Below are 144,179 nucleotides of genomic sequence, written 5' to 3' on the forward strand. Positions count from 1 at the left end.
CTTTAGAAATCTGTAGAAATCAGATGCACACTGGATAAATCTACCTTCACTTCTGGAATTGACTTTGAACCTTATCTGGTGATGAGATATACCATTTGAAATGGTTTTATCACAATTTGTTCTCCCCATGATCCTGGACTGATTAGAAATTACATTTTGTGTAAGAAGGAACAGCAGGTGCTGGTTTAAACCAAAGATGGGAACAAAAAGCTGGAGTAACTCAGCGGGACAGGCAGCATCTCCGGAGAGAAGGAATGGGTGACGTCTCAGGTCGAGACCCTTCTTCAGACATCTTTCCTTTTATACTTTGTCTTTCCAGTCCCTTTTTATTTTTTATCAGAATCACGAACAATGGTGATCCCACCACCATTATGTCAGTCACCAACTGACTGCTCTTCTTGAGTTTATTGAATCCAATGTGCTCCAGTTTCATGAAGATGGCTGTGAAGCAGAGAAGTAACAACACAACCCTCTCTCAGGATTCAAGAAACCTGCACCCTTCTCATCTTCTCAATTAATACATAAGTAAGTTTCCTGGGTTTGCATCACCATCAACTACCAGCACTACATTGGTTCATCTGAAGCAACTGCAGAATTCCTTTTGGCAGTGGTAGTTAATAACATTTTTTATAAGTGTAAAGCAACAATCAATCATTGTTGACAAAATAGTTCACTAATATATTCAGAATTAAGTCATCACCTATATCAATTATGCACAATGGTCTTTCATTGTATTTAATTATAGTTTGTCAGTTTGCGTTGTCAGAATATCATTGATGTACTGATCAGGTTTGGTTCAATGTTCTTTATCATAGAATCAAAAGGATGATGAATGGTAGGATATATTGTGAACAGATAGTCATCTTTTCATTTTATGAAAGATTTAAGCAGATTAAGGAAGGTCTTCTTTGGCTTTTCGGGTTACAATGTGGTTCTTTTGCACCATTGCTGGCTTTTTGCTTTTTAATGATGCGGTTGCTATATGATCAGATTCATCTGAATGCTCAGAATTTAGAAGACAATAATTATGCTGCCTGCTATTGTTGGACCAAATTGTACTGAAACCCTGATTGTTAAAGGAATATGGACCTTTGCATCCAGATGTTAATGACACTCCTTGTGGCCCAATAGTTCTTTTTCTACCTCTGCTGCACAGATATCCTGGAATGTTGGGGTGCCATAAACCATGTGCCAAGGGTATCACTTGCTCTCAAGCAACCATAATCTGACACTTCAAACACTGCAAAGGCAGAAGTGAATGGATGGGTATTAGGGAACGAGGGTATGACAACTAGTTTGATAGTGATGATAAGACAGCAGCTGAACATTAATGGAGTCAAAAAGGCTTCTGACATTCTGTGATGTCCTGAAAACCTAATGCATATAATCTGATATTCTCTGGACATGAGCTAGGTTGAGTTGCTGCAAATAATGGAGCTCTTTCATTCTTTCAGTCTGGGAATCAAGAACCAGTTTTGCTAGATTCATGCATTCACTGCAGCCTGGGAGATGAAGGTGATATGCCCTTCAGAGTCGGGAAAGAGCCTATGGCATAAACCTTAAAAGTGTTGGTAACATGGGCGACTGCTGACAAACCACTTCTCCTAGTCTAGCAGCAACATATACTAACTCGAGGCATTTCTCCTTAGCAAAACAAACTGTGGATCTGATAGGGTGGACAAAGACTACCATCTCCACCTGCTAATTGAACACAGCTTGTGGTTGTGTTTTTTGCCTGTAATTTGTTATTCGAAAAAAGACCAAAGGTAACTTTGTAAAGCTATGAACATTTAATCAGCTTATGTAAATGGAAAATAATGAACACAAATCATCAAATTTTTTATCCCTTTCAATTCAACGTCTGGTCATGTCAGCCATTTTGTGAAGCTATTATATTCCTTGGCTTTGTCCTGTGATTAAATATTTTAGCCATCCATCCTAATAATATATAAAATTCTAACATGCATCTTATTAATATTTATAGTGGGTGTGTTTGCTGGGTATGTCAGTTTCAGAGTTAAGGCATTGTCAACATATTACTTGAGGGAATTAGGCAGGGCCAGTTTTACCAATCCCCTTTGAGAAGGGGAGTGGATATTGTTGGAGATATAAATCAGGGAGGGACCAATTCATTGGACCTACTATTCTGTTTGGGCAGCAGTATGAACATTGAATTCTCCAATTTAAGTAGATTCCTTCCCCTCTCCTTTTCTGGTGCCCTCCCCTCACTCTTTCTAATGACCCCACCTGCTCCCCCACCCCATTGCGCACTCATTTTCATACTATCCCACCCCTCCCGCCTATTCAATATCCTGGATCTCAACCATGTGTCTGCACAAAATCCTGCGGCACAAAGAGTCTTGTTATTGATTGTGGAATCCAGAGCACAACTAGTCAGGCAGCTGCAACAACTGATCCCCATAAAAAAGGAAGACCTCAAAGCAGTGAAGCGGCCTATGCATTTGATCTATTACTATTGTGTCTGTTATTTGTATGGGTCAATATGTTACACATGGACGTCTTGTTGTTGGACAAAGTACAATCTGCGTGCCACATGCACATAGGTATCAAATCTGTACTATGACTTTTACACGTGAATGAAATGATGCAGCAAAATCTAGAATTTTGCAACTGTACACACCAGCCATTAAAGGCTACACAATAAAGATTCCTCGTATTGTGCATTATTGCAAGATACATTCATTGGTCATAGAAACATAGAAAAATAGGTGCAGGAGTAGGTCATCTGGCCCTTTCAACCAGCCATGGCATTCAATATGATCAAGGTTGATCATCCAAAATCAGTACCCCGTTCCGGCTTTTTCCCCACATCCCTTGATTCCCTTAGCCCCTAAGAGCTAAATCAATACCCTGTCAATACCCTACCCCCAATACCATGTGCTCTCATTTTGCATACTAATCTCTTGCATGGGACCTTGTCAAAGGTTTTTTGAAAGTCCAGATACACCACATCCACTGGCTCTCCCTTATCCATTCTACTTGTTACATCCTCAAAAAATTCCAAAAGATTAGTTAAGCATCATTTCCCCTTCATAAATCCATGCTGACTTTGACTGATCCTGTCACTGCTTTCCAAATGCGCTGCTATAACATCTTTAATAATCGACTCCAGCATCTTCCCCACTACCGATGCAAGGCTAACTGGTCCCTAATTCCCCATTTTCTCTCTCCCTCCTTTCTTAAAAAGTGGAGTTACATTGGTTACCCACCAGTCCACAGGAACTGATCCGGAGTCGAGAGAACATTGGAAAATTATCACCAATGCATGCACGATTTCTAGGGCCACCTCCTTGAGTACTCTGGGATGCAGTCCATCAGGCCCTGGGGATTTATCTGCCTTTAGTCCCAACAGTTTATCTAACACTATTTTCTGACTAATGTGGATTCCCTTCAGTTTCTCCCTTCCCCTAGATCCTCGGTCCCCCAGTATTTCCGGGAGATTGTGTCTTCCTTAGTGAAGACAGAACCAAAGTACTCGTTTAACTGTTCTGCCATTTCCTTGTTTCCATTATAAATTCATCTGTCTGACTAAGGGAACCTACATTTGTCTTCATTAACCTTTTCCTCTTGACATACCTATAGAAACTTTTAGTCAGTTTTTATATTTCCCACAAACTTTCTTTTATACTCTTTTCCCCCCTCTTAATCAACCGCTTTGTCCTCTTTTGAGTTATAAATTTCTCCCAGTCCTCTGGTTTGCTTCTTCTTCTGGCCAATTTATATGCCCCTTCCTTGGCTTTAACTCTATCCTTGACTTCCCTTGTCAGCCACGGTTGAGCCGCCTTCCCCAGTTATATATTTTTCACCAGACAGGGATGAACAATTTCTGGAGTTCATCCATGCGGTCTTTATATCTTTACCATTGCATCTCCACTATCAACCCTTTAAGTATAATTTGCCAGTCCATCCTAGCCAATTGCCATCATACCTTCAAAGTCTCCTTTATTCAAGTTCAGGACCCTAGACTCTGAATTAACCATGTCACTCTCCGTCCTAATGCAATATTCCACCATATTATGGTCACTGTTGCACAAGGGGCCTTGCACAACAAGATCGCTAACTAATCCTTCCTCATTACACAATACCCAATCTAGGATAGCATGCCCTCTAGTCGGTTCCTCTACATATTGGTTTAAAAACCCATCCTGTATACATTCCAGGAAATCCTCCTCCTCGGGTACAAATTATCATGACTTTTAAAGTTAATGTTGAAGATATTGAGGAGTTGTGGTAATAATAAAAGAAAGAGGAACCATACAAGATACAATTCCACCTCAAGTAATGAGTCGGAACCAGGAATAAACACCCAAATAGCCAAACTGGTCTCTGCCAGTCCTGCACCCTCCAGTCTCCCAGGGTGAATCCCAGCAGGAGAATCATTAAAGTCTTCCTCCAATTTTGCTCAGTTCTCTTCTGGCAGACCAAGGATTACAAAGTTCTGGAGCATACAACAGACCGTAATGGCGGGAATTATTTGGGCACCCCATTTGGCCCATCCAGATCATGGAGAAGGTCTGTGCTTATAACTGTGCTTATCTGGACATTTGGGCTATGATGACACAAGCAATAACAAGATTCTTTGTGCCTCAGGATTTTGTGCAAGCACATGGCTGAGGTCTAGGATATTGAATAGGCGGCAGAGGAGTGGGAGAAATAGGTAGCACAGTCAACACTCTTATAGGTGTTAATAATATCATGCCAGAACTAGCTCTTGTTTCCAAGGAAAAAACATGAATTTGGTCATTAGACCATAAGACAGACGAGCAGAATTAGACCATTTGGCCCATTGAGCCTGCTCCACCATTTGATCATGGCTGATCTTTTCTTCCCTCTCAACCTTTTTTCTCCTGCCTTCTCTCCGTAGACTTTGATGCACTTACTAATTAAGAACCTGTCAAATATCTGCTTTTAATCATAATCATAATCATACTTTATTAGCCAAGTATGTTTTGCAATATATTTGCCATACTGTCATACCAATAAAAAGCAACAAAACACACAAAATATATTTCAATCAATTGATCCATATCCCTCCATTTCCTGTACATGCATGTGCCTATCTAAAACCCTATTTAAAGTCACTATCGTATCTGTCACCATCATCCATGGCAGCATGTTCCGGGCACCATCTTCTGCATAAAAAACTGCCACGTACTTCTCCTTTAAACTTTGTGCCTCTCACCTTAAAGCTTTCCCTTTGACATTTCCACCCTGGAAAAATGGGTCTGACTGACTACTCTACCTACAGCATGCCTCTCATTATTTGAATATACTTTGATCAGGTTACTCCTCAACCTCCGGCTTTCAAGAGAAAAACAATCCCAAATGTATCTAATCTGTCCTTGTAGCTAATGCCCCCTAATCCAGGTAGCATTCTGGGTAACCTCTTCTGTACATAAAACTCATTTGGTACATCATTGTTTTTTTAGGTGAGGAGATCTGCAGTTCTTACATGGTCTGACCCATGTAGGAGTCCCAGACCTTTCACAAACTCTGGATACATCCGGTGCAACTAATCAGAACCACCTGGAATGGCAGCGCAATTGTCTGCAGTCGAGAAGCAGTAGGAGCCTTCTGCATTAACTGTGGAAACCTTGTGGAATCAGATCAAACACAAGAAAGGAAAACTCTGGCCGATCACTGCCTACCACCTCCCTTGCCACATTTTTGCATGTTGAACACCACTTGGATGAAGCATTGAGAATCGAAAGGGGATAGAATCTACAACTGATGGGGGATTTTTGTCTCCATCTCCAAGGGTGGCTCACAGCAACACTGCTGACTCAGGCGGCCAAGGCCTGAAGAACATAGTTACCAAACTGCGTTTGCAGTAAGAGATGAGAAAACCAAATCGAGTCTCATCCTTACAGGTAGGTAGTTGCAAACACATGATGCAAGTCATTGTGAAAATGTAGTCCCATCCTCACACTGAGGACACCCTCCATTTTGTGCAGGAAGGAACTGCAGATGCTGGTTTAAACCGAATAGTTTGAACCACACAAGATATAATTCCACCTCAAATTATGGAGGAACCAGGGATAAACACTCAAATAGCTATACTGGTTACCTATTAATTGGGTCGGAAGCACAACATATCAACAGCTCCAAAATTGTTTGCATGTGGCACTAAAGGCCAAAAACAACAGCAGAATTGTATTGTACTAGAATCTAACTGTCCCCTGGCATATCCTTCACTTGACCTTTACCATTTTCTTCATTACAATTTTTCAGAAATTCTCATGTTCTGTATCTCCCCGATTCAATGTTTTACACTACTCTCATTCATCTCTTCTACTTACATTCAGACAGATTTTGGGCAATTAACAAATCTTAATCACCTTTTCTCAACTGGCAACACTGCCCTTGTGGTTATTGTTTCTCTTAGTCTCCACCCGATCACAAATATCCCCTTGGTTCACTGCACCCCCCCGTCTTCTCCTTAACTAAATACATATCTTTGTTTGAACTTTACCTAGTTCAGTAGAAAGGTTAATGAAAATAAAACATTAACTCTGTTTTGCTCTCCATATGTTTCAAACTATAACGTAACTAGATTAGAGAAATGTAGAAAAGCCACTTTAATTATTGGCATTCGTGGCAGACATTTACTTTAACAGCTTTTAAAATGATATATACTCATCCTACCTTCCATGTATGAAAATAATTAAATTGACTATTAAAAAATCAAACAAGAATCTTGAATCCATTAGTTGACAGTATCAACATAGATGCATGAGAATTTCAGCTGTAGAATCACCAATCAGCAAGTTCATGAGCAAATATGAAAGCACTTGCTGTCCATTGTATTTGATGAGCCTGATCAGTCAGAATTTCAAAATTATGCCAGATGTAACCCATCAAGCATATAAATAAAAGCAAGATGTCATGAATGTAACTTGAGCATAGCTATTAATTTAAATTTTCTTTATGTTATTTTAAAGTGCGGACCACATTGCAGCTCATTTACAGGCATTGTCTATTCCAACGTGCAGATGTTGGTTATCTGTTAAACGCAGGAAATAAAACCACTCCATTTTCTTTGAAGTAGGAAAAATACTATTTGAGCAGGCTTACCACATAAAGAATGAGGCACAATAAAAGCAGCCTGCGTGCAATGTGTGCATCCAAATACATGCAACCCTGAAAGTGAGACAAAGTAATGCGATGCCCTAGTGAATACTACTTGAGGTCAGATTGTCCTTTTGTGTTTGTTTAATTAACACTGCAGATAGACTATTTTAATTATTTAAGCCTGTTGAATCCAAGAGAATCGCAAGATAATATCAATACACAAAATAAACTAGAAAATGTTTATCAAGTTACTGTTCCAATAATGAAGCTTTTGAATTGCCTTGATGGTCAGATGTATAGGACCGCTGAAACATAAGGGATTTGCGACTGCCATTAGGATAATAGGCATTCACTCGTCAATAGGCTTTCTATGGCCACACACCTGTGTATTTTCAGGTAACGCAGATGGCCAAATTCGCATAAGGGATGTGTATAATTATATGAATGGAACTAACAGTATCCACCAAGATGCAGCACAGAACGCCACAGGAGATCCTTTTTCCCTGTGGTTATCAAACTAAACAACTCCCCCTTCTGTCATGGGGTAAACTGACTCCCCTTCCCCCTTCTCCCCCTCCCCCCACCCCCTCCCCTCCCTCCCCAATCTCTGTACATCCCTAATCCTGAACTTTCCACGTCACTTTAATTTCATGTTTCATGTATCTTGTTGTGTTTTATGACTGTTGACAGACCAATTTCCCTCCTGGGATAAATAAAGTTCTATCGTGTCGTATGTAAATTGACAATCCGGATATCAAACCACTTAACAGACCTCTCATAAACTAAGGGTATAGTTCCAATCTCTCAACCCACTTCATTGTGGCCATTTTTATTTGCATAAGGTTTCTCTGTAGCTGGAACACTCCAACACTCTAACACGATACACTGCACTCTGCTTATTTTTCTCTTTGCATTATCTGTTATACTTGTGTATGGCTTAATTGTACTCATGAATGGTGTGATTTGACTAGATGGCACGTAAACAAAGTTTTCCACTGAATCTCAATCCACACAACAATAAACCAATACCACACCATATCATACCATAGTTTATGCTGTATTTGCTTGAATCTAGGTGTTGTGAATGTGGGAATATGTATCTCCCATATGTCAAAAGTCTCACTTAACTCCCTTATACCTGACTGCAGGATAAAAGGAGACATATGAAGCTTAATGATCAACATTTTTGGGTAGGGGAATACAGTCTTTGTGGAGAATGTCCTGCTTTGTGATCATAGCTGTGAGTGCAGCAATCAACAGATTTTAGCTACCTTTTTATGATACAGAGATGACATGAATTAAAGTTAAGCTAACATAAATGCTCTCCAAAGATTCTTAAAGCTATGGCCTCTTCTTGAGATCAACTTTCCTCTGGCTTCTTTCCTTCTAACTCTGTGTTCCTCTCTGATAGGCCATGTTCATTCCTCCAGTCATGTTCAATTCTTTGACAAAGCCCAACCAGGCCATTCTTATAGACAATAGACAATAGGTGCAGGAGTAGGCCATTCAGCCCTTCGAGCCAGCACTGCCATTCAATGCGATCTTGTCTCGTAGCAATTTCTTTCAGCACAAACATTTCAGCACAGAAAAAAACACTTCTGCACCAGCCAGATATCTCTCTGTAAAATATTCAAAGTGTAGCCAAGAACAATAAAACTTCACAGATGTATAAAATTGAACCCTACCAAAAAAAAATCTGGTAACTAAACTGTGAGTAGATAACCCTTTTAAAGAGCTGGGGTTGGGTCCTTTTCTTTACTGTCCTGTTCAAGTGTATGTTGTTTGAACATAGAAACAGAACAGCACAGGAACAGCCCCATTGGCCCACAATGTCAGTACGGATCATGATGTCGTTAAACTGATCTCATCTGCCTGTACATGATTCAAATCCCTCTATTCCCTGCACTTCCATGTGCCTATCCAAAAGTCTCTTAAACGCCACTATTGTATCTGCCTCTACCACCACCCCGGCAGTGCGTTCCTGCCCCCTATTACTCTTTATAACAAACTTGTCCCACACATCTCCATTAAACTTCCCCCTCACCTTATAGCTATGCCCTCTAGTGTTTCCACCCTGTGAAAAATACATTCTGGCTGTCTACCCTATCTATGCCACCCACTATTTTTTATACTTCTATCAATCTCTGACATTCCAGAGAAAACAACGAGCATCCAACCTCTCCCTGATGATACCCTCTGATCATATCAGCATTCTGATAAACCTCCTCTGCACCCTCCCCTAAGCCTCCACATCATTCCTGCAATGATGCGATTGGAAGTGTATACAATACTCCACATGTGGCCGAACCAAAGTCCAATAGAGCTGCATCATGACTTCCTGATTCAATGCCCCTATCAAAGAAGGCAAGCGTGCCATATGCTTTTCTTAACACCACATCTACTTGCGCTGCCACCTTCTATGAACAAATTCCAAGATCCCTCTGCACATCAATGCTGTTAAGGGTCTTACCATTAACTGTCTACTATCCCCTTACATTCAACCTCCCAAAGTGCATCACCTCACGCTCGGTCAGGTTAAACTCCACCTGTCATTTATTCGCACATTTCTGCAGCTGATCTATATCCCGCTGTATCCTCTGATATTGTTCCTCGCTGTCTGCAATTCTGCCAATTTTGGTGTCATCAGCAAAATCTACACACCAACCAACCCATATACATTTACATTGAGGTCATTTAACATAGGGGATTGATTGTAATTTTGAATTCAGAATGTCAGCACTGGTAACAGATCAGCACTTCCTGTCCCAAACAAGACTTTATCTTGCACCACACATTGGAAACTTTTATTCTTTATCTGTACATTGTGGACGACTTAATTGTAATCATGTAGTCTTTCCACTGACTGTTCAGCACACAATGAAAAAGCTTTTCACTGCATCTCAGGACATGTGGCAATAAACTAAACTAACTAACTAAACATCCTCACATTGAACATCGTCTCCTTTAACGCTGTTCACTTCCTCCAACAAAACCATTTACATGAGAACTTGTATCTGATGCGTTGTGACCTCTGTGGAACTCTGTTTCAGTTTGACTCGGGTCCCTCACTTCTTTCTGATACATTGACGTCTATCAATGTGACATACTTCTTCTTCTTGTGTTTCAGGCAACAGAAGTTATGAAGCTGCTTCTGCTTCCGCTGTCTCTGTTTGTTGTCGTTCGCCTGACTGAGGTCAGTTGACAGGGCTCACCACGGGGAGGTCGACAACATGAGCCCCATGTGACATACTGTATGAATGTGATGACCTCTACACTGCAGAGACCAAATGGACACTGGGTGAAAACTTTAATATTCTGCCTCTCATCCATTCTGACCTCTCCGTTCTTGTCGTCCTACACTGTTCTGATAAAACTCAATACAAACCTGATCCCTTCAGAAGCTCAACCCACGCTCAATCTCAACATTGCTTGCCGAACAAGGTTTTGCCAAAATTTCCTTCATCAGACTGAAATTTCAGGGTACATCTTTATTCTCTGGTGTTGATCTGGTTCTTAGAGGAGCAATAGAAACATAGAAAGTAGGTGCAGGAATAGGTCATCCGGCCCTTCGAGCCAGCACCGCCATTCAACATGATCATGGCTGATCATCCAAAATCAATACCCCGTTCCGGCTTTCCCCCACATCCCTTGATTCCCTTAGCCCTAAGAGCTAAATCTAACTCTCTCTTGCAAACATCTAGTGAATTGGTCTCCACTGCCTTCTGTGGCAGAGAATTCCACAGATTCACAACCCTCTGAGTGAAAAGGTTTTTCCTCATCTCAGCCCTAAATGGTTTACCCCTTATTTTTAAACTGTGACCCCTGGTTCTGGATACGCCCAACATCTTTCCTGCATTTTCCCTGTCCAATCCTCCAAGAATTTTATATGATTCTATAAGATCCCCTCTCAACCTTCTAAATTCCAGCGAATACAAGCCCAGTCGTCCCATTCTTTCATCATATGTCAATCCCGACATCCCAGGAATTAACTTGGTGAACCTACGCTGTACTCCCTCAATAACAATAATGTCCTTTCTCAAATTTGGAGAGCAAAATTGCACACAATACTCCAGGTGTGGTCTCACCAGGGCCCTGTAAAACTGCAGTAGGACCTCCTTGCTCCTAATCGCAAATCCTCTCGCAATGAAGGCCAACAGGCCATTAGCTTTCTTCACTGCCTGCTGTACCTGCCTGCTTACTTTCAGTGACTGATGTACAAGCACAACCAGGTCTCATTGCACCTCCCCTTTTCCTAATCTGACACCATTCAGATAATAATCTGCCTTCCTGTTCTTGCCACCAAAGTGGATAACCTCACATATATCCACATTATACAGCATCTGTCATGCTTCTGCCTACTTACCCAACCTATCCAAATCACCCTGCAGCCTCACAGCATCCTCCTCGAAGCCCACACTGCCACACAGCTTTTTGTCATCCGCAAACTTAGAGATGTTACATTTAATTCCCTTGTCTAAATTGTTAATAACACTCCAAAGACGTACAGGTATGTAGGTTAATTGGCTGGGTAAATGTAAAAATTGTCCCTAGTGGGTGTAGGATACGGGGATCCTGGGCGGCACGGACTTGGAGGGCCGAAAAGGCCTGTTTCCGGCTGTATATATATGATGATGATATGATGATGATGATATATATTGTAAACAACTGGGGTCCCAGCACCGAGCCTTGCGACACCCCATTAGTCACTGCCTGCCATTCTGAAAAGGAACCGTTAATTACTACTCTTTGCTTCCTGTCTGCCAACCAGTTCTCTATCCATGTCAATATTTTACTCCCAATACCATGTGCTCTAATTTTGCACACTAATCTCTTATGTGGGACCTTGTCAAAGGCACCACATCCACTGGATCTCCCTTATCCATTCTACTTGTTACATCCTCAAAAAATTCCAAAAGATTCCCCTTCATAAATCCATGCTGACTTTGACCGATTCCGTCACTGCTTTCCAAATGCGCTGCTATAACATCTTTAATTATCGACTCCAGCATCTTCCCCACTACCAGTGTATGGCTAACTGTTCTAGAATTCCCCGTTTTCTCCCTCCCTCCTTTCTTAAATAGTGGAGTTACATTGGCTACCCTCCAGTCCACAGGAACTGATCCAGAGTCGAGAGAACATTGGAAATTGATCACCAATGCCTGCACGATTTCTTTATTTTCTTTAGCAGGGCTCGGCAATTTGCTTCTATACATTATACATCAATGCCATTGGCTTCTAACAGCGAGTCAGTGGCAAGGCTTGCAAATAAGGCCTGCAAGTTAAAAAAAATCTCTTAAGCTTCACAGTTCAGATTTTCAACTGTTCTACACTCACTTCCATCCTTGTATCATGGTTCTGGTAAAACTGATTCTGCAAATAGCATCTTGTGCATTATGTCTGTCACTTTTGTGTAGTCTTTCAACTGTAATGACTACCAGCCTAGCTGAACTCTCCTTAATGATCATCAATTAGAAAATAAGTGCAAAGAACAATGAATTTCTTACATTTCTCAAATGAATCAATGAAAATGAAAACAGATGATTTTTCATAAGATGTTTTTTGGTAACTTCAGCAGTTTCGGTGACATTTAGCCGTACCCTTTATAGATGTGTTAAACCACAGCAAATGACTTACTTTTCATCTTGCTGATTCCGCACCTATTGTGTAGGTGTTATAGAACGGATGTACACTCTTTTGCAAAATTCACTGTTTTTTTAAAGGGTGAAGTCATACAAAGTTTTAATCTAAGTCTATTGTCAAATTCCCCATCATCAACATTCTGAGTCACTAATTAGCCAGAATAGATTGTTTTGTGCTTTAAAAACACTAATTGAGGCCTTACAATGGTACACAGCAAACAGGTACTTCATGTGTTTGATATTTATTTATGGGACTTAAACGTTATTGGAAAGGCCATTATTTATTGCCCATTTCTAATTGTCCTCTGCACCAAGAGCTGAGCCACCTTTTTGAACCTACACAGCCAGTGTGGTGAAGGTATTTCCACAGTATTAACGGGGATGGAGTTATGGAATTTTGATGGCGTTTCGCAATGGTTGGTGCTTTGTCCATTACTGTGCATTATATACATCAACAATTTGGCTGACAATGTGGGTGGTATAGTTGACAGTGTGGAAGGTTGTCTGTTTATTGCAGGATTTAGGTCAGTTAGGAAGGTGGGCCAATGAATTGTAAATGAAATTTAACTCTGACAATTATGAGGTGTTGCACTGTGGTATGTTAAACCAGGGCAGGACTTACACACTAAATGGTAGAGCCCAGGAGAATGAGAAGGGTATTGAGTACAAAAGTTGGCAAATCATGACGCAATTGTACAAGTCATTGGTGGGACCACGCTTGGAGTACTGTGTGCAGTTCTGGTCACCCCCGCCACAGGAAGGATGTCATTAAGTTGGAAAGGGTGCAGAAGAACCAAGATGTTACCTAGACTTGCAGGCTTGAGTTATAGGGAGAGGTTGGGTAGGCTGGGACATTTTTCTTTGGAGCATAGGTAAGTCAGGGGCATTCTTACTGAGGTGTACAAGATCACGAGGGTCTTTTGCCCAGGATGGAGGACTCTAAAATTAAAGGGTGTAGGCTTAAGAGGAGATGGGAGAGATTTAAGATACGCTGCACAGCAGTCCTGTACTACTATCTACTTGATTGGTGACCATCGGACTCTCCTTGATTGGACTTTGCTGGCTTTACCTTGCACGAAACATTATTCCCTTATCATGTATCTATACACTGTAAATGGCTCGATTGTGATCGTGTTTTGTCTTTCTGCTAACTGGTTAGCATGTGACAAATGCTTTTCACTGTACCTCGGTACATGTGACAATAAACTAAACTGAACTGGGCAACACTTTCACTCAGAGATCAGTCCATATCTGGAACGAACTGTCACATGAAGCTGTAGAAGCAGATGATTCAATTATGACTTTTAAAAGACATTTGGTTAGATCTGGATGAGAAGGCTTTAGAGGGCCCTGGGCAAAGTGCAGGAAAGTGACACTTGGCAGAAGGGCCTGTTTCCATACTATATTGCACAATGACTCTACAATAAAGTCTTGGACATGATAAAGGTTTTGGCTTAGAATATCCTTGGTAAAACTACTGCTTGCAATCCTATTACCTTTAATGGGTCCCTTGATGAGCATTTTCTCAAGGAAGTCAGCTCCCATCTAATTAATAAGGCCCATACCATTGTTTGTGAACCCCTGAAAAATGCTTTGACAGCCAGTAACGTAAACACCCCAGCCTTTCTGAGATAGGTAAGCATTTATTATCTTATTGAACTTTAATATACCAATGTATAAATATTATAAATATACTTTTAAAAAGTACTAGACCAAGTGGACCCGTTGGGCCCAAACCTCTCCTGCATTGGTGTAGCACTCTCTCCTCCCCCACTCCCCCCTCCCCTCTTTCCCCACTCCTCCCTCCCCTCTTCCCCCCTCCCTCCCCCTCCTCTCCCCCTCCCCCTCCCCCTCCCCTCCCTCCTCCCCTCCCCCTCCCCTCCCCCCCCCCATTTCATCCCCCTCAACCCCCCTTATCCTCCCTCCTCCCCCCTCCCTCCCTAGGAGATAGATTTAAACTTTAAAATGTGAATAACTTTTAAAATATAACACTGATTTCAATGAAACTTCTTCCATTAGCACCAAAGGGACGATGATGAGTAAGGTGGGCCTAAAATTGTCACGCTATCATGTACCGTTTTGGCTGTAGTTCAGGAACAAACAAACAAACAAATGAGAGTTTTAGTATATAGATGGACCATTTAACATACTTGCTTAATACTTAATCAATTACTTAAATACTTAATTACAATCAATACTTGCTGTCTTTTGATAGAAATTCTAGATCACTGCATTTGTGAGATGCTCCTGATGAAGCCTGGCTGAGCTAATGCAGTGCATCTTGCCGATGGGACAGAGTGCAGCTATGGTACCAGTTGTGGAGGGCAGGAAGGTTTATCGTGGTGGGCTTGGCGTCAGTCGAATACATTTCTTTCTCATGGTTGGCACTGGACTTCTTGATTTTGTTGGATCGGCACATGCATACAAATAGAGAGGATTCTACCCTATTCCTGACTTTTCCTTGTGGTGGAGAAAGTTTGGGTAATTGGGGCATGAGTCTCACAATAGAATACTTGGCTTGAACTGGTGTTCACCACCACAACATTTATGTGACTGGGTGAATTAATTTGCTGGCAATTAATGATCCTAGGATGTTTATAATGGTACATGAGGTCAACTAAATCAAGCTGAACAAGAGGGAGATGGGGAGAGAGTACTCAGACTATTCTCTCTTGCTGTTGGCATGCATCATCTGTGTGTGAAGTTGACAACAACAAGGCACAATCACATTCGCACCTCAATCCTTCTAATGGAAGATCAATGATGATGCAGCTGAAGACATTTGAAGTGAAGAAACTACCCCCAAGAACTCCTTCACTGATGCCCTGGAATGACATTATTTATCTTCACCAGCCACATTCAAGCCGTCTTTCTTTGTGTGACACATGACTAATCACTGTTCATGTTCCTTCTGACTTTAATTTCACCAGGGCTCCTTGATGCCACAATGTGCCAGATGATGGGAGGGGCAGTTAATCTCAACTCATTTGTCTATGCTGGGGACAAAGCTGATTGAAGTCTGGAGCTGGATGGTGCCAGCGAAAAGTACATTGAACCATCAGCGAGCAGATCATGAGTTTAGTTTAGCCTATTGTCATTAGCGAGTAAACCCTGTTAAAGTAAGCACCGTGGCTGGCCCATCCATCCATTTTCCTGATTATTGAAAGTAGACAATGGGGCTGAATTGCATCTGTCCTGTTTTATGGACAAGTTGCTCCTGAAAAACAAAGGTCTACATCCTCCTGTATGTGCCAGTATTTTTGCTCTGGCTAGGGATTCAGCTGGTTCTGGATGCACTACAGCTGGGATGATATAACTGTAATTGTATAACTGAGATACACAACTCTATTTTTCTCTAAATCTGTCTAGCCTAAATAAAACCTACGGAGATTCAAAGATTGGGAATGAAACTTAAAGAATGGCAACCCAGAGAAGTTTGACAAAATTATGAGATGACAGTAACAGTTCAAATTTTTACTAAACCAGTGAAGAAAAAGACAAAACACATCAACACTTAATACTATCCACCAATATTTCATTGCCATGACTCATTGTTATATCCCACTCGGAATAAATTGAAAACCACATTGTGTAAGTATTGTACTTTGTCCTTATCTTTTGTGGCTTTCCCTCGAGATTGAGGATGACTTGCTTCCTCTAATTCTGTGGGTTCTAAGATGGCCAATGTGGAACGAGAGTCAGAGACTCTCTCGGATGCCAGCTCTTGGACAAAACTCGTCTACGCTGTTCAAAATGTTCTATCTAAGCTAGTCCCAGTTGCTTGTGTTTGGCCCATATCCCTTGAAACCTTTCCTATCAGGAATTACAGCAGGATCTTGATCAAAATGTATCTGTCAAAACGTATTTTAAATGTTGTTATTGTACCTGCCTCAACTACTTCCTCTGGCAACTTGTCCCATATACCCACCACCCCGTGTGAAAAAGCTGTCCCTCAGGTTCCTATTAAATCTTGCCCCTCTCACCTTTAACTCGTGCTCTGCAGTTCTTGATTTCACTACTCTGGGGAAAAGACTGTGTATTCATCCTATCTATTCCCCTCATCATTTTATATACCTCTATATGATCACTCCTCAGCTTTCTGCGCTCCCAGGCTGCCCAACCTCCCCCTACAGTTTAGGTCGTGTCCTGGCAACATCCTTGTAAAATTTCTCTGCACTCTTTCCTGCTTAATGGCATCTTTCCTGTAACAGGGTGACCAAAACTGAACACAATACTCCAAGTGCGGCTTCATCAATATTTTGTACAACCGTAACATAACGTTCCAATTTGTATACTCATTTCCTTGACTGTGAAGAACTATGTACTTGTACGCCTAGGTCATTCTACACATTTCCCAGAATCCTGCCATTCATTGTGAACATGATGACTTTGTTTCACTTCCCAAAATGCAACACTTCAGTTATCTGCATTAAACTCCATTTGCCATTCCTTGGCCCACTTGCCCAGCTGATCAAGATCCTGCTGTAATTCCTGACAACCTTCTTTACTGTCCATGAAACCACAGGGTATTCCTGCACTATCTTCTTCCTTTCCTTTTGGCCACCCATCTCCTCTCTGCCTACTCCTTAAGCGCGACCACTTCACTATAACTGTTATTAATGAAGCCCTCAATGTTGCTAACAATCAAGGTCATTCAGCTGCAGCTCCATTTCCCTCACACAGTCAGTCAGTAGCTGTAGCTGGATGCACATCCCACAGGTGTAGTCCTTAGGAACACTTGAAGTTACCCTGACTTCCCACATCCTGCCGGGGAGCATACAAATGCTCCAACTGCCATCCCTACTGCACTAAGTACAAAGCAGGGTTACAAAAAAAGACCCAACCTCATCTTGCCATTCCCTCTGCTCAGCCTCCTCTTGAGTCAGTTTCAGCACTTCCCATCAATTACAACCCTTAACTAGTGCGCATACACTAATAGTTTGAAATACATCGCAGATCTTGCTTGTTTCAGTGAGCTGTTTCTTTGGATATTTCAAGTCTGTTTTCCTATCTCTTAATTGGTCTTCTAGACCCACATGTGTTAAAGACCATTCTCTGTTAGCACATTCCTGATAGATTTAATGTACTTGCTCTGGGTTCCAACACAGGAGCACAGTAAATTGGTGCCCTGGATTTCATATCCTGCATGTTTTACATTTAATATTCTCAGCGGTTGCCATTATTTTTGATGTAACCCACCATCAGGCTTTGCTTCTTGATCTTTCACTGTTTGGAAAGAGAGCTAATGCATGTATGTATTTGCTTTAACAATCCTTTGTAGCATAAATATGAAAATACAAAGCCATATCAGGAACACCTTGAACACAGGCCGTATTATACCCAAATCATTTTATTCCTGGTTCCTTAAAGCACCCTCTTATTGTCTCCATTTCTTTAATGTGTCAAACAGTGTCATAGTTTTCCTTTCTAATGTGTGGTCGGATATCCTCCTGACAAACGTTTCGGACAAACTTAAATAGTTGGATTCTGAAGAAGAAATATGACACAATAGGAGTGTACATAGGAATTAAATTTAGAAAGATCAAGCAAGATGTTTCGAAACACATCCATCATCCACTCAATATTTTTCTGCTTTCCTGCCTTAATATGTTTCACAGTAAACAATTTTTTCCCATTTCCTCCTTTGTAAAAATGTTCAGAAAACCAAAGACAAACTAGATATGCCTGAAATACAGAAAATCCAAATGCTGTACATCTGCTGGTTTATTTTCTAGTTGCTCTGTTAGCTAAGAAATGTCAAAAACCTGATGCTCTAGTCGTAAATAGAAATGGTAAGTTTATATACGCTGAGGACAAATCCATTTTTTTCCAGCTGTAATATTTACATTCTTCAATGTCAGTCCCAGAGCATCGAGTCCAAGACAGTCTCTTCCTACATTTTCTTCACTCTATTTCTCTTCCCACTAATGCTGTCTGACCTGATGAACGTTTCCAACATGTTATGTCTTTACTTTATATTGGTGGTGGGGTGTTAAGATAGGGAAAGAATTACAGCCACTTCTCATTTTACACGGGTGTAATATTCTTGAAAAGTAGCACGTAAATCAAAATATCATTTTTACCATAAGATTGTACGTAAACGGTACAGGTTAGGGGAAAAGTCATATAACTGTCTACATCTTCCAATAAATAATTCATTTATGACTGACATTGTTCTATTATCTTACTCATTAACAAAGACAAAAACAGTTAAAGAAAAAACAGTAAAGACATCTTAAATAAACATTGTTTATTTTAAATCATTTTTGAATGTAAATACTAACATTTAAATTGTCGAATGGCAACTTCTACCTACACAAGATGGCATGGAAGGGTTCAAGAGGGATGCTACTGGGAGTGGGGTCCTCCACATCAGCTGATGATACGCAGACAGGGGCAGAGACGAGGGTATGGATGACGCAGCGGTCGGCTGAGGTCTGGAGATAACAGAGGTTAATGGCTGAGATTCGTTGTTGCCAGATGCCAGGGCGGCACGATGGCACGGCAGTAGCGTTGCTGCCTTACAGCACCAGGGACCCTGGTATGATCCTGATTACGGGTGCTGTCTGAACGGAGTTTGTACGTTCTCCCCGTGACCGCATGGGCTTTCCCTGGGTGCTATGGTTTCCTCCCACATTCCAAAGACGTACAGGTTTGTAGGTTAATTGGCTTTGGTAAAAATTGTAAATTGTTCCTAGTGTATAGGATAGTGCTAGTATATGGAGTTCACTGGTCGGCAAGGACTCGGTGGGCCGAAGGGCCTAGTTCCGTGCTTTATCTCTAAATTACACTAAACTAAACTAAGATGTCAGATTAATTCACAATATTTTCAAGAAATATGCTAACAATGTTTTTTGGGTGGCTTTTATTTTATTTTCTTGCCATCGTTGTGATACTGTACTGTGCATTGCCAGGCATCACACACTTCACTACACTGCCAGATATCAATTGAAACACGTTAATTCTAAAATACAAGCGTAATTTATGTTTTGGTATTAAATAAACAAGCACGTTTTTCCAAAACAGCCACAAAAAATGCAAGGTGGCTGTTTGTAGATCTCAAAAGAACAATCCTGCTATTCTGGATAATTTGACACTTAACGTTTTGCCAGGTTCTTAGATTAAATCACCAGGCTTAATGCAGTGAACTGTTCAATTTAAAAATGCCAGTGAATTCCTAAATTTTGTTCTATTGTTAATTTAGCAGAACACTCATTTACCCACAGAGCAATCGAAACAAAGAAAATCCTTTGATTTTCTCTGGGTTAGCACTTGGTTCACTTTGGCACTTTAGTTAGTGTAAAGACACAATGTAACAACCATATTCCGATGTGCTAAACCACAATAAAGGATGGTAGGTACATTATCTTCTGTGGTGTGATTTTATGAACCAAGCCAACTACAGTATTTTGCAAAAGTCTGGATCATCCTCGATATGGCCTGAACACGGCTCAATCGTATAGCCACCACCCTCTGTGTGAAAAGGTTGTCCCCCAGGTTCCTATTAAAACTTTCCTCTCTCACCTTAAACCTATGCCCCCTGATTCTTGATTCCCCTGCATTGGGTAAAAGACTACATTTACTCTTATGTATTTCCTTCATGAACTTATACACCTCTATGATCATCCCTCAGCCTCCTGAGCTTCAAGGAATAAAGACCAGGCCTGCCCAACCTCTCCCTATAGCTCAGGCCCTCAAGTCCTGGCAACATTGTAGCGACCATAGAGAATGGTCCAGGTCGTCGAACCCTCGGATTGGCCAGCGAGGTCACGTGTGAACGCGACCATGGGGATTGGTCCAGGGAGCGACATCGCTGATTGGCCAGCGTGGTCATGTGCGCTTTTGGCGCCCGAAATGTGCAGTTCGGCGAAGTCTTCGAAGAAGACAGTAAGTTTTTGATGGTTGTCCTGTACCTTGTTGTTTAACTCTGTATTCGAATATTGCGGCTGCAATAAACTTCTTCTACAACCAACAAGTTTTCGGACTCGCCATATTGGTGACCCCGACGTGATCTGGACGATCACCGACTATGCAGGAACAAGACGTCTCGTTGTTGATGGCCGCGCCGGGCACACCGGAGTTAAGCGCGGCAAGCGTTCACCTTCCGTTGTTTTGGACGCACGCACCGCAATCTTGGTTTATCCACACCGAAGCTCAATTTCATATAAAGAAGATATCGGACGACTCCACGATGTATTACTACCTCGTCAGCGCTCTATCGTCGGAGATGACCACGCGCGTGATGCGGTTCATCGTTAATCCACCTGCGGAAAGCAAGTACGAGGCCATGAAGAAAGTGTTACTGTGAACCTTCGGGTTTAATAAGCATGATGGTGCTGCAAGACTTCTGCACCTACCGGATCTTGGAGACCGACGGCCTTCCGTTCTCATGTCCGAAATGATGATGCTAGCCGGTGAGCATACGGATTGCCCTATGTTCGAACAGGCATTCCAAGAGAAGCTTCCTGAGGATGTCCGACTGCTGCTCACGGATTGTTCTTTTAAGGACCCCGAAGCATATGCAGCGAAAGCGGACGCGCTCATAGCGGCTAAAAACAAGGCAAGCGGTTCGATCAACAAGGTCTCGACATCAGTGACCACGCCACAGCGACATCAAGATGGCGCCGCGTCTCCCGCCAATTCTCCGAAAGCCCGCCAAAAAGATCCGCACAAGCGCGGCTGGTGCTATTATCACCTACGATGGGGTAGCGAATCCCGCAACTGCCGCTCGCCTTGTACCTTCGCGGGAAATGCCTCGGCCGATCGTACATAGGGGCAGTTACGATTGGCCAGAACCGACGCCTCTATGTCCATGATCGATTCACGGACACAGAATTTTTGGTGGACACGGGAGCCATCGTCAGTATAGTGCCGCCGACCGACCTCAAAACCAGATCGGGTAAGACAGGTCCCACCCTCATCGCGGTTAATGGCAGCCCCATTCGCACTTTCGGTATACGGAAGATGTCCCTTGTGTTAGGCCTCCGCACGTACGAATGGCCATTCATCATAGCCGACGTCAGACAAGCGATCCTGGGCGCAGATTTTCTCTGGGCTTTTTCACTGGTCCCTGATGTCCGCGGTAACGACCTCCGACCCTCCGCCGGAGATGAGCACGTCGCTCCGACAATCGCCTCCCCGCCCAGCCCTACTGTCCAGGCCGTCGTCGCGGCCCCTGACTCGTATGCTGAGATCCTGGCGGAGTTTCCAGAGCTGCTCATTCAACGTTTTGACACGTCTTCGGCCAAGCACGGCGTGGTCCATCACATCCGCACCGAAGGCCCTCCCGTTTTCGCTCGGGCCAGGAGACTACCGCCAGACAAACTGGTGGTGGCACGGGCGGAGTTCAGGAAGATGGAGGAAATGGGAATTGTCCGTCAGTCTGACAGCCCGTGGGCCTCGCCGTTACATATGGTCTCCAAGGCATCTGGGGGGTGGAGACCATGTGGCGATTATCGGCGTCTCAATGCTGTCACCACGGCTGATCGCTACCCCATACCGCACCTACAGGACTTTTCGTCTGGGCTGGAAGGAGCGGTGGTGTTCTCCAAAATCGATTTGGTGCGAGGATACCACCAGATTCCGGTGCGACCGGAGGACATACAGAAAACTGCAACGATTACTCCGTTCGGGTTGTTTGAATGGTTGCGTATGCCTTTCGGTTTAAAGAACGCGGCACAGGCTTTCCAACGACTGATGGACCGCGTGGGCCGGGGTTTACCCTTTTTGTTTATTTATTTAGACGACATCCTGGTCGCCAGCCCCTCAGTGCAGGAACACCAGGCCCACTTGCGGACCGTGTTCCAGCGGCTCCAAGACCACGGGCTCATTATCCAACCCTCCAAGTGTCAATTCGGCCTCCCTGCTCTTGATTTTCTAGGGCACAGAATTACCCCTGCCGGCGCCTCCCCTTTGCCCGAGAAGGTGGAGGCTATCTGGGCATTTCCCAGGCCCACCACAGTAAAAGGGCTACAGGAGTTCGTAGGCATGGTTAATTTCTACCATCGGTTCGTTCCGGCAGCTGCGCGAGTCATGCGCCCGCTTTTCCAATGCCTTGCAGGAAAACCGGTAGAGTTGATATGGTCCCCGGCCGCAGAGTCGGCTTTTACAGCAGCTAAGGCAGCCTTGGCAGACACCACCATGTTGGTCCACCCGAGCCCCTCCGCCCCCACGGCCCTGACTGTTGACGCCTCTGACGTGGTGGTGGGCGGGGTTCTGGAGCAGCAGGTCGGTGGCCGTTGGCAGCCTTTGGCGTTTTTCAGCCGGCAACTAAATTCGGCTGAGCTGAAGTACAGCGCATTTGACCGAGAGCTTCTGGCTCTCTATTTAGCTGTTCGTCATTTCAGGTACTTCCTTGAGGGCCGCCCATTTGTGGCCTTTACGGACCACAAACCATTAACATTTGCTTTTTAAAAATTGTCTGACCCATGGTCGGCCCGCCAGCAGCGGCACCTGACTGCTATCTCCGAATTCACCACCGATGTCCGTCATGTCGCGGGTAAGCTTAATGCCGTTGCTGACGCCCTGTCTAGACCTGCTTTTCCCCCTATTTCGGCGGTGGACTGCGAAGTGGATCCCCAGGAGCTTGCGGAGGCACAGCTTCTAGCGGATACCGCTTCGGCATACCAGTCCACCACTTCGGGATTGAAGTTGGCCCAGGTAGCTTGTGGGTCGGAAGGCACAAAAGTCTGGTGCGATGTTTCTCTTCCCCGTCCCAGGCCGGTAGTACCGCCCTCCCTTCAGCGCCGGGTTTTCGATGCCATTCATGGGCTGGCGCACCCGTCCATCCGCTCCACCTCTGCTTTGGTAGCAGCTCGGTTTGTCTGGCATGGCGTATGGAAACAGGTAGCGGGTTGGGCGCGTTCCTGCGTTCCCTGTCAGACCGCTAAAGTCCAGCGCCATGTCCAGCCCCCCGTACAGGATTTCGAGGTCCCAGCAGTTCGTTTTTTCCACATCCACGTGGATTTGGTCGGGCCTTTGCCTTCCTCCCGGGGCTACACCCACCTCCTCACGGTGGTGGATCGGTTCACCCGGTGGCCAGAGCCTTTCCCATTGTCTGATATTTCATCAGCGTCTTGTGCTAGGACTTTGGCCCTTCATTGGGTAGCTCGTTTTGGGGTCCCGGCAGTTATTACCACTGACAGAGGGCCACAGTTCACTTCGTCCCTTTGGGCCGCGCTCGCAGAACTGTACGGTTCCAAGTTACAACCCACTACTGCATATCACCCCCAGGCAAATGGACTCGTAGAAAGGTTCCACCGTCAACTTAAGGCGTCCCTCAGTGCAAGGCTTGAAGGCCCGGACTGGGTAGACCAGCTCCCTTGGGTTCTTTTGGGCATCCGGACTGCTCCTAAGCTAGATCTCGGTGCGTCGTCCGCGGAGCTAGTATATGGCTCGACACTTCGAGTACCCGGAGATTTGTTTCCGGACCCTTCAGACCAGCTGCCTACAGTCCCATCAGTGTTAGCATCTCTCCGGGAACGGGTGGGCTCCCTGGCTCCAGTTCCGACTTCACGTCATGGTTGTCCCATGGTACATGAACCGCCTTCCCTGAAGGACTGTGAGTTTGTTTTTCTGCGAAAAGATTCCCATCGCGCCCCGTTGCAGAGGGTCTATCAAGGGCCGTTCCGGGTTTTGCGTAAGGGAACGGCTACCTTCACCTTAGACATGTGCGGCAAGAGTGAGCTCGTCTCGGTGTCCCGGCTCAAACCTGCACATTTGGATCCGGATCAACCAGTCCTGGTCGGTCAAACCCCTAGGAGAGGCCGACCTCCGTTCGTTCCGCTCAGTCCAGGACCCCCCGTTCCGACAGTTCCTCCAGGACCCCCCATTCCGGCAGTTCCTCCAGGACCTCCCGTTCCGGCAGTTCCGCCAAGTCCGGAACCCCCGGCTCCTGTGGTTCAGGCTGTCCCTCTCCGTACTCATTATGGTCGCGAAATCCGGCTCCCTGCTAGGTTCCGCACCTCGGGTTCTGGGGGGGGTCATGTAGCGACCATAGAGAATGGTCCAGGTCGTCGAACCCTCGGATTGGCCAGCGAGGTCACGTGTGAACGCGACCATGGGGATTGGTCCAGGGAGCGACATCGCTGATTGGCCAGCGTGGTCATGTGCGCTTTTGGCGCCCGAAATGTGCAGTTCGGCGAAGTCTTCGAAGAAGACAGTAAGTTTTTGATGGTTGTCCTGTACCTTGTTGTTTAACTCTGTATTCGAATATTGCGGCTGCAATAAACTTCTTCTACAACCAACAAGTTTTCGGACTCGCCATAACATCCTCGTAAATCCTTTCCACTCTTTCCAGCTTAACAACATCCTTCCTATGGCAGGGTGACTAAAACTGAACACAATTCTCCAAATCTGGCCTCACCAACATCTTATGCAACTGCAACATAACATCTAAACCTCTTTATTCAATACCCTGACTGATGAAGTCCAATGTACAGTACAAAAAGACTTCTTGACCATCCCATCTACCTGTGATAGCACTTAAGAATTGTGTAACTGCACTCCTAGATTCCTCTGCTCTATAGCACTCACTGGGGCCCTGCCATACACTGTGAAGATCTTGCCCTAGATTGACTTCCCAAAATGGAATTACTTGCACTTATTAGCATTAAACTCCATAAACCATTCCCCAGGCCTCTTGCTCAACTAATCAAGATCCTGCTATAATGAATGTAGTTGTTGGTTTGCTTCTATCCTTTTCCCTGCCAGAATCCCTCTGTCCTCTTCCAATGAAGAAAGATTGAAGAAACATCCACGTCTGAATCTAAAAAAATGAATGGCAACAAGGTGTGCAACTGCAAGTTTGGACATAACTCTGGGAGGTGCCGTCAGCGACGGTCAGTCTGTCTTTTTGTCTTTTTTGTTATTTTTAGTGTGTTTTAAAAGGTTTGTGTAAATGTTCTCTGGTTTGTTTTATGTGGAGGGTGGGGGAGGGGGTCGTGGAAACTTTTTTCAATCTCTCACCTTGCCGGAGATGCAATTGTTTTCCAGATCGTATCTCCGGTCGTTCTGCGGCCTAACATCATGGAACTGGCGGCCTTACTCGAGACTGACTTTGAACCCCACCACAGGGCCGTGGACTTACCATCGGAGCCTGCGGTCCCTTCCGTGAGATCGATGCTCCAACTGTGGCCTGCGGATTTCAACATCGAGGAGCTCACAGTCTTGGGTAGAGACCGATGTCGGGAAGCTCCAAAGTCGCAGGTTTGACCAGCCCTGACCCAGGGTCCGATCGCCGGCACGGGTGCTGAGATCCTCCCGATGAAGGAGCTTGATCGCCTCGATGCAGAGGGCACAACTGCCGACTAAGGGAGCGAAGATCGTCCTGTCAACTGAAGGCTCGAGGCCCCCGACCATGGGAGAACAAAGAAGGAAAGAGGTTGAACTTTTATTTTGCCTTTCATCACAGTGAGGAATGTGGAGGAATCTCTGTGGTGGATGTTTATGTTAAAGTGTACTTTGTGTGTTTTGTTGCGTTTTATTGGTATGACTGTATGGCAAATCAAATACCTCGTATGTTGCTCTTTCACTCTGCCGTGTGGGGTGTGGGTGATCTCCCGCTGAAACTGGGACATAAGCAGACCCGGGCTGAGAGTGGGGCTGTCTGCAACCCAGGGGAGCTGGGGGGAGGGGGGGGGGGAGGGAGGGGGGTGCTGGGGGAGAGGGAGGGGGGGAGAGAGGGATGGGGAGGGAAGGGGACAGGGGAGGGAGAGGTGAGGGGTGATGGGGGGTGAGAAGAGGAGGTGGAAGGGTGGGGGGAGGGGGAGGGGGGAGAGGGTGAGGGGTGGGGGGAGGGAGGGGGGAGAGGAGAGGGGAGTGGGGTGTGGGGGGAGAGGAGAGGGGAGGGGGAGTGGGGGGGAGAGGGAAGGGGGTGTGGGGGGGGGGAAGAGGGGAGGGGGGAGTGGGAAGATGGGAAGAGGGGAGGGAGGAGTGGGAAGATGGGAAGAGGGGAGGGAGGAGTGGGGGAGCAGAGGGTGATGCACCATTGCAGGAGAGGTTTGGGCCCAACGGGTCCACTTGGTCTAGTCAACAACTAAAGTCTTTAGTTAGAGATACAGCGTGGAAACAAGCCCTTCAACCTACCGAGTCTGTACTGACCAGCACTCACCCTGTACACTAGTTCGGACCCACACACTAGGGTTTTAACCAAAGCCAATTAACCTACAAACCAGTACTTTTTTGGAGTGTGGGAAGAAACCGGAGCACCCGGAGAAAATCCTCGTCACACGGAGAATGCACAAACTCCATACAAACAGCACCCGTAGTCAGGAACTAACTCGGGTCTCTGGCGCTGTAAGGCAGCAACTCTATCACTGCACCACTGTGCTGTCCACACCCTGTCCACACTCTGTCCTAAAGCAAGATCACCAGATAGGAATCAGGAGTCAATCTTCTCTTCCCACATCAGGTGCACATGCTTCCTCAGCTGAGATCAGCTCAAGCAACGTAACCAGGGATTGAATTTGACATCTGTGTGAGCCATAGTATGCGTGATTGTTTAGGCACAATCAGCCACACTCTGTGGATGGTGGCTTTGCACCATTGACTCCTCAGCCGTTTATACATCATATATCTCAGAGCGTTGATCAGATTTTATGCTCAATAATCACTATTCTTCATATGGGTACCTTGAGGGCATCTGTGCCCACCTTCTGATGTGAAGTATGATATACTCAGCTGGTTCTAATGGGCAGATCAAATCGTTTGCTTGACACCAGATTCCGAGACCATACAGTCGATTCTGAGCTCTTTTCTAGCAAGTGACTACTGAATGTTCAAGGGGATAGTCCAAGGAAATTGTTAAAACCTTTCTGAGAAAGTGTCGCACCCACTCGACTCTTGACTGCTCAAAGTGGAGGAGTATTCAGGATGGTACTGAGAACCTGGAGCTCATTCCTCGGAAGCCCAGGGAAGCCCACCATCAGGTTCAGAGGGAGTATGCCAAACTATTCACCTACCCATCCCATTGGCGACATCTGCAGCAGGGTCTTCAGATACCACTTTGGCCTCACCAGCCCCTTCAACACCCTCAGAATTCGCAATCCCAAGAGTCTGCCCTTGTGGAGGAGAGGATAGGTCTAGGTCCAGAAGGCAGTTTTGGAAGAACAAACATCATGTAGTTTGGGAAATTACTTCAATAGGAGGATGAATGCCCTCTCAAGCATAAAATAGATATATTTCAACACTGTCTCCAGATAATAACTCCCATTATTTTGATGCCTGATCAACCACCACAGATGTGTGGTGTCTGATCCCATCTTGAAACTGATCTCCATGGTTTGCATAATCCATTTGGGACCCACCAGTAAAGTGGTGTTTCCCATTGGGAACCACCTCTCCAAGAGCTCCTGCTATGCTGAGATCCCAAGTTTCTCTTGCAATTCTGGAAACTACGCAGTTGTTGTAATTGTACCAAAAGTCTGAACACATCTTGTATAAGGTACTCTTTTTAAAAACAATCGCTCCTCTGTGAACCCCCTCAAGAAACGGGACTGGGTCCCCTGTAGCACCATTATAGTGTGAATGTTCTCTCATGACACATTTCCACTCCAACCATAACGTTGACATTTTAAATAAATTAAAAGTTCACCTGAATGCAACACTGTTGGAAGAAATGCAAGTAGGTGTATAATATTTTGAATTAGAAGATTATTTTCGAACCAGTTTTACTTTCCAATCCTACACAAAAGACTAAAAATAGTAATGTATAAATGGTGATAACAGAGGATGTTCCATGTGGTGATGTCTGTAATTTCCGTTGGTTGGTAAGTTTGAGGCAGACTCTGCTCTCAGCAGCGACAAAATAGAAGAATATAAACCCACGCAGGCACATTATATTAAATAATATATCTGTTCATTGCACAAGCTGTTCAAATTAGGTGCCAAATTCAATGATTTATGTGGCTGATAAAAGTCTGAGAGTGCAAGATATTGGTCATCCAGACCCTTTTCCTCAGGATTATCGTTTATAACGAGAAACCACTCTGATCAATGTCTCATGGAATTAGAAAGTAGAACAAAACATTGTAGAAATATTCAAAAGGTCAAACAGCATCTGCGGGGAGAGAAACAAAGTTAATGTTTCAGGTCAATGATCTTGATTAGGCTAAGGATTTTCCTAGACCAGAGGATGGGGAAATTAATTTTTTTAGATTTAGATTTTTTAGATTTAGAGATACAGAGTGGAAACAGGCCCTACGGCCCACCGAGTCGGCGCCGCCCAGCGATCCCCGCACACTAACACTATCCTACACACACTAGGGACAATTTTTACATTTACCCTGTCAATTAACCTACATACCTGTACGTCTTTGGAGTGTGGGAGGAAACCGAAGATCTCGGAGAAAACCCACGCAGGTCACGGGGAGAACGTACAAACTCTGTACAGACGGCGCCCGTGGTCAGGATCGAACCTGAGTCTCCGGCGCTGCATTGCCTGTAAGGCAGCAACTCTATCGCTGCGCCACTGTGCTGCCTGGCCATTTATTTAACTGAGGAACTTGGGGAGATTAATGAGAAAGAAGCCATTTCCCTTCGCAGCAGTCAAAATCCAATGCTCATTGATTTACTATCATAGGGAGAAAGAATGGGATACAAAGGGAAGACAATGGGATACAATTTCACGCAATCAGACAACTACAGGTGGTTGGATCTCACTGCTTGAATAGGAAATAGAGGAAGAGAAAAGAGATGAAGTTGCAAAACAAAAGGTTGCGAGGGGGAACAGGAGCAATGAAGGTAAACAGGGTACATTGCTGAACAGAGGCGAATGAAAATCAAAATGAGGACGACAGCTAAACTCCAAAGGCATTTTGAAGAGAAATGGTGATGAATCAAACAATTAAAACATTGAAAGTTGAGATTTGGAGAATCCATGGTTGTTTATTGTAAGGGACCTCTATTTTAGCCATTGTTGATCACAAGGCACACCCTTTTGAGTGCCTCCAAAAGTACATCCAGAAGTGTCTGCAAACTGCAGCTTGATGATTGATGCTGGGTGCGCTTGGCTCTGGACTGGAGGTGACCAGGCTGAAAGGTTTCCCATTAGCTTTATGATTTACTTCCACTCCAGCAGGAAGCTTGTTGGAAATGAGAAGCAGCATTGCAGTGATCGAGAGTGAGGAAAGTGTTGGGGATATTGTCACAGGCTTGCTTGTACTAAGATTGGCCACATAGTGTACCCACTGATTAGGATCATGGCTGTCTATAAAGACATTGATTGGAATAATCCTGATGAAAGCACAGCCATCGTGGCCTCATATTATTAGAATATAAAATAGTACAGCACAGGAGCAGGCGGGTCTGAAGGAGGATCCCGACCCATATTATTTCCGTCAGATGTTGCCTGACCCACTGAGTTCCTCCAGCACTTGTGTTTTGCACAGGACCAGGCCTTTCAGCACACGGTGTCTGAGCTGTGCGTGATGCTAATGTAACTAATCCCATCTGCCTGCACACGGTCCATCTCTCTCTATTCCCTGTCCAAGTGCCGTCTAAATGTAACTATCCATATATGAAGGGTCTGATGGGTCTTGACCCGAAAGGTCATCCATTCCTTCTCTCCAGGGATGCTATCCCGCTGAGTTACTCCAGCATTTTGTGTCTATTATCCACATTTGTTTCTACCACATTACCTAGCAACACACTCTACTCTCTGTACAAAGTAAACTTGACTCGCACAGCTCGTTTAAACTTTCCCTCTCACCTTAAAACAATGCCCATTAGTATTTGGCAAATCCATCCTAGTCTATCAACCCTGTCTATGCCTCTCAATGTTATATATTTCTGCCAGGTCTCCACTCAACCTCCAAAGCATCAAACAAACAATGCAAGTTTGGCCAACCTGTATAGCTAATACAGCTGACAGAGCATATGGAGCAGTACAGCACAAAAGCAGGCCCTTTGGCCTGCAATGTCTATGCCAAACATGATGCCAAGACCACCTCTTACCTGCCTGTACATAATCCATATATCTCCCATGCCTGCTTATATACATGCTCTTTAAAAGTTTCTTAAATGCCATATCTGTCATTAACTGTCATATCTGCCTCCACCACAACCCCTGGCTCTGCGTAACCCTCGTGTAAAAAAGATTTTTAAAATTTTGCCCCACTCACTTTAAAGCTATAGCCTCTAGTATTTGATATTTCCATCGTAGGAAATAGCTTCTGACTGTCTAGCCTTTTCAGGCAACATCGTGGTAAACCTCTTCTGCATCCTTTCCAACAGCGAGTCCAAGGAGCGATGTTGATGACCGACACACATGGTCACCACACACCCAGAGATCCCAATGGAGCTCTGATTGTCAGAGCTGGCTCCTACTGTCATTTGATAGACAAAGGAACAATGTTGGTTATTCTCCTGTCTTCCGCAATCTCACCTGATACAAATATCTGTCAAGGCCCCAGCAATCTCCTTCCTTGCCTCCCTCCCTCAGTACCCTGTGAGTTTCCACCATGCCCTGCAGACTTATCCACCTTAATGTTTTTCAAGAGACCTTTGATTCATGTTTCCCATAATTCTGTATGTTAAGAACATAATTTTGTATGTCAAGAACAACTTCAAATGCTGAAATTTTTTCCATATAATGTCACAGAAATGTATTTTAATTTCATACAACATCAATTATCACAGGGGATTGGAACAATGTAAACAACTGTTGAGGTCCAACACAGAGTTATAAACAAAAGGACACAAAGTGCTGGAGTGACTCAATGGGTCAAGCAGATTCTCTGGAGAAGATGGAAAGCTGACATTTTGGGTCAGGACCCTTCTACAGACCATGAAATCTGAAGAAGGATTCCGACCCAACATGTTCTCAACATCTGATTTCCCCCTATGTTCTCCAGAGATGCTGCTTGACCCGCTGAGTTACTCCAGCACTTTGGGTCCTTTTGTGTAAACCAGCATCTGCAGTTCCTTGTTTCTACAGACATAAATAGTTGCTAACTACTTTCAAACTAATTTGAGTAAAAACCCTGCATCATATTACTTTATATTTTAAATGTTCAGCATTTGAAGTTGTTGGTTTTATTTAAAATGGGTGAAATTGTTCTTTTGTGACCTTCAAAGCTTCACTCACTTAATGCAATCAATTTTCAAGGGGTTTCACTAACATGAGTTTATTAACAGTAGAGGGAGCCTGTTTCTAGACTGATAATGCTTTGTGGTTATAGGCCTCCCTCTGCTGGTTTATGTATGTTTCAACCAGTACTGGAAGTTGTAGTGATCAATGTCATTATATATTCCATTCATTTCTAAATATTCTACACTGAGTCCATGCCGACCAGCAATCACCCTGCACTCTAGCACTATCCTACATACTGGGGACAATTTTATAATTTACGGAAGCCAATTAATCTACAAACCTGTGCATCTTTGGAATGTGGGAGGATATCGGGGCAAACCCACGCCGTCAGGGAGAGCATACAAATTCCATACAGACAGCACTCCGTAATTTCACCCTTATTGTTGACAGCTGTTTGCTAACAACCTGGTAAAATCATGTAGCAGACATCACTAGTCTGTACAAAGTGTCGCCATGTTTTGGTGCCGACAAAGTTACAAAAGTTCACCAAACAGTCCTATCTACTGCCTGTCACCGCAGCTCCAGGCATGCCACCAGGGGAAACATCCTCACTCTGTATCCTCACTTAGATCCCAGTTCCCCACTGAAGCTTTCAATGAGACCACCTGTCATTGTTCAAAACACCATTGCATGGGGGTCTAATTAGTCTAATGTTCACTTAAATGACAATCCATCATGCCGGGAATTCATCCAGGGGCTTTTTGCTCCACTGAATCCACAGCAAGAATATTTTTCCTTTAATAATGAAACAATAAATGTGAAGCATTCCAGGTGCAGTCACCTTCGTGTTGTAGCTGTACCAAAATGTTCTTATTCTTGCAGTTCAACTCTGTGGTAAAGCCAACACTCCATATATTTTCTAACACTCTAGTTGAGTTACAGGAAGTAGCATGCTCTGTTCTTCCCGATTTAATTTATGAACATGGTTTCCACATCAGAGCAAGATGCTTTGGTCAGACCTCTTCTCCTGCTAGCTACCCTCTGAGATTGGTATGGTGCCTCAGAAACTGATGGACCGAGCACAGATAGTCATAGAGTCATAGAGCGTGGAAACAGGCCCTTCGCCCAACTTGCCCACGTCAACCAACATGCCCCATCTGCACTAGTCCTACCTGCCAGTGCTTGGCCCATAACCCTTTAAACCCGTCTTATCCATGTACCTGCCCCGATGTCTCTTAAATGTTAGTCCCTGCCTCAATTATCTCCTCCGGCAGCTTGTTCCATACACCCACCACCATTTGTGTAAAAAAGTTACCCCTAAGGTTCCTATTAAATCTTTCCCCCCTCACTTTAAACTAATGTCCTTTGTTTTTTCGATTCCCTTACTCTGTGCATTTACCCAATCTATTGCTCTCATGATTTTGTACACCTCTATAAGATCACCCCTCATTCTCCTGCACTCCAAAGAATAAACTCCTTGCCTGCTCAACCTCTCCCTATAGCTCGCGCCCTTGAGTCCTGGCTACATCCTCGTACAGATGAAGGCGAAGCATGACTAATTGCTGGAAACTGATATGTTTTGTTCAGTCGTATACCAGCTGTACACTCTGGGTATGGAATCCCCTCTGGATGAATTACATTTTGGAGTTTACAAATGGCATTGAGAACATGATATGCATCCAGTCAATGATACTTTACACCTTCAGGAACTCCATGGGGAAAAGCCCCATCCTTGCTCTGCCTGCTGCTCTCTTGCAAGTGAGAAGGGAGTAAATTCTGCTGTCTTGGAGCAGAGCCTAGTTTAGGCGTCCCTGACCCAACCGCGCAAAATGTTGTAGATATTCTTGCTCCAACGCGGAAAGAGCAGGATGCATAAAGACTAATGACCAGTCTGATTTTAATGGCCTTTGGCAAAGAGGCTCTAACTCACTCCACCGCTGTAGTTTATGGCTGCAGCACATACTGTCTACTCAATCCTCATGATCTGTTCAACTGCTACATGCAGAGCTGCAAGGTTAGCTCCACACCCCTAAATGTTTTTCAATAGTTTTTAGCGGGACCAAAAGTGTCATGTACTGTCCGGAACAATAACACCAACAGAGTAAGTAATTTAATAGTAATTTACTAACTACCTTCAAACATGGTACATCAACCCAACTTACATAAAATGGCTGCAGCCTTTCAAACTGTTTCCCACCAAGACTCTATCCCCTACTCCCAATTCCTCCGTCTATGCGGCATCTGCGCCCAAGATGAGGTGTTCCATACCAGGACATACGAGATGTCCCCATTCTTTAGGGAATGGGGGTTCCCCTCTCCCATCATAGATGAGGTCCTCACTCGTGTTTCCTCGGTACCCCGCAGGAGACTTGTCAAAGAGAGGCAAAATGCAAATTGGAGGAATAGCATCTCATATTTTGCTTCGGTAGCTAACAACCCAGTGGTACGAAATTGATTTCTCCAACTTCCAGTATTCCCGGCATTCCCTCTCTCTCCATCCCTCCCCCACCCAAGTCGCACCAGCTTCTTGTTTTCACCTGACAAACAGCTAACAATGGCCTGTTTCCTTTATCATCGTTACTTTTTTGCATATCATTCATTCATTGTTCTATATCTTTGTCTATATCTCTCGTTTCCCTTTCCGTGACTTTCAGTGTGAAGAAGGGTCTCGACCCGAAACGTCTCCCATTCCTTCTCTTCAGAGATCCTGCCTGTCCTGCTGAGTTACTCCAGCTTTTTGTGTCTATCTTCAACATAAGAACAACCCTGTAGCCAGAGGTGATTCAAACTAAAATGTTAGCATCTCTCAGAAAATGAGTGGCAGAGCGGTCGAATTGCTGCCTTACAGCGATGGAGACCCGGGTTCGATCCTGACCACAGGTGCTGTCTGTACGGAATTTGTACATTCTCTTTGTGACCGCGTGGATTTTCTCCGGGTGCTTTGGTTTCCTACCACATTCCAAAGACGTGCAAGTTTGTAGGTTAATTGGCTTCTGTAAACTGTCCCTAGTGTGTAGGATAGTTCTGTACAGGTGATCATTGGTCAGCACGGACTTGATGGGCCAAATGCCCACAGTGTTTCTATGCTGTATCTCTCAAGTAAACTAAAGCCTATATATCACAAAACTGAGGAGGTATTTCTTAAAAAGGAAAGTATTCTACAATTCTTAACTGTGTTATAAATGAATAAGAATGAATATTTTGTTTCCCAACACCATAATGAACCCTCTTCCCAATCACAGAATTCTCTTCATGATTACAAAGCAAGAAAATAACATCAATGAGATTAACAAATGGACAAACAATGCTCGCTTGTTAAGAAAACTGTTCAATCAAAATTTATTGGAACCCACTGATTTTTTTTGTTAATCTTCTATAATCGCACCATCTTACCTAATACATAGGAACACAGTAAAACATTTTACATTTTGTTGTTTTGTAACAAAATAATAGGCTAATTAACATTATTTGTTCTTTTGAAGTTAACCATCCCCTTCAAACAAGCATCAAGTCAATATTCAAACAAGTAATGTAAAACAATAAATGCTTTATTATTGACTGTAACAGACCAATCCATTTCCCCCAGTAACATCCTTAGATGCCCTGTTTTTCAGAATATATAAAGTGCATTATGAAGAAACAAACATACTTCACTTCAGTAATAAGAACCCATTTTAAATAGAAAATAATTGCAGCACTCTACAGAAAAAGCAAATTTGAGAATAAATGCACTGTAACTAATACAACTGCTTCATATTTTAACTTTATATTACAAAGTTTATTTGCAAGCTGTAGCATCTGGCAAAATGCTAACTAGAAAAATCTATTGTAATCACCACACAATCCATTTGCCGCTTGGATTAACGCTTAGCAAACTAAGTAATTATTTAAAACGTAGAATAGCATGGATAAATCAAAATAGATGTTTCCCACTGATGTTTCCGAGGTCAACAGCAGCATACCAGATAATATAGTGATGTACATCTAAAAATCATCTTTAAATGCCAGGCATCAGTGAAACAATGAAAAACAAAGTCTCAGAATAGAAACCCCTGCTTTGCTGCAGTTGAGATGCGTGATAGCAAATACATGCGAAGGAAACCTGATATAGTGCCATCTACTGATGGTTAAAAGCAAAGACAAAAGTGCTGGAGGAACTCAGCAGATCAGGTAGCATCTGTAGAGGGAAATAGACAAACAACATTTCAAGTCGGGACTTTCTTCAGGCAGAAGGACCCCAATCCGACATGTAATCTGTTCATTCCCCTCCACAAATGCTACCTAACACCACTGGGTTTCAACAGCAAGATTTTTTGCTTAAGATTCCAACATCTGCAGTCTTGCCTGGTGGTTAAGAACTGTGTGCCAAACAACACTTATACATCACATTTCCTCACGTTTGTATGTTATTAACACCTCTGATAGCAACAACCTGGCACTGAATAGCAACCTGACTCAACTTGAAAATCACTTTTGTTGGCTGGCTTAAAAGATGTGTTCAACTTCTTTTTCACTGAAACAGAATGATAATCCCTCAGTTTCAATTTTATCAGTTTATATTTTCTTCCTATTCCTCTCGAAGCATTTTTAAACTAGGCGCTCGATTGGGTTGATGATAAAGAAATATGGATTTTCTTTAAAAATCTGTACACTTGTAGACAACTGTGGAGAAACACTGTACTGATAGGCAGTTAGCCAAAACAAAACTGCTACATCTTTGCTATCAGCTTCTGTGATTAATTCTGGCAGATTAATGATTTTGTGCACTGTACTGCAAAGATTTTTTTGATCAGCACTGTGATAGGACATAATGCTAACCTCTTCATCACAATTGGATAACTATTTAAGAAATAAATAGCAAGTTAAATTTGTCATCTATACCTACATACTGTAAATGCTGCTAATATGTACTGTCAGACAGCAAAATACGCTGTGCACGTAAGCAATGCTTTTAGTACTTGCAATGATGACAAATTACAAATGTATCCATTTCACTTGTAAGAAATTCCATTGAAAGATTTCATACAACATAGAAATGTAATGAAACAACTCAGCAGGGCTGAGACTGATGTTAATTATTACCTCAAGCCCACTGTATTTGGCAACAATCCAACAGTTTGGAGAAAAAGGAATACAACTTCATCATCCATTGTACACACTAAGCACAAGATGTAATGAAACCTGTGCTTTGAATTCTGCTTAGAAGAAAAATCTCTAATCCAGGTGACTGATCTGATTTAGTAACATAAACACCACAGTCTGACTTGATCTTAGTGCATTTTAGCCTTTCAGAAAATAAGCTTTTTTTTAAACATTCATTTTTAGTGACAATAGTTGAAAATCAACTATGTATTAAATATTGTTATGGGATTTTATTTTTAGCCATAAACTGAATGTTAATTTGAGATCTTGTTTAGAGTGGGGGTAATAGGGAAGTGATTGGCTTCTCCATGGTTCACTCATTACACAACAGTCACATATTGAGACATTTTGTAGTAATATCGATATTCAAGGATATGCTCTTAAATCTTTGGTTCTTCCATTAATAACATTAGTTGATACGCTAAACCGAATAATCTGTATTGTAGTTTTGAAACATTAAACTTACTACAGTACATACTGATTAATGAGTAGTTTTCATGCTCCCTGCATAAATTATGCATCTGAATGAACAACATGATGAAAATGCTGTAAACACCCAGAAACTCAGACAGCAAAGGACAATCAGAGACATGGTGAGCTCTCCAATCTAATGAATTTTCATTAGAATGGCAAAGAGTTAAAAATAACTTAAGAATTAAAGACCGAAGCAGGAGAAAGGATAACTATGGAGATTCAAAAAACTACATATACTGGAATCATGAGCAAAAAAAAAGTGCTGGAGGAACTCAGCAGATCAAGCAGCATCTTTGGAGCGAAAGGACAGACGATGTTTCAGATTTCAGACATCAGTCTGAAGGAGGATTCTGACCTGAAATGCCACCTATCCATTCCTCCACAGATGCTGCCTGGCCCGCTGAGTTCCTCCAGCAATTTGCTTTTTGTGAAAGGATAAATAAGATGGTTGATGATTGTGTAGTATGTCAGAAAGATGAGAGGACTAAACTTTTTCAAGTTCTGATGAAAAGTCATTGATCTTTATATTTGCATTCTTGGCTGTTCCTGGTAGACCGGAATAATTCCAGTATTTTCTGTGTTTTTGCCACAGTTCACACTATTTTGAAGATATGCTAAAGTATCTTTTCATACAGAGAAATTTTTAAACTCAGGGTTACTTATAAATTAAACTTCTTGGCATCTTTGTAAAGTTAACTTCATCAGTGTTATTAAGACAAAGCTTTTAACTTCTTTGGTCAATGAAGATCTCACATTTTCATAACGTAAAGAATAAACCATTAGTGACATTTTGTGTGTTTCTGGGGAAATAAATGTTACTTAAAATGACATTTCTTTAAATGGCAGATACATTTTTTAACCATATTTATTCAAATAGAATATTTGAAGTTAATCTATTTAACAAAATTCAAAAAGTAATGGATTAAATTAATTTTTCTATGCAAAGACACAGCAGTAAAGCGCTAATAATTGAGACTGCTACCAATTAGTTATAACGTACAGATATTTCTTTTACATTCAAAGAAATTATTCTGTAAATACCTAAAATATAATCTAAACTGAACTGTTTTGGACATAACATGCAAACTATGAATTCAAAATCAATACAACAGAATATCTGCACCATTTAATGGAAATACATTCCAGAAATCGGCCAGACATATACCATGTTACATTTTCTCCCAAATTATGCCACGGTTAGAACCTTTACCCATATAAAGCACTATTGAAAAGCAAAGTATGGCCAAAATACAATAAGCTGTAGTTTATGGTAAGCCACGATCTTCAAGCATTCCTTCAAAGATCAGATTACTTTGGGCATACATGATAATACCAAGAGTTTGAAGTATAGTCACAAGAAAATGTAGTGGTATTTTTATGCTCAACTTTCCTTCTGAACTGTGACCTAATTTCTACCCAGCATATAGCCCCACCTCTCCTGTCAAAAGCCGATTACATTCCCAACTGGGGTCTGTCTCAGAATATCCTAGATTTCTGCTAAGATTAGGTGCAAAGCGGCACTCTGGATCTCCATACCACCTTACAGATAAGTTTTTCTAAGGGAGATAACATAACAATTTAAGTATGATTATGCAGTTTGTTCAAAAGTTATTAAGCTTATGGGTACAGTGGTTGAATATTTTCAGTTGAATTACAGTGTATTTGTGGAATTCTCTGCCACAGAGGGCAGTGGAGGCCAAATCACTGGATGGCTTTAAGAGAGAGTTAGTTAGAGCTCTAGGGGCTAGTGGAAACAATGGATACGGGGAGAAGGCAGGCACGGGTTATTGATTGTGGACGATCAGCCATGATCACAATGAATGGCGGTGCTGGCTCGAAGGGCCGAATGGCCTCCTCCTGCACCTATTTTCTATGTTTCTATGTATATCAAAAACATGATTTTTCTGGTAAAACTCATGCTAACTTTAAGTACTGTCTTGAAAAAATTCTTGAAATTAACTTGATTGAGCAATTTCAAAATAAAATTCAATTGTTAGTGACTTGAGCTACACCCAATAAATTTAGTGATTATCCGCATTCCCTTAAAATGCAGTCACTGTTGTTTTTACCATGCTAAATGCCTTATACATAATTAAATGATGTAATATATATTATATATAAATAATATATATAAATATGTGTATTCCACCAGATCATAATTATGTGTTATTTTCACCACAATAACTTCAAGATAAATTAAAGTGTCTATTTTTGAAAGGAAATATACTTTACATAAGCAAAAACATGATTGCTGTTTTAGTTGACTGAACAAAGCTGATTAATGGAATCATTCAAAAGTTTTCAAAATACTACTATTAACCCCCCTCTCTTGTGCCTGTCTCTCGCAGAAATAAAGAGTTTGTGGCATGAATAAATAAATGTATGAAGTTACTTTATGATCAAGGATTTATGAAAGATAGAAGCAAAACACGAAGTGCTGGTGTAACTCAGCAGGTCAGGCTGCATCTGTGAATGGAATGGAAAAGCGATGCTTTGGGTTGGAATCTTTCTTCAGACTGATTGCAGTGGGGGGGGGGGGGGGAGAGAAAGCAAGAAAAGAGGTGGGGGCAGGACAAAGCCTGGCAAGTGATAGGTGGATACAGATGAGGGCGGTTTGATTGGCAGACAGCTGGAGTAAGTGATAAAGACATGGGATGAAAAGGAGACAGAAGCACGTCAGATAAGGAGAAGAGGAATTAAATGTAAAGCCCGAGAGAGGGATACAGGATCACAGGAAAGAGGTGGTGGGGCGGGGAATATTACTTAAAATTGGAGAGAGTTCAATGTTCATACTGTTGGGTTGTAAGCTACATAAGCAGAAAAAAAGGTTTCTGTTTCTCCAGTTTTCCTGTAGCCTCACAGGCAATGGAGGTGGCCCAGGACAGAAAGATCGATATGGGAAGAAGGGAAGTTACAATGGTTAGCAACCAGGAGATGCAGCAGGCTTTGGTGGACTGAGTGCAAGTGTTCAGTGAAACGGTTGCCTAGTCTATGCAAAAGACGCCACATACGGAGCACCGAATGCAGTAGATGAGGTTTGAAGAGGTACATTTGAAACTGTGTCTCACCTGGAAAGGCTGCCGGCTGTCCCTGGATGTGGGTGAGGGAGGAGTTATTGGGACAGGTGTTACATCCTCTGCGGTTACACTGGGTTTGGTTTGGGAGGAATGAGTGAACCAAAAAATTGCTGAAGGATTGGTCTCTGAGAAAAGTGACGCTGTCTTCCATTTTGCATGTGGCCTCACTTTGGCGATGGATGTGATCGAGGATAGAAAGGTTGGTGTGGGAATGAGAAGGGGAGCTAAAATTGTTAGCAACCTGGAGATCCAGTTAGGTTTGGCAGACTGAGCGCAAATGTTCAGCGAAATGGGCATTTCGTCTATGCTTAGATAGCTTACAACCCAATGGTATGAACATTGAATTCTCCAAGCTATACACCCTTTAACCCCTCTCTCTTTATTGCATCCACCCTATCCATTTCACCCATTATTTCTTCTGCCCCTTCCACCTCCGTGACTCCTTTGTCACTGGGTTGGTGCAAACATTACAGTAAATGTTGATAAAAATCTATGTAAAATGATGATGCTTGCAAACTTAGAACAGAATTGCAGTTAAATTTTGAAAGATAGTCAATGTGGTGAAAATTTTCTCCCTGAAATTTCAGCCACAGAATGAAATTGCTTATAGCATCAAATTTAAATCAAGAAATTCAAACTTTTTCAAAAAATGGGAAACAGTACAGAAATTTGCTATCGACAGGAGAAGAAACAAGAATGAATGTGACTTTATATTAAAAAAACATGATTTTCTTGAAGACATGATCATCTTAAATGATTGTCTACCCTGCAATCAGTCACAACCCATGGTACATGGGTTGAATTGAAAAGATTAGCTCACAAAGTGATGATAATGGCCATTCTGTCAACTTTGAACTGAAATTTCAATTTCATGCATGCCTGATTTTTTTCTCTTTAATGGGCAATTTTAACTCTGAATAAAAATCCTTTAAATTCTTTAGCCCTTTAAGTTAGCCTGAGACACATCTTATTATCAAATATGTTTCAACCAGTTTTCCATAATTTATTACCACATTCACATTTTTTAAATTTATCGTTCAAACTAGGGAACAGTAGGCTCTTCGTCTGCTAAGCTCGTATGTTCTCTTTAAGAATTCAAATTCTACACTCGAAAAAAATAAATCTTCTGTATTTAATGTCTTCAACTTAGTACATCATTGACTTTGCCTATATTTATACTAATCCAAATCAAAAGATGCACCAGATTTAAATCTCTGCACACTATAGAGAGTCAGAGAGTCATAGAGTAATACAGTGTGGAAACAGGCTCTTCGGCCCAATTTGCCCACACCGGTCAACATGTCCCAGCTACACTAGTCCCACCTGCCTGCTTTTGGTCCATATCCCTCCAAACATGTCCTATCCATGTACCTGTCTAATTGTTTCTTAAACGTTGGTATAGTTCCAGCCTCAACCACCTCCTCTGGAAGCTTGTTCCACACACCCACCACCCTTTGTGTGAAACAGTTACCCCTCAGATTCCTATTAAATCTTTTCCCCTTCTCCTTTAACCCATGTCCTCTGGTCCTCGATTTCCCTACTCTGGGCAAGAGATTCTGTGCATCTACCCGATTTATTCCTCTCATAACTATATGGGGGTATATATATAAAATGGGATATGATAACTATATGAGGGGCCACAGGACATCTCAGGGTTTTTAATTTGCTCTAAAGTATTACAATTATAAATTCCCTGCTTGATATATTAAAGTCTACATGGTGAATAATCTACATATGGAACAAAAGCAGTAGTTTGAAAAAAATACCACCACTGTCCTTTGTGGGAATTTTCTCTCCTTGTGAACAAAACCTATAAACTAGTACTATCAATATGCTTTATGGTACTGGGTTTTTTTCTGCAAAGGAAATATCCATATGCAAAAAGGATGCTTTAGAATTCCATGACCTGAAAAGTCATTTATTCAGACAGTATAACGATCTGTAATTTTAATACATTTTCATGTGTTTTCAATGTACAAAAACCTATTATTACGATAGATGATATAAGCAACTTAAATTCAAAGTTCTTGAAATACTAGAAAATTATTTTGAAGTACAGCAGTATATTCTGTAAATTCATTTTTTTGGCAGAGGTCAGTTGGTGTAAGGTATGCTGTAAATCTAAAATTAATTTTGATTTCTAACTCTTAAAAGCCATCTGGGGTACAAAGCTGGTGGTTTAACCTATTTGGCCATTTACTCAGTTACTTTGTTAATGGCCATAATATCACAGACTTGGGGGGACTGTCAAGTGTCAACCATACACAAAAATATTCACAAATCCCAATCTACCATGAATTCATAGAAAGCAAGTGGGCTCTTAGTGGAACATTCATTCTGTCTAAATCTCCAGCAGAACATATTGCTTATGGACAACATCTCTGCACAATATAATTAGCTTTTAATGGCCAAAAACACATTAAGAAATGGCAAATGAACTTCAAGACCTTTTTTCTGCATCTGCAAGCTACTTTTTTTTCATAAACATTGTGCAAAAAAACTTTACTTAATGTTGACCAACAAAAAAGCTAGTCATTCACAAGACTGCAGAACTTGGAATCAAGTTTAAAATTCAGTTCACAACTTAAAAAGCACCGACTGAATGTTTTAGGGTTGAGGCAGTGATTCCAGGAACACTTTAAACCTCATTGGATCAAACTCTGGAAAAGCAGGAGTCAGTCACAAAAATAAAATGTAAAACACAGATAAATTGTTGACCATCATTGAAAATACAAAATTAAAAAAACCACACAACTGTTATTTCTTCTTAGCTCAGCCACTGAACCATGTTACCAGCTTGTAAATGTAGGAATAAGGCAAGTGATAAGCTTGCGGGTTCTTTGTGAAGAAAACTGACATCAAATGCTATACAGTGTCTAAGGAGAAGTAAACGATTGTCGCTATTGCTCTCACAATCATTCTTGTCTGAATGTACAGGATATTTGTTGCAGTCAATCTGTGGGCTTGCCAGAACCACATCATTAATGCTTCTCAGGATTTCACTTCCTCACAGTCATGGTCAGTAGAGAGTTCTATGTCAGAAAGTCCAACTTCAACAGCCAGAATCAGTGAGGTGTCCGAATCACTACTCACAATTGGTCCTTCATCATCTTCAGGGAAGAGAAAATAAACAAAAAGTGTGCGTTTAATCAACATCTTATGTAATAAAATTAAACAGAAGCTTTAAGTTACAAATTACTACATTTTTCATCTGAATTATTTGGAATCTTCATTTATGCTTTAATTTGAAATAACATTTTATCTTTCCAGTCTTGAATAAAAGTATAATTGAAAAGTCTTTACTAATTAAACCAATTGATAATTTTTGCAGAGTTGAGATCATCAATTGAATTAAAGTGCCAAGAATCCAATTAACCAAATAATTTCTCCACTATGAATCATTTCTCACCCTAGGTCAGTGAAGAGACATGCCCTAACTATATTCCATTAATATATAGTCTCACACACACCTTCTTGACCAAAAAAGTGTTAGATATGGTGAGCAACGTGAAATAGCAATTACAAAATTCTCATTCAAAAGTTGGCCCCAGCATTCCTAGGAATCAAATTAATAAACCGTAACTCCTATAAGGAAATAAAAATCCATTCAAGAGATAAAAGTTACATGGTGTACATGATAATACCAAATAAGATCGCAAACTACCAAGTCAAAGTTGTAAAGCTAGTGGAGCTGCTACCTCACAGCTCCAGCAGCTGCGTCCGATCCTGACATCTAGTGCTGTCTACCTCATTAACAATCAGTACGGGAGCACCTCAAGGCTGCGTGCTCAGCCCCCTGCTCTACTCACTCTATACTCATGACTGTGTAGCCGGACACAGTGCAAACTCCATCTTCAAGTTCGCTGAAGACACCACCGTTGTTGGACAAATTACAGATGGTGATGAGTCACAGAGTATAGAAGTGAGATTGAACGATTGGCCAAATGGTGTCAGCACAACAACCTGGCTCTCAATATCAGCAAAACCAATGAACTGATTGTGGACTTTGGAATTGGTTGTGGACTTTGGAAGAGAAAGGATGAGGACCCACAATCCTGTTTATATCAACAGGACAATGGCAGAGAGAGTCAAAATCCTCAAATTCCTGGGCGTGCATATTTCCTAGACACAGCACACTGATGCAATTATAAATAAAGCACATCAACGCCTCTACTTCTTGAGAAGATTCGGTATGTCAAAGAGGATTCTCTTGAACTTCTACAGGTGTACAGTAGCGAGCATATTGACTGGTTGCATCACGGCCTGGTTCGGCAACTTGAACGTTCAGGAGCAGAAAAGACTGCAAAATGTTGTGAACACTGCCCAGTCCATCACCGGCTCTAACCTCCCCTCTGTGGAGCTTTCACATTGCCTCTGCGACTGTTTGGGTTTCTCCACAATATTCCTGTTCGCAACCACACCCCAAAGGCAAGTAGGTTGAAGAGGTAAATTACCCTGTGCATACATGAGTGATATAATCTGTGGGGGGTTGAGGGAAAGGTGGGGAGAATAAAATTAGATTAGCATTGGATAACAGTGTTGGTGTTTTATGGTTGATATGGACCCAGTGTGTGAAAGGGTCCATTTCCATTCTTAACACTCAATGAATAATCTCAATTACAGAATGAGTTGGTTTCATCTGCAAAATAGTATGGACAAATGAAGGATTTGTATGATAATAGGATGTCCCTCATATAGGCATGTGGCAAACCAAGGCACTGGAAAGATACCACCAATCTCATTTCTGCAAAATCCTTCAAATTCACTGGAAGAAGAAATGAATCAACTTCAATATTTTTTTTCCCATCTAACTTCCCAAGCAATGAGGTCCTACACTGTTCACATGCCCAACACCAGACACCGAAACAAATAAAACAAAATGCTCTAATCCCGGTCTTTGTCGAGGATAGCAAACAGACAGAGGGAAAGATTCCATTGCAATCTCCCCAATGCTACATGGGAATCCTCAGGCACTGAGAAGCAGGAGATAAAGTATCCCATATTTTTCAAGAGAGAGTTAGATTTAACTCTTGGGGCTAAAGGAATCAAGGGATATTGGGAAAAACCAGGAAGGGGGTACTGATTTTAGATGATCAGCCATGATCATATTGAATGGCGGTGCTAGCTCGAAGGGCTGAATGGCCTACTCCTGCACCTACTTTTCTATGTTTCTTCATTCATTGTCCGTGAAGATATTGAGACCTCCTACAACCTTAAATACAACCAGATATATGATTTGCCTATCGAGGTCAGTGTCAGTGTCATAGGATCACCTCAAACTACTGTTGCTGATCTCAGCCAGATCTCAGACTTACTCTTTTTTTGCTGCAGTAGGAAGGTCACTCACATTCCAAACTCAAAGTGACTTCAACTCCTTTTTCTTTGGCTTACAGCAACAGGCAGAGGGATTTCTCTGCATTGCAGACATCCGCAAAGTACACACATTCAGAGACTGTGCTCATATTCTTGTAGGGATCATGCTACCAACTTTTGGATTTCAGCATTATAGTCTCTCGTCCCCACAGAAAATAGTCCAATCTGGTCTCCCTGATCCGTAGCACAAACTCTCCTACACACCCACATTCATTCAGTAGCAAGCATTAATTTGATGGGCTGAATGTTCTTTTATGTTAAAAAGAAAATTGGAAACATTTAACAACTAAATGGTTAATGATCATAAAAACTTAGACTAGAGGCACGAGCATTTATTTTGCCTATAAAACATCACATGATTATCACTTCAGGGTAAATTGCACAAGCTCTCATTGTTTCCATCATTCTTTGAAATTTGGCTACAATTAACTACAAAGATCCACTTTCAATACTACTTTGCAAAAAAAGACTCAAACATTCAAAAAAGACTCAAACATTCACAGTATTTTATAAAAAGATAATTGTAATCTTCAGGCATTATAGTTTCGGCATCAGGGACTGAATTGCAGCTTCCTTCTTGTAGCTTTCAAATAGTAGTGACATCAAGGTGAGGAGAAATACATTTTGCCCCAGAAATATACCATGGAACAACTGCATTCATAATTGACATACCTCTGTAGAAACAATGACTGCCTCCAGTTGGGATATACTCACAATTTGTAAATCGTATGTTGCACAACACATTTAGACTTTTGCTGATACATAATATTAGCATGTAACCCAAGTATTGTCCCCACTCCTTATAGTGACTGTGTTGGCATTAATGTGAAGTAGTGGTTATAACCAGTGGTCGTAACTCTATAATGGTTGGCAGCACGTCATTTGATACACATTATGTCTTGATTGAATGTCATGGCAAAGAAATCCAGGCATCATTCTAGTAATCCATCTCTGCACTCTTTCCAAAGCCTCCACCTCCTTCCTGCAATGGGTTGACCAAAATTGTACTCAATACTCCAAATGTGGCCTAATCAAAGTTCTATAAAGCTACTTCATGACTTCCCGGGTCTTACGCTCAATGCCCTAACCAATGAAGGCAAGCATCCCATATGCCTTCTTTACCACTATCTTATTGTCCTGCCACTTTCAGAGAGTTATGGAGTTGGACTGTAAGATCCCTCTGCAGATCAATGTACAGTGTTTGTATGATCTCCCTGCGACCGTGTGGGTTTTCTCCGGGTGCTCCAGTTTTCTCCCACATTCCAAAAATGTGTAGGTTTGTAGGTTAATTGGATTTGGTAAAAATTGTAAATTGTCCTTAGTCTGTAAATTATCCCCACTATGTAGGATAGAACTAGTGTATGGAGATCACTGGTCAGTGTGGACTCAGTGGGCCGAAGGGCCTGTTTCTACACTGTATTTCTAAAACTAAAACTAATTTGACCTCCCAAAGTGCAACCTCTCACCATTTGCTCGATATTTTCAGCATTTTGCATGTTTCAGATTTCCAGCATCTCTAGTATTTCATTTTTCTGAGTACAAACTTTCTGTGTACAAACTTATGTACAAAATATTCCTATACCAAATACAGAAACAGTCAGAAAAACATGGGTATGAAGGAGAATTTAGGTGAAGGTTTTCTTTTTAAAAAGGAGGGAGGTACTGAGATTTAAGAAGAGATTTCCAGGGTTAAAGGCACGGATCACCAGTTGATGACAAGAAGGCTCCAGGGCTGGCAGGGCAGCCAAGAAAAAACATGCAAGGAATGTAAATACAAGAATGCAAACTAAAAAAGATCAAAGTACTGTTGGAATAGAAACGACCAGATACATCCTTTCATCTTCAACTGGTGGATTGTCTTGGCAATGCTCATGCTAAAAGTCATAGGATATCTGGCTTTGAAAATATGATTAATTCTATGTAGAAATAAGGAACTGCAGATGTTGGTTTGCCAAGGAAAGACAAAATGCTGGAGTAACTCAGAGGGGTCAGGCAGCATCCCTGAAGATCATGGATAGGTGACCTTTCGGGTCAGAGCCTTTCTTCAGACTGATTGCAGTGGTGGGAGGAACGAAAGGAAGAAGAGTGGAGGAGTAGGATCAAGCACGGCAGGTTGTAGGTGAACACAGGTGAGGGGGATTGATAGGCAGATGCTGTCTGACCCAATGAGTTACTCCAGCATTTTGTGTCTCTCATTAATTCTATGTAGTTTGCAATACATATATCCAAGACTACTGATTTTATAGCGATTAATAATTCAAATTAAATATTTAAATACTATGAAGTTGTAAGTGATACTTTTACGTAAATCTCAAAGTCAACAGGGAGTTGTACTCTCACTTGTACTCTCTCACACAATCCCTTCCTGGCCAAGGTGATTTTGAAAACTGGAGAAATCTGACGTGCAACAAATATGTTGTTAGTGTCACTGATTAAATTATGAAAGTAGTACGTGAAATACAATTCTGAACATATGATAACTCCTGGGAATTGCCTGCGCACACTCTGTTTGTTTGCAATGAGTCCCCAAATATGGAGAACCAATTCACTGTGAGAATTATGAAGTACCAAAGGTGGAGAACATAAAACTGTTTGGGATATTTATACTTTCAGTTCAGTGCATGTACATTTGAAGTTGGAGAGGGAAGTGTTAGTTCACAGAGTTCAAGGCCAAATTAAACTTTCGAAAATAAATTCACATTATTGCAAAAGGTTTAAATGTAAATGTAAATGTAAAAAAACCTTTATTGTCACTACACAAAGTACAGCGAAATTAAAGCAGTCCAGATGATGCAATCACACACAGCAGACAGTACAAAGGATAAACCTTTATCCATAACAAGCTAAACCTAATCTACTGAATTAAACAAACTGACCTCTAATACAATATAGACAAAACAATTACAATACGGTCAAGGCAGTGTACAGTGCAATCAAATCAGCAAGTTATTGCACAGCAATGAGAGCTAACATATTGCCGTTTAAAAAAATAAAAAATAATAATGTAATTAAATATAAGGTGCGGTCGGGTGTTACATGTAATAAGTTTAGCAAATGTTAAGCAATATAAGTGCAGTAGGATGCAAACATGTATTAAATTGAGGCTTATGTTTTCTGACAAGTAACTGACAGTGTTCCGATCAGTTCCGTTCCTTCCATTCAGTTTATGTGAGTGTCTGGCAGTGTTCAGCTCACGAATGACGCTGGGGTAGAAGCTGTTCTTGAGTCTATTAGTCCGTGATGTAATGGACCTGAACCATCTACCAGAGGGCAGCAGTTGGAGCAGCTGATGACCAGGGTGGGAAGGATCCCTCAGGATGTTGGCTGCTCTGCTGAGGGAGCGGACGGAGTAAAGTTCCTCTAGAGAGGGCAGTGGGCAACCAATGATTTTCTTTGCAGAGTTGATGACCCTCTGAAGGGCTTTCTTGTCTGCCTCTGAGCTGCTGGTGTACCACATAGAAATACAGTACGTCAGCACACTCTCGATGGTGCAACGGTAGAAAGTCACTAGCAGCTGCTCTTGCAGGTTGTTCTTCCTGAGGATCCTCAGAAAGTAGAGCCGCTGCTGTGACTTTTTGACTGGTGCTATGGTGTTTATGGTCCAGGAGAGATCCTCAGCAATATGCGTGCCCAGGAACTTGAAGGCAGGGACCCTTTCCACACAAACTCCGCTGATATGCAGTGGTGTGTAGCCCGTATTGTGTCTTCGGAAGTCTATTATGAGTTATTTTGTCTTGGAAGGATTCAGAGCCAGATTGTTTTCCGCACACCATCCTATCAGTTTTTGGACTTCATCTCTGTAGGCTGTCTCATCATCTCCTGAGACGAGTCTAACCACAGTCGTGTCATCCGCAAACTTGATGATGGTGTTGGATGAGTGGGGGTGCAGTCATGGGTGTAGAGGGCGTAGAGAAGGGGGCTCAACACGCATCCTTGTGGGCAGCCGGTGCTGATTGTGAGAGTGGAGGATGTGTGAGGGCCTAATCTGACCATCTGGGGCCGATTGGTCAGGAAATCCTTAATCCAGTTACAGATAGATTGGGAGAGTCCTAAATCAGTTAGTTTAGAAACCAGTTTGTCCGTGAAGACCGTGTTAAATGCTGAACTATAATCTATGAAGAGCATCCTCACGTAACTGCCCTGCCGCTCAAGATGGGTCAGTGCGGTGTGTAGGGCAGTAGTAATGGCGTCCTCTGTAGACCTGTTTGATCTGTAAGCGAATTGGTGTGGGTCGATAGTGGCTGAGAGGCTGGCTTTGATGTGCTGCTGGACGAGCTTCTCAAAGCACTTCATAATGACCGGGATTAGTGCAACAGGACGGTAGTCGTTGAGATCACGGATGACTGGTTTCTTTGGCAGTGGGATTATTGTTGCGGATTTCAGGCAGGATGGGATGATGGCTTTGGACAGGGACAGGTTGAAGATCTTCGTGAAGACGACTGAGAGCTGGTCTGCACATTCTTTCAACACCCTTCCCGTCACTCCATCCGGGCCTGCAGCCTTCCTTGTGTTGACAGCCCTGAGTACGCGCCTCACCTCATGCTCCTGTACTGTGAGCGTGTGGCTGTTGAAGGCAGGTGTAGATGGTGTAACTAATTTTGCCGCTCTCACCTCAAAACGGGCAAAGAAGCCATTAAGTTCCTCTGCCAACGACGCGTTTGTATCAGCGATCTTGTAGTTGCTGGTTTTGTAATTTGTGAGGTGCTGGATTCCCTGCCAAAGTCGTTGTGGGTCCTTGTGGATGAAGTGGTCCTCAATCTCCTTTTTGTGATTTTCTTTTGCTCTTTTCTAGGAGTACATTTTGTCACAAGAACTGAATTTGCACATCTTGGCTTCCGACCTTCGGGTCACCGCCTCCTCCTCCTACCCCAGAGTCGCCGACATACGCCACCTTGGAAGTGACAGCAGGTGAGAGGGGAAGCAGCCCCAAGATGGGCACACTGAAACACAAACTGCGGGATTAACTCAACTGACTGAATCAGTCTAAGGAAGGGTCCGATGTCACCAATCCGTGTTCTTCAGGGATCCTGACCTGCTGAATTACTTCAGCACTTTGTGTCCATTCGGCGGGTGAAGAAGGGTTCGTTGGTTCACCGGTAGTGGTTTCGGAACCGGGGCTCTAAACAGGCGGGGAGACAGTACGAGCCGAGGGAAGATTGAGAGCATAGTTAATTCTTTCACGACGGAGGGACACGACCAGAAAGAGCACTTGCTGCTCACAACGCCATCTGTAGCCACTCAGGGAATTTCAACTAAGTTCTCGTGGTTACGTCTGGATTATAGGAGTGGGTGGACAATTAGTTGCTGAAAAATCATTGTTCATCCTGTATAGTCAAAGATCTTCTGGATACAAACCATTGTCCTTGTTCCCCTCCCACCCATATCACTAAAGCTATGCTTACTGTCATCATCCCTTTTGCTGAAGCAATTCATCAACCATTCTTAACCCTCTTTTCCCCATTCCTTTCTACATTGTTAGTACATTTGCAGATGACACCAACATTGGTGGAAAAGTGGACAGCGAGGATGAATATCTAGTTCACAGCAGGATCTAGATCAGGTGGGAAGGTAGGCCAAGGAATAGCAAATGAAATTTATCTCTGAAAAGTGTAAGGTGTTGCACTTTAGTATGTCAAATCAGGGCAGGAATGACAGAAAATGGCAGAGCCCTGGAGAACAGAGAAATCTAGAAGTACAGGTGCATGGTTCCCTGAATGTGGTGAGTCAGGTGGACAAGGTGGTATTTGGCACACTTGCCTTAATTGGGAAGGATATTGTTCAAAACTTGGCATATTATGATGCAGCTGTACAAGTCGTGGTGAGACTACATTTGTTATGTAGATCTGGTCGCCCAGCAATGGAAACAAAGTCATTAAGTTGGGAAGAGTGCAGAGAAGATTCACCTGGACAGAACTTGGCCTTGCAGAACTATTTTTTAGGAAGAAGTTAGATAGGCTTTGGAGCGTAGGATATTGAGGGGTGACTTTATTGAGGTAAACAAGATCACAAGGAGCATGAATGATATGAACACTCACTATCTTTTTTTTCAGGGTAGAGGATTCTAAAATTAGGCCTAAAGTGAGAGGGGGGTGTTTTAAACGGAACCTCATGGGCAATGTTTTCACTCAGAGGGTAGTCCGTATCTCGAATGAGCTGCCAGAGGAAGTTAGAGAACCAGATACAATTACAACTTTAAAAATACATTTGGACAGATATATGGATCAAAAGAGTTTAGAGAGCTATGAGGCAAAGGCAGGTAACTGTGATTAGCCCAGTATGCCAAGGTGGGCGGCAGGGCTTGTTTTCACGCTGGTTTGACTATGACTCACATTCTCTTTGTACAACCACATGGAGAGAGTAACTTGTTTAGAAATCCTAAAATTTCCAACTTTTGTAACATTTGATATTAAATTGTGAGAAGACCATAATTTCAGCCTTTATAAGGTTGACTTTATACTCAGTTTCCCTGAAGTCTCTGAAATTTTCTGGGATAACAATTTGACAAGGCAGTGTAATAATTTAATATTATTTTCATTCAGTGTTACAATCTAAATCTTTATTTTCGAATGGCTCAGCATATCCCATAGTGCATATATTCCATAATCTTAAAAGAAATACCACTTGACCACAGAATGTAATTAAGTCTGAAGTTACACTGGCTTCATGATTATGAGCAGTAATTCTAACGCATTCCAAGGGTTTGTATAGTTATATTTACCTTTTCTTGTAATTACTCTAATACATTCAAGCTCTCTTGAAACAGCAAGGTAAGAAGCACAAATGTCAAAATAAGAACATCTGAAGTAAGTTGTATTGGACAGAAGCTACCAGTGGATATTAATGAAGCCAGATGTACATTTCCAAGTTTATATTTCATTTGTCATATTGTTAATGCTGTTTTTGGTCTGTGTATGACAGAATCTACCATCAAAGAATACTTCAAAGGAACGAGCATTCGAACTTCTGCACCTAAATTAGAGCCGAGACCCATGAGATTTGTAAAAATTACGAGTATCTTTGTTAAATAAAGCAATTTACAGATGATCTTCCAAACCAGCTGTGCATTACTGCAATCTGAACTCATGACACAGACCTACGGAGGTTAAGTAAACATATCAACTTTGGTTATTGTTTTGGGCTTGTCACAGGACTGTTGTTTCACTTCTCTTGCTTCCCCTCTCCCTCTCCTCCACCTCCTCTCCACTTCTCCACCTCAAGGGTGCCTTGGAGGAATTTAGGGGACTCAGTCATATACATGAGGAAATCAGGTGGGCTAAAAGGGGGTCGGAGATAACACTGGCAGAATAAATTAAGGAGAATCCAAAGAGATTTAACATACATTTAAGGAAAGAGGGTAGAGAAATAGGCCCCCTCAGATGGTCATCTCTGTACAAGAGATGGGCCACAGGAGATGGGCAAGGTCATGAATGATTATTTCTCCTTTGTTAATAAAACCAAAAGAACTTGGGACAGTTAAGGGAGATTTCTTGAATCCAGTCTATATTATGGTTGTCCTCAGGGGTATGGTAGATAAATCTCCTGGGCTTGATTAGATATACCAGGGGATGCTACGGGAAGCTAGAGAAGAACTTGCGGGAGCCCTGGTTATCATATGAATCATTGTTAGACACAGGTGAGGTACTGGATGACTAGAAGGTGGCAAATATTGTGCCTCTATTTAACAGGGGTTGCAAGGAAAAGCATGGGAATTATAGACCAGTGAGTCTAACATCTGTGGTACTCAACTTGTTGGAGAGATTTCTGAGGGGTAAGATATATATGTATTTTGTTAGTCAGGGGCTGATTAGGGACAGTCAGCATGGCTTTGTATGTGGGAGATCTTAGAATTTAGGGAGAATTTGATTGTTTCTTTTATGAGTTTTGATTGATTTTTTAAATATGTTTGAATTGTCGACGAGTTGCCGCTAACTTTAATAAATGTGCTCCCCCGCCCCGAGGACCGGCGCCCGTCCCGGCATGCCCCACGCCTGATTTCCTCCCGTGGTGCAGCGCGGCGGCAGAGGGTCCAACAAGATGTCCGTCGCGACCGTTCGCCGCCGAGCTGCAGGAGAGGCTGTGGGTCCACGGATCGTCAGTTGGGGAGGCTTGCCGGGCCCGCAGGATCGTCAGTTGGGGGAGGCTTGCCGGGCCCGCAGGATCGTCAGTTGGGGAGGGTTGCCGGGTTCGCAGGGGCGCCCGCATGAGGGATTTGGACCCAACTGGTCCACACCCATCTAGTTGAGTATAAAAGTTGCGACGTTATGTTACAGTTGTACAAGATGTTGGCGAGACCACATTTGCGGTAGTGTGTTCAGTTTTGGTCACCCTGCCATAGGAAGGATGTAATTAAGCCGGAAAGAGTGCAGAGAAGATTTACGAGGATGTTGCCAGATGAGAGGCTGAGCTATAAGGAAAGGTTAGGCAGACTAGGACTTTATTCCTTGAAGCACAGGAGGCTGTGGGGTAATCTTATAGAAGTATATAAAATTCATGAGAAGAATTGATAGAGTGAATGCATAGAATCTTTTACCCAGGGTAGGAGAATCAAAAACCAGAGGATGTAGGTTTAAGGTGAGGGGGGCAAGATCTAGTACAAACCTGAGGAACAACTTTTCCACCCAGAGGGAACAAGTCGCCAGATGAGGTAATTGAGGCAAGTACTATAACAACATTTAAAAGACACTTACATAGTTGGGCTGAAGGGCTTGTTTCTGTGCTGCAAGCCTCTATGACTGCTCTTTCTTGATTTAACCTACTAGTTATTTTACATTTGAATTCAATAGTAAATACTTTCCAGCGAAGCTTTTAATTGTTAGAAAATCCAAAGTATTAATTTATGATGACTTTCAATAGAAAAAGGTACATAGCCTTTGCCAAAGGAGTGTTCCTCCATAACAGGTTATCATCACATAAAGGTTAGTTATTTCCAAGGCTGAAAGTTTCTAACCTTGCCAGTGGCATCAGGAAAGCACGCAAACATCAGCAGGAAAGAAAATAATCAAAACATCTGATACCAAGTTATTGATTAGAACTGATAGAAAATCACTGAATGGTACAGATGTTTACAATCCTACTTTTTTCATTCTTTCTCTCATATTCAGCCCCATAATAAAAACAATTTAAAATAAAAGCTATATTAAAAACCCTTTCTTTTTAAAAGATCATTATCTGATCAAATGTATAACCTTGAACAACCATTCAAGATCAGAAGCTAGCAAGGACCACAATCCCAAGAGCATATCTCAAGTGTCTTCCTGGAACTACCTGAGACACTCCAATTTCCCAGTTCAGGATGAGAGCAAAGGGCTATACCTGCACTACTTTCACCTAGCTTGGGATTTGTTACGTTGAAGCTATCTCCAGACCAAATACACAGTGCATAGTGAAATGGATAGCCGACCAACCGAGGGTTCACTCATTAAACTGTTCACAAAATAGACCAGTCGATGGATGATTGCTCATTTGTTAATGTGCTGAATGATGCACACTAAGCTTTTGGGATGTTCCATACCTTGCGTCATTGAATGCAAGTCTGCTGGCAATCTGCCCAGTGCTCAGTGACATGATTTGTTTTTGAAAGCATCCTGCCCTGGAGGTATTGTGGGGAACCAAGTTACTGGCTCTCCTTTTGGATGGCTAGACTGTCTCATCCCTCTGCCCAGCTACTTACTTAATGTTCCATGATAATTAGTGTTAAGAAGGGTAGGACCTGAGGAAGTGCATGGTTGCGTAGAGGTGGTATGAGTTAGGTACTGCAAAATCTCTTTTAGCATACTTGCTTCGGTCAGTGCATTGCAGCCAGATGCTAAGAATGCTCCCAATGGGTCCTTGTGCTCTTATGCAGCTTAGCCCGATGTTCTCCTGCTATCTGGTGGGTCAGTCCTATCTCCAGCTAGCCTTTAATATCAAGTCCCACAGTTGTGCTTTGAAAAGGATGGGTCCCTTGGAATTACTCCACACTGGACAAATTCTAATCAACTTCCTTTAAGTGAAAGCTGCCTTTAATTATTGTAAATGATCTACAAGGACGGCGAGATGAATGATGGCCACACTTATTTCATACACAAATCAGTTTAATAATGCCCAAAGAAAATAATTTAACATGAACCCAGGATGCAAACAGCTAATCTCAGTAATTGTAAGCACAACGCTAGTATAAAGATCTATGTTGAACTTAAGACCACAAGGCACATGAGCATAATTAGGCCATTCAGCCCATTGACTACTCCACCATTCCATTATGACCGATCTATTTTTCCCTCCCAACCCCATTCTCCTGCATCCTCCCCGTAACCTTGACACCCTTACTAATCAAGAATCTATTCATCTCCATTTTAAAAATACCCATTAACTTGGCCTCCGCAGCTATCTGTGGCAATGAATTCCAAATTCACCACCCTCTGGCTAAATAAATTCTTCCTCATCTTGTTGGATCATTAATACCAATACCATTCAGGGAAGGAAATCTGCTTTCCTTATCCACTCTGACCAGACCCACCAATGAGTTTTAACTGCCTCATCATTTAATAGCAATTAGTGCTGTGCAATTAACACTGGTGTTGCCAATGACATTCATATATGCTATTTTCTATGTTTCATGCACCAGGACTTTCACATCTCTCTCTGTATCAGCATTCGGCAGTCATCTAAATTATAGGAAGCAAAAATATATTTTAACATCATTATATTTTTTCTTCATTTATGGAGGTAAAAATCACCAAGTAGTGCTTTCCTATTTACAAGTAAAACGGCAACTTACTGTTGCTAGCAGTACCATTAAACTCATCAACTTGCTGAAGAGCTTCATTGTCTTGAATTGTCTGTGAAAGTCCAACATTTCGCGCAGGAGGTTCAAAGCCAACCGAACTCTCATTCATTGTCACGTCACTTGCGCCTGTAATTTGATTAGTCGGTGGACCTCCTATGGATCCTTCAAAATCAGTTGTTACATCGTCTGCACAATCTGCATTTGGCTGTAAAAAGGACACAAGTTACAAACCAAGCAATGGGTTTTTTCATTACCTGATACATGAAAATAAAAAGTTATGCATGTAACTTACTGCGATTTCACATAATAATTTTCATATTTCAACTGAAGTTAGAATGGCCTGAAGCTAAAGATATAAAAGAAATCATAGGTTCGATAAATATAAAGCAAAGCAGGTTAAAATCATCTGTCAATTGCTGTCGTGAACATTCTCAATAGTTGAGCATTCACAGCTCTGTGATAGAAACATTCAAAAGATTTATAACCATTTAAATAAACAAATTCAATTAATCCTAAATGGTTAACCTTTAGATCCAAAATCCCCAACAATCCCTCCTATCCCTTCAGTCAAGTTCTTTTAAAAATGTAGTATATGCTTCAATGAAGTTACCTCTTATGCTTCTATCTTCAAGCCAATAAAGTCATAATTTCTCAGTCTACCTCGGACAATTTTCCTTAGTGTAGAAATTTGCCCAATGAACCTTTCATGCATTTTCTTTAAGTCAAGTGTGTAAAGGTTTTTTGGTAATTGAGAGAGATATTGCAAGGAAATAGGCCCAGCATCAATCATCAAACCCATTTTTACACTAATCCTACATTAATTTTATTTTATTTTCCTTAAATTCCCATCAAATGTGCTTCTTATTCCTCCCCCTCCCAACCACCCCAAATTCTGCACACATGTTATTAGATGTAATTGACAGGAGCCAATTCACCAACGGAAAGAAACCCAAGTGGTCACAGGGAGAAAGTGCAAGCTCCACACAGACAGCCACAGAGGTTTGAACCCAAGCCACTGGAACTGTGAGACAGAGGCTTCACTAGCTGCCCCACTGTGCCGCCCATATCTTTTCCTATTTCCCTTATGTACAGCATGATTAGCTTTGATGATCTATGTGGAGAAGATCCCTGTTCTGAATACCAATGTGTCCCATTCTTTCACCATTTAAGAATGTTCTGCCTTTTTAGTTTTCCTATTAAACTTTAAACCATTGATCATTCGCACCACAGAACGCTCATACTCAATTCTTCTTCTCAAATCTCACCATCTCCCTCTTCCCATGATCTATTCTGTTTTACAATTTGCAGATGGCGTAAATATACATGTTTTACTTTTCCATCACCTTATTCTACTGTATTGCCTCTACAAAACATCAAGAACTCTCACTGATCAGATAGTGGCTATTGATAATGAAATGGCAAGGGTGAATTGAAATGGCACGTCACTCGATCTAGGACTTTCAGCCACAACTGGCACTCTGGATATTGAGGATTGTGAAGTTGCAAAATCTGTACCAGGTGATAATCTACCAGGAATCAGGTGCAGCTACTCAGAGGGCAAGGTGGCACTAATTCTGTTCCATAACAGTAGGATGCCAGCTTTGAAGGGGCTGGTTTAAGATGAAGACTGATAATGCACGCACAATGTGTTGCTCAAGACACAAGCTATCGTCCTAGAAATCTCCTGTCATGAGGAAGTCCAGTTAGTGGTTAGAGAATTCTAAGATTTAGACCACAGAAATACGAAGAACAGAAATATTTCCAAGTTAGGATGGTGAACGAATTGGAAAGGAAGCTACCTTTTTGACAGTCCATATGATGTAGGGAGTGGGATTGGGAGATGCTGTTGAAGAAGCAGTTACGTACTTACTAAAGAGCATTTTATACATGGGACAAATTGCAACCACAATGAGGAATGGTGGCCTGGATTAGTGTATGAATGATAATCAGATAGAGGGCATTTGTTCTGAATGGAGTTGAGCTACTTTAGTGTTGTTAAGAGTTGTACCAAATTTGTGACAAATATTGCATTCATGACTTGCATATTGTCAAAGTGGAAAGGACAGCACAGTTAGTAAGTGAGCTGCATATGCAGAATACCTACCCTCAACCATGGTGCTGTAGAACCAGTAATTAGATGACTGGTCCTATTAAGTTTCTGGTCATAGGTGACATCCAAAATCCTAATAGATGAGCATGTGATAATTAATATCATTGAATATCAGGTGCAGATCATTAAAGTAACTCTATTTGGAGATGGTAATTACCAAGCACTTGAGTGTTGAGAATTTTATTTGTTAATTAACAGACCAAGTCTCAGCGCTACATTGCCACATACTGCTTTGTCATACAAAATATTACAAACAAAACTGAATGCTGTGCAATCATCAAAAACATCCCCACATCGCAGGTAAAATCAATGATGTACAAATTAAATATGGAAGGGAATAGGATATTGCCGGAATATCCTGGTCTGAAATTGCAGGCCTTCAGAAACAACAACCATTTTTTTTGCAAAATATGACAAAAGCAATGAGATATTTTGCTGATTCTCAGCAACTTCAATTTTACTAGGTCGTCTTGACGAAACATTCTTTTAAATCGTATCCTGACATCCACTCTCAACTCTGCTCTGGAATGCAACTTTTATCCATATTTGACCCAACACTGAATGTCTGAAATAATCCACACTATCAAGCTCTAAATTTACTACTAGTTCAGAAGGTGAATGTCCCATATCTGAAAAAAATACATTTGTTAAACATAGTTTTTGCATTCTAAGGTTATGCACTGAACTTCTCTTTAGGATTTAGCAATCTATAATTTATGCAAATTTCTGCTCAAAATACTCCCAAAATATGAAGTTATTGCTTGTCTTGTAATATATAAAATCGTAAAGCCACAAAGCTGAATGTCTTTTGGGCTCCACCTCATTTGGGCTTCTGGAAATAATCACATGCACTTACAGACTAATTCAAACTATTTACTTTGCTTACAGAAGAAATATTTTGGAATATTCCAGCATGGTTGGCTTCAACACCTAAATTGTTAAACTTTCAAATACATTCCATTCAATAATTCAGTCCGAATTCTAATATTTGGTCAAAGAGGAGAATTTTAGCTTGTGTAATAATTGGATTTCAATCAACACACAGAACTAAAGAAAATAAAGACAATAATTGAAAAGTTCTTGCATAGTTCAACATACTAAATGGTGCAAAACTAGCTAAAATCATAACAACAAATTGCCAGGTCAATAATCTGAGATTACAATATTACAAGCATAATCATCTATTATATAATCCAAAAAATCTTCAACTCACTTTCTATCTTAAACAATTGATTGATTGAGAGATACAGTATTGAAACAGATCCTATGGCCCACCGAGGCCATGTCTGTCATGTCACACTACTATGTTACCCTACCTTTGTATCAACTCCTGACACACCTGGGGCAATTTATAGAGGCCAATTAACCTATAAACCTGCACATCATTCCTCCCATATGTGGGAGGAAACCAGAGCACTCAGAGGAAACCCACGTTTTCACAGGGAAAACATGCAACTCCATACAGACAGCCCCCGAAATCATGATTGAATACACGTGTCTGGCGCTGTGAGGCATGGCATGAAATTTACTAGGTTGACATAAAAACCTGAATAGTTAAAGCTTTACAAATCAGCATTTTGGTTAACTTTGAGCACAACATTTCTCACAAACATCATGCTCCTCGAATGTTAGATGGATCTCAGTGCATGCAATGAACCCTACAGATGGCAAAAAATGGGAAATTAATTACTGAATCTTACAAAACAGTGTAATTAGTGCCATGATCTTTTCCTCCAGCTTTGAAAAAAATCATAATTTCAAGTATAAATCCAAATCATATTCAGTTATTATGGACTGTGCACGATTTCAGCCACCACATTCCAAATTGTAATAATTTTCTATATCTAAAAACATTCTTGTTTCACATTTTTTGCCAATTATTTTTACATCTGAGTTCTCTGTTATTAGCCTTTCCGCCAGTGGAAACAAATGTTCCTTATCTACTCTATTGAATCCTTTCTTCATTAATATTGAATCGTCCCTTAACCTTCGACACAAAAGAGAACCACAGCTTCTTTAGTCTGAACACATTATCGATGCTCCCCGGCCATGGCATCATTTATTGTTGGTTCAGATTTATTGTTGAGATTTGGAAAAAAATTCCAGGTTAACTCTTAAGGGCAATATTCACCAATGCTACATTGTGAATGGTGCCATCTTTTTGACCCTCTCCAAAGCAAGATTGATCTTATTGAAGGTGGGACTCAATACTTCAAGTAGAAACAAATAGTAATTTACTATGGTTTATCAGCTTCCTTGCTTTTCACTCTACATCTTCACTTATAAATCTAAGGATCCATATTACTTTTGAACAAGTTGCAGATTAAACACCTTCATTTGTTGGAATTTTTAGATTGATTTCAACTCAATAATTCACTGAATGATTTGTATGTTCCAAGTCTCCTTGCTTCTGGATCCATTAAGAAAACTATATGGCTTTGTTCCTGTTGGCTCACTTCATTTTTTCTATCTAAAAACACTACTTTATATTTCTATGTATTAACATTCAACTACCCTATCTCATTTTATCAACTTGCATAAGTATCAAGACAATGATTAAGTAACAATTTGGGTAAAATCAACAAGAATATAAAAGAGAAAGAGAGCAAGAAATTACTTTGTGCATGAACTTATACTAAATGATTGCAAGGGCATGAAGGAGCAAAGGATTACATAGCATAATAGTTTACAGAATCTTCTGATTTGAGGTTAAATGCATCCAAAACATTTGTTAAACATTAAGTCAAATTTTGCAAATCAATCTCAAATTGATACCTCAATAATGGCCCTTTTTCAATCAACCATTTCTTGCATTCAAGGACAAATCTACCATTGACAGGACCAGACACTATATGTTTAGTTTAGTTTTGTTTTGAATAGAGATGCAGCACGGAAACAGGCCCATTGAGTCCACGCCGACCAGCAATCCCCACACATTAACACTATTCTACACACACTGGGGACAATTGCTTTTACAATTTTACCAAGTCAATTAACCAATAGACTTGTACGTCTTTGGAGTATGGGAGGAAACCAGAGCTCCCGGGGAAAACCCACGCAGGTCATGGGGAGAAGGTGCAAACTCCGTACAGACAAGCACCCATAGTCAGGATTGAACCCGGGTCTCTGGTGCTGTAAGGTAGCAACTCCACCACTGCTCACCGTGCCATGGAAAATATGTTACATTGTATTGTCAGAGGTGAGAATCTGGGGCAGGGATTACAGAGTCTCAGAATCCTAGCTGAGAGATTTAACTACAAGATGGCTTAAATGAAGGCATCATTGCTCTACCCGATTCAAGAACCTCGGGTACAGGCCAGGGACGGGTAATACCTGCTCCTGCAGTTGAGACCATGTCAATAACAAACTCCACACACAGCATAATTTCACAACAGTGACATCATTCACTAGTTTCACAGCATATATAATACAGTATGTGATCAAAGTCATATCCAAGTAAAATTATAAAATGTTAAATTTAACAATACTATAAATTAATGCACAAAGCATTCCTAACAAGCATTCCAATCAAAATGGACAAATAAAGAAAATTGTTTTAATCAAGGAGGCATGATTGCAGCATTGTTAAGATTGGTTGCTAAATGTTCAAAAACATTTGGCATTTATAAAAGAGGCAAAAAGAATGTGCATTAATCGAGATAAAAATACAAGGTTGAGATAATGACATTAGTAAGCACTACTGCACTGCTTGTGAACATATAAAATTAGAAGTAGGAATAGGCCATTTGGTCCCTCAACTCCCCTATTCCATTCAATAAAATAATGGCTGATCTGATTGGACTCCCACCTCAACATATTCTTTCAACTTTTTAACTCTCTTATTAAGATCCTGTCAACCTCTTCCTTAAAAATATTTCAAGGTTCTGCTTGATACTGCCCCCTTTGAAAAGCACCAAAATCCCATGAGAAACATAGAAAATAGGTGCAGGAGTGTGCCATTTGCCCCTTCGAGCCAGCCATTCAATTATGATCATGGCTGATCATCCAAAATCAGTACTCCATTCCTGCTTTTTCCCCCCATATCCCTTGATTACATTAGCCCTTAGTTTGACATTCTTCCACAAGATGAAATATTCTCTCTCTCCACCCTACCAAGACCCACAGGATCTTATGTACCTCAATCATCCCTCTCTAATTCGTCTGGATTCCACTGGACACATGCCTTGGCAGTTTAGCCTATCCCTATAAGAAAAATTGCACATTCCAGGTATTAGTCTAGTAAACTGAACTGCTTCCAATGCATTTACATTCCTCCTTAAATAAGAAAGGCAATACTATATACAATTCTCCAGATACTCTCTGGATGATCTCATCAATGACCTATACAACTGAAGCATAACCGCCCTACTTTAGTATTTAATTCCTCTTGCAAATTATGACATCTGTTAGTTCGCCTACCATTCTGTATGTCCATATGACAGAGGGAGGCATTTCAGCCCCGTGTCTGTGCTGACTCATCGGAGCATAAATAAGTTAGAGGAGCATGTACCATGGATAATGCAATAATTCTGGGAGGATATTTTCTGAGTAGCCTAGAAAGATCCGAAAGAGTAAAACATACAAGTACCAGCTTAGAAATTCTGTGAGCACTTTCCACACTAACGGTAGAACATCAAACCATACAGTACAGAAACAGGGCTTTCGGCTCACAATGTCTGTGTCAACTATGATGCCAATTTAAACTAATCCTATCTGTCTACGTCGGTCCATCTTCCTGCTTGTTCACGTACCTAGTAAATGTTGCTATCATATCTATTTCCACCACCGTTCCTGGCACTTTGTGTTAAAAAGAAATTGTCTCATACATGCCACTTAAACTTTTCCACTCTCACCTTGAATTTATGCCCTCTAACACCCTCCAAGCCATTTCCACCTTGGGAAAAAAGCACAAATTTTCCGAGCTGAGCCTCTCATAATCATATATTATCAGGTTGCCCCTCAGCCTCAAATGCTCCAGAGAAAAAAAAATCACTCCAAGAAAAAAAAAGTGTGTCCAATCGCTCCTTGTAGCTAATACTTTCCAATCCAGGCAACATCCTGGTGAATCTCCTTTCCACCATCACATTCTTCCTGTAAATGTGGAGACCAGAATTGCACACACCATTCCAAATGTGGCCTAACTAAAATTTTATACAGTTGTAACATAACTTGTGAACTTTTATACTCAATGCTCTGATGATTGAAATCAGACGAAAAAAGCAAATAATGTACTGTTTGAATCAGATTTTTGTGAATTTAAAACCCTATCTTATGCAACTTTAGATATCAGATTCAAGTTGTTAAAAATAGACAATATTTTCAACTTTAAACACAACCTGAACATCAAACTAATACCTGTAGGTCATTGCCTCCAACAACTTGCCATCTTGCAATCACTATTAAAATGGAAATACTAATTATATTAGAAGACTAATGTCAAACGTTTAATGTATATTTCATTATGCAAACCAAGGAGGAATCAGTCAACATCAGTCATTTAATGAGCAATATTACCGGAATTCCAAGTGCTTTCAGAATGTTCATTTTGCACATTGGACAGGTGCGGTGATCTAGCAGCCATGGATCCACACATGTCCTATGGAAAAGGTGCCTACAACAGTACACAAGAAACTTTCTGTTACATTGTTTTATAGAAGGGAAGTAAATTCTCAAGGAATCCATATAGTCTAGATTTGGATTTCAAGAAGGCATCAATAAAGCATTGATATTTCCCAAGTGAAAACTTAATGTTTTACATTTCACATGAAAAGTTCAGTTATACATTTGCAATACATTTAGTAACATTTCTTCAATCCATTCTCTTGAAAAAGATGTGCTCATAAAACAAAGCATAATTCAGTGAAAAGTTTGGCAAAGCTGCACATAACAGGGTGTATTTGTATGGACCATTTCCAAAATGTAACAAATATATTTTTAAAATGCTGATTTCCCAGGTTTTTATGTTACTGGCTTGATTTCCCGTCACAGCTGCATGTTGTTGGAAATTTATACGCCTGAATAAACTGTTCGTCTTTTGGCTTTTTTGGGGGGGTAGATTTTTAAATTTCCTTTGAAAGAATCATAAATTTCTAATATTTTCTTTTTCATTTGTATAATTGTATGGTCAAAGCAAATGAGTCTTTTATTAAACATCCATTTAAACCTCCATGTTAATTTGTGGAGAGATTCCAGATCCAATAACTCCGGCTCAGGAAAGCATAACAGACATCGATGAAGAATTCATCATCAAGTAACCCAAGTATCTGGAAAATACCTAAAACAGCGGAAAAACATCCTTCCATTTTTAATTGAAGTGGAACAAATAGGTATTGTCAATGTTAATTTCATCCAGGATCTACACCCACATACTGGGAGAGAGTAAACTGCACATCAGATGGTGATGAGTGGTGAGTGGGGGGGGGGGGGGGGGAAGAAACATCTGGTTAGTATCAGCTAATTAACCTGACGGCCTAACGGCTGCGGCTCGCTAGCAGTCTGTTCGTCTTTTTTCCTTTTTTTTTTTGTTGTGTGTCGGTGTTGGGATGGTTTTTGTGTTTTTTTGGTTGTGTATGTGTGGGGGGTGGTGGTGTGGGTGGTGTGGGTGGGGGGGTGGTGTGCGTGGGGGGGTGGTGGAAACTTTTTTCTTCCTCACGGCGCGGGGTGCGGCTCGGCCGCGGGGTCTAACATCGCCCGGTGCGGCTCGGCCGCTGGACTTAATAGTGCCCGGTGCGGCTCGGCCGCGGGGCTTTACATCGCTGGTGCGGCTCGGCCGCGGGACTTTTCATCGCCCGGTGCGGCTCGGACGCGGGACTTTTCATCGCTGGTGCGGCTTGGCCGCGGGACTTAACATCGCCCGGTGCGGCTCGGCCGCGGGACTTAGCTGCGCAAGGCTTGGTCGCGGGGCCTTCCATCGCCCGGCTCGGGCGCAAGACGTTTCAGCGCCCGGTGCGACTCGGCCGCGGGGACTTCCATCCCCTTGCGGGGACTGTGCGGGTCGGTCGGGGACGAGCTGTCTGTCCGTGGGCGTGGGGAAGAGAGTGGAAGTTTTGTTGCCTCCATCACAGTGAGAGGGTGTTTGGAGTCACTGTGATGGTGTCTTGTGTTCTTTTTTGTATGACTGCTATGCAGTTTCGTTCGGTACCTTGGTACCGAATGACAAATAAAGCTCTGTTATACTGTTATACTGTTATACTGTTATTTAATATTTTGTGAGATGGTATCAGTGCTCTTCTACCATACAGATGCCACAATAATTAGACACCACAGATTTGCAAAGAACATTTTTGACATTTTAAGTCTGAGGAATTATCTAAAATAAAATCAGCAATATGGTAATAAATTCTGAAGATGCTATTTTTAATCCTCATTGTATACAAACAATTCAGAGCAGCTTTGAATTGTAACGTTAATAGATAATATTACACCACATGGACAGTTGGAAGGTAAGATAACCGCATATCCTTTCAAGCCGATTTATTCATTCATGTTTTGGTATGGGGGCATCCTTGGCAAGGGCAACATTTATGTCCATCTCTATTTTTCCTAAAGGTGATACAGTCATCTTTCTGAACTCCTGCAATCCCTTTTGTGAGTGTAATTTCACGATGCTGTTGCAGAGTCAACCCAGCAATGATAAAGGAAAAATATACATTTTCAGAGTCAAGACGGGAACACAGAGATGGTGGTGTTCCCATGCCGGAGCCTTTTTTTTGATGATTAACTTCATGGGTTTGGGAAGAGCTATTGTTATTTGATTTAGATTTTTTTTTTAGATTTAGATTTTTTTGATTTAGATTTGAAGCTGCACTCACCTAAATATGTGGAGAGCATTCTCTATCACCAACCTAACTTGTGCCTCATTGATGTTGAAAAGGATTCAAGGGGTTTGGGGTGTCAAATAGTGAGCCACTCGCCATGTTTCCCAGTCTGATTACCTCTTGCATTTTTGTAGCTGTTTCTGTGTTCATATTATGATGACACAAATTGCAAACATCCATACCAACTCTCATGTAACTAGAGCCCACAAACAAAGCTGAATGCACAAAGACAACTCACCGGCATGGTAAAATTCGCACTACGTCATTTGACTTGTAGCCTTCAATGCAAACAGCACAATTATCGAAGTCTGACTCTGTTTCCTGAGAAGAAAAAAATCAGCAGCATTAAAATTATGCTATATAATGAAATCTATTGTTTTGTTATGAGCAAAGTTGAATCAGAGATTAAGTAGATTCACACCACCTTTGATGTCAGTCGGCATAGTCAGTAATAGTCAGTAATAGTCGGCAATTGTCAGGATTAAGTACCTAACTGCAATTCTAGTGTATCGTACCTAAATAAATAAAATAATACAAGATAGCAAGCCACCAGTAAATAGAAGTGAATGTTTGGTTGGCTTAATTAGAATGTGATACAAACGCAGGCTGAGGAAATTAAAAAATATATATAACAATGGCGTATACTGACTATTCCCGACTAACATCTACTTCTTGAATTGTTACCATTCATCCAATGGAGGTACCTGGTGTTAGAGAAGGAGTCTCGAGATTTTGATCCAATAAAGAAGAATCTGCAATGTATTTCCAAATCAAGATGCTGTGTAAGTTAATGGGTTATTTTCAAATGGGGAATCCTTACAGATCTGCTATCTTTGTTCTTGTGGATCATAGAGGGCATGGGTTTTGGAGTTGCAACTGGAAGAAGCTCTAGAATTTTTTGAAATTCATCTTGTACAAGGCACAATCAGTACCTTGGTGCATAGTCACTGCAAAAAATAAGCATTTAGTGTTGTGGACAGGTGTCAATCAGTCTGAGCTGCTTGACCGAGCTTGCACTAACATTCATCCAATTAAGTGGGGAATACGTCATCACTCATCACATTACAGACATCTAACTTACAGATATTAGAAAGGGCTGGGAGCGTCAAGTGGTGAAACATTCACTCCAGAACCTTAATTACAACTCTAGCTCAACACCAAACTACTAAGGATTTGTATGTGGGTGAACTACCTACTTTGGCTTGCACTATTACGGCCCAGTTTAACAAGTATAACTGATAATTTATAGTACGTTTTTTTTTAATGTGTTGCAGCATTAAATGTGCTTGTAAACCTGCAGCAAGAAAGAATTTCACTGTTCTGGTCCAAGCGCATATGAAAATTAAACACTTATGACTCAAAGCTCCTGTGGCCACTGTACCATACAATCCAATATTTTCACAGATGTTATTACCTTGTCACCTTTCTTTATTGTTCTAATTTGAAGTTTACCAATGGCTTTTTTAGCAGCATCTCCAAGACGACGCTGAAAAATAAGTGAAATTCTTTATTAAATTACTTCCACTAACCTGTTCAACATTCTTAAAACGAGATGGTAATATTTATAACATCAGCAGAATGGCCAGAATTTGATAGGAAAATATTGGCTCAACTGTTCGTCACTTAATGCTTATGGACTTCCATCCATGCCCAAAACCCATAAGTTGCTGTCGGTAGTTTGAAGCTGGGTAAATGACTGCACTTGGACACTAAACACTAAAGTTCAGCATGGCTGTGTAAAATTGCAGAGATTCACCAGCACTTAAACTGAGGTATGCATACAAAGATCCTGTGCCAAGTTGGTGGAGGCACTGAAAGTGCTTCTTTGTTCATTTCAATGGAGATGAACAGCTCCTGAGGACTGAGATTAACATTGGTACTTTTAAGTATTTTATGCTTTTAACTTTTTGTTTTTGAAAATAGTTTAAAAATATTTTGAATGCCTGAAACATTAATTTTTTTCCCAGTTTCACCCAAGTCAGGGGCATGGCGTACTCCCTCCCTCTTTGATCTGGAAGTTCACATCACCACACAAGAAATTGGTCTTAAGGATCAGGACTGTTTTGCTAGCAGGTTCCTGCTGGAAACTTTCCGAAGATAAGCATTTTTTAAAAAACTATCAACGTCACCTGTACAAACTGCGAATTTTGCGACAGAACAATGCATCATTGAAGCCAATGATCCCTCCTCAACCAAATTCTCCATGACTATGATTATTCTCCTCCATTTACCTTTTAGTTGACTAACTATGCTTTTAGTGTTAGCATTCTAAGATCTTGAATTCTCTTGAAGAGCACAGGTTAACGAACATGCGACTACTAGTTTTAATGTTAGTGAAATACAGTAAACCCTTGTTATTATGGACCGGGGGGGGGGGGAATATTGTCCATTATTGCCGATTGTCCGAATAAGGTATTATTGTATAACTAGTAGAAACAAACAACTGTAATTTCTGGTTAAAAGGAAACAAAGCACTGGAATAACTCAGTAGGTCAGGCAGCATCTCTGGAAAACATAGATAGTTGATGTTTCGGGTCTAGACCCTGCTTCCGACTCAGTCCGGAACTGAGACTGGAATCAAGGTGAGTTGATGGCCCCGGTTTGCCGAGGTGAGGATCGGCAGAGTCAATAGTCACAGCCCGCAGGAAGAAGTGCAGGGAAGGGTCAGCGACAGGTTCGGCTTGGAAGCTTGTGTGGGCAGGCAGTGGTGGCAGAAGGTCCAGCCTGGAAGCAGCGGACAGCGCGGGCAACAGGTGTTGCGAGTGGCCTGGGAAGTGGCACAAGTTGGGTGTGAGGAGGGCAGCCGGCATTGCGAGCTGGCAGGGGAGGCGGCTTGAGCCAGGGGCAGCATGGGAGGATGGCGCTGTGAGCGATGGGGGTGGCACAAGCCAGGGAAGGTGTGGGCAGCCGTTGGTAGCTCCATCTGTTATAACTGATATCCGTTAAAAAGAGGTCCGTTAAACGTGGGTTTACTATATAACTTTATTTAGCTATATAGCTATAACTAGATTTGTGAGAAGGCAAATAAATGTATAAAAATCTAACCATTTCCACGTTTATACATCAAAACAGCCACTACAAAATCTGTGTGTATCGCTCTTCTATATAATATTAATTTGGCATCAGAAGGGTTGTATGGCATTTCTCCTTCAACTGTGTATGCAAACACTAGAACTGTTGTTTCCATCTGTCAACATAACTCAAAAGGTGACTATGTTGTTATTTCACTGCAATCTTAGTGTCCAGGCTTGATGTATATGCTGGTGTCATGCCAAAATACAAAATGCTGTAATATACAGCAATCCAAATGTTCTGCTAACTATCTTAAAAGCCAAGCATAAACTATGCAAGTACAAAAAACTCCAAATTTATTTTAATGAACATCTTTGAAAAACTCAAACAGATGTTGAATTAAATTTGAGAAATGTTAAAGAGCCATTTAGTGCAGCATACCAAGATGGTCAAGGTTGCACAGGAAAAAAAAGTAAAATAATGACTAAAGCCTCCAGTCTAGAAAGAATAGAAAAATAAGAGGAAGTCTGCTAAAATCAAATTTAAGCGTGTGTACATTTTAAAAGACACAATCTGATTAAATATTTCCTTTTTCTTTGCAACACCTTTCAATAAGTTTGCCGGCCATTCTACGATAATTGGAAGTATAAAAATAAGAGATTGTGGATTTGACATTAAGAAAGTCATATTTAAAGTTTGAGGCCTTTTCAGCATTTCACAGTATGTGCACTAAATATATTTCAAAACCATGCTGTCCCCATTCATTAAACCCCCTGCACAAACACTGAACATGTCATGGTTATGGTAGGCAGCCTGCTCATACTCATAGGCCTCATCAATATATTTTTTAGAACTGGTGTGCAGCTCTATTTTCCCTCACTAACAACATCTCCAAGGAGTGTGACCCTAATCAAAACTGTGCCCACCAATCAATTGAAGATCAAACCATGGGATTTGTGAGAAATTTAGCACAGGCAATAATAATTAGACAAAAAAAAACATAAGCAAAGCACCTCAACAAACCAATCCACATTAGATCAGGCAAAAAATAATGTTATTTAAGCGGCACAGGATGCCAGAAATAATTTGCACCTTTATGTGACACTAGTTAATGTTGCTTTTATTATTGGTGGAGAAGGTGGCTGCAAATTGTCTCTTTTCTGTAAACTGTACTGAGAACAAAAATAATTATAATAATTACCTCATTGCATATTAGTTTCTAAAAATATTAATCATGCTGCGGTAAAGTGAATCAGCACTACATCTAATTCTCCACCAAATGCACCAAAACATTTGCAAGAATGGGAACATTTTGCAAACTCTAAGGCTCACCATTCAAAAATCATGGCCATTACATTTTTGTTGTTGAACTGCAAATGTAAATTAATCTCACAGCAACCATTTATTCATGTTAATACATGATAATTCCTGCTCTAAAGGCCTGGCACTACACTGAGAATGATTGATTAGCATGCAATCTAATTTTGCAAAATCCATACAACTCAACAGATCTGGAAACATCGGTGAAAACAGAAACAGACTTAAAATTTCAGGTCGAAGCATGTATGCAAGTTTAAGACTTGAATCAACTTGAATGACTGAACACCATTTCAAACTGTCAGCTACATTCACCATGACTTGGTCTATAGAATTCTAAAGATAATTTTTTCCATAGCTAGAGTAGGTTAGAATCAGAAGACTAAGGACCAGGATGAAGGGTGCTTTCTTCACTTCCGAGAAAACTAAATCATTTAGAATTCCCTTGTCAATTTTTAATTGCCCAAGAAAGTGGGCAAAACACCAACCTTCAAGAATTACTAATCAATCTGATGAACATATTCCCCCATTGTCATTAGTGGGGAGTTTCAATCCAGTAACCATACCCAGCAACAGGGGCAAAAAAATATTTCCAAATCAGGACAGTAAGGGTGTGGGGGGGGGGAAGTGGGGGAAAGGGGGGGTGGGGGAGCAGAGTGGGGGGGAGGGGGAGGAGAGAGGGGGTGGGGAGAAGGGAAGAGTGGGGGCGTGGGGGTGGGGAGGAGGGAAGATTGGGGGTGGGGACGTTACAATGGGACCCGTCCGAGTGATGGGAGTGGGGGCACGATGATCACTGGGGCGGGACCCGCCAGAGTGACGGTTTCGACATCAATCCGCGCGTGCGCAGTTGGGGCCCATCGATCTAATAGTGGGAGGGGGGAGAGGAGGGGAGTTGAGGGGGGATGGAGTGGGTGAGGGAGGTGGGTTGAGGGGGGATGGATTGACTGAGTGGGGGGGGAGGAGGGGGGATGCAGTGGTTGAGTGGGGGGGAGGGAAGGAATAAGGGGGTTGAGGGGGGACGGAGTGGGTGTGAGGGTAGAGTTGCCCCTGGAGAGGCCCGCAGGAGAGATTTACCTTGTCCGTGTCCAGCGTTGACGTCACAATGGGACCCGCCAGAGTGACGGGTGTGGCGGCCAATGGGGGGGCGCTGCTGAGCCGACGAGCTGCCGCTAACTTTAATAGATGCGCCCCACCCCCGCCTGAAAGACCGGCGACGGTCCCGGCGTGCCCCGCGCCTGACCTTCTTCCCGTGGTGCAGCGCGGCGGCAAAGGGTCCAGCAAGATGGCTGTCACCGCCGTTCGTCCACGGCTCGCTCCGGCTGCATCGCTGGCGGCATGGGGCCAAGGTGAGTGCTTCCCTCTCCCCTTCCCTAACACTCCTCGCCCGCCCACGGCACCGGGGGACACTCCCCGCCCAGTAATGGATGCACTCCCCCACCACCGCTGGGAGGACGAGCTGCGGTTTCGACGTCAGTCCGCGCGTGCGCAGTTGGGGCCCGTCAATCTAATAGTGGGAGGGGGGGGAAGAGGAGGGGAGTTGAGGGGGGATGGAGTGGTTGAGGGAGGAGGGTTGAGGGGGGATGGATTGGCTGAGTGGGGTGGAGGAGGGGGGGATAGAGTGGGTGAGTGGGGGGGGGGAGGGGAAGAATAAGGGGGGTTGAGGGGGGATGGAGTGGGTGAGTGGGGGTAGAGTTGCCCCTGGAGAGGCCCGCAGGAGAGATTTGGACCCAATGGGAGATCTTACAAATCATCTATCAGTAATTCCATCACAGGATATTTGACATTTTGGTATGGTCTTTCAATAAAACCACATTGGAAGTAACAGCAATTATTAACTGTAGAACTCTGACTAACCAGATTTCACACAAGGAACAGCAAATGCTGGTTGACAAAAAAAAGACAAAGTGCTGGAGTAACTTAGTGGATCCGGCAATATCCTGACCCGTTGCGTTACTCCAGCACTGTTCTTTTTTCATTTTACCAAGGGTGGCCTGCCTACTGCACCTATTGCTTGGATTTGCAATTATCCAATGTTCTATAGATTCCGGGTCAGTTCCTGTGGATTGGAGGATAGCTAATGTTATCCCACTTTTCAAGAAAGGAGGGAGAGAGAAAGCAGGAAATTATAGACCAGTTAGTCTGACATCAGTGGTGGGGAAGATGCTGGAGTCAATTATGAAAGACGAAATTGCGGAGCATTTGGATCGCAGTAACAGGATCGTTCCGAGTCAGCATGGATTTACGAAGGGGAAATCGTGCTTGACTAATCTATTGGAATTTTTTGAGGATGTGACTAGGAAAATTGACTGGGGAGAGCCGGTGGATGTGGTGTACCTCGACTTTCAGAAAGCCTTCGACAAGGTCCCACATAGGAGATTGGTGGGCAAAATTAGAGCACATGGTATTGGAGGTAGGGTACTGACATGGATAAAAAGTTGGTTACAGACAGAAAGCAAAGAGTGGGGATAAATGGGTCCCTTTCAGAATGGCAGGCAGTGACTAGTGGGGTACCGCAAGGCTCGGTGTTGGGACCGCAGCTATTTACAATATACATCAATGACTTGGATGAAGGGATTAAAAGTACCATTAGCAAATTTGCCGATGATACAAAGCTAGGTGGCGGTGTGAACTGTGAGGAAGATGCTATGAGGTTGCAGGGTGACTTGGACAGGTTGTGTGAGTGGGCGGATGCATGGCAGATGCAGTTTAATGTGGATAAGTGTGAGGTTATCCACTTTGGTGGTAAGAATAGGAAGGCAGATTATTATTTGAATGGTGTCAAGTTAGGAAAAGGGGACGTACAACGTGATCTGGGTGTCTTAGTGCATCAGTCACTGAAAGGAAGCATGCAGGTACAGCAGGCAGTGAAGAAAGCCAATGGAATGTTGGCATTCATAACGAGAGGAGTTGAGTATAGGAGCAAAGAGGTTCTTCTGCAGTTGTACAGGGCCCTAGTGAGACCGCACCTGGAGTACTGTGTGCAGTTTTGGTCTCCAAATTTGAGGAAGGATATTCTTGCTATTGAGGGCGTGCAGCGTAGGTTTACTAGGTTAATTCCCGGAATGGCGGGACTGTCATATGTTGAAAGACTAGAGCGACTAGGTTTGTATACACTGGAATTTAGAAGGATGAGAGGGGATCTTATCGAAACGTATAAGATTATTAAGGGGTTGGACATGTTAGAGGCAGGAAACATGTTCCCAATGTTGGGGGAGTCCAGAACCAGGGGCCACAGTTTAAGAATAAGGGGTAGGCTATTTAGAACAGAGATGAGGAAAAACCTTTTTAGTCAGAGAGTTGTGAATCTGTGGAATTCTCTGCCTCAGAGGGCAGTGGAGGCCAATTCTCTGAATACATTCAAGAGAGAGCTAGATAGAGCTCTTAAGGATAGCGGAGTCAGGGGGTATGGGGAGAAAGCAGGAACGGGGTACTGATTGAGAATGATCAGCCATGATCACATTGAATGGCGGTGCTGGCTCGAAGGGCCGAATGGCCTCCTCCTGCACCTATTGTCTATTGTTTATTGTCCTGCAGTCACTTTATGTACACACAGAAACAATACATAGCCGAACAAAAGCTTCTTGGACCAGTTCAGTGAGGCCATCTGTGGCACTCTGGACCAAGCAACAAAGGTAGGTCACATGTGTAGGCCGTTAGCCCCACCAAAAAAATTGCTCAGGATAAACCTCGAGCACCAAACCCTTGCTTCCCAATTTGCATCTGTCAAAACTATAATTTCAATGTTCCTGAATATTAGGGGCATTCAAAATTATTCAAAAACTAATACAATTTAAAAAAATCAAGAATTGTATGTAAAAATCACCAAAAGCACAGATGAGATTTAAAGCATTGCAGCGAACACATCTACTCAACACATGGTTTTGTCTTAGCTTTACTTTTCTACCTCTATTTAAATTAATGGGCCCCACAGTCTAATTTGGCACAGGATCTGCAAGCAGGATTATCCAGGTTATTACTGGGAAATTCCAGCAAGTTCATACTCAGCTGCTGCTATGCATTGTTCAGCAGCAAATCTTTGTGACAGATTTCCTGGCAGGAATATATCACCTAGTTTGGATAAGCAAACATTTCAAGTCCCAAACTACTAAAATCTAGGTCAGTAAGTAGATTATGTGGTTTTTCATACAACTTCTGCTTGTATTTGTGTGTAAATAGCAATGCACGTATTGTTTGTAGTTCTATTTCTGATTATTCCATTATCTTTATCAGAACATGCACATTAATGTTTATAATTTTTAGACAGAATTGGTGGTGTTGATCATTAACATAAATCTTCAAAGGACAATATTGATCAATGGAAAATGACAGTGGCTCTATTTCATTCAGCTTTGGAAGAGTATCCATCGTTTTTAGAAAAAAATCTACATATCCTCCATCTATTAATCTGGAATATACTCAATGAATCTCCTTCATTCATTTTGTCAATCTTGTGAAATAGAAAACTACAGCTCCTGCACACATTTCCTAACGAACTGGGTTCCACAACTGATTAAAAACACATCTTTCCCCATTTTGTTACCTGTACTTATTTTTCTTAAACTCACCCCAGTGCCAAAGAATGAAATACTTTGTTATTTTTGATACTTTGCCAATCATTCTTGGCCAAAGATCCAGGAAAAATGTTCACTTATTTTGCCTCTAAAACAGACATTATATCAAACTCAGAATGCCAATTTTGTGCTAAAGAACATTCTTGCTTTGAAATTCTTAATATTGGTAAGGAATTCTTCATGCATTTATCTGGGTTGGATCTAATCTAGCTAGCCAGTTGTGTTCAACCCACTACAAGTAATCCATTCTCATATCATTTTAACTCTTTTTTAGGTATTGCATTCCATGAAAATGAATTGCACAGGATAAAATATATCTTCATATAAGGCCAGATGTAAGTTACAGAGGATAACATTGTATTCATCCATCCATCCATCCAGCCAAGGGTTAAAATCCAGGCTTCAAATCCACGTTTCAGAGCACATGGGAGCCAAGCCCTTTGCCTGTAATTACAGCTGAACAGATTTATTTCTTTTTCTTTTTCTTGTGGCTTTTCTCTCACAATGTAAAGTAGAAATAATGAGCTGAAGCCAAATCTTGAGAAAGCCAGATTGCTGGGTGGAATTGGAATGAGTAATGGCTGGCAAGTTATTAGTCAGGAAACCTAGAATTTAGAATTCCTCCACATGCAGTAGTGTTTTGCTTTGATAGAGTCCATGCTTATAAGAAAGTCTGATCAACATATCTTGTTTTCCGGCAATGTTCAGAACAACCTAGTCATGGATAAATCAACTGATGCTCCCAGTGGAAGTAAGTGTAAGCAAGTGTAAGCTCCAAAGGAAATCAGCATCTAATTCGCTTGGAGGAATTCGCTTGGAGCTGGGGTCTAATTATTGGAGGTGGACATTGGTGGACAAGGGCAATGCACTTCTAAATCTGTCCTTCAATACCTTCCAGCAACTCAGTTTTCCAAAGCACTAGAAAACATAATTTGTCAATTATCCCTGCAAAGCAAGTTAAATCAGAGGCCATCCGGCACTAAGATATTTAAATAACCAAACGTCCATTAAATGTAGAAGCGTACTGATTGGAGAGTGGATAGATTAGGTTCAATCATTTTGAAACATTTTAGCATCTCACCCTGTCCTCAATCCAGCTATCTGTGGCACTTCGGATTTAATTCAATAATTATCAATCCAATAAACTTTTTTCTGAATACAAAACAGTGAACTAATCTGTTTAAAACAAAGGGTTAAAATTACCTTACCTGATTCCGGTCTCGAGCATTTGCATATCTGAACCTCTGGATATAGTAGAAGACCAACCAGGCAAGCGAAATTATCATCAGTACAATAAATGATATCGACACAAATACAACTGAGGTGCGGCTAACATATTTTTGTAAATTACGTGTTCCAATTGTTATGTGCATCATAATGGTGATATTTCTTTCAAGTAGGCTCATAATCTCACGTCCTTTTAACTCTGGAATCATAATGGCAACAATTTCTCCTGTACCTGCAAAAACAAAATGAGAAACAATGACAATTAATTGAGAATTAGGTTTACAAAATTACTTTTCCTTGCGATCCCACAAATGATCCATTTTGCAAACTAATTACCAAACACATTATTTGGATTGTGTAGGAAGGAACTGCAGATGCTGGTTTACACCAAAGACAGACACAAAACGTTGGAGTAACTCAGCGTGTCAGATAGCATCTCAGGAGAAAAGGAATAGGTGATGCTTTGGGTCGAGGGAGGAGATATAAGGACAGATGTTGCATTTCCTGCGGTTGTATCCATTCCCACCCAAACCACACCCTCTCCAGTGTTTTTCCCCTGCAACTGCAGGAGATGCAACACCTGCCCCTATACCTCCTCCCTCGACCCCGTAAAGGGACCCTGACAGTCCTTTCAGGTGAGGCAGAGGTTCACTTGCATCTCCTCCAACCTAATCTACTGTATTTGCTTTTCTAGGTGTGGACTATATATCGGCGAGACCAAGCGCAGACTGGGCGATCGTTCCGCGAACACCTTCGCTCAGTCCACCTAGGCCTATGCGATCTCCCAGATGACAAACTCCCCTTCCCATAGAGGGAAGATAATGCAATTCTAATGCAGAGCAGAGCAAATTTTTTGACAATGCATACATGCAGCATAACATTTTCTCATCACAAGCCGAGGACTTGACTAAAAAATGTGTACCAGGAGCTCACCATTATTTGTGCTGCAAATTGTGTATTAGCTTTGCTAATGCAGGAGAATGTCGTAAGAGATAGACCACAGCAGTCTAGTTATATTAAGCTACCTCATTCTTATAATATGACAAGTGTGATATAGGTCCACCTTGCCTGACAACAGTTCCTGAGAGCTGTTCACAAGTCAGAAATGTGGCTACTTGGGAAATACTAAATAGTTAACCTGATCTGAGACTCTCCTTTTGATATTGCGCTTGTACGCCAAAAAAACGATCTCACATTCATTGAATGACTTCATCCAACTATCACAATTTTTTTTAAATATGTTCCAACAATTTAAATTAAAAAACAGGTGCTGTCTTTTGCTTCATAGAACTAAATGACATGTTCATTTGATTGAGAGTGTCTTGATAATTTTAGTCAACCTTTGAATTGAAATGCATGTCCCTGCTTGGTGTCAATTTCACTTAGTGTCACATTTTAATATGATATTTATAAGTTGGATTGCCCAATTTCATACTTCTCAAATTCACATTTTTAGGTTAAATTATAACTGCCAATGATAGCAGCATTAAGGAATGGCAGACAGTTAGATTTGCTGCATATAAAAATGGGATGGTTAATCCCAAACCATTGTTCCAAAGTCATCAATAGAATTTAAATTTTTAACTGTGCAAACAATTTTTTTAGAGCAAGCAAAAGGTTATAGATGACTATAGTCCTACGAATTTAGAAGTTCCTTCGGGGACAAGAATTCTCCATTTGGATCAGGCTGAGATTCTTTAAACTTTGCATCTATGTTATGCCCAGAACAAAAGACACCTCGACAATTAGTGCAAAAGTGTAGAGGTGGAGGAAATATATTCTGCCAGATTGCCAATTTTTAAATTCTGTCAGGGCTCAGCAATATGGATTTTTCAGTGCAATAAATTGCAAATGTGAAATAATGATGCAAAGAGGTATTTACCAATGTGGCCAGTACAGCTATTTTTAAGAAAGTTTTTGAATAGTTAAACATATACTTAACAAATACACTCAACTGTGAAGAAACAGGCCTTTTGTTTTATTTTCCAAGAAAATTGATATTTGGACATATAACAAAAGAACAAAGTGATTTTATGGCTTTTAGTTAACCCTTTCCCATTGTGCAAATGTCTTGGTGGGCTTCAAATTATTGAAAATCCACAAGCACTAAAGGATTAAAAAGAGCAAACGTTTGCCAATTGTATGTTCTAAGTCTGGGCCATGTGTTTTTGAGACTGCCGACAGACCTTCATATATTGGAATTCCTTGTGAGAATGAGTGTCTCTCATGATTCTTCTTGTGTTTGGCAATGTGCATTGTGACACACCAGAGTCATTGGGCTTTGTTGATTCCAAAATTCCTTTAATATGCTTTTGCCTCCAGAATGATATTTAATTTATAATAATGGGCCACACCTATTAGGATTCTCAAACTTTATTATATCAAAAGGGTCCAACTTTGAATTTTTGTTGGCTCAGATTCTGGCCTGATATCATCAATGACCTCAAGGTCTTACCCACCATCATCCATCAAGGCCAACCAAACTGCTGGGAGAGGAGATTGAAGTCTTTGAGAATGGGGAGATGGTTGACCTGATTGAAAACCCATCCTGGAAACAAGTCTCAACTTTAAGACATAACATTTCCCTCCATGTTGCAAAGATCTCCAGAACGAAACGAGTCCCGCAATGCAAAGCCGCAGAAGATCACCTCCTTCAATCCTCAGGCTGCATCTACAAAGACTGCTTGTAGTAGAATCAGCCAGATCGTCAAATGAATCATTTGCAAAGCATAAGAGGATTTTTTATTTTTTGACTTCATCAGTTTGTAATTTGTGAGTAGATGTCTTACCAAGACTATTAACTCATTTTTTAATTTAAATATTAGCCATAAAGAAAAAAAGTCACCAAATATTGGTACCTTCTTTTCAATATACTTAAATGTTTTGAATTACAAACTTTCAACTTTCTCAGTATCATATTCATTGGGTAACTGGGTTTGACAGTCAAGTAGTTGTACCAAGCATAACCCCCTCATCTGTTTATCATAAAAGGAAAGTGGGCAGCAATAACCAAAATTCACAGTGTCTTTTAAATACTTAAAACAGGCAGAGAACACAATTCTTATGTTCTCAAATACAAATAATGGTATTAAAATATTCCTAACTATTGACCAGATGCAAGAAAAATGCAATACGGTTCATTAGGTCATCCACTAATCAAAACCATTTGTTCAGAAATTTCAAGTGATAAAAATCATTCATATTCGAACAAAACATAAGTAAAAAACGTTCAAAATATTGGAAACAAAGTGAAATCTGTAACTGATACTAACTTTTAATGAAAATTCCTTTAACATTCTTGTCAGTCTTTAATTTCATATTTCTCTGTGGGTCTAGATTACTGTGCTGTAAAGGCATTTTAAGTAGCATGCACAAAAGAGTGAAGTGTTAATGCAATCTAATAAAATTGTCAACTGGAGGTAAGGATAACTAAAATTTATGACAAAGATTAATCTTCCTTCTTATCTGAAGTGGCAATCCAAATAATGTAATCAATAACATGTGAACTTGTTAAATTTAATGAAAAATGAAATCGGCATAACAGTACTATCCCAAGTGAGATTTACACGGTAATGGAAAAAGACTTCTAACAGTATTACAAAAAGAAATTACTCATAACACTCAAATTTGCCCTGCGTAAAATTATATTATTTAGAATCTCTGCTCAATATAAGGTGTTTTTTAGATAATTTGAAATGCTTTCATTGAAATGATACTGAAAAAATAAAAACAGCCGATGCTGAAAATCTGGAATACAAACAAATTATCGTAATTGGAAAGACCGATTAGCATGATTTTGTGCTTGGAAGATCATGTTTCATGAATTTGACCGAGCTTTTCCAAGTAACCATGGAAGTCAATAAGGACAGGGAAGTAGACATGGTCTCTAAGGACTTCAGCAAGGCCTTTGATAAGGTTCCACATTGAAGTTTGTTCTAGAAAATAAATAACATGGGATCCAGAGAGAGCTAGCTTTTAGATACATAGGTGGCCAGATAGGTGGCGGTATGGTGGTGCAGCGATAGAGTTGCTGCCTTACAGCGCTTGCAGCACCAGAAACCTGGGTTCAATCCCGACTACTGGTGCTATCTGTACGGAATTTGTATGTTCATCCCATGACCGCATGGGTTTTGCCCGAGATCTTCGGTTTCCTCCCACACTCCAAATACATACAGGTTTGAGGGTTAATTGGCTTGGTATAAGTGTAAATTGCCCCTAGTGTGTGCAGTGTTAATGTGCGTCGATTGCTGGTCGGTGCGGACCTGGTGGGCTGAAGGGCCTGTTTCCGTGCTGTATCTCTAAATTAAACTAAACTAAACAGAGGGTGATTAATAGACAATAGGTGCAGGAATAGGACATTCAGCCATTCGAGCCAGCACCCCAATTTAATGTGATCATGGCTGATCATCCACAATCAGTAACCTGTTCCTGCCCTCTCCCCATACCCCCGACTCCACTATCATTAAGAGCTCTATCTAACTCTCTCTTGAAAGCATCCAGAGAATTGGTCTCCACTGCCTTCTGAGGCAGAGAATTCCACAGATTTACAACTCTGAGTGAAAAAGTTTTTCCTCATCTCTGTTCTAAATGGCCTACCCCTTATTCTTAAACTGTGGCCCCTGGTTCTGGACTCCCCCAACATTGGGAACATGTTTCCTGCCTCTAGCGTGCCCAATCCCTTAATAATCATATGTTTCAATAAAATCCCCTCTCATCCTTCTAAATTCCAGTGTATACAAGCCCAGTCGCTCCAGTCTTTCAACATACGACAGTACCCCCATTCCGGAAATTAACCTAGTGAACCTACGCTGCACTCTCTCAATAGCAAGAATGGACAGTTGCTTTTTAGACTAGAGGCCTGTGACGAGTCGTGTGCCTCAAGGGTCAGTGCTGGGCCCATTGCTGTTGGGTCATCTATATTAGTGACTTGGATGATAATGTACATGGCATGATTAGTAAATTTGCAGATGACACAAAAATAGATGGATTATAAACAATAAAGATTATCAAGAATTACAGCAGGATTTTGATTATTGGATAAGTGTGCCAAACAATACAAAATTGAGTTTGATTCAGATGTTCAAGTTGTTGCATTTTGGTCAAACCAGAGGAGGACTTTCACTGTGAATGGTAGAGCCCTGTATGTAGGAAGACTTGTGAGTAATAATATAATAATAATATATTCCTTTATTCGTCCCACACCGGGGAAATTTACAGTGTTACAGCAGCAAAGTGGATAGCAAGAGAGCAAGAGATCATTCATTATAAATAAAAGATACATAAGTTTTCTATGTGTTCTTAGCTGTTTATTGTTGACTCGTCTGCTGGGAGCAGTGCAGGTTGTGCAGTCTCACAGCAGCGGGAAGGAAGAACCTATATCTCTCCTTCACGCACTTGGGGTGAAGGAGTCTGTCACTGAAGGAGCTACTCAGTGCAGTGACAGTATCCTGCATGGGGTGGGAGTCGTTGTCCAGCAGCGATGTTAGTTTTGCCATCATCCTCCTCTCTCCCACCACCTGCACTGAGTCGAGGGGGCAACCCAGGACAGAGCTGGCCTTCCTGGCCAGTTTGTCGAGTCCCCTTCCGCCGCTGAGTTGCTGCTGCTCCAGCAGACCACTCCATAAAAAATGGCCGATGCAACCACCAAGGATGATCTAAAATCATGAGGGACGTGCATAGTGTAAATGCACACAGTTCCTCCCTAACCGCCATCTCCAAGAATTGGGGAATCTAGAACTAGAGACCATATGCTTAAGGTGAGGAGAAAGATGTAATGAGAAACAGGACGAATTTTCCAGGCAGAGGGTGGTACGTGTAATGGATTGTTATCATGTATTGTCTTTCTGCTGACTGGATAGCATGCAACAAAAGCATTTCACTGTACCTCGGTACACTTGACAATAAACTAAACTGAACTGTCAGATGAAGTGGTTGAGACAGAGTAACAAGATACATTGATAGCAAAGGACTAGAGGGATATGGATCATAAATGGACAAATGCGATAGATGGTATCTTGGACAGCATGGACATTGGGTTTGATGGGCCTGTTTCATGATCTATGTCTCAATAGAAACACTCAGTAAGTTAAACAACATTTGTGGAAAAGGGAATAGTTAGCATTTCGGGTCAGACACCTAATTCAACAACTGGGAAAGAAAGAAAATGAGCTCGTTTTCAGTAGGAGATAAGAAGGAGAAGGGTTAAGGTTAAAGTATTAGCATGGCTTGTGGTTCGGCTTCAATTAAAAATAATTTAAACTAAACCATTCCAGAGATCGATAAACTATTCATCAAACTTGTTACTTCTGGAGGTAAAAAGGCTGTATTAAATATTGAATGCACGGAAAACATTTTGGAATAGCCACCAACTAATGGCATTTATTTTCAATTACCCAATTTTTATTCACCGTTCTTCTCTTTGATAGGGATAAGTTTATTATCCTTCAATCTGAACATTTAAATGTCTACATGACTTTACAACTGAATAATCTTCAGCATTTGTGGTTAGCATACTTTATTTAGATACTTGGCACCTACCTATGCTACCAATAAATTTGTGTTCGCATTCCTTTCCAAGCTATTGTAATTCTTTCAACATGCATCTTAGAGACATGATGACAGAGTATATTTTTACTTTACATGCTTCAATAACCGGGAAAATTGTGGCTTGCTGTTGAGGCAGAAGGTTGACCACTTCAGAAACATGAACACAAAAATCTACATCTTTTGGGTAGAAATTAAACTCAAGGCTACATCTGCCCTCCGAGTTCCACGTATAAGATTCTATGGCACAAATTAGAAGAGCAGTTGAATCATCCTCACCATTTGTCACTGTTTCCTACTTAACAGTAACAACATTTTAAGAAGTCTTTCCATGGCAATAAATTGATTTGGGACATGTACTATGACCCCAACAACTTCATGTTTTTCTTTTACATGTAACATGACAAGAAAATTGATACATTTTTTCAGGCAGTAAATTAGAGAAATGTTGGCTGTTATTGCAGTTGATACAAAGCTACTCATAAATTTAATGTTAATGCAAGGGCTGTGGACTTCATCCTACAAAGTGTCCAGATGGTTAATTGGTATATGCACCTGGAACAGAACAATTGCTGCAGCTTTACAGGACCATTAATGCAATAACACAATAAATAAATAAATCTAGAAAAATCAATAACACAATAAATTAATAATCAGTAATGCTAGGTAAATAGACCGTAAAAATGCAAAATCAAAATATGTAGTACATACAAAACAAAGGCCATAGCAGATAGTTGCTGAGGTACGATTGTGGTTAGGGTTGTCACACGGCTCTCCCTCTCCCCCGCCGCTCTCCCTCTCCCCCGCCCCGCTCCCTCTCTCTCCCCCGCCCCGCTCCCTCTCTCCTCCGCCCCGCTCCCTCTCTCTCCCCCGCCGCTCTCTCTCCCCGCCGCTCTCTCTCTTGGGACAGGCCATGCAGTGACGCGGGCGGGAAGGGGCCGGCACTGGGGGGTCTCAGCATTGTGGGCACCTTGCCTAGGCTGCCGCCACAGAGACCGCCACCATGTACCTGAGACCCAGGTGAGTGCGTGGATAGAGGCTGGTGGGACGTTGCCGCACTGTGAATGGGGCCGCAACCAGCGATCCAAAATCGGAGCTGCTCTCCAGGATGGGGGCTCTGGGTTTGGGTTAAGGCTAGGTGGGATGTGAAGACGTGCAGGTAGTTATGCGGAAATAGGGAAGAGAAGGGAGAAGGTGGGGGTAAAGGGAGGGGGAGCAGAAGGGAGGGTTTTTAGGGATGAGGAAGGGAAGAGAGGGTGACGATGGAGGGGAGTAGGTGGTAAAGAAAGGAAGTAGGGAGGGAGGGGCTGAGGAAGGGAGCGAATGAGAGAAGGAATCGTGTTCAGGGATGAGTGAAGGGAGGGGATTTAGGGACGAGGTAAGGAAAGAGAGAGGATGAAGTAAGGGAGGGGAGTGGGGGAGTAGTTGGAAGGAAGGAAATGGGGATAAGAGAAGGGATAGGCTGAGGAAAGGGAGAGGGCAGGTGAGGGTGGAGAAGGACATGAGAGGCGAGGGGAGAGGATGTGAGGGGAAGGAAGAAAGACATAAGGAGAAGGATGGGGAGCGGGGCCTTCAGGAGAGATGAGGCGATCGTTCACCATGCCAGGTAGCTGCAGTTTGGCTGTTCACCACCCAGCAAACCCATTGTGGGCAAAACATAAACACTGTAGGAAGACTATAAGACAGGGGAACAGAATTAGGCCATTTAGCCCATCAAGTCTACTTTGCCATTCAACCATGGCTGATCTATTTTCTCTCTCAACCACATTCTATTGTCTTCTTTCTCCCTGTAACCTAATCAATCTCTGCCTCAAAAATACCTAATGTCGGTCTCCACCACTGTCTGTAGCAATGAATTCCACAGACTCACCACCCATTCCTCCTCATCTCCATTTCGAATGTATGACCTTTTATTCCGATGCTGTGACCTCTGGTCCTAGACTCTCCTATCACTGGAAACATTATTTCCACATCCACTCTGTCTAGGGCCTAGATACCAATCATAAAAGTAATGCTTGCTAGGCAATCTTCTTCATAAGAAACAAAATTCGTAAAGTGAAACACTTTGTACTTATGGCAGAGACTGAGACACATGAGAGCAGGTTGAAAAAAAGAGGATAACGAAAGCTGTGGGAGCACGCACAAGTGCGTTCGCACGTGCACAGCTGATCCGGCCCACATGAAGTCGCATTTTGCCCATTCTGGCCCGTGTCCTAAAATGAGTTTGACACCCCGCCCTGTCCTGGAGCTATATATGGCTATACATAAAGAGCATGTGCAGCCAGCTACGTAAAGGGTATAAAGAGAGTAGAGCAGGGGACAGAGCACAAAGACTGAAGGTGCTTCTGTGCTGAAGGTCATCAAGGATGAGGTGTTGTTGCCAATCCTTACTGATTGAGATCTGTCGATGAGGAAGTCAAGGATCCAATGGCATAGGGATGAGCAGAGATGCAGTTCCCAAAGTTTGATGACAATTTTGGAGAGGATGGATGGTGTCGAACGTCAAGCTGTAGATGATGAACCCGTGTGTTTTTATTGTCCAATTGGTTCAGTGCAGAGTGGAGAGCCAGCATGATCACATTGCTGTTGATCTGTTGTAGTTAGCGAATTGTCGTGGTTCCAGATCCTTACCAAGGCTGGGGTTGATATGCGTAATAACCAACCTCTCAAGACACTTCATCACAAGAGATATGAATGCCACCAGTCAGTAGTCACCTTGGGCAACAGTATTTTGATTTGTAGTATTATTCTGACTATACAGATGTCAAATTCATTCAGTCCAAATATAATGAAAGGAATTCTGTGCATGAAGAATGCAAAATTAACCACACTTATCTGGCACCAGTGAACCAGTTTAACAAAGGAAGAAATCCTATTGAAGAACATATGTTATCCTGCAGATATAAAGACTGCAGATGTGACTGTGGTGAGTGAGGCCCGGAGCTGCAGGAGAGTCAAAGTGAGGACCTGCTGGTGCCGGCGCATCGCAGCCAGAGTACAACGCAGGGCACGAAGGAAAATTGTTCTGAAAAGCGGCCCGAAATGTTACCCATTCCTTCTCTCCTGAGATGCTGCATGACCTGCTGAGTTACTCCAGCATTTTGTGAATAAATAAAGACTGCAGTTGCTGATTTACACCAAAGATAGTCACAAACAAACTGAGTCTCAGCAGGTCAGGCAGCATCTCTGGAGAAAAAGGATAGGAGAGGCTTCGGGGTGGGATACTTCTTCAGTTCTGTTATCCTGCATTGCTTTATAAGATGCTGTCAATCTATTTATATCACCCTCTCCATGAGCTATTTTTCAGCTGTTCAGTGCATTAACAAACTCTCCTCCATTGCAACCATTGCTCTAAGATTAATCGAAGATTTCTAGAGAAATGAGACATGGCATAAAAATTCAGAGAGAAAGATTCAGAAAGAAAGATTCAGAGAGAAAGTCCGCCTAACCCTATCAGATCTTCCGGCTGCTAAAAACTTTAACTCCCCCTCCTATTCATCCCAAAGACGAGGAAAGATTCTAAGGGGAGTAAGAGACACCCGTGGCTGACAAGGGAAGTCAAGGAAAGCATAAAAATAAAAGAGAAGAAGTATAACATAGCAAAGAAGAGCGGGAAGCCAGAGGATTGGGACTCTTTTAAAGAGCAACAGAAGATAACTAAAAAGGCAATACAGGGAGAAAAGATGAGGTACGAAGGTAAGCTAGCCAATAATATAAAGGAGGATAGCAAAAGCTTCTTTAGGTACGTGAATAGAAAAAAAAGTTAAGGCAAATGTGAGTCCCTTGAATACAGAACCAGGTGAATATATCATGGGGAACAAGGAAATGGCAGCTGAGTTGAACTGGTACTTCGGATCTGTCTTCACTAAGGAAGATACAAACAATCTCCCAGAAGTTCTAGGTGGCCAGAGATCCTAGGGTGACGGAGGAACTGAAGGAAATTCACATTAGGCAGGAAATGGTGTTGGGTAGATTGATGGGACTGAAGGCGGATAAATCCCCAGGGCCTGACGGTCTGCATCCCAGGGTACTTAAGGAGGTGGCTCTAGAAATCGTGGACGCGTTGGTGATCATTTTCCAATGTTCTATAGATTCAGGATCAGTTCCTGTGGATTGGAGGGTAGCTAATGTTATCCCACTTTTTAAGAAAGCAGGGAGAGGGAAAACAGGAAATTATAGACCAGTTAGTCTGACATCAGTGGTGGGGAAGATGCTGGAGTCAATTATAAAAGACGAAATTCTGGAGCATTTGGATAGCAGTAACAGGATCGTTGAGAGTCAGCATGGATTTACGAAGGGGAAATCATGTTTGACTAATCTTCTGGAATTTTTTTGAGGATGTAACTAGGAAAATGGACAGGGGAGGGCCGGTGGATCTAGTGTACCTTGACTTTCAGAAAGCCTTCGACAAGGTCCTACATAGGAGATTAGTGGGCAAAATTAGAGCACATGGTATTGGGGGTAGGGTACTGACATGATACACAATTGGTTGGCAGACAGAAAGCAAAGAGTGGGGATAAATGGGTCCCTTTCAGAATGACAGGCAGTGACTAGTGGGGTACTGCAAGGTTCGGTGCTGGGACCGCAGCTATTTACAATATACATTAATTCAACATTATACAAAGTTCAAAATGGCGCCTCCCTGTGCGGTAGCCATTGCAGCAGCTCCTGCTCACGGGTGAGCATTTTTCTCTTCCTTAGTAGTTAGTTAAGTTATTTCTCTCACTATTCTCGTGTATTAGTTTTGTGTATTAGTTTTGTGTAACTTTAGCGCCGTATGGAGACTAAAGCTGACGTTTTTGCATAATTTTTTTCACCTACCATGTCCGGAGATCCCGCGCACAGCCAGGGCCCTATTGTTCACACGAGGGAGCAGCTGTTCGTGCTCCGTAGCCCAGCGGTGCTGCCTCAGGAGAGACCCGACGTCCCCCATGAGCTGAGGAGGGGGAGCTGAGGAGGGTGCCGTGCTGGAATCCAGCGTTGAGTCGGGAGGCGCTACAGACCAGTGCTCCCGTCCATCGTTATGGGAAACGCAAGATCTCTCCCCAACAAGATGGATGAGTTGGCAGCGTTGACCCAGCACCAGAGGGAGTGCAGCATCATGCTGCTTACAGAGACATGGCTGAACACGTTAACTCCAGACACGAACGCCTCACTGGACGGTTTTCACCTGAGGCGGGCAGACAGAACAGTGGTAAGAGAAAAGGAGGAGGGCTGGCTGTGTTTGTAAATGATAGATGGTGTAACCCTGATGTAACCCTGGTCACATCACTGTTAAAGAGCAGCTATGTTGCAGGGACATCGAGGTGTTAGCTGTTCGCATGAGGCCTTACAATCTACCAAGGGAATTCTCACATGTTGTTGTGATATATAGCAACATATATTCCCCCCTCTGTTAATGGCGACACGGCCTGTGATGCACTGCACTCAGCTGTGAGCAGGTTGCAAACACAGCACCCACATGCCCTCTTTCTAATCTCCGGGGACTTCAACCATGCACCCCCATCATCCACTCTGCCCACGTTCACCCAGTACATCACCTGCCGCACCAGAGACAACAAAATACTGGACTTATTTTATACCAACACCAAGGAGGCATATAACTCAGCACCCCTCCTCCCCCTGGGGAGATCTGACCACAACATGATCCATCTCCAGCCTGTGTACAAACCTCTCGTGCACAGGCAACCAGCGGTGACCCGCACAGTTAGAGGATGGTCCGAGGAGACGGAGGAGGCTCTGAGAGACTGTTTCAAAACAACTGTGTGGGAGGAACTCTGTGATCCCCATGGGGAGGACATTGACGGTCCAACCCAGTGCATCACGGACTATATTAACTTCTGTGTGGAAAACACTGTACCCACCAGGACTGTATGGTGTTTCTCCAACAACAAACACTGGGTCAACCCTGACATAAAGGCTCTCCTTAAGGAGAAAACAAGGGCCTTTAAGTTGGGAAATAAGGAGGAACTGAAGGCTGTGCAAAAGGAGCTGAGGAGGAAGATCAGAGAGGGGAAGAACAGCTACAGGAAGAAGATGGAGGACCAGCTACAGAGGAACAACATCAGTGGAGTCTGGAGAGGCCTCAAAACCATCGCTGGGTACAAGGAACCGGACTCCCAGGCCGTGGGGGACCAGAAGTGGGTGAACGACCTGAACCTTTTCTTCAACAGTCACCTACCCCTCCCCCGGTCCAGTCACCCCTGCTGCAGCCCCCCTTGTCTGCACGTTCAGTACACTGCCCCACCTCCCCTACCACAGCACTTGGGTCAGTTACCACCGACTGCTTCTGCTTCTCCTGCCCCAACCCCACCACCCCCACCTCCTCCGCCCACACCTTCACCCCCCCCACACCCCGTCCTCCGCCCACACCCTTGAGCACCCAACCCCTGTGCTCCAATCTGTCTTTCACCACAGACCAGGTGAGAAATGAGCTCAGGAAGATCAATGCGAGGAAGGCGGCTGGTCCGGATGGCATCAGCTCGGGGCTCCTCAAGTTCTGTGCAGACCAACTGTGCGGAATAATGGAGCACGTCTTCAATCTGAGTCTGAAACTGGGGAAAGTTTCACAGCTGTGGAAAACATCCTGCGTGGTACCGGTACCAAAGATGCCGCACCCGAAGGAACTCAACAACTACAGGCCGGTGGCACTGACATCACACCTGATGAAGACATTGGAGCGTCTGGTCCTCGCCCATCTCTACCCCCTGGTGAGACCATCAATGGATCCACTGCAGTTCGCCTACCAGACTCGCATCGGGGTGGAGGATGCCATCATCTACCTGCGGAACAGAGCTCTCTCACACCTGGAGAGGCTGGATAGCACTGTGAGAATCATGTTCTTTGATTTCTCCAGTGCATTCAACACCATCCAGCTGGGGCTTCTGGGGGGAAGCTGGAATGCACAGGAGTGTTCACCACCTCACATCCTGGATTCTGGACTACCTCACCAACCGACCACAGTATGCGAGGACAAAGGACCTGGTTTCGGACAGGGTGGTCTGCAGCACTGGGGTTCCGCAGGGAACAGTGCTAGCGCCATTCTTGTTCACCCTGTACACTGCGGACTTCAGCCACAGCTCCGCAGACTCCTACCTACAGAAGTTCTCTGACGACTCTACCATCGTCGGCCTCATCACGGGCGATGAGGACAGGGCATACAGAGAACTGATCAAAGAGTTTGAGGACTGGTGCCAGAGGAACTGCCTCCGGATCAACGTGGGGAAAACCAGGGAGATGGTGGTAGATTTCCGCAGGCGCAGCCAGGTCCCCCCAACACCGGTGAACATCCAGGGAATGGACATCGAGAGGGTAGATTCTTATAAGTACCTGGGTGTCTACCTCAACAATAAACTGGACAGGACTGAAAACACTGATGCGCTATACAGAATGGGCCAGAGCAGACTTTATCTGCTAAGGAGACTCAGGTCCTTTGGAGTGCAGGGGGCACTCCTAAGGACCTTCTACAACACGGTGGTTGCGTTGGCCATTTTTTATGGAGTGGTCTGCTGGAGCAGCAGCATCTCAGCGGCGGAAGGGAAGAGACTCAATAAGCTAGTCAGGAAGGCCAGCTCTGTCCTGGGTTGCCCCCTCGACTCAGTGCAGGTGGTGGGAGAGAGGAGGATGTTGGCAAAACTAACATTGCTGCTGTACAACAACTCCCACCCCATGCAGGACACTGTCGCTGCACTGAGTAGCTCCTTCAATGACAGACTCCTTCACCCCAAGGGCATGAAGGAGAGATATAGGTGGTCCTTCCTTCCCGCTGCTGTGAGACTGCACAATCAGCACTGCTCCCAGCAGTAGAGTCAACAATAACAGCTAAGAACACACAGAAAACTGATGACAATTTACGTATCTTTTATTTAGAATGAATGATCTCTTGCTCTCTTGCTATCCACTTTGCTGCTGTAACACTGTAAATTTCCCCGGTGTGGGACGAATAAAGGAATATATTAATAACTTGGATGAAGGGATTAAAAGTAACATTAGCAAATTTGCAGATGACAAAAAGCTGGGTGGTAGTGTGAACTGTGAGGAAGATGCTATGAGGTTGCAGGGTGACTTGGACAGGTTGTGTGAGTGGGCAGATGCATGGCAGATGCAGTTTAATGTGGATAAATGTGAGGTTATCCACTTTGGTGGTAAGAATAGGAAGGCAGAGTATTATCTGAATGGTGTCAAGTTAGGAAATGGGAACATACAACAAGATCTGGGTGTCCTAGTGCATCAGTCACTGAAAGGAAGCATGCAGGTACAACAGGCAGTGAAGAAAGCCAATGGAATGTTGGCCTTCATAACAAGAGGAGTTGAGTATAGGAGCAAAAAGGTCCTTCTGCAGTTGTACAGGGCCCTAGTGAGACCGCACCTGGAGTACTGTGTGCAGTTTTGGTCTCCAAATTTGAGGAAGAATATTCTTGCTATTGAGGGCGTGCAGCGTAGGTTCACTAGGTTAATTCCCGGAATGGCGGGACTGTCGTATGTTGAAAGACTGGAGCGACTAGGCTTATATACACTGGAATTTAGAAGGATGAAAGGGGATCTTATTAAAACATAAGATTATTAAGGGATTGGACACGTTAGAGACAGGAAACATGTTCCCAATGTTGGGGGAGTCCAGAACCAGGGGCCACAGTTTAAGAATAAGGGTAGGCCATTTAGAACGGAGATGCGGAAAAACTTTTTCAGTCAAAGAGTTGTAAATCTGTGGAATTCTCTGCCTCAGAAGGCAGTGGAGGCCAATTCTCTGGATGCTTTCAAGAGAGAGCTAGATATAGCTCTTAAAGATAGCAGAGTCAGGGGATATGGGGAGAAGGCGGGAACGGGGTACTGATTGAGAATGATCAGCCATGATCACATTGAATGGCGGTGCTGGCTCGAAGGGCTGAATGGCCTACTCCTGCACCTATTGTCTATTCTCAAACTGACCTTTCTGTCCTGGGCCTCCTCCATTGTCAGAGTGAGGCCCATCGCAAATTGGAGAATCAGCACCTCATATTACGCTTGGGCCATAGAAATATTATTCTATGCCCAAGACTACCTTCTTCACCATTAATAATATCAATATTTTTTCCCCACAGGGAAACAATACCAGTGGCTGATGGGTATGCATGCTAAACTCTTTGGCGCATTAAGAAGGCTGACAGAAAGCTCAAGTTCAACATATTCCTGAGTAACATGGTAGAGTTGATTGCCAAACAGAGTTTGAAGCCAATTCTTTCCATTTCGTCCTTAAGTGCCACATGTAAAATTGCCTTTTTTGGTGCTTCTATATTTAAGAGAAGGCAAGAAATGAAGGCTGGCTGCCAAGACCACGACACTGCCATCAGATTAGTTTTGAATGTTCACTTAAATCATTATTCTCCTATTCTCCACATTTCGAACAGACAAAGAATGTAAGAATGGTAATGCCCTCACAATATGGCACAAGTCTTGATTTGTACCATGAGGATGCTGCATGCGTTGTGGATACGACATGGAATCTCTAATATTCTCATGCTGCTCAAATGACAAGGTTAGGACCAAATCTAATCCTTTTAAATTAAGAATGGTTGATTAATGATATCCTTCTACTGATACCCATCTATATACTAAAATTCTAATTTGTTTGATTGTTTGTTCCTGAATAAAAGCCAAAAAGGGACACAATAGCACGATAATTTTAGGCCCACCTTACTCACCGTCGTCCCTTTGGTGCAAATGCAAGAAGTTTCATTATAATCGGAGTTATATTTTTAGTTATTCACATTTTAAAGTTTAAATCTATCTCCTAGGGAGGGAGAGGATAAGGGGGGTTGAGAGGGATGGAGAGTGGGGGGAGGGGGAGAGAGGGGAGGGGATGGGGAGGGGGAGAGGGGAGGGAGGGAGGGGAGGGGGAGAGTGGAGGGGGAGAGGGAGAGGGGAGGGGGAGAGGGAGAGGGAGAGGGAGAGGGAGAGGGAGAGGGAGAGGGAGAGGGAGAGGGAGAGGGAGAGGGAGAGAGGGAGAGAGGGAGAGGGAAGGGGGTGAGGGGAGGGGGAGAGGGGAGATGGGGTGAGGGAGAGGGGAGGGGGAGAGGGGAGGGGGAGAGGGGAGGGGGAGAGGGGAGGGGGAGAGGGGAGGGGGAGAGGGGAGGGGGAGAGGGGAGAGGGGAGGGGGGAGAGGGGAGGGGGAGAGGGGAGGGGAGAGGGGGAGAGGGGAGGGGGAGAGGGGAGGGGGAGAGGGGAGGGGGAGAGGGGAGGGGGAGAGGGGAGGGGAGGGGGAGGGGGAGAGGGGAGGGGGAGAGGGGAGGGGGAGAGGGGAGGGGGAGAGGGGAGGGGGAGAGGGGAGGGGGAGAGGGGAGGGGGGAGGGGGGGAGGAGAGGGTGCTGTACCAATGCAAGAGAGGTTTGGGCCCAACAGGTCCGCTTGGTCGAGTATCCTATAAAAATGAACTTAAAGCTAATACTCCCGACAGAACACCATTCCTTCCTATTCAGTGTTTTGTAAAAGCGAGTTTACTGTCCCTTCCTCGAACTTTATAACGAGAACAAAAATATCGGCACGGTAGCGCAGCGGTAGAGTTGCTGCTTTACAGCGAATGCAGCGCCGGAGACTCAGGTTCGATCCTGACTACGGGTGCTGCACTGTAAGGAGTTTGTACGTTCTCCCCGTGACCTGCGTGGGTTTTCTCCGAGATCTTCGGTTTCCTCCCACACTCCAAAGACGTACAGGTATGTCGGTTAATTGGCTGGGTAAAATGTAAAAATTGTCCCTAGTGGGTGTAGGATAGTGTTAATGTACGGGGATCGCTGGGCGGCACGGACTTGGAGGGCCGAAAAGGCCTGTTTCCGGCTGTATATATATGATATGATATCAAAAATATCAAAAAAACTATTCAGCCCATTTTACCTCTTAATCATAGTCATAGAGTGATACAGTGTGGAAACAGGCCCTTTGGCTCAACTTGCCCACACCGGCCAAAAATGTCCCAGCTACACTAGTCCCACTTGCTTGACCTTGGTCCATATCCCTCCAAACCTGTCCTATCCATGTACCAGTCTAACAGTTTCTTAAACAGTGGGATAGTCCCAGCCTCAACTACCTCCTCTGGCAGCTTGTTCCATACACTCACCACCCTTAATTTGTAAAAGTATACAAATAAAGAGATTTAGGCATGGCTTAGCAAAATGTTTTTATGTAATGCAGAAGGTCATAAGACTGGCATGCACCACCTGCTTCGGTGGCTGAACCAAAGACCAATCTACATAGAATAGTTCATTATGCCATTGAAACAAAAGACAATAAAGGGAGATGATGTTTCAGATATTTATAGCATTCACTTTCTGAACCACCATCTGGATAGGGGAGGAAGGAGAACTACAAGTAATTAGGTTTTCTCAACTTTATGCAGAATAGCTTACCGGCTGTGAAACATTTATTTAATTTTTAAGTTCTAATGTTCATTTTTCAACTTGCAACACTGAAATTTCCAATTTTTGATCTCCTCGATCAAATCAATTTGAGACTTTGAGGATCTCTGGACGAGACTGGACTACCGAATTCCTAGGTTTGTGCTCAGAGGAGATCCCATGCCATTCTTTTACTGAATGTATTTGCTAATTGAGTCTGTACGTAAAGCCACACTGTATTTAAGAAAGCAATCTCCATACAAGTGGTGCAGCCAGTTGAGCTGCTGCCTCACAGCACCAGAGACCTGGTCTCAATCCTGACACGTGTGTTGTACGTGGAGTCAGCATATTCTCGTCATGATCGTGTGGGTTTCCTCCAGGTGCTCCAGTTTCCTCCCACATCCCAAAGATATGCAGGTTTGTAGGCTTTGTAAATTGCCCCGATTGTGTCAGGAGTGGATGTGAAAGTGGGATAACATAGAACTAATGTGAATAGGTGATTGGTGGTCGGCGTGGCATTCGGTGGGCTGAAGGGCCTATTCCCATGCTGTTTCTTTCAATCAATTCAATAATCTATGCATTTGTAAATGCATGTTTAGCTTTCTCTTATAGCGTTAACAACAAGTGGAACACACATACCTGGTTTTAAATATAAGGGGAGGGGGGAGGGGGGAGGGGAGAGGGTGCTGCACCAATGCAGGAGAGGTTTGGGCCCAACGGATCCACTTGGTCTAGTGAAATAATAAATCCTTCAATTAGACAAATCATAAGGTTTTTTTTGTATTTTCCTTTATTTAATCTTGTAATGGGCATCTGTTCCAGTTAGGCAAAAGTCATAAAATAGTTAATGGTGCTGTGAAATCCTTAAAGATTCAATGCAGTTTTGCAGTATGCTACAGAGATATTAATTGCTTCATAACAAAGTAATCATTGTGCCTGGTGTAGCACTTAATTTGTCCAATGACTGAAGGTACAGCAGGTTTATTAAGCTAATTTGGGTTAGAAGTGAACTTTTTTTTTTTTTTGTGGAACCAATTTGCCATTTTGTTTGTGTTGGGGAAGGAGTGCAGTGATGAGACATGCAGATTTACAAGAAAATCTGTTTCGTTCACAACTTCTGTGATGTTAAATCAGATTTCTAGACCTTGCCAGGAACTGCCTGTTGCTTCCTGTGAAACTACTTCTGGGACCCAGTTGCCATGACTTCAAAGCTAATCTGAGATTTGAGCAGCCTGGGGAAGTACAACACATTATTATTAATGGAACTGCTTGGGGGTGAGAGGAAAGCTGGTTTGCACTGATTTTAGACAAACTGAGAGGTATCTCTGACCAGGATAATCAATTATGCTTTTAAATCAACCAGATTTATCTAATGTATAAAATATGTCTCAGTCTGTGCTGAGAGAGTCTCCTTATATTTGACCACAGGACATCTTACCAACTTTCCAATACTTCCAACATGGGCCCCATTCCCTGTCATATTAATTGTTCCCAAAACAGCTTCATTTTCAGAGCAACTACCACCAGTGAGAATTGGATGACAGTTTTATAAACTGTAGACCAGATTTAATCGGGGGCAACTCATCTTATTGGTAGACACAAAATACTGGAGCAGCTCAGCAGTTCAGGCAGCATCTCTGGAGAAAAGGAATAGGTTACATTTCGGGTCTAGACCTTTCTTTGATGACCTGAAACATCACCTATTCCTTTTTTCCCCAGAGATGTTGCATGACCCGCTGAGTTACTCCAGCATTTTGTGTTTATCTTCGGTATAAACTAGCATCTGCAGTTCCTTCCTTTACATTTTTGGTTCCCAATAAACAATGCATTGTAAACACACTGGTTACAATGCATTACACACTGGTTACAATGCATTACACACTGGTTACAATGATGAAATTTAGGAAGCAACATGAAGTAACTTACCACGCAACAGGCAAGAGTTTAAGTTTAGCCCGTATAAAAAAAATTGGATCTTAAAACAATGCTCTTGGTGTAGTGTTGCATGTCACATTGTAGTTTTAAAAGAGCAATCTTTCTTCATCAACCTCATGCAAAAGTGCAGGTGATTTTTTTCTCTCAAAACTTTGGCTTAAAATGCAACCAAAGAAAACCATAAGAATGTCAGCTGATGACTTCGAAAGGCACAGCTGCAACTCAGGCACTGGGCCTTAAAGGGATCACCACAGCATACACAGCATTACATGGAAAAAAATGCCATGCCAAAAGGTGAGAAGCATGCATGCATGTTGACCGATCATGTCTTGGAAATACCAGGGGAGACGTGTCAATGAGACCCATGGCATGCCGGGGCTACGTGAAGTGAGAGAAATCAATATTCATAGCACTGGGTTGTAAGCTGCCCAAGCGAAATATGAGATGCTGTTCCTCCAATTTATATTTTGCCTCACTCTGACAATGGAGGAAACTGAGGACAAAAAGGTCTGTGTAGGAATGGGAAGGAGAATGAAAGTGTCCAGCAACCGGGAGATCAAGTTGGTTCAAGTGGGCTGAGCGAAGATGTCCTGCGAAACGATCGCCCGCTCTGCGTTTGGTCTCGTTGATGTATAAGAGTCCGTTTCGAGAGGACTAGAATACAAAAGAAGGGATGTAATGCTAAGGCTCTATGAGGCGCTGGTCAGGATGCATTTGGAGTATTGTGAACAATTTTGGGCCCCATATCTGAGGAAGGATGTGCTGGCACTGGAGGTGGTCCAATGGAGATATACAAGAATGATCCCAGGAATGAGTTGGTTAACATAAGTTGAGCGTTTGACAGCACTGGGCCTCTACTTGCTGGAATTTAGACGGAAGAGGGGGGACCTCATTGAAACTTACTGAATAGTAAAAGGCATGGATAGAGTGAATGTGGAGAGGATGTTTCCACTAGTGGGAGAGTCTAGGACCAGAGGTCATAGCCTCAGAATTAAAGGACGTTCCTTCAGGAAGGAGATGAGGAGGAATTTCTTTAATCAGATGGTGGTGAACCTGTGGAATTCATTGCACAGAAGGCTGTGGAGGCCATCAATGGATATTTTTAAGGCAGAGATAGACAGATTATTGATTAGTAGGTATGGGGAGAATGCAAGAGAATGGGGTTAAGAGGGAAAGATAGATCAACCTTGATTGAATGGTGGAGTTGACTTGAATGGCCTAATTCTGCTCCTATCACTTATGAGCCTATGTGAACGATTACTGAACATTTAACAATCAACATTTGACTATTATGCCTCCATGTGATATTTCAAATTAAGAATGCCATTATATCAGATTTCTATCAGATCAGATATTATCGCTTCAGATGTACATTTGTCCAGATTCTGCCTGACCAATGTACATGTAACGTTGAGTTCCAGTTGCAGCAGATTCTCATGATGCACCCGATTATCTCTCATCTACCTCCAATGATTCCAGCCTGCAGAAGAGCTTCAAATAAAAACTTTGCACACCCATGTAATAAGCAGTGGATATCAACATCGTACAAGACTTGGTCTGATACGTTTTGGAATAAGTCCTGGAGGTGATAGAGATTGGAGAATGTCATTTGATACTAACAGTGGTCTTTTTCTATAGTGATGCTCAGAAACAAAGGCTGAAGAAAAGCACAGGAACGAGCAACTACATTAAAAGGTATAAGGCCATATTTCCTTAGGTCTATCACTTGGCAATTGCAACAACCATGGGGAGAGAAAGGGTCATGAAGGAGTCATGAGATCCGTCATTGCTCATGGAGCAGCATGGTGGCACAGTGATAGAGTTGCTGCCTTACAGTGCTTACAGCATCAGAGACCCGGATTCGATCCCGACTACAGGTGATAGAGATCTTCAGTTTCCTCCCACACTCCAAAGAAATACAGGTTTGTAGGTTAATTGGTCTGCTATAAATGTAACTTGTCCCTAGTGTGCGTGAAATAGTGTTAATATGTGGGGATCAATGGTCGGTGTGCCGAAGGGCTTGTTTCCACGCTGTATCTCTAAACTAAACTAAATTGCCTTGTTAGTCACGCAGTGAATGGTAGGCTTCTGGGGAGTGTTGTTGAGCAGAGGGATCTAGGAGTGTAAGTGCATGGTTCCTTGAAGGTCGAGTTGCAGGTGGATAAGGTGGTCAAAAAAGCTTTTGGCACATTGGCCTTTACCAGTCAGAGCATTGTGTATTAAAGTTGGGAGGTCACGTTGCAGTTGTATAATAGACAATAGACAACAGGTGCAGGAGTAGGCCATTCGGCCCTTCGAGCCAGTACCATTCAATGTGATCATGGCTGATCATTCTCAATCAGTACCCCGTTCCTGCCTTCTCCCCATATCCCCTGATTCCGCTATCCTTAAGAGCTCTATCTAGCTCTCTCTTGAATGCATTCAGAGAATTGGCCTCCACTGCCTTCTGAGGCAGTGAATTCCACAGATTTACAATTCTCTGACTGAAAACGTTTTTCCTCATCTCCGTTCTAAATGGCCAACCCCTTATTCTTAAACTGTGGCCGCTGGTTCTGGACTCCCCCAACATTGGGAACATGTTTCCTGCCTCTAACGTGCCCAACCCCTTAATAATCTTATATGTTTCGATAAGATCCCCTCTCATCCATTCTAAATTCCTAGCCGCTCCAGTCTTTCAACATATGACAGTCCCGCCATTCCGGGAATTAACCTAGTAAATCTACGCTGCACGCCCTCAATAGCAAGAATATCTTTCCTCAAATTTGGAGACCAAAACTGCACACAGTACTCCAGGTGCGGTCTCACTAGGGCCCTATACAACTGCAGAAGGACCTCTTTGCTCCTATACTCAACTCCTCTTGTTATGAAGGCCAACATTCCATTGGCTTTCTTCACTGCCTGCTGTACCTGCATGCTTCCTTTCAGTGACTGATGCACTAGGACACCCAGATCTCACTGTACGTCCCCTTTTCCTAACTTGACACCATTCAGATAATAATCTGTCTTCTTATGCTTACCACCAAAGTGGATTACCTCACACTTATCCACATTAAACTGCATCTGCCATGCATCCGCCCACTCACACAACCTGTCCATGTCACCCTGCAACCTCATAGCATCTTCCTCACACTACCACCCAGCTTTGTATCATCTGCAAATTTGCTAATGGTACTTTTAATCCCTTCATCCATTAATGTATATAAGACGTTGGTGAGTCATTAATGTATATAAGACGTTGGTGAGACTGCATTTAGAGTATTGGGTTCAGTTCTGGGCACCATGTTATAGGAAAGATATTGTCAAGCTTGGAAGGTATAGAGAAGATTTACGAGGATGTTGCCAGGACTAGAGGGTCTGAGCTATAGGGAGAGGTTGAGGAGGCTGAGCTCTATTCCTTGGAGTGCAGGAGGATGAGGGGTGATCTTGTAGAGTTGTATAAGATCATGAGAGGAATAAATCGGGTAGATGCACAGAATCTCTTGTCCAGTGGGGGAATCGAGGGCCAGAGGACATAGGTTCAAGGTGAAGGGGAAAAGATTTAATAGGAATCTGTGGGATAGCTTTTTCACACAAAGTGTGGTGGGTGTATGGAACAAGCTGCAGGGGAGGTAGTTGAGGCTGGGACTATCCCAACATTTAAGAAACAGTTAGACAGCTACATGGATAGGACAAGTTTGGAGTGATATGGACCAAACACAGGCAGGTGGGACTAGTCGAGCTGGGGCATGGTGGCCGGCATGGGCATGTTGGGCCTGTTTCCACACTGTATCACTCTATGACTCTTTGACTCTAGTCAACAACATCCTAAACATAGAATGATTGGAGGCCCTTCATGAAAAAAGGTTGGTCCTGGACACCACACCAAATGAGGACTATGAACCTTTGAACCCGAGGAATTTGCCAGTGCTGACAATCAACTATATTCACTGAAACTCATCTTTTGGTGTAATGGGGAAATAGTAATTTCTTCTGGAGGGGAAAAACATCAGTGTCCTTAATGTTGCAGTGAACCTCAAACCCGAAATATGGCACAGATTAGCTGCATCCATCATGGATGATCCCAAGTCTGAGGTAAGAAATCAGATTGTGACCGTAATCTTGGCTTCAAATTTTAAAGAATGCAAGCTTTTAGTCAGTTGTTCCTTTGAGAGGACTAGTTAGCAGCACAGTTCACTCTAGCCCTCAATGGCATGAGATTTTCAGCAACAAGCCTGCCGCACCTCTTTCCACAGTTCTCAATCATGGCTGCACCTCCTTTGATACCCCTGGAAAGATTCAATGTCTTCTGGCAGAAATAGCACAAAAATATCTGTTGCAAGTCTTTTGCAAAGAGAAATAAGAATGAGGTCTGTTGGAGTTAACCATTAAGCGAGAGCAGTTTTTATAAATAATAGCCAAAGAGAGAAACCTAGTCACATTATATTGGAAAATAGTCCTGCATTAAAGACATCACTAGACATGTGCTTCATGCTGAAAACTAGAAACATGTTACTAATTCATATGGGAACGTTTCTAGAGCAACCTCCAGTGTTACTAAAATGGTTGTTACAACATTTCACACTAAGAAAATGAATTTCCAATCACAAATCAGTGAAAATTCAAACAGTATTGTGTTTGAATTTCTAGACTTAACTGGTGAAAAATATTTTTAGATTTTTTTTTTTAGATTTAGAGATACAGCGCAGAAACAGGCCCTTCGGCCCACCGGGTCCGCGCCGCCCAGCGATCCCCGCACATTAACACTATCCTACACCCTAGGGACAATTTTTACATTTGCCCAGCCAATTAACCTACATACCTGTACGTCTTTGGAGTGTGGGAGGAAACCGAAGATCTCGGAAAAAACCCATGTAGGTCACGGGGAGAACGTACAAACTCCGTACAGACGGCGTCTGTAGTCTGGATCGAACACGAGTCTCCGGCGCTGCATTCGCTGTAAGGCAGCAATTCTACCGCTGCGCCACTGTGCCGCACTCACACCTAGAGATGTCTAATAACACCATTATGTTATTGCAAGTAACTGTATCTACAGTTACTGTTAATAATTATATTTTTTCTATAAACTACATTTGAAAATGTCATTCTTTTAAAAAAATTGCACCTTCTTGAAGATGGTCTTTGAGTCAGTAGTTTTCGTAAAATATGAGAAAGCAATTAACACAGCGTTAAAATATTATCCAATTAGCAGCATTAATTTGCTGATCATCAATTTAAAGTTTCAGCATTAATTTGATAGAACTCCTGCTGCTTCTGAACAGTTTATGTAACTAACGTTGTGGGAATTGACAGCTATGAAAAATGACCTTTCAGAACATAGCTCTCCCGTTCTGCTTCCATATGAGGTCATCAAAATTCAAATGTTATAAGATGTTCCAGGCATTTATAGAAATTATTATTCAGCTGTTGAAGTATGAGCCAGATTAACCTAGTTAGGAAATATTGATTTTTCTTTTTTTTTCAAATATCAAACATTTCAGAATAAATATTCTGGATTAAAATTTGTAATTTTTGTTTTCTTTATCATTCTTAATTAAAGCAAAATTGCTGATAACATTTTTATTATTATAATGCTTAGCATAGAGAACTTTGTTACATTTTGAATTGAAGGCATATTTTCATGTCAATTATAATCCCAGTCAAGAGCACAGTAAACAATTCAAGTCTGTTCCGTCATTAAACTAGATAACTGTACCTGAACCATATCTATGTCTTGTTGTGCCACATTCAATAGAATGCAAGCCTAGCCTAAAACCAATTATCACAATTTAACCCTTTTAGTAGTAAAATATTCTGCTGATTCTGTGGGGTCATCATATCCCGTTCATTACATTGTGGGCCAAAAGGGCCTGTTCCTGTGCTGTACTATTCCTATACATGGTATCAGAGGGAAGATACCAGCATGGATAGCAGGTTGGCTGGAAGGCAGAAAGCGGAGTAGCGATAAAGGTTTTTTTTCTGGTTGGCTGCCAATTACTAGCACTGTTCCACAGAGGTCGCTACTCTTCACTGTGTATGTACATGATTCGGATGAGGGAATTGAAGCCTCTTGTGGCCAAGTTTGCAGATGATACGAAGATAGGTGGAGGGGCAGGTAGTGTAAAGAAAGCAAGGACTCTGCAGAACGACTTGCACAGGTAGGGAGAGTGGGTTGTGAAGTGGCAGATGGAATACAATATTGGAAAGTGTGGAGTCATGCATTTTGATAGTAGTAATAAAGGCAAATCCAATTTTCTAAATGGAGTAAGAATTCAGAAATCGGAGATCCAAAGGGACTTGGGAGTGCTGGTGCAAGGTGAAAGGCCAGGCTAGAGTGAATGTGGAGAGGATGTTTCCACTAGTGAGAGAGTCTAAGACCAGAGGCCACAGCCTCAGAATAAAAGAACGTACCTTTAGAAAGGAGATAAGGAATTTATCTAGCAGAGGGTGGTGAATCCATGTAATTTGTTGCCACAGGTGATTGTGGAGGCCAGGACAATCAATATTTTTAAGGCAGAGATTGAGATTTTTGATTAGTAAAGGTGTCAGGGGATATGGGGCGAAGGCAGGAAAATGAGGTTGGGAGGGCAAGATAGATCAGCCATGATTGAATGGCGGCATAGATGAGCTGAATGGCCTTATTCTGCTCCTAGAAGTTAATCCAAGATGAGATTCCCCCAAAATCTTGCAGTTCTTCCACAATGCTTTTATTCTCAACATTTAGAAAATATGGCATTTGAGATATTGATGGTAACCTTTAATTCAACTATGTGCCGGCAAAAATATGTACAATCACATCTTATGTATGGAATTGAAAAATACAGCCTATAATTAAATTGCATAATGCTGCTTTTTGATTGAAAGTTGATAACTGAGGTTATTTCCTGCCCCCTTCCGATGGTAATAATAGGACAATGTATTAAAAATATATATTAATTTAATATTTATTTTCTGTATGGTTGCATTGCTGGGTAGGCCAGCATTTATGGCCACATGGAAGGGGGTGGTAAGCCAGCTTTCAGAACGGCTTAATTTTGATTGACCAATAATATTACTGTGCAAAAAGTTTAGAATTTAGTACCAGCAATTATGAACGCCCTTACATTTCCAAGTCAGGGTGTGGAACTGGAAGGTAGACACAAAATGCTGGAGTAACTCAGCAGGACAGGCAGCATCTCTGGAGAGAAGGAATGGGTGACGTTTCGGGTCGAGGCCCTTCTTCAGACTGATGTCAGGGAAGTGGGCAGGACAGAGATAAAATGTAGTCGGAGAAAGTAAGACTGGTGGGAGAATTGGGAAAGGGGAGGGGATGGAGAGAGATGGAAAGCAAGGGCTATTTGAAGTTAGAGAAGTAAATGTTCATACCGTTGGGGTGTAAGCTACCCAAGCAAAATACGAGGTGCTGTTCCTCCAATTTGCGCTGGGCCTCACTCTGACAATGGAGCAAGCCCAGGACAGAAAGGTCAGATTGGGAATTGGAGAGGGAGTTAAAGTGCTGAGCAACCAGGAGATCAGGTAGGTTAAGGCGGACTGAGCGGATGTGTTCAGCGAAACGATCGCCGAGCCTGCACTTGGGCTCACCGATGTACAGGATTTGACACCTGGAAAAGCGGATACAGTAGATGAGGTTGGAGGAGGTGCAAGTGAACGTCTGCCTCACCTGAATCGGGGTCCTTGGATGAAGTCAAGGGGGGAGGTAAAGGGACAGGTGTTGCATCTCCTGCGGTTGCAGGGTAAGGTACCTGGGGAGGGGGTGTTTTGGGTGGGAAGGGACGAATTGACCAGGGAGTTGCAAAGGGAACGGTCTTTGCGGAAAGCAGAAATGGGTGGAGATGGGAAGATTTGGCCAGTAGTGGGATCCCGTTGGAGGTGGCGAAAGTGTTGGAGGATATGCTGTATGCGATGGTTGATGGGTGGAAGGCGAGGATAAGGGGGACTCTGTCCTTGTTACGAATGGGGGGAGGGGGAGCAAGAGTGGAGCTGCGGGAGTTTTGCATCTGATAAATATACTGTCAGTGGGGAAACCTGATGATGGTAATGCAACTTAATTTCAAAAGGTGGTCAGCTTGCCTCTTGTTAGAGATGATTTAGACGAAGGGATTAAAAGTACCATTAGCAAATTTGCAGATGATACTAAGCTGGGGGGTAGTGTGAATTGTAAGGAAGATGCAATAAGGCTGCAGGGTGACTTGGACAGGTTGTGTGAGTGGGCGGATACATGGCAGATGCAGTTTAATGTAGATAAGTGTGAGGTTATTCACTTTGGAAGTAAGAATAGAAAGGCAGATTATTATCTGAATGGTGTCAAGTTAGGAGGAGGGGGAGTTTAACGAGATCTGGGTGTCCTAGTGCATCAGTCAATGAAAGGAAGCATGCAGGTACAGCAGGCAGTGAAGAAAGCCAATGGAATGTTGGCCTTCATAACAAGAGGAGTTGAGTATAGGAGCAAAGAGGTCCTTCTACAGTTGTACCGGGCCCTGGTGAGACCGCACCTGGAGTACTGTGTGCAGTTTTGGTCTCCAAATTTGAGGAAGGATATTCTTGCTATGGAGGGCGTGCAGCGTAGGTTCACTAGGTTAATTCCCGGAATGGCGGGACTGTCGTATGTTGAAAGGCTGGAGCGATTGGGCTTGTACACACTGGAATTTAGAAGGATGAGGGGGGATCTTATTGAAACATATAAGATAATTAGGGGATTGGACACATTAGAGGCAGGAAACATGTTCCCAATGTTGGGGGGGTCCAGAACAAGGGGCCACAGTTTAAGAATAAGGGGTAGGCCATTTAGAACGGAGATGAGGAAGAACTTTTTCAGTCAGAGAGTGGTGAAGGTGTGGAATTCTCTGCCTCAGAAGGCAGTGGAGGCCAGTTCGTTGGATGCTTTCAAGAGAGAGCTGGATAGAGCTCTTAAGGATAGCGGAGTGAGGGGGTATGGGGAGAAGGCAGGAACGGGGTACTGATTGAGAGTGATCAGCCATGATCGCATTGAATGGCGGTGCTGGCTCGAAGGGCTGAATGGCCTACTCCTGCACCTATTGTCTATTGTCTATTAGTCCCTGATACTTTTGAGATACAAATGTTACTTGTCACCTACTTACTCATTTCTGAATGTTGTATAGGTCTCGCTGTATGTGGCATGGGCCATATCATTTTCTAAGGACTTGAAATTGCTCATTGTGTCATTGTCAGCAAACATCCCTACTGCTGACATACACTGAAAGAATAGATGTGAATGAAATAGCTGAAGATGGCTGTTACTAGTTGTGTGCAGCAATAATAATCTTTGAAGCCCCAATGCAATTTCAGGGTCTTTTGAAGTCCTACGGGGGAACTTAGACAATTCTTGAGTGGCCCCAAGTTAAATTGATCTTTCCAATGAAATGTTGCATTGCTTTATAGGTCTCCCATTATTTATTTTTTAAGCATGCTTTCCTTAGTGTCCCTTGCTCTTAAAATCAGCTTTATTCCAAAATACTTATCTTAAATCCTACGTTATGGTCATATTTCTTGGATGTTCGCATTTGCTTTTCTTCCAGCTCATGTTCCATTACTAGATACAGATTGGATTCATCACTAATACAGCTGAGCAAGGAAGGAGTCAGGGACATATTGTGAAACATACACAATTGGCAGTTTTACAATCTCTTGCCACATACTTCTGTTGGTATGTCTCACCACTCCTTACTCTTTCAACTTAGTTTGTTTGTGACGACTGCTTTATATTTCATGTACTATACAGTATGTGGATTTTTCCAGCAAGCCCAGCATTCACTAAAAGAGTCCTAATTGCCCAGAAAATTCGCTTACAAACCCACTCACTGCTCTTAAATAATGGGTTCTAGGGTATTCCTGTAAGAATTAAGGAATTGGAAACAATCTTGCCAATGATGCCTGTGCTTGTTGGTGGTAAACACAGGCTTGGCAATGTTGTTGAAAAGAACTTGATAAGTTGCCACAGCATGTTTTGGAGATGTTACCCAAAGCCATGTGCACAGCAATGAACATTTAAGCATTCCAGCTAACACAAATGCTTTATTATGGATGTAGTCAAGCTTCTTGAGTTTTGAAGATGCAATCATGCAGACAATTTAAATGCATTCAATTACATCGCAAAATCATTTCTTATTAATGTTATAAAGGATCTGGGGAATCAAGAAACCAGTTGTAAGATACCCAAATCTGGTTTGCAGTCATGGCCATTACATTCATGTGGCCCAAGTTCTTGGTCAATAGCGCTGTCCAAATTCTTAATGGTGTTGAAATCTACTGCATTAATGTCTATAAATGTGATAGGCCCACATTTAAACTTCAAGCTGGAGCTAGTCATTGGTTGACATTTGTGCCAAGAATGCCTACTATCCTGGCGCACCTTCTATTAGTGCACCAACTTTATTTTCCTCATCCTATTGGATGATATAAATGCAATATTTACTTGACAGCTCTATCCTTTATATAGACATAGTTGTGAATTTTAATCACAGCTGTTTGTTCATTGTGAATCACTGAAATTTCCAAGTTTTAGATACTGTGCATGTTGTTTTTGAGGTGGCTTAAATTTTATTTTTGTTTCTTTTATTGTAAAATGTTGTCCTTTTAAGCTAGTTTATAATGTGGTGGTGTCAGGGATGACACCAAACCGAAACTCACAGTAAGGTGAACTCACACGATATGATTTATTTACAGTGATAAGAAAGGACCACAGGGCCACATGGGCGTGCTGCCACTCATCGTCGGTGCATGGGTGGTTGTGCTGGCAATCTCCGGCTTGTACCGGCAGCTGTTTCTTAGTCTCGAAGGAGGAGGTGTGATGATCTCAGGCTTCTCCCTGCATTGCATCCTTGCTTTGAGAGAAGGCACTGGCGGTCACAGGCCTATTCTAGCAGCTCAGCTTTGGTGCTTGAAGATTGGTGGCTCAGTCTTTGCCTCTGTGTGTGGGCGCAGTCTCTCGTTGTCCATGGGCAGGAAGAGATACGGGCGTCTCAGGCTTGCCCTGGCCACTCAGCCTTAGACTCAGTAAGGCCGCTGGCGATCTAGGGCTTTTTCCCAGCAGCATCGTCTTGACTGGAGGTGGTGCTGGAGGTCTGTGTTTTTTTTCCCCAGTGGCTCAATCTTCCTCGAACCTCCGACAAGGGAACAAAGCTAGCAGGGAGGCACCCTGTTTTCTCTCCATTCCTCTCTCCCTTCTTTCTTCCTTCCTCTTTCCCTCAGGCTTCTTCTCTCACCTATTCCTTCTCCCCTCGGGCTGGAATTTGGGGTTTTATAAGGAGTAGGCTGACGAGGTTCAGCTGGGCCAATGCAATGTCAGCTAACCAGACCCAGCTGTTACCAATGATGTTGAGGATTGACATCCTGCCAGTGACAGGGATCAGAATGGCATCCCAGCGACAGAACACTGTCACAATGTATTTGTTTCCAAACCATTCACGTTATCATTGCAAAAGTGATGGGCCATGAAATGCATTCTCACAATATAAGATTGGATGTTATACAAATCTCTACTTCTACAATCAACAACAAGTTTTAAAGTATGCAGGTGTTCAGAGACTGAGCTCAAATACTTTGTAAACATTGTCTGAAAGCATAGGACAGAATAAGTCTTACTGTTAAAATCGAGAAAACAAAAAAAGTGCTTTACCAAACTGTCTCTGCTGTACACTACCTACATCAACAATGAAGGTGCAAGATAAGGCCCAGAAACTTGTGGACTGTTGCCACCTTTCAGGCTACTGCCACAACAACTTCATGGTTGGTGCCATCTCCCTGGCCCTACACTCATTCCCGGAACACCTACACAAGGACACCCACGTCAGACTCCGAATCATCAACCATAGCTTTGTTTTCAATACCATTATCACAACCAAACTCACAGAACCTGAAATCAGCTCTCCCATCTGCAACTGGATCCTCAACTTCCTGACCTAGAGACCACAATCATTAAGGAAAGATGACAAATTAGCCTCCATAATAATTCTCAACACTGATGCCCCACGAGGATGCATTCTCAGCCCCCTACTCTAATCCTTATACACTTGCACCAGTGCAGCCAAATGCCAATCCAACTAAATCTACAAGTTTGCAGACAACACCACCGTAGTGGGCTGGATATCGAACTATGACAAGACAGAGTATAGAAAGGAGATTGAGAACCTTGTCATTCATTACCAAAATAACAATCTTTCCCTCAATGTGAACAAGACAGAAGAGATTGCGATTGACTACAGGAAGCAAAGCAGTACACAAACCCCAATTTACATTGATGGTGTCAAAGAAGAGATGGTCGAAAGCTTCAAGTTCCTAGAAATAAATATCACCGGCAATTTGTCCTGGACCAGCGATATTGAGTTATGGGCAAGAAAGCATACCAATGCCTCTCCTTCCTTAGAAAGCTTAGGAAGTTTGGTATGTCCACAACAACCCCCAACTTTTACAGAAGCACCAAAGAAAGCATCTAATCGGAATGAACAGCCTGGTTTGGGAAGATCTCCATCTAAGACCACAAGAAATTGCAGAGAGTTGTGGATGGAGCCCAGACCATCATAAAACCAACCTCAATTCCATAGACTCCATTTATACTCCACGCTGCCTCAGCAATGTCACCAGCATAATCTGAAGAATGGTCTCGACATGAAACGTCATCCATTCCTTCTCTCCAGAGATGCTGCCACCAGAGAGTTACTCCAGCATTTTGTGTCTGCCAGCATAATCAAGGACCAGTCTCACCACGATCACTCCCTCTTCTACCAGGCAAGAGGTGCAGAAGTTTGAAAACACATATCTCCAGTTCAGGAAGTTTCATCCCAGCTATTAGCAGGCAACTGAACAGTCCTCTCCCCCACCCCCACCCCCAATCTACCTCGTTTGAGACCTTAGGGCTATCTTTAATCAGATTTTAATTAGACATATTAAATCCTTGTACTAAATGTTGTACCCTTTAATCTTTATCTGTGCACTGTGGACAGCTTGATTGTTTTCATGTATAGTCCTTTCTTTGACAGGATAGCACATAAACTAGCATTTTTCATTGTACCTCAGTACACGTGACAATAATAAACTAAAGAAAGGCAGACATATAATTTAACATTGAATGTGCCAGAACAGCTTTAAGTTGCCGGAGATTAAAAAAAGCATTTCAAGAGCAAGACATCACACTTAGCACAAAGCTCAAGATCTACCTGTAATGAAAGCTGCCCCAAAATGTTTCTGAACATTGGACTGCTTGCAGCAGGACCTCTAAATACTGGAGAAATGCCACTAACACAGCTCCCTTCCAGTGGAATTGGGAGGACTTAGGCCTTAAGGACTAAGGCCTTAATTATTCAGTCAGCCCTGTTTGGTATGCCCTACTATTGGTATGCACAACAGCAGACTCCAGAAACACACAGTTTCAAGCTCCATGATGAAGACATTCTCAAGGCCTCCTTGAGAAAATATAACTTCTCCACTTTACACTGGTCCAGAAACTTTTCTGATGGGTTAAGAACCATGTGTCCTTGTATTATCAGTTCACAGGCGCTCAACATAAACATTGGAAGACATGTATAACCCTCGAAACTAAACACCTGCATGCCAAATCTAGTACCTCCTGACCCACATTGACCTCATTAGCCTTCTCAGACCCATTGTATATTTTACAATTTGCAGCATATCATTCACAAACAATGACAAAAAAAAAGTTTTTGTGCAGTAAGATTAACATTTTTATTAAATATAGAAAATGCATGTGGTTCCTTAAGAAATTGCCTGAATAAGCACTACTGTATCTAAAGTAAAAACATCCATTATGACGTTCATCTATCTCAATCAAACAATACTTAAATATGAACACAAATTTTTCAAATGAAGAATCTTCATCCTGAAATATTAGCTCTGTTTATCTCTACAGATGGAAATGTTATTACATTTTCTGTTTATATTAACACACATACAACACTTTCAGCAGCTGGAAATAACGTTATGACAGAACAATACAAGTCCCAAGAACATGCGAATGATGTGGACTACCAAACAGAGCTGAGATTTAGCTTTACATATTTTGAGATAAAATTGCCATACCCCTATATAATACTTGGGAACTAAGTTACTAGAAATTATTTCTTCAATACTCAGGCTCATAAAAAATGAATTTACTCCCTGAATACTTCATAAGTTCATACAATATATAATTCCCTTAAGTTGCTTAAGCAAAACTAAAAAAGATCTTACTTGCACAGAGCCCGACTCAAACGCATTCCAAAATCACAACAAAAAAACTGAAAACATTTGATTAGAGATCTCTGCAGAAAGTTGTTCTCTTTCCTTCCTGCAAAGACTGGTTTGACCCTTGAATCAAGTGCAGTCAGATTTCAATTGCCACCTAATACTTTACCATAAACTTTCAGTTGCTTTCCTTCATAACTATTAGCATTGAAAATTCAAGTGCTCTATCAGTGATTTGGTCTAAAGTGCATCAATGTGTTTTGACACATTTCCTTTCAAAAAAGGTGACGATGCAGCAAAGACAATTGCACAGGACGGAAACATTTATTTTCTCACAATTTTCAACTCGTTCAATGACAAGATTACTAATGGAAGAAAGTCATACAAAATTACTTCATAAGATACTGAATCAGGAAAAAAGTAGCACCATCACAATAGCAAGGATCTAAAGTGCATTTATACTGTCGGCCCTGATGGAAGGACCCACTAGCTAATCAAAGAATGCACAGAAAAATCAGTGTTATATTTAACTATTGTTTTGCCCGAGGCATGTGAATTTAAACAAAAGTGGAAATAAAAGATCCGTTAGAAGTCACAGAGTGGTGCAGTAGTTCAGTGACAGGCAGAATCTCAGAAGGACATGGATAGGCAACATGTCAGATCGGGATTCATCTTCAGATTGATGGAAGTGTCTTTTCATGTTCTCCTAAGATGCTGTCTGGTCCACTGAACTACTCCAGCACTCTTTTTATTTGTAAACTAACATCTGCAGTTCCTTGTTTCTAAAAGAAATGTTATATACTTTATTTGTCAAGTAAAAACAAATTGCAGAAGGGCTAGAATAAGCACCCATTTCACACAATGCCATTTTTGAAATATTCGGAAAAGAAACATGTGCCTTAACTATAGTATTTGATTCCTACCAATTTTCCCCAATCACACATGGTCTTTCCAAATTTATTGAACACAATTTCACTGAATTACTTTAGGTTACTTTTAATAACTTTAAATCAATTAATACCACTTACCACCAACAATCGGCTTCTAGCTATTTAAAAATAGGATTTAATTCAAGTCTCTGAAGCAGTCACTAATTAGATTTTTTGATAAAGCAATTCAATACAAGCTTAATCTACTATTTAATTAAAGGTGACATAGCTCCCAGATATATTTAAAGTTGAATCTTAAAACCAGGTTTATTAATTTAAGTATAACAAGTTCGTTTCATTTAAAGTTTTAACTCTAATACTACCAATTTAGCAACCATCACTTTCAAGGTAACCCATTTCTTTTTATATACCCAACAGATTAAATTATTATTATTGGCATATTAAGGTTTAGCAACAGCACAAAAAGTATAATTATAGTGTTTTTAATGTTCCAAAACAGATAAATATTAAAACTTGACATACAGTTGGGTAGATGTAACATTGAGAGTTAATGCAAGATTCCTCCAAACAATATTAATTGTGGAGGTGATTTAACAAAGGTTTTAGGGTGAGCCTGCAATTATAGAAGACCTCGAGTTAAAAATACCATTTAGCTTCTTCTCACCCTATTCTGTCTCACCTGCATTGCACAGGGATGACAGGCTGAAAACTATTGTAGAATAACAGAATACAATTTATTTTAAGTGACAAATAGTATTTTACTTTCACGCCAAAATTTGGGGGAGGGAAGAAGTGGCAGATATGGTGTTTGTTAGTTACGTAGGTAAAATTATCAACTTTTCCCTAGTATATATCGTCATTCACCCTGCAAACCGACTCACCTCCATGAGGCATCGTGATAGTCTCATTGACGTTGCTAGCCCCCAAGTTGTAAATGACCACAGCGGATGCATTCTGCCTGACAGCGTGCCATATTTTTTCCTTGTAAGTGCAGTTCCCTTTGGGTATGACTGCGATCCAGCCCCTGGTGGCAGCAGCAGCGACGGGCACCTGAAACTTGGCCTGAGGGTCACACGCCAGCCTGTCATGGTAAGAGGGCAGCGCCAGCAATCCCCTGGCGTCCTGCTTGAGCGAATGCTGCCCGTAGCGGCCGCACTCACTCTTCTCCGACCTCCACTCCGAGGTGGCCGGTTCCACGTACGTGATGTTGACGAAAGCCGTGTACCATTCCTCCTTCTCCGCCACCGTGAAGTCCAGGCATAACAAATGCACGAAGCAGAAGGAAAGCAGCCATGTTGAGAGAGCCAGACTGCGGCAGGCTTGCACCAGAGACATGGGCATTACTAATAATGATTCGCTAATAATATCCGACTTCTTGCTGATCTCCAGTACGCCTTCTTCCTGGACTTCTCTCGCCTTTTTCTTTTATGCACACACGAGGCGTGCGTGTGTGAGAGGGGGGGAAACCCTCTTTCAGATCGTTTGTGTTTGTATTCTTGCTGAATGATGCTGCTCGCCGTGCGGTGGAAGACGAGCGTTGCTTAAACAAGATGCATTATTTGTCTGCACTTCAAAATAAACGCTTGCACGGAGATGCAGCAGATAAATAGGCGCAAGCAGCGATGCACCTTTCCCCAACCCCCTGTCCTGGCTCTGACTACGGTTTCTCAGTCGAGCTGTCGCTGCTGGCAGCCGGCTCGGCGTTAATGCAACACCATGATAACACCGCGTTGTTGGACACAACCGCCGCTGCCCCTTCTTCTCCTCCTCCTCTCAAATAAGACTAGCGGCGAAAAATTAAGTCTTATTTGTTTACATTTTTTTTAAAAAAGAAAGCCCCACGGACTGCAGCGCTCCAGAGCGGCCCCACCCCCGGTGGATGGCGTTCAGTGTGCGTCTCCAGGCCGCAGTTTCATGGCCTCCCCCCTCCCTTCTCCTATCTCCCTGGAGACCGACACCGGCCCCGGCCCCGTCACCCGGCGTCTGGCGTCATCGCGTAACGGGCGCAGGGGAGGGGGTGGGGTGGGCAGCCGAACGTTCTGTGATGCCATCATGGTAAAACCGAAGCCGCCCGCCGGCTCCGCAACCAGCCAGCGCTGCGGACGCGGCAGGGTCAGCTGCAGCCTGCACGGCACCGCCATTCGCTTAGAGTGCGGTGTTGCTTTTTTTTTTTTTAACTTCTTCTCCTCCTTGTTATAAAACTTTCAAAAGTGCAATACACAAAAGGGACTGCAGATGCTGGTTTGCCACCAAAAAAAGACGCAAAGCGCTGAAGTAGTTCGTAGCAGCTGGGTCAGCTGCCACCTGCACGACATAATCACTCGTTTGGGAGCGCATAGTTATATTTTCCTTCTCCTAACTCGTCCACGCTGTCGTAAAACTTTCAAAAGTGCCAATACAAAGAGACTGCAGATGCTGGTTTACAACAAAAAAAAGACGCAAAGCGCTGAAGTTGTTCGTAGAGGTCATGCAACATCCCTGATGCAAGTCCACCAAGTACTGCCTGCTCATTCGGAGTGATAACCACTTTTATAAGTTCGTAAACAAATCATTCCCTCTTTAAAAAAATAGGCAACTGCATCTATTTTAGGAAAGGTAATTTATGTTTGGTTGCCATCAACGTTCCTTATTAGTTCATTGAATTTTTAATGTTTATGATTTTTCGCAAGGTGAGAGGAAATATCTTTTTCAGCTCAGGGCATAATAAATACTTGCAGTTTAACATGCAATGTTGCTATTTCTGACATATATTGCAGATTGAAATCAAAGAGCTGCGTGTGAATTCATCGTAATTTCGTTGAGACCTCAACGTGTGAGTGTTATTTGTGTAAAGCATATGGAGAATAACAGATCAATCAGACCCTTGTCACTTAACCCAATCAATTAGATCAGAGGTGACCTGTAATTCTACTCAGTGTACCCATTTGACCCATGTCCCTTGATATCTTTACCTCGCAAAAATATATTTAACGTAATCTTGTCATTTCAATTAATGCAACATTTACTGTCTTTGGGGAGAGCAGTTTCGGATATCTGGGTCGTTTTATGTAGACTGATTCCTGGCTTCAATTACCTAATATTTATGCCTGATACTCCTACCAGAGGAAATAGCTTTTCCCATGTATCTTATTAAATCCCATAATTGCTGCAAACATTCCCTGAAGATTCTAAACACAGGGGAGTTCAACTAATGCTTATGTAACATATCCTTACAACATCAAACCGTGATATAATTCTGATGAATCCATACTTTATTCTTTCCAAGATTCTGCACAATTGAAATATCTTTCTTTTTTCATTTTAACTCTCTTGAGTTTCCAAAAGATATTTTGATTATTCAGATCCAAATCCAAGTCTTCAAACATATATTGAACTCCATCAACCAATTGTAATATAATAGCATCAATGATTCCATAACCTTTCCTTTGTAAAACAACTAGTGGTCAATATTTAACAGCTGTAATTTTCATCAAGTGACATGATTCCCAGACAATGCATGGGGCTATACCTAATGTTAATCAATTCATAGTGTAATACAGCATGGAATCAGGCACTTTGGCCAAATGTAGTATGTGAATCAAGATACCCATTTCAAGCTAGTCCAATATGCATGTGTTGCCCCATCTCCTAAAGGTTCCCAATCCAGGTCCATATCCTAAACGTTTCCGATCAAGAGTGGCACAAAGGCGCAGCGGTAGTGTTGCTGCCTTACAGCACTTACAGTGCCAGGGGCCCGGGTTCAATCCTGGCTACGGGTTCTGTCTATGGGGTTTGTACGTTCTTCTTGTGACCTGTGCGGGTTTTCACCGAGAACTTTGGTTTCCTAGCTCGCTTCAAAGACCTACAGTTAATTTGCTTCGTATGAATGTAAAAAAAATTGTCCCTAGTGTCGGATAGTGTTAATGGGCGAGAATTGCTGGTCGGTGCGGACTCGATGGGCCGAAGGGCCTATTTCTGCGCTGTATTTCAGAACTAAACTAAAGGTACCTGTCCAAATGCCTTTAAATGTGGTTATTGTATCTGCCTCAACCACATCTTCTGGCAGCATGCTCCATGTACCCACCATCCTCTGTGAAAACGTTGCCCCTAAGGTTCCTATTCAATCTTTCCCCTCTCCCTATAAACCAGCATCTGCAGTTCTTTCCTACACATTGATAGGTTAAGTGATTGGGCAAGAAGATGACGGATGGAATAAATACTTGCAAAATGGAAAGTTATTAAATTAGGAACGAAGAATAAAGATTGCCAATAAGATTGCTAATTTAATCAGTGTGAATCCACAAAGTGCTATTTATGTTCCAAAAAATGACATAGAAGAAGAACATTTATTCACAAAATGCTGGAGTAACTCAGCAGGTCAGGCAGCATCTCGGGAGAGAAGGAATGGGCGACGTTTTGGGTCGAGACCCTTCTTCAGACTGAAGAAGAACATTCAGCTTTTCCAGTCTATACTGGTTCTCAGGGTAATCCATCAACCTCATTCCCCTATTTAGTTCCCCGTAATTTAATTTTACTCTAACACCCCTCTGAGTTTCTTGCAATCCATTTACACTAGATCAATTTACAGTGGCTAATTAACCTCAAAACATCTTTGGGATATGGGAGGAAACCATAGCATCCTGGGAGAACCCTGAGGAAAGCCAAGCTCTCAGAGGGAGAGTGTACAAACTCCACACAGCCAATAACAAACATTAGAATTAAATCCAGGCTGCTGGAGCTATGGCACAGCCACACTACACAAATAAAAAGTTGCCATACCTGTACCACAAGTAATTAGGAAGCTAAATGGAATGTTGATCTTTGTTGCAAGAGCATGGAGTATAAAATTATAAAAGTTTTAAAATTAAGAACGTTTACATGGCACTGGTGAGAATGCTGGTGAGAAATGTTGATGTCCATATTTAGTTTTAAGTTTTAGTTTAGAGATATAGCGTGGAAAGAGGTCTTTCGGCCCACCGTCCACCCCGACCAGTGATCCCCGTACACTAGCATTATCCTGCACACTAGGGACACTTTACAATTTTTACTGAAGCCAAATTAGCCTACAAACCTGTACATCTTTGGAGTGTGGGACGAAACCAGAGCACCCGGGAAAAACCCATGTAGTCACGGGAAGAACTTACAAACTCTGTACAGACAGCACCCGTAGTCGGGATCAAACCAGGGTCTTTGGCACTGTGAGGCAGCAACTCTACTGCTGTGCCACCGTATACTGTTTAATTAACACCAGGTTGATTCCTGGGATGAAGAGATTAACATATAAAGAGGTTGAGCAGGTTGGGCCTATACCATTGGAGTTCAGTGGGATGAAAGGTGAACTTGCCAAAACAGAAAACTGAGGGAGATTGAACTTTAAAATCAATCAATGCTTTGTTGTAGCAGTCAATTTTCTTCTGTACACACTAACGTGACAAAGATCTCATATATAGTTTAAGTGATATTAGTTGAGGGGTGAATATTATCCAAGACACCAAACAAGGTGGTACTCAAATAGTGTGGAGGCTGATAACTCACCTTAGCTTTTGAATACCATTTGCTAAGCTTACTAGGTCTGGCCTACATGTAACACCACTGTGGTTGTGTCCCAAAGGGGTCCTGTAATTGCATAAAACAACAGGAAACAATAAAACATGGTCAATAAATATTGGCTTCTCTAACTGTTCATATTCTCTCAACATTTTAATTTTATATGCAGATAAACAATACCATTTGACCAGACCATTTGCAGAACATCAAAGACCAAGATCATAAGCATGTGGGTGTTACAAAGTGATTAAAATCCAGATCAACATTTGTACTGTACTGTTCAATCTATACTACCCTGCCAATTACTGGAACATTAACCACAGAACATGTAGTAATAAAAAACAGGTACAAGGAACACCATGTTCTGTTCCTTCAACTGCAATTAAATTCCATAAGGCAATGTACTTAAATAATCATATCCTCAAAATTTAATCAATCTTAAAAATGAGCGGTCCATCCGAAACCAGAAAATCTGACGAGGAAAGGATGTGATCTCTTTGATTTTAGTCTCCAACCATTCTGTCTCCATTGTTGTTACTGTGAACATGGAACTTTTACCTGTTGTTTCTTTTAAAATGGCGATAATCTCAACATATTGTTTCTCTTTCCTTTCATAATAATAATCATAATCATAATCATACTTTATTAGCCAAGTATGTTTTGCAACATACGAGGAATTTGATTTGCCATACAGTCATACCAATAAAAAGCAACAGAACACACAAAATACATTGTAAAATAAACATCCACCACAGTCAAGTCAAGTCAAGTCAATTTTATTTGTATAGCACATTTAAAAACAACCCACGTTGACCAAAGTGCTGTACATCTGATTAGGTACTAAGGAAAAAAATGAAACATACAGTAGCACGCAAACAGTTCACAGCGCCTCCTCAATGAGCCTCAAACGCTAGGGAGTAGAAATAGGTTTTGAGCCTGGACTTAAAGGAGTCGATGGAGGGGGCAGTTCTGATGGGGAGAGGGATGCTGTTCCACAGTCTAGGAGCTGCAACCGCAAAAGCGTGGTCACCCCTGAGCTTAAGCCTAGACCGCGGGATAGTGAGTAGCCCCAAGTCGGCCGACCTGAGGGACCTGGAGTTAGAAAGGTGGGTTAGAAGATTTTTGATGTAGGGAGGGGAATGTCCATTTAGGGCTTTATACGTGAATAGGAGGATTCTGTACCGTACAGGGAGCCAGTGGAGAGAGGCCAGAATCGGGGTGATGTGGTCCCTTTTACGGGTTCCCGTCAGGAGTCTCGCTGCGGCGTTTTGGACCAGTTGCAGGCGGGACAGGGAAGATTGGCTGATCCCAGTGTATAGGGAGTTGCAGTAGTCTAGGCGGGAGGAAATGAAAGCGTGAATGATTTTTTCTGTGTCGTCGAATTGGAGGAAAGGTTTGATTTTAGCTATTGTTGGAAGTTGGAAGAAGCTGGCTTTTACCACAGCGTTGACTTGCTTATCAAATTTTAATGCAGAGTCAAATATCATGCCGAGGTTTTTGACATGCGGTTTGACTAGGCAGGATAGGCTTCCAAGACTGCCTGTTATCGATTTGATGGAGTCGGGGGGGGGGGGGGGGGGGGGGGGGGGGGGGCGAATAGGATGACCTCAGACTTGCTCTCATTTAATTGGAGGAAGTTCTGTGCCATCCAACATTTTATGTCCTCAAGGCAGTGTAAGAGGCTGTTTAAATTTGACTGGTTGTTGGGTTTCAGGGGGAAGTAAAGCTGAGTGTCATCGGCATAGCAGTGGAAAGAAATGCCATGCCTTTGAATGATTTGGCCAAGGGGGAGCATGTATAGAGAGAAGAGAATGGGGCCTAGGATGGAGCCTTGTGGAACTCCACAGGAGAGGCTAGCTGGAGCAGAGGAATAACTGCCTATGTTGATGGCGAAACTCCTATCTTTGAGGTACGAAGCGAACCAGCTCAGGGCAGTGCCATCAATGCCAACCGCGTACCGGAGACGGTCAATAAGGATGGTGTGGTCCACTGTATCGAACGCTGCGCTGAGGTTGAGAAGGAGCAGGATTGCACAGTCGCCGGTGTCGATGGCGAGAAGCAGGTCGTTGTGTACCTTCAACAAGGCAGACTCTGTGCTGTGGTGGGCTCTGAAACCTGACTGGAAATTTTCCAGGATGGTGTTTTGGTGCAGGTAGGGCACTAATTGGTTTAGAATTGCCTTTTCAAGGACTTTTGACAGGAATGGCAGTTTGGAAATGGGTCTGTAGTTGCTAGGCAAGGTGGGGTCTAGGTTAGGTTTTTTCAGTAGGGGCTGGACCACCGCGTGCTTGAAGCAGGTTGGAACAGTGCCAGTGGCCAGAGAACTGTTGATAATAGAGAGGATGCTGGGACCGGCTATTGCAATAACATCCTTCAGAAGGGCAGTGGGGGCAGGATCAAGGGGGCAGGTTGCAGGTTTCATAGCGGAGACAAGCTTTGCAAGGGAGGATAGAGTGACGGGTTGGAAACAGTCCAATTTAGATGAACAGACTAGTGAGACAGATAGGTCACGGGTGGGAGGGGAAATGTTCATTCTAATGTTCTCAACTTTGTTGGTGAAAAATTTAGCGAATTCTTCGCACTTAGCAGGGGACCCAACTAAGCTGGTACTGGGGGCGGGACATATGACAGAGGTAATTGTGCTAAATAGGACCTTGGAGTTATGAGAGTTTTTGGAAATAAGGTCGGAGAAGTATTGTGCTCTAGCAGACTTTACTGCTTCCTGGTATTTGAGAAGATTGTTTCTCAGAATTTCGAAGGAAATTTGAAGCTTGTCACATTTCCACCTCCTTTCTGATTTTCTGCACTCCCTTCTTAGGGCTTTGGTGGTGTCATTGAGCCAAGGCCAACCTTTGGGCTTAGGCTTTTTCATTTTAAGGGGAGCGATAGAATCCAGGATGGAAGAGCAAGTGATATTAAATAAAGAGGTGAGATCCTCAGTGCTGAGATGGGGGTGGAGAAGCCTCAATAGTGCAGATGTTGGGGGCAGCTGTGAGATCCTCGGAGAATTTACTGGCAGTCAATGAATTTATGTCGCGGGAGTAGCGAACAGGGAGATGAGATTTTGCGGGAGATAAAGGCAGAGATGCGTCAAAAATGATAGCGCTGTGGTCCGATAGACAGGCTTCAGTAGTTTCAATGTTGTAGATTGGGAATCCGGACGATAACACTAGGTCGAGAGTATGGCCTAACTTGTGAGTGGGTCCCGTGGTGTGAAGAGTCAGATTGAAGGACTCAACCAGGTGCATAAATTCACTCACAAGAGGCTTAGTGGGACAGCAAACATGAATATTAAAGTCACCAAGAATCATGATCCGGTCAAATTTGGGCAAAATGCTAGAAATCAGATCAGCAAATTGGGTGATGAAGTCCTTATGCATTTTTGGTGGGCGATACACAAGAACAATTAAGAGGGGATAGGCTAGGCCTACTTTAATTAGTTGCACCTCGAAACTGGAGAAATGATCAGCGTTCAGGAGGCGGCAGTTGAAATGTTTCTTAAACACAGTGGCTAAGCCCCCACCGCGTCCGGAGAGCCTAGGCGAGGTGAAGAAGTTACAGTTATCAGGACAGAGTTCCACGAGTGGAGCAAGCTCACCAGGGTTAAGCCAGGATTCTGTGAGCAGTAAGAAGTCCAATCCACGGGTGGTGAAGAAGTCGTTGAGGATGAAGGTCTTGTTCTGTAGGGATCTTGCGTTGATCAGGGCCACTTTAGCAGGGACAGCAGAGACAGCAGGTGAGCTTCGGTCCGGTAGCTGCTCCCACGCCAGCGGGCGGAGGTTCAGGGAGACCACGCCGCTGCGCTTCACAGATGGCCTTGCTGGGAGCCCGTGGGCCTGCAGTCCAGGGACCGGGATGATCGGTCGAAGAGCGGCATACCTGAGCTCGAGGGAGCGCCGGTGGATGGAGCAGTAAGGTCGACAAGGTCCGACTTCGCAGCGCTGGGCGAGGTAGGCCGCTGTTGGATGAGCGTGGGCGAGGTTTTTTAAATTTTCAAATGTTCCCGCGCGTTTACCCCGCCTCCTAGCCTGGGCCCGCACATCTACCGGGAGTTGATCGAGGAGCGATCGTTGGAAGAAACTTTGTCCGGGACCTGGACTGAAGAAGTCGACGACGGAGGGTCGGATCAACAGGAGGGTTCGGCGGTCGTAGACCAAAGTGGCTCGAAGAACACTACAATCTCTAGGTGAGCGACGACAGGCAGCCAAACACAACGGCGCGGCCATCTTGGTATCTTGAGAGAGGGAGAGGGAGAGAGAGAGAGTGACTCCTCCACATTCCTCACTGTGATGGAAGGCAATAACGAGGTTGAATCTTCTTCCCTACTTTGTCCTCCCGTGGTCGGGGGCCTCGAGCCTTCCGTTGACGGGGCGATCTTGGCTCCCGCAGCCAGCGGTCGAGCCCTCCACATCAGGGCGATCAAGCTCCTGCATCAGGGGGGAATCTCAGCTCCCTTGTGCCGGGTGATTTGACCCCGGGTTGGGGCTAGTCGAACCTTCTGCGACTTTGGAGCTTCCCAACATCAGTCTCTACCCGAGACTGCCAGCTCCTCGATGGTGAAGGCGCAGGCCGCAGTTGGAACGTCGATCCCAGGCAAGGGATTGCAGGCTCCAATGGTAAGTTCATGGCCTCGCGGTGGGGCTCAAAGTTAGTCTCGAGCATGGGCTCCAGCTCCATGATGTAAGGCCGCACAGCGACCGGAGATACGATCCAGAAAACAATCGCATCTCTGGCAAGGTAAGAGATTGAAAAGAAGTTTCCCCCGACCCCCTCCCTCACATAAAACAAACCTGAGAACATTAACACATACTTTTAAAACACCCTAAAAATAACAAAAAACACAAAAAGACAGACATCGCTGACGGCACCACCCGGTTCCTTTGACACTACTGTTTTGATAAATATAATGTGAATATAATATAAAGACTTACCGTGACATTAAATGATTTTTGTCCATAATGAATTATTAATTGGACATTTTAGTTGCTGACCAAAATGCATAAAGGGTTAAAGTTAATAACTTTGACTTTCAATTTTTGCATAGGTCTTTAATGGTAAGACACTTCTCCAGAAGCTGTATAGGTCTTGGTGGGAAACTATGGAAAATTATCATGGGATTTCCGTCTGTGAAAATAGTCTTTATGCTGTGCAGTCTATTTGTCACACTATGGATACCAAGAGGTCAGTAGAATCCCATTATGCCCACAGCAAGTTGTCCGTCCACTGATATTTGTCTATTTCATGGCTTAGTTGGATACATATAAACAGATTAAGTCAAAGGTATTTATTCACAAAATGCTGGAGTAACTCAGCAGGTCAGGCAGCATCTTAGGAGAGAAGGAATGGGTGATGTTTTGGGTCGAGACCCTTCTTCAGACTGAAGAAGGGTCTCGACCCAAAACGTCACCTATTCCTTCTCTCCTGAGATGCTGCCTGACCTGCTGAGTTACTCCAGCATTTTGTGAATAAATACCTTCGATTTGTACCAGCATCTGCAGTTATTTTCTTACACAACAGATTAAGTCAGATAGGTTCAGACTTTACAGTAGATAATTTATTTTTTAAGTGAATAATCTTTGAATAACTGAGCATCAATTGTAGTTTGGCCAGTACAACACCAGTAGAATATCAAACACCAACAGAGCTGGATCGAATTTGATTTGAGGAAAATGAAGGATGAATGCTGAGGAGTGGAAAGCTGCTGAAAGTCAGCAATATATTGATACAATCAATGCAAAAATGTTCTTTGATTCTCTCAAAGCAAACAGCAGACTATCAAATTTAGGCTGACCTCTCCTGATATCGATGCAATCCCCAGAGGCATAAGTTGAAATAACAACACTCACTTGACCAGACAGTCAAACAATGTGATGTTCTTCAACTTTCCAAGAAACCCATCTGATAGGACTTTAATTTCCCTCCATAAATTGGAGGTCAAAATTTCTGAATGTTGACAAGGTGTCCAGCAAGAAGGGAACCCCAGCAGAGCACCAGACTACTAAGGTTTCCCTGATGAAGTGTTAGAATACTGTAAATGTCATTGCACTCAGAGTTTACACTGAAGAAGCATGACACTATCAATAACTACAAATCAAAAATAAAGGCAGCAAGGCTGTCTATGAAACATTTTTTGTTGCTGTTTAGCATGGAAAAGCTTAACTTGATTCTTACTTAAGAGACCCATCGTAAAAATCTATGAAGATCGACCAAAACCTTGCACAGTCAGCAGAGATGGTCCGTGGTTAATTTGAAAAGTTCATACAAATCATTCACTTGTTGCATGACCATTTTACTTGATAGTTGGCTCCATCTTTTTGTATCAGTTTGAGAAAAAAATCCAAAGAGACAAAATTAAAAATAAGTATGAATTGAAAATATGGCAAAATAGTTGTCTTTATTGATTATAAATAAACAAAAAATATCAAAAATGGGAAAATATGAGTAATCTGAAACGAGAAGTAGTACATGTATCATAGTAGTAGAAGTAGTATCATAGAAGTAGCACAGTATCATATCATTTCAAGTATTACCTAAGGGTTTTTTTGGAGGTGCAGTGTGAAAACAAGACTTTTGGCCCACCAAGTCCACGCCAACCATCGATCACCCATTCACACTATTTCTGTATTATTCTACTTTCTCATCCACTCCCGACACACTGTGAGCAATTCAGAGGCTGATTAACCTACAAAACCACATGTTTTTGGGTTGTGGTCACAGGGAGAACATGCAAACTCCTCACAGACAGCACCCAAGGTTGGGATCAAACTCAGGTCTCTAGCGCTGTGAAGTTGCAACACCACCAACTGTGGCACTGTGCAAGCTTTTATAATTGTTTTTTTTGTGTGTGTTGACTGCTTACCCGATTGCAATCCCTTACTTTGGTTCCAGATGTGTTCGCAGGTCGAGCTAGATAAGCTCTGTCACCTGCACCCGGCGAATGGATTTGGCTGTGATAAAATGTAAACATGTCACCTGGAGTAATACTATATGCTTTGATCGCACAGGATGAGTTTGTCACTTTGGATTTGATTTATAATATTTCAGCTGGGGAATGAGAAGTCATCTTGTTTTAATTACATTGAAAAAAATGGTTACTGTTAGATCTACATCTGATGAAAAGGCATAAAAGTAATGCTATACTAAATTGCTTGTATTATTCTATACTTTTTCTTTTATCATTTTATTGTCAATACCATTTGCAGTAATTTGAAATGAGGGAAGGTCTGTATTTATGTGGTATTTTTGTGTGCAGCATTCTGCACATTCTGAAATCTTTTACATCCTCTCAGAGACTATCCCAAATAAATCTGCACAAGCTTCATCGGCTGCTCGAGTTCCATTCACATATAATGGGTCACACTCAAATATATATAAAACAAAAAAGACAAATTTGTTCTCAGCTGGATTCAGAAATTTCTTATCTCCAAACTGCCTGCCTGAAATTTTGACTGAATGAATATTATTAAGCTGGAAAGAGTCAAGGAAGTTCTAAGAAATTGTGGTCATGACTCATGAGTTAATAGTCATAGTCATGAGTTAATCAAGAGACGATGAGCAAGCTAGGACTTAATTCCTTGGAACGGAGGAGATTGAGAGGTGACCTTAGAGAGGTGGCCAAGACCATGAAGGGCAAAGGTATGTTGAATGTTTGCAGTCTTTTTCCCAGGGAAGGGAAATCAAAACCTAGAAGGCATAGGTTAATGTGGGAGGGGAAAGATTTAAAAAGGATCTAAGGGGCAATTTCTTCACATGGATTGTGGTATGGGTATAGAATGAGCTGCCTGAAAAAGTGGTTGACACTAACAACATTTAAAAGACATTTGGCCAAGTGCATGGATAGGAAAGGTTTAGAGGAATATGTGCCAAACACAGTCTAACAGGTCTAGCTTAGAGCAGCTTGGACAAGTTGGGCCGAATGGCCTGTTTTCATGCTGTATTACTTTATGACAAATACACAAAGGATTAACTAAAGATATCTGTAGGAAGGAACTGCAGATGCTGGTTTAAACCACAGATAGACACAAAAAGTTGGAGTAACTCATGTGACGTTTCAGGTCGAGACCTTTCTTCAGACCTGAAACGTCACCTATTTTTTTCCTTCAGAAATGTTGTCTGACCCGCTGAGTAACTAAAGATATCAAATCTATATTCAAATGATGCAAACATTCCACCAAAATAATAATTATATTACTATCTCCAGTATGGATTGAATGAGGAATAATGGAGGACTTAATATTTTCAATTTAGGTTTATGATGTTTTTACGTTACTCCTTAAATCAGTGTTGTTTGCATTACCTTTCAACAGAATCCTCTGGAAAACATGCCTCCCTTTACACCCCTCCCAGGATAAAAATGTATCAGAAAAAAATGGCTAGCAAAGAGTTTTACCAATGAATAATTAGAAATAGACAGAAAGAGGTTGGGCCAAAATTTCAGATTTTAAAAGTTGTATGTCAGAGTTAAATAATGTTTTTAAACATAATCAATCAACCAGAAGTTATTGTTGAGGATAGATAACATTACGTGTTCTGCAATTTTACAGTGATTTTGTGACTCATTTGAATATAGCACATTTTCCTTAACATTGCCATCTGGCAACTATACAAAATTTGGTCTTTTGAGTCAGCAGATATCTCAAGCACAGGAACTTGTGATATCAGCAATGATGCACCACCTAGTGGCAAGGTGCCTAAAATACAATCGTTTCCAAAACGACTTTATCGTACATGCAGAACTGACAGCACAGATGTAGGCCATTGAACTCACCAGAAGAGTCCAGTCAAGAGAGAGTCAAGAGTGTTTTATTGTCATATATCCTGAAACAGAACAATGAAATTCTTACTTGCCGCAGCACGCAGATGTGTAAATATAGTGTAGGAAGGAACTGCAGATGCTGGTTTAAACCGATAGACGCAAAAAGCTGGAGTAACTCAGCGGGACAGGCAGCATCTCTGGAGAGAAGGGATGGGTGACGTTTCGGGTCGAGACCGTTCTTCAGACTGAAACGTCACCCGTTCCTTCTCTCCAAAAATGCTGCCTGTCCTGCTGAGTTACTCAAGCTTTTTGTGTCTATCTTGTGTGTAAATATAGTTAGTGCTCTGTAAACACCATAATGTACAGATATATAAAAATAATAGTTCAAAGCCAATAAACAATAATAGTGCAATGACATAACACAATGCCCCCAAGTCTATGTTGGTCAGAGCTTATTTGGAGGTTGTACTGTTTCAAAGCCTGATGGTTGTTGGGAAAAAGCTGCTCCTGATCCTGGACATTACCATTTTAAGGCTCCTATACCTTCCTGATGGCACGTGAAATGAGAGCATGGCCAGGGTGCAGTGGGTCTCTGGTGATGCTGGCTGCCTTTTTGAGGTAGCGATTCCTGTAGATCTCTTCATTAGTGGGGAGGTACCCATGATGGACTGGGCCATGTTTGTTCTTGGGTGTTCCAGTTGCTGAACCAGGCTACAATACAACCAGTCAATATGCTCTCTCTTGAACTGTAGAACTTCAAGAGTATTCGTTGACATACCAAATCTCAATCTTTTAGGGAAGTGGGCTTGATGGGCTTTTTCTATTATTACATCAATGTGCTGGGCCCAGAACAGATCTTCTGAAGCCCAGGAATTTGAAGTTTTTGACTATCCACCACTGTTCCTTTGATGAAGACAGGTTTGTGGATCCTCAACCTTCCTCTTCCAAAATCAACAATTAGTTCCTTGGTTTTCTGATGGTAAGAGCAAGGTTGTCGTTATGGCACCATTTGGTCAGTCAATTGATCTCGCTCCTATACTGACTCTTTGTCATCTGAAATTCACCTAGAAGGAGGATGCCAACCCAAAATATCACCTATCCATGTACTCCAGAGATGCTGCCTAGCCGACTGAATTACTCCAACACTTTGTGTCCTTTTGTGTAAATCAGCATCTGCAGTTCCTTGTTTCTAGGTCTACATTAATGCTCACTTTCCACAAGAGGCTCTTTCTTCTATATTGCATCTAGGCTAGGGTCCCAACCAAAAAAGTCATCTATCCATGTTCTCCAGAGATGCTGCCTGGCCCATTGAATTATTTTAGCACTTGTGCCCCTTTTGATAACAAATGAAAGTTAGTCATGAAAAAATTCAAAAATAATTTGGGATTTACTAAGATTTAGTATAACATTCATAACTTTATATTATGTTGCATTGATAAAAATAAGTGAACAATGCAGTCTCTATTCCTGTTATTCATCTCTTCAAAATTCATTACTTCACATATAACATTTCACTTCTGCCTGCTTCATCATGTTCTCTTAAGGTCTGCCATAATCACCTTCATCGTATTTTTAGTACTCATTTTATGATGTGAATTCTCATAGGAGTGTCCAGCTGATATGATTTTAATTCCGGGAGATTCGAAAACAATCCTGCAGCGTTGCCAACCTTAACTCTCCTTTATTGTACGGCTTGTCATTTATTTGATGGTGAATGAAAAAGGAATATAAAGTAGCAAGGGATAGTGGTAGCCCAGCCAACTGGATTTATTTCGGAACCCAGGTGCAAGAGCCAATCTGTCAGCCCATCCTTGGAAAAATAACTTCTGATATGCACTGTACAGCATAGGTCTTCTGCAACTAGTGAATATTGTAGGTTGTATAATGTTAAATGTGGCAGAATATTTTAAGTTAAAGTTTTGGTTAAGGTCTTCCTAATGTTCAGGAAAGAAGGATGACATAGTGTGCGCTATCAGAAAGACTCTCAACAAACCTCGACAAATAGAAGGAAGCAGATAGGACGACGAGAATCAAACTTCACATTAAATATCCCAAATTAAAGTTCTTCCAGCTAATTTGACATGTTAATATAGATTATTCAAATATCAGATAGGATATTCCAGAGAAGGCAGCATTTACATTGCTACCATTAATGAGCTGGTTCCCCATGTTACATTGCAATCATTGTATTTTCTCTCCAAAAATAAACTTCAAACTTTATTCGGAGTAAAAATAGGTACAAAGTAACAACTATGCAAAATCTCTGCAGACATTCTCAGTGTCTATATATTCATTACCATTAATGAGCCAGTGCTCCATGTTACATTGCTACTAGTGACCAAGTGCTCCATGTTACATTGCTGCCACTAGTGCTCCATGTTACATTGCTACCACGAGTGTTCCATGTTACATTACTACCACTGGTGCTCCATGTTACATTGCTACCACGAGTGCTCCATGTTACATTGTTGCCACTAGTGCTCCATGTTACATTGCTGCCACTGGTGCTCCATGTTACATTGCTACCACTGGTGCTCCATGTTACATTACTACCACTGGTGCTCCATGTTACATTGCTGCCAATAGTGCTCCATGTTACATTGCTGCCATTAGTGTTCCATGTTACATTGTTGCCAATAGTGCTCCATGTTACACTGTTGCCACCGGTGCTCCATGTTACATTGCTGCCACGAGTGCTCCATGTTACATTGCTGCCACGAGTGCTCCATGTTACATTGTTGCCACTAGTGCTCCATGTGGCGAGGTGAAAGCTACAGTGGCAGACATTACACCCTCTCCAGCACCTGAGAGCAACACCTTCACTGTGCAGGAGTATGACGTTAAGCGAGTGCTCAGAGCAGTGAATCCCAGGAAAGCTGCAGGCCCCGATGGTGTGACGGGCAGAGTGCTGAGGGAATGTGCAGACCAATTATCTGAGGTCTTCACAAAAATCTTCAACCTGTCCCTTTTAAAATCCACCATCCCTCCCTGCCTGAAGTCCGCCATAATCATCCCACTGCCGAAAAAGCCTGTCATCAGCGGTCTTAACGACTACCGTCCGGTAGCACTCACACCGGTCATCACAAAGTGCTTCGAGAGACTGGTCCTGCAGCACATCAAAGCCAGCCTCCCACCCACCTTCGACCCATACCAGTTTGCCTACAGAGCAAATAGGTCTACAGGGGATGCCATCGACACTGCTCTTCACACTGCACTGACCCACCTTGAACACCAGGGGAGCTATGTGAGGATGCTCTTTCTCGACTTCAGCTCTGCCTTTAACACGGTCATCCCGAGCAGACTGGTCACCAAACTTTCCGACCTTGGATTTTCCCTAACCATCTGCAAATGGATCAAGGACTTCCTGACCAACCGCCCCCAGACAGTCAAAATAGGCCCTCACCTCTCCTCCACCATTACACTGAGCACCGGCTCACCACAGGGCTGTGTGTTGAGCCCCATCCTTTACTCCCTCTACACTCACGACTGCGCCCCCACCCATCCCACCAACACCATCATCAAGTTCGCGGATGACACGACTGTGGTTGGACTTATCTCAGAAGGAGATGAGACAGCCTATAGGGATGAAATCCAAAGGCTGGCAGCATGGTGTTCAGTGAACAATCTGGTCCTGAACTCCTCCAAAACAAAGGAACTTATAATTGACTTTAGAAAAACCAGTGGAGATTACGACCCACTCTACATCAATGGGGTCTGCGTGGAAAGGGTACCAGCTTTCAGGTTCCTGGGTACGCACATCGCAGAGGATCTCACCTGGTCTACCAACACCATCACCACAGTAAAGAAGGCACAGCAGAGACTCCACTTCCTGAGGATCCTCAGGAAAACCAACCTGCAGGAGAAGCTCATGTTGTCCTTCTATCGCTGCTCCATCGAGAGTGTGCTGGCATACTGTATAACCACATGGTATGCCAGCTGCTCAGAAAAGGACAGGAAGGCCCTTCAGAGGGTCATCACGACGGCCCAGAAAATCATCGGCTGCTCACTGCCCTCCCTGGAGCACCTGTTCAGCCTGCGCTGCCTCAGTAGAGCAGGCAAAATAATAAAAGATCCATCCCACCCCGGCCACCGTCTGTTTGTTCATCTGCCCTCTGGTCGACGTTTCAGGTCAATCAAATCCCGAACAAACAGACTTAAGAACAGTTTTTACCCCAGGGCCATACGAGAACTGAACACTACCTGTGCACTAGGCAACACCGTTAAAAAATCTTGTACTTAATTTAATTGTATTTATGTATTTATTTGTTTTTGCATTTATTGCATATATGTTTGTACGCACCGTCAGGATTGGCTGTTTTTTAATTTCGTTGTACTCGTTGCAATGACAATAAATGAATATTATTATTATTATTATTATTATTATTATTATTATTATTATATTATTATTATGTTACATTGCTACCACTGGTGCTCCATGTTACATTACTACCACTGGTGCTCCATGTTACATTACTACCACTGGTGCTCCATGTTACATTGCTGCCAATAGTGCTCCATGTTACATTGCTGCCATTAGTGTTCCATGTTACATTGTTGCCAATAGTGCTCCATGTTACACTGTTGCCACCGGTGCTCCATGTTACATTGCTGCCACGAGTGCTCCATGTTACATTGCTGCCACGAGTGCTCCATGTTACATTGCTGCCACTAGTGCTCCATGTTACATTACTACCACTGGTGCTCCATGTTACATTGCTGCCAATAGTGCTCCATGTGACATTGCAATCATTGTATTTTCTTTCCAAAAATAAACTTCAAACATTATTCAGAGTAATAATAGGTACAAAGTAATAACTATGCAAAATCTCTGCAGACATTCTCAGTGTCTATATATTCATTACCATTAATGAGCCAGTGCTCCATGTTACATTGCTATTAGTGACCCATTGCTCCATGTTACATTGCTACCACTGGTGCTCCATGTTACATTGCTACCACTGGCGCTCCATATTACATTGCTGCCAGTAAAGCTCCATGTTACATTGCTATCGCCAGTGACCCGCTGCTGAGCGAAGGGTCACGCGCGCGCCGGATGTTGGGGTGTCCGCGGCGCGTGGTGATGGCTGCCGTGACGTCACGGCGCCGCCGGCCGCGAGTTGGGCGGTTTCTCGGTCGCTGCTGCGGAGACCAACTGCCCGCGCTCGCGCTCCAGCGGCCTTGCAGCGTCCGCCAGGCCCGGTCCGGCCGGCAGCTCACTCGCTCCTCACTCACTCCCTCCCTCGGCAGCGGGAACACTCACTCCTCACTCACTCGGCAGCGGGAACCACCGCCTTGCCCGGCAGCTCACTCGTTCTCGTAGCGGCTGCTAAGATGCCGAAAAAGAAGACCGGGGCGCGAAAGAAGGTTGAAAGCCGCAAAGTGCGCGAAAAGTTGACGCGAGCGGCCAAAGACAACGTGGATGTGGCCAAGCAGCCTTGCAACGCCTCCATGGTGAGTGGACTGTCAGCTCTCAGTGACACCAGCATGGCGGCTCGTCTGCTTCGGAGACAACTCCTCCCCTTTTATTCACTGCTCCCTCCGTATGTTTGTTCTGAGGGGTTGAAATTGTTCATTCCTAGACTTTTAAACGGTGTAAAATTTACATTAACCGTTGTATAATTTCTATTAAACACTCGTGAACAATTACTGCTACTCGAGTAACGCTGTATTACTGATTGTCATTCCATGTGGTCAGCTAACTTGGGCTTTGAAACAGTGAATTTGCAGAAGTATAAATACAGGCCAATGAATGATCCCTGGACTCTATTACTCTAATACTGTTCCTGGTTGTGGATACGTGCAGGAATCTCCCATCTGAAGAAGGGTCTCGACCCAAAACGTCACCCATTCCTTCTCTGCAGAGATACTGCCTGTTGTTTGTGTCTGTCATCGGTTTAAACCAGCATCCGCAGTTCCTTCCTACACATCTCCCACCTTGCACTCTCCATAAAATAATAATAGTGTGTTGCTCATCTCCTAACTTGCACAAAGTTTTGCACACCTGTGACCTTGCTGGCATTGGTTCTTGATTTGTAATGCCTCTTTCTTTAAATTGTATTTTATATAAAAAAGATCAGAAAGATCAGGTCCATAACTCTTAAATTTCAAATTCACCTTGAACTAATTGCCCAAGTGTTCTTAAATTAAAGGTGCATGCCCCTGATAATCTCGGGTAAATGCATTTTAATTCACTTTTTGCATTGCAGATGCTGCTGAAAAATAAATGAAAAATGTATGCTCAATCGATTACAATTCTCTTGCAATACATGGTTTTCAACTCTGATCATCATGTGAACAAAACTAATATATTCTGTCTCAGGTTTGGACAATGATCTTCAGGCCATGTTAAACTCTTTTCCACCAACGAGGTGAAAATCTATCAGAATGTATGATAGGAAAGTAGAAAAGAAGACCTTTGATAACCTTTGAGAGTGGGCGGATGCATGGCAGATGCAGTTTAATGTGGATAAGTGTGAGGTTATCCACTTTGGTGGTAAGAATAGGAAGACAGAGTATTATCTGCATGGTGTCAAGTTAGGAAAAAGGGATGTACAACGAGATCTGGGTGTCCTAGTGTATCAGACACTGAAAGGAAGCATGCAGGTACAGCAGGCAGTGAAGAAAGCCAATGGAATGTTGGCCTTCATAACAAGAGGAGTTGAGTATAGGAGCAAAGAGGTCCTTCTGCAGTTGTACAGGGCCCTAGTGAGACCTCACCTGGAGTACTGTGTGCAGTTTTGGTCTCCAAATTTGAGGAAGGATATTCTTGCTATTGAGGGCGTGCAGTGTAGGTTTACTAGGTTAATTCCCGGAATGGCGGGACTGTCATACGTTGAAAGACTGGAGCGACTAGGCTTGTATACACTGGAATTTAGAAGGATGAGAGGAGATCTTATCGAAACGTATAAGATTATTAAGGGGTTGGACACATTAGAGGCAGGAAACATGTTCCCAATGTTGGGGGAGTCCAGAACCAGGGGCCACAGTTTAAGAATAAGGGGTAGGCCATTTAGAACTGAGATGAGGAAAAACTTTTTCAGTCGGAGAGTTGTGAATCTGTGGAATTCTCTGCCTCAGAAGGCAGTGGAGGCCAATTCTCTGAATACATTCAAGAGAGAGCTAGATAGAGCTCTTAAGGATAGCAGAGTTAGGGGGTATGGGGAAAAGGCAGGAACGGGGTACTGATTGAGAATGATCAGCCATAATCACATTGAATGGCGGTGCTGGCTCGAAGGGCCGAATGGCCTCCTCCTGCACCTATTGTCTATTGTCTATAACATCAAATTGTGGCCAAGGTCCTCTTATTTTGGATAGAATATACTAGGAAAGTACTTAACACTTTGTGTATAAAAATCATGTTTGAATACAATGTTATTTCAGTGTGGTTAGTGAATGCACTTGTAATCAATGGATTGCATTACTATCAGTTGCCATCATCATTTTATGATGTAAGTGGTAGTAGTGAAAATAAAGTATCCGAAGAGAAGATTTGAAATCTTCAACTGATTATAAGAGGGCAGGTTTATGATGATTAATAGCACAGAAGTATCAAAAGGATTGTAATAACAAGTAACTGTAGATGCTAGTTTATACCAAAGATAGACGCAAAATGCTGGAGTAACTCGGCGGGTCAGGCAGTTTCTCTAGCGAATGTGGATAGGTGATGTCTCGGGTCTGAAGAGGGCCCCAACCTGAATGGTCAACTATCCATTTTCTCCAGAGATGCTGCCTTACCGGCTGAGTTACTCCAACATTTTGTGCCTATCTTTAACAAAAAAATTGTGTGGTTTAAGTAATGACATACGGAATACTCCAGAAAATGGTCAGGATATTGCAAGATATGACTTGGTAATTAGTTACCAGATTCTGAAGACATTGTAAACTGCTTTTGGATCAGTGTGTCATCTTTGACCTTGCATGGCTGTCAAATGCAAGTAGAACCAAAGATAGACACAAAATGTTGGAGTAGCCCAGTGGGTCAGGCAGCATAGAGTCATTGAGTGATATAGTGATACAATAGGCTCTTCGGCCCAACTTGCCCACACTGGCCAACATGTCCAAGCTACACTGGTCCCAACTGCCCGCATTTGGTCCATATCCCTCCAAACGTGTCCTATCCATGCAAACTGACTAACTGTTTCTTAAATGTTGGGATAGTCCCTGCCTTAACTACCTGCTCTAGCAGCTTGTTCCATACACCAATCCACCCTTTGTGTGAAAAAGCTATCCTTCAGATTCCTATTAAATCTTTTCCCCTTTAGCTTAAATCTATGTCCTCTGGTCCTCGATTCACCTACTCTGGGCAAGAGACTCTGCATCTACCCGATCTATTCCTCTCATGATCTTATGCACCTCTATAAGAACACCCCTCATCCTCCTGCGCTCCAAGGAATGTCCCAGCCTACTCAACCGCTCCCCATAGCTCAGACCCTCTAGTCCTGGCAACATCCTCGTAAATCTTCTCTGCACCCTTTCCAGCTTGACAACATATTTCCTATAACATGGTGCCCAGAACTGAACACAATACTCTAAATACGGCTCAACAATGTCTTATACAACTGCAACATGACCTCCCAACTATACTCAATACTCTGGCTGATGAAGGCCAATGTGCTAGAAGCCTTTTTGATCACCCGATCAACCTGCGACTCTACCTTCAAGGAACCGTGCACCTGCACTCCTAGATCCCTTTGCTCTACAACACTACCCAGAGCCCTACCATTCACTGTGTAGGTCCTGCCAATGTTAGACTTCTTAAAATGCAACACCTCACATTTCTCTGCATTAAATTCGTCACCCATTCCTCAGCCCACCTGGCCAATCGATCAAGATCCTGCTGCAATATTTCACAACCATCTTCACTATCTGCAAAACCGCTCACTTTTGTATCATCTGCAAACTTGAGTATCTTGGGAGAAAATGAATAGGCGATGTTTTCGGGTCGGGACTCTTCTTCAGACCCTACCCGAAACGTCACCTATCCATTTTCTCCAGAGATGCTGCCTGACCTTATGCACCTCACGTTTGTGCCTATCTTTGGCATAAACCAGCATCTGCAATTTCTTTTTATGACATAAGTGAAACCAATATTTACATTCATACAATTATTAAATTGAAAGAAGAGAGCATTAAGTTGATTTATTTCCTTTTTAAAAGCCATTAAAAAAGAAATAATATAATGTTGTAAATTAGAAACAAAACTAATTTGCTAAAAACACTCGTGGCATCAGTGCAAATTTAAATTTTTTTAAATTTCCCACGTCATAAGGCTTTTAAATCCTTAAGGATTAAATATCTGTACTCTTTGTTAATCTATTACAAACATATTAGCCTGTTGTAGAACACAGACATAAAAATGTCTGTTTTATTGTCAGACATTTTCATTGAAATTTAGCCTGTTGTCAAAGATATTATTTCATATTTGTGTTTATAATCTGAAATGGAAGGGTCCTGTTTGTTTGTTACTTGGATTCATGTGAGTATCCATATCATAGTGGAGCAGATGCATGTCATTTAATGTTGGCAGTTTTGAGCTGGAAATCCATGCCTGCTGGAAGCTGGATTGAACCAACCTGCTCTCATTTCTGACTTGATCTAGATAGTAAAAATCTATTAATGCTGGCCGTGCCTAAATTAAAATAAGAACTTGGAGGTACTAGCTAATTTTTCCCTCCCTTTCCCCCCTCACCTCCACCCTTTCATCACTTCCCTGCCCCACGCTAAATGTTTTGCTGAATGTGCTTTCGTAAAAGTTTGCATTTAAAGAATAAATTGTCATATTAAATAATTGAATGATGGTTTGTCTCATGATCACATGACCCAGGGCTAATCTTTCGAAGCAGTTTAAAAAAGGTTGATGCATGAGAAAAAAGGTTGCTTGAGCCTTCTTTATGAATTAATTCATTGGCATCATTGGCACTGTTTATTGTCCATCCTTAATTTTCCAGGTTTAGAGAAACTGAATCAATTTCATTTAGTTAAGAGTAAAATAAAATTAAATTTCTTGCTAAAATTCTTGTTTGTGGCTGCTTTAATTCTGTTCTGAAAAATATTCTCCCCTTGTTTCCAACAGGAATGCGATAAGTGCCAACGGTAAGAGAACAGAATTAATCTGCAGTTTTGCAGTTTTGAGTCAGCATGTTTTTTTAATTTAATATCTGTACTCTTTGTTAATCTATTGCAAACATATTTGCCTGTTATAGAACACAGACATAAAAATGTCTGTTTTATTGTCAGACATTTTCATTGAAATTTAGCCTGTTGTCAAAGATATTATTTCATATTTGTGTTTATAATCTGAAATGGAAGGGTCCTGTTTGTTTGTTACTTGGATTCATGTGAGTGTCCATATCATAGTGGAGCAGATGCATGTCATTTAACGTTTCTGGACATAACTTTACATTTATTTTCCCTGTTCACTTTCCTCGTTTTGGCAAGACGGCAAAAGAACCGGGCTTTTTGTTACTTCTGTAATTCGTTACAAAAGTTACCTATTTGTGCACAGTGTGGTAAGTTTTATTCAGTAAATTCTTGGATTATTGCACTTGCTTTAATGTGTTTTCTACATGTAATGTGTAATAAATGGGAAGATTATTAGGTGAAGCTACAACAAAATGTTTTCAATTAAATAAAACAATCAAAATATTGATTGCTTAAAAAAGGATGACATAGGTTGGTGCTAAGAGCTCTTGAAATTTCTGTTAACAAGAAATGTAAAGTTACTTTACCCTAGGTGTGCGAACAATACATGTTCATATGGATTTATCAGCATCTGCTATTAATGATATCCTGAGTGATCTTGTACAAATTGATTTCATGTATATTTTGTGAATGTGTACGTTTTTTTAGGCATTTTCCAACAAATTGTATTTGAGATTTATAATTTTAATGGATTACATTTGATGGGGTTAGAAGGTAGATAAAGTGGAATGAATTTGGGGATCTTGGGAAATTTGTCACCTGGAGTTAATGTAAATATTGCTAACGTTTCATGATTGCTCCTCTAGTGGGTTGAACACATTATCACCTGGGGAAAGTGTACACTTATAGCCAGAGGTTAATATTTCAAAATAAATGCATCTGGTGTAGGCATTGGTGGTTATTTTGGTTAGGAATGTCACAAACCTCATGTTTTCAATAACATTTCATGGAAAAGATAGTAAATTGTGAAAAAATAAATGACAACATTCTAACAACTGAACCAAGGAAGACATTGGAAGTTACATGCATGATTTGCTTTTGGTGGGAATCAGTGAATTTAATCAGGGAGGCGCTGTGGGGAAATATTTGAATTACAAAAAAAGACAGTATTTAAAGTGTTATATTTTTAGAATTATTTATGCATGTATGCATTTGCTAATTTACTGTTTGTTTTAAAATGGATGTGTAGTTTTAGTTGAATCAGTGCCTGCCGATTGATTGGTTGTTGATCCTTGAGAGAATTACTGTGTACACTCCTCCCAACCCGTCTAAATTTGGCGGAAAGTTTCCGCTTTCTTATTTCATTTCCGCCATTCCGATTTCGCCTCACATTTTTCCGCAAAACAGTCTGTAATTGGAATTTGTCAATTCGGCCGATAGAGATCGCTAGCGGTTCCGTGAGAAATCCCCCCCGTTCTGGAAGTCTCCCCGAAAATGTGGCACCTAGGCTGGGCAAGGCAGCCAATCTCGACCTCATCGGTGGGTTGAATTTGCAACCTGCGGCCGGGGCTTGGAACTCCAGCCCAGCTGCAGCCAGCACATCTATCCCCATAGCCATCTTCCTTGGCCAGCTGGATAAACCAGTAAACCAGTAAAGCTCTGGAACCAAGAGTGCCAGGAACTGTAATGAGTAAATATTAAATTTAAGTGCAAGATTATATAACTATTAATTAATTAAGACGGGGTTAAAATATAAAACACAGCAAAAAAGCCAATTACCACCTTTTTGGGCTGATTATCAATTAATGTGCAAATTTACTTCAATAGCACATAGAAACATAGAAAATAGGTGCAGGAGGAGGCCATTTGGCCCTTCGAGCCCGCACTGCCATTCATTGTGATCATGGCTGATCATCCAGAATTAGTAACCTGTGCCTGCCTTCTCCCCATATCCCTTGATTCCACTAGCCCCTAGCGCTCTATCTAACTCTTTTAAATTCATCCAGTGAATTGGCCTCCACTGCCTCCTGTGGCAGAGAATTCCACAAATTCACAACTCTTTGGGTGAAAAGTTTTTTTCTCATCATAGTTTTAAATGGCCTCCTCTTTATTCTTAGACTGTGGCCCCTGGTTCTGGACTCCCCCAACATTGGGAAAAAATTTCCTGCATCTAGCTTGTCCCGTCCTTTTATAATTTTATACGTTCCCCTCACGTCCTTCTAAATTCCAGTGAATTTAAGCCCAGTCTTTCCAATCGTTTCTCATATGACAGTCTCGCCATCCCGGGGATCAACCTCGTGAACCTACGTTGCACTGCCTCTATAGCAAGGATGTCCTTCCTCAAATTAGAAGACTAAAACTGCACTCCAGATATGGTCTCACCAGGGCACTATACAACTGCAGAAGGACTCTTTACTCCTATACTCAAATCCTCTCGTTATGGCCAACATGCCATTAGCTTTCTTCACTGCCTGCTGTACCTGCATGTACAGGTATATCAACTCTTTCTTCACAACTTAGTCATACATTTTATGACCAATCGTTCTTTTATTCAATACCAAGAGAATTGGAATGTGTAAGGAAAAAGCTAAATAGAAAAAACAAAACAAAACATTTTTTTATGTTGCAAAAAGCATCTCTGTTCAATAATCTTTCAATAAATAGCAGAATATACATGATGGGCCTGACATATGAATGTAGAGCAATGCGTATGCGCATTCGGCGTGCATTGCTGAAAAGTTGCATTACCCGCCATATTATGAATTTTGATGTAAAATTCTGAATTTTGGACATCAAAAATATGAATTTGTAAAATCAAATGTTGGGAGGTCTGTGTGTACCCCAGTGTTATGAGTGACAACCAAATAATAGACACTGACAAATTTGAAAGCTGGATTGTTGCATGGCAGGTTTTATTTCAATGGTGAATGCAACTTACAGTGGGGAAATGTACAATGTGAACGTTTAAGGTCTGGTAGGAAATGGGCATATCTGATTAGAAATATGTGGAAATAACTGTAATTGCTGCTTGTCTATTCAACTTTCTGGGACACACTTGTCAGTGAGGCCTCTGATGCAATTAAACATACCTTGTAGTCTCTGAATTTTTCCTATCCATGTCCCGGAGAGCAGTTCATTTCCCTCTTTTGGAAACTTGCTTCAGGCTACTTCAGTTTTTCTTTATGTTCAAATACTGTATGGAATTTTTGTTTTAATTTTATTGGGCCCTTGTTCTCCAAAAGGAAATTAACAGCACGATACTTGGTGAATGTTGCAGGGCTGATAGTAAAAGTTTTTTTTTAAAGAGGAATGAAGAAGGACGTGGTCACTGCTGGATCATCAATGACCTGCTACTAGTGGGGCAATTTCTGTGCATTGCACACACCAACCTTGGAACAAGTCCTTATTCAGCATTGAACACACAATGACTGCCCTTAACCATTTATATCCTCCAACAATGGCTGCTATTCCCTAACAGTCCATATTCAGAATATTGGGAATGTGGAAGGAGAGTCTGGCAATCTGATACTGTTTAGAATATGCAATGAGATACATTGCTATCCTAATTTGTGTAGTCATCAGGATTTTGCATGGACCAAGTGCCCTTCCATCATCATAAAGTTTTAAGAAAATCTCTGAATTTGGCATCATGGAGAATGCAATGTTATCCAATGTAAATGACTCATGTGAGAAACAGTGAAGTAGGTGTTTCATCACTGAGTACTCATTTCTTTTAATTGACTAACAATAGTTGCTCAAACCTCAGTGAACAAAATACTGCAGACAATGGAAATATGAATGATAATCAAACCAGTGAAGATTTTCAGCAGGTCAGTTAGCATTAAGCAGACATACTTGTGCTTTGGATACAGATTTAATATCACGAGTATAATTATTTTATTTACTGACTGTCTCCATTGTAAGTTGTATCCTTCTGTACATTTTAGGTAAAACAAAATGTATGTTGAAAAGTTCAGATTGCGTTGTTAAGCATCCCGGTGTCTACAGTACAGGGCTTGCCATGGTGGTGAGTATTTACTTTGCTTTTCTCCAACAGGCCAACTAGAAAAAATTTACATCAGGGAAAGATTAGGGCATTCAACATTCATATGCACAGTGTACCTGCCTTGACCATATTTTCATTTCTCTGTTTCAAAAACTGGAAATATTTGTCATTGAAGTTAAGTTTTTTTGCTTAACATCTTCATCTATGTTACTAAATTTAAATTTAGTCCACGATCAAGGTCCACGACCAGATGAAGTTCTAAGTCTGAAAGAGAACAAGTTGTTTTTTGTTCATGTTATTGTCTGAGTGGTGAACGTAAAACCTTTCCATCTGAGTAACTGTTTCCTGTAGAAATTTGATGCTGGAATAATTTTTTTTAAATTATAACAATATATAATAAACACTCAATGTCTAAAATAAACGTTAAACCTGTGGATAGGGAGACAACAACTGTCTTTTCTTTTTTTCCACCTTTTAGGGAGCAATTTGTGACTTCTGTGAGGCCTGGGTGTGTCATGGCAGGAAGTGCCTGAGCACACATGCTTGTATCTGCCCACTTATTGACGTTGAATGTATTGAGTGTGTGAGAGGTGTATGGGATCATGGTAAGGATGGTCTGCAATTGCTTCTTTTGAGGAAGACTAAATAATGTCTTCAATAATGGTCCACCACTATTTCTAACATCTGTTTTTATTTTGGTATTTGCAGTTTTCTGCTTTTCAATCTTAAAATTATTGATGGCACATTTAAGATGACTACCGAATGATTTTATTTGTTGAGAACGGGCTGGCTTCATGTTAAATGAATCAAGATTTAAATTGTTTTCCATAATCTATTATCTATATCATCTGCTAAAAGCAAGGCTAGTTAAAAAGACATAAAAATTAGCTGGAAACAAAATTATTGCTTTGGTATAATTATGATTTTTTTTTCATTGTGACATTGGGGAAGGGGAGCATTCTGTCACTTAAACAGCTAATGCAAGGGGAAGGCTCCAATACCATCCCAGCTTCAATTCTGCCATAGTCCAGCATGCAAAGTAATGATGCTGTAGATTTCATTTGCAACTGAAGGTGAATGTGGATGATTACATTTTAAGGGCCTGTCCCACTTAGGCGATTTTTTTTTTAGGCGACTGCCGGCGACTGTAATAGTCGTAGCAGGTCGCTGAAAAAACGGCGACTGGACCCCCCTACGACAATGTTCTACGACAAGCTACAACAACCTACCACCTAGTCGACGTCAAGCTACGGCAAGCTACCGACAACCGGCGACCCAATCGCCGTGTCTAGGACATCCACCTACGACACCCTACGATAACACAGGCCACAACCTACGTCAACTTGGATGTCGAGCAGCTCATTCTTCAAGAATCCAAGGAAGGTGTCAAGAGCCCTCTCATGTGGTGTCTGGGGCTGTGCCATGGCCTGTCTGGCCTCTGTTGCATGAGCTGCAACATAAATGAGCAAGATACAGGTAATTATTTTTTGGGGAAAAAAGATGGATGGATGAGAAGTGAACTCTGCCAAAAATTTCCCCAAAAGTACTTACCGCCTTGACCTGTTCCTGCGGACTTGCCTCGCTCTCCTCCACCTGCTTTTCCATTGTGGTGGAGCATGTAGTGGAGCTGGCAGTGGTCCTGCTACTTTTGCTGTGCTGCTGACTGGTGGAGGTGGTGGATCCAGAGGTTCCCTCAAGAGGATCAGACTCCTCACTCGAGGTTCTGGGAAGTGGTTTCCTCTTGTCAAACTGGAAGGAAATAAATGTGTTTTTACAAATTTTCAAGACCATCAGGATATGGCAAGCAAGATGACAATCAAATTATCAATTTCACAATGACTATGTTGTGATAATTACTTTCTTGGTGCTGCGTCGAGTCTCAACTCGTACTATGTGTGCTGTGATGAAGGACCATTTGTCCAGGATCCACTTCTGCCTCTGTGTCAATGTCTTGCCACCAGACCCTGACTTGTTAACCTTCTGGGACAGCTTCCCATTTCTTGTCCTCTGGCTTTTGAAAAACACACATAGTTGGTCATCTGTCAAAAAAAAAAAAAAAAAATCAGTTTAAATTGCCTGCATGCAAGAGAATGGAGACAGCAGCTACCACTCAACATGAAGTTGGTACTTACAGGTGCAGTCAGGGAACTCATTGGCCTTGGCTTCAAGTAGTGTGTTCTTCCCGGCTTTGTTCCGGTACTGCTGGTGATTTTTGTCATACAGCTGAGGGTACGATTGGTACCATTCAACCAGCTCACCTTCTTGTTCCACACTGAACTCCTAAGGTCTCTTCGAGGCCTCACCAGGGCTGGAGCGGTGGTGGGGACAAGGGCTACCTCCCTGGTCTCCTCCTGGGCCTCCTACTCCTGGGTCCCCTCAATCTCCACCTGCCTGGTGGGTGGGTATGGGGGTTGGACACTGCCCTTGGACTGTCCCTTCTCGGTGCCTCGCTGCAGTCCTCGAGATAAAACACACAGTCCTGGAGAGAAAGCGCACAATGTCCAGTCCTCAAGAGAAGACGCACAATGTCCCGTGACCATGGGCATTCGCCAAGGAGATGTCACTGATGTAGCCTGGTGTAGCTAGTCGCGTCAACTGTTGCCGATGGTTGCCAGCTGTCGTAGGTTGTCACCGGTATGGTCGTAGCTTGTCGCCGGTATGGTTGTACTTTGTCGTTGGTATGGTCGTACATTGTCGTAGATTGTCACCCTCATTCATCGGCATCGCGGCTGGCTGCTGTAGCTTGACGTCTGTGGACGGGTTTTCCCAATGCCTGTCGCAACTTGACTTCTCTTGACGCCGGTACCTGTCGCCGGTTGACATAGGTAGTTGGCAATGGAATTCACCGAAGTCAGCACCGGCCACAATCTATGTCACCTGGCGACAATCTACGACAGCACCTACGTCAGGAGACGTCAATCATCGGCGTTAAACCCACTATTGCCGAAAAAGTTTAAACATCTCAAAATCCAGCGGCCACCAGAAAAACGCTACGACTCTTTGGAAACTACTCACGACCATACAGGCGACACCCTGGCGACCGTGTGGCGACAGCCTAGTCACCTGTAGTCGCTAAAAAAATTGCCTAAGTGGGACAGGCCCTTTAGTTTCCACTCAAAATTGTCAGCATCGAAGAAGCCAAATATCTGCCAATTTAAAATGCACTGCATGATAACATGAAATGACTGAGAGCAATGGATGCAGTAAAGGCTATGGACCAGACAACATCTAGGCTATTGTCCTGACGATCTGAAGTCCAAGGTAAACCTACAGTTACAACATTTCTATTGTACTTCATTGACACTCTGTCTGAACCTTGGAACTCCCTCCACGTCAGCACTGTGGAGTGCCTTCACCAGAGGATCTGCGATTAGGCTTGCGAAATAAATCTTGACCGCCGCCTATTGTGCCCAGATCTCAAAAATATTAATAACTAAGAAACTATGTGCCGTCGGAACTCTTTATTCATCAGGTGGTTGTAACCTATGCAGGCAGGGTGCCCTCTGAAAAACTCATCGACTGGTAAACCGGTACTCACCTGATTGGCAAGACCAAGCAGCATGCAGTGTCAGTATGAAGGGGATTGACCTGAAACGTCACCCATTCCTTCTCTCCAGAGATGCTACCTGTCCCGTTGAGTTACATCAGCGTTTTGTGTCATTCCATCCGTGGCTATTATTCATATTTGCCTGTCTGCACCGTTACTCTGGGCAGAGATTATAAAATGTATATTCTAATATAACCTATGGGTTAACAGCCATAATTGCACACACACACTTTTCATATATGTGGCTGGCAGCGTCCTGTATTTGGAGACCAGTACTACAATATGCAGTGTAAGATTTAATTTTTCCTTTTATAAAGTCTGCTAGATTAATGTACAATTAAGTATTTTGATTTGAACCAATTGATGTAATTATTTCTGAATTGTGTTGCGTGAAGTAGATTATCATGTGTCCCTATTCCATTAGCTAATTGGTTTGCAATATTGAATACAATTCTTTTCAATTAACTGATAACTATGTATGTCTACACATATCGATTTACTCTCAAAACTGCTGTCTAGCACCCAGTTAAATCAATTGCAATAAAATAGATGGCCTAATTTCATGCAATATGTACAGTGAGTTCAAATTTCAGATGTAAAAGATATCATGACATCATGACCTGCTCTGACCATGATCTTTTCTTTTCAAA

At 42.4% G+C, this 144,179-nt stretch overlaps 2 protein-coding genes across 2 annotated transcripts in view; one reads left to right on the plus strand and one right to left on the minus strand.

The window, feature by feature from the left end:
* Positions 1-35,082: 35,082 nt before the first annotated feature.
* Positions 35,083-113,527, minus strand: rnf150a (ring finger protein 150a). The gene is made up of 7 exons (XM_078404926.1): positions 112,437-113,527; positions 76,631-76,881; positions 67,937-68,008; positions 66,761-66,843; positions 64,220-64,316; positions 56,587-56,800; positions 35,083-43,564 (listed from the first exon to the last, which is right to left on the minus strand). The coding sequence occupies exons 1-7, from the start codon at positions 112,894-112,896 to the stop codon at positions 43,446-43,448; spliced, it is 1,296 nt and encodes a 431-aa protein (XP_078261052.1). The 5' UTR covers positions 112,897-113,527; the 3' UTR covers positions 35,083-43,445.
* A 17,408-nt stretch (positions 113,528-130,935) lies between these two features.
* znf330 (zinc finger protein 330) overlaps positions 130,936-144,179 on the plus strand; it is a 19,806-nt gene continuing 6,562 nt past the window's right edge. Inside the window, exons 1-5 of the mRNA XM_078404940.1 lie at positions 130,936-131,287; positions 135,909-135,928; positions 136,274-136,344; positions 139,924-140,003; positions 140,461-140,587. Coding sequence (XP_078261066.1) covers positions 131,168-131,287; positions 135,909-135,928; positions 136,274-136,344; positions 139,924-140,003; positions 140,461-140,587 — 418 coding nt within the window. The 5' untranslated portion in view covers positions 130,936-131,167. The remainder of the gene's footprint in view (positions 131,288-135,908; positions 135,929-136,273; positions 136,345-139,923; positions 140,004-140,460; positions 140,588-144,179) is intronic.

Source organism: Rhinoraja longicauda, chromosome 1, assembly GCF_053455715.1.
Source record: "Rhinoraja longicauda isolate Sanriku21f chromosome 1, sRhiLon1.1, whole genome shotgun sequence".
NCBI classification, from domain to species: domain Eukaryota; kingdom Metazoa; phylum Chordata; class Chondrichthyes; order Rajiformes; family Arhynchobatidae; genus Rhinoraja; species Rhinoraja longicauda.

What these genes read in the sequence shown, in the direction of transcription:
- rnf150a (XM_078404926.1), bottom strand. Translation starts at nt 112,896, where the DNA reads ATGCCCATGTCTCTGGTGCAAGCCTGCCGCAGTCTGGCTCTCTCAACA. An exon ending in CAATAAAGAAAGGTGACAAG is followed by an intron (nt 66,844 to 67,936) that starts GTAATAACATCT and finishes TTTTCTTCTCAG; the next exon opens with GAAACAGAGTCAGACTTCGA. An exon ending in TAATGGTACTGCTAGCAACA is followed by an intron (nt 43,565 to 56,586) that starts GTAAGTTGCCGT and finishes TCTTCCCTGAAG; the next exon opens with ATGATGAAGGACCAATTGTG.